The 126,461-nt window shown below is 37.5% G+C and overlaps 6 protein-coding genes and 1 long non-coding RNA gene across 40 annotated transcripts; 5 read left to right on the top strand and 2 right to left on the bottom strand.

The window, feature by feature from the left end:
* Window positions 1–25,167: 25,167 nt before the first annotated feature.
* LOC145791046 (uncharacterized) lies at window positions 25,168–32,453 on the top strand. Its single transcript, XR_014330696.1, has 3 exons — window positions 25,168–25,438; window positions 31,239–31,301; window positions 32,356–32,453. It is a non-coding gene; the product is annotated as an uncharacterized LOC145791046 (long non-coding RNA).
* A 5,315-nt stretch (window positions 32,454–37,768) lies between these two features.
* Window positions 37,769–50,315, top strand: LOC114297068 (uncharacterized). Its single transcript, XM_082872394.1, has 4 exons — window positions 37,769–38,078; window positions 48,300–48,375; window positions 48,770–49,509; window positions 49,585–50,315. Exons 1-4 carry the CDS (start codon window positions 37,769–37,771, stop codon window positions 50,313–50,315), a joined length of 1,857 nt encoding a protein of 618 aa, XP_082728520.1.
* Window positions 50,316–50,694: 379 nt separating this feature from the next.
* LOC145791940 (uncharacterized) lies at window positions 50,695–54,174 on the top strand. Its single transcript, XM_082872393.1, has 6 exons — window positions 50,695–52,912; window positions 53,116–53,204; window positions 53,342–53,621; window positions 53,702–53,798; window positions 53,870–53,994; window positions 54,071–54,174. The coding sequence occupies exons 1-6, from the start codon at window positions 50,695–50,697 to the stop codon at window positions 54,172–54,174; spliced, it is 2,913 nt and encodes a 970-aa protein (XP_082728519.1).
* Window positions 54,175–69,167: 14,993 nt separating this feature from the next.
* On the top strand, window positions 69,168–97,139 carry LOC114297069 (P-loop containing nucleoside triphosphate hydrolases superfamily protein). Of its 31 annotated transcripts, none has more exons than XM_082870743.1 (26): window positions 69,168–69,635; window positions 70,220–70,332; window positions 70,500–70,626; window positions 70,979–71,074; window positions 71,146–71,214; window positions 71,337–71,471; window positions 71,639–71,707; window positions 72,735–72,790; window positions 72,891–73,050; window positions 73,677–73,841; window positions 75,639–75,723; window positions 75,845–76,072; window positions 76,196–76,290; window positions 76,412–76,454; window positions 78,374–78,531; window positions 80,340–80,450; window positions 80,844–80,912; window positions 81,055–81,198; window positions 81,670–81,744; window positions 81,817–81,993; window positions 82,109–82,194; window positions 90,221–90,275; window positions 92,283–92,408; window positions 92,495–92,608; window positions 95,727–95,843; window positions 96,755–97,139. In XM_082870743.1, exons 1-26 carry the CDS (start codon window positions 69,516–69,518, stop codon window positions 96,818–96,820), a joined length of 2,859 nt encoding a protein of 952 aa, XP_082726869.1. In that variant the 5' UTR covers window positions 69,168–69,515; the 3' UTR covers window positions 96,821–97,139. The 31 variants fall into 31 exon arrangements, with proteins under 31 accessions (XP_082726869.1, XP_082726866.1, XP_082726861.1 ...); XM_082870740.1 differs by having other exon boundaries at window positions 95,721–95,843; XM_082870735.1 differs by having other exon boundaries at window positions 95,703–95,843.
* Window positions 85,178–88,257, bottom strand: LOC145790385 (uncharacterized). Its single transcript, XM_082868117.1, has 5 exons — window positions 88,098–88,257; window positions 87,871–87,992; window positions 87,600–87,769; window positions 87,434–87,554; window positions 85,178–85,867 (listed from the first exon to the last, which is right to left on the bottom strand). Exons 1-5 carry the CDS (start codon window positions 88,255–88,257, stop codon window positions 85,193–85,195), a joined length of 1,248 nt encoding a protein of 415 aa, XP_082724243.1. The 3' UTR covers window positions 85,178–85,192.
* A 1,234-nt stretch (window positions 97,140–98,373) lies between the features above and the next one.
* On the bottom strand, window positions 98,374–123,454 carry LOC114297054 (SEC12-like protein 2). Of its 4 annotated transcripts, none has more exons than XM_028241405.2 (10): window positions 123,045–123,454; window positions 121,475–121,569; window positions 120,473–120,623; window positions 116,966–117,057; window positions 116,742–116,841; window positions 115,801–115,876; window positions 115,554–115,674; window positions 114,589–114,705; window positions 114,412–114,479; window positions 98,374–98,832 (listed from the first exon to the last, which is right to left on the bottom strand). In XM_028241405.2, exons 1-10 carry the CDS (start codon window positions 123,327–123,329, stop codon window positions 98,789–98,791), a joined length of 1,149 nt encoding a protein of 382 aa, XP_028097206.2. In that variant the 5' UTR covers window positions 123,330–123,454; the 3' UTR covers window positions 98,374–98,788. The 4 variants fall into 4 exon arrangements, with proteins under 4 accessions (XP_028097206.2, XP_028097205.2, XP_028097207.2 ...); XM_028241404.2 differs by having other exon boundaries at window positions 98,374–98,894; window positions 123,045–123,448; XM_028241406.2 differs by having other exon boundaries at window positions 98,374–98,894; window positions 114,589–114,663; window positions 123,045–123,427.
* On the top strand, window positions 103,556–105,075 carry LOC145790384 (uncharacterized). The gene is made up of 3 exons (XM_082868116.1): window positions 103,556–103,571; window positions 103,712–104,376; window positions 104,452–105,075. Exons 1-3 carry the CDS (start codon window positions 103,556–103,558, stop codon window positions 105,073–105,075), a joined length of 1,305 nt encoding a protein of 434 aa, XP_082724242.1.
* Window positions 123,455–126,461: the final 3,007 nt, after the last annotated feature.

Raw genomic sequence — 126,461 nt, 5'->3', positions numbered from 1 at the left:
TTGAAGCATGTATATCGCACACGCCTAACTTGTCTAAAGACTGCTAGCGATAGCTTTGGTAAGGACATTGGCTAGTTGGTTTTCAGACTTCACAAACGGAAAAACAATGATTCTGGTTTCAAGTTTTTCCTTAATAAAATGTCTATCAATTTCCACATGCTTCGTCCGATCGTATTGAACAGGATTATAAGCAATTTTTATAGAAGAAGTGTTATCACAATACAACTTCATTGTCTCCTGAGAGTGAACACCCAAATCCTTAAGCAAGTTCTTCAACCATAGTAACTCACATACTCAAAAAGCCATGCCCCTATTTTCAGCTTCTGCATTGGACCTGGCTACCACTGGTTGTTTTTTGCACTTCCAAGTCACAAGGTTGCCCCCTACAAAGGTAAAGTATCTTGATGTAGATTTTTTGTCATTAGATGAACCAGCCCAATCTGCATCAGTGTAACCTTCCACATTCAAGTGATTATTCTTGATGAACAACAACCTTTTACCGAGAGCACACTTCAAATATCGCAATATGCATTCCACAGCATCCATGTAAGGTTTACGAGGATCATGCATAAATTGGCTCACTACGTATACTAAATCGTATACTAAATAAGCAATATTTGACCTAGTATAGGACAAATAAATTAACTTTCCCACAAGTCTTTGGTACCTGGCTTTATCAGTAGAAGTTGCATGCAAATAATTAAACAACTTGTGATTTTGTTCAATAGGGGTATTCGCAGGCTTACAGCCAAGCTTACATTTTTTAGTTAACAAATCAAGAATGTATTTTTGTTGAGACGAGAAAATACTATTCTTTAAGCGGGCTACCTCGATTTCGAGAAAGTATTTTAAATCTCCAAGTTGTTTCATTTCAAATTTTAGGGCCAAGTGTCGTTGTAAGTTCTCAATCTCTTCTTGATCATCTCCTGTCACCACCATATCATCAACGTATATAATCAAAGCAGTAACCTACTTATTTGGTGCTTTAAAAATAAAGTATGTTCAAAGTTGCTTTGTTTATATCTGAAGCTCTTCATAGACTTGATAAATCTTCCGAACTAAGCTCTTGGAGACTATTTTAACCCATACAATACCTTTTTGAGTTTGCACACCATTGTAACATTTTTGTATTTTTCCACACCTAGAGGGGGGGTCCATATACACTTCCTCTGTAAGATCTCTATATAAAAAAGCATTTTTCACATCAAACTGAAGAAGTGGCCAATCTCGGTTCACCACCAAAGACAGGAGAACTCGAATTGTATTAAGTTTGGCAACAGGTGCAAAAGTGTCTTGGTAGTCAACCCCATAAAATTTCATATATCCTTTCGCAACCAATCGAGCTTTATACCTCTCAATCGACCCATCCACTTTATGCTTGACTGCAAAACCCACCTACATCCCACGATTTTTTTTTCCTTTCGATAGAGTCACAAGCTCCCAAGTATCATTTTTCTCAAGAGCTATCATTTCTTCTGCCATGCTTGAGTCCATCTATCATCTGCTAAAACTTTCTGCATTTTACTAGGAATAGGGATAGATGATAACTGTAGCACATAAGACACATATGACTTGGATAGTTTGTGACATGACACATGATTACTAATGGGATATCTAACTTTGGATTTAAGATCAGGCTTATATTTAACAGGTGGTATACCACGATTAGAACGTGGTGGAAGACAATATTGAGACACGTGAGATTAAAAAAAAAGATCATCACTACAAGTGGAATTAGGATAAATGGACACCGCTAGAGGAATCTCAAAAGAAGACTGGCTTAGTGGTTGTGTTGAATTGTTGGGAGTAGGGTTGTGCACAAAACCGCCAAAATCGCTCCAAACCGCTCCAAATTGCGATTTTTTTCCAATTTTGGCAGGCGGGTGGACGGGTTGAGATACCAGGACTAGCGGGTCGGCGCGGGTGGCAGCTTGGAAATACCAACCAGCTAAAAAAACTAACCCGCACCGCCACTTTGTTAAAACATTTTCCCCTACCATTGTATATACATCCAAGTTACATTTCCAACCATTAGATTGCATCTATCATACCAAATGTACATACACTCACACACACACACAATAAATTCTCAATTAAACCTAATTCACATCTAAACATCTTATCTCATTCTTTGATTGGCGCTACTGTATGCTCTTGTTCCTCCTCCTTCCTTACCTTGCTAATCGGCATTGTTTTAGCCTTTCCGCCACTGCCATTAGCCTCGCCGTCGCTGCTGTCTGCTCGCCGACACTGCACTTTGCTCTCCGAGTTGCTTGGTATATGGCTCTTTTTCCTTTCTCTCTCTCTCTCTCCATTCCTCAATATCTATCTCTTACCGAAGTAGACAAATAGGCAATGTTTTATTGGTTGTTTATTTGTCGTATCAAAGCTTTTCTAGTGGTATAAAACATAAATTAGTGATGCTCTCATCATATTGTCTGGTGAGCGCATGAAAGTGCTTTATTTATTTTACTTTAATCAAAGTGTTCTCATAATATTGTCTAAGAGCACATAACGAAAAAAAAATATTTTAATTTTGACTATTTTAGTTAATTTATAAATTAGATCTTTTACTCTTTGATTCAAGTTTTATAATTTAAATTATGTTTTCTTATAAACCGCCAATCCACCCAAACTGCCAAGTCAAAACCGCCATTATTTGCCAACCGAACCGCTGGTTTTTGATAGAAAAAATGGTAATTTCTAATAACACTTTTATAAATCTGGCACCCGCTATACAGTTTCAATTTTTCTTCTAAACCGCACCGACCCGCACCGTACACACCCCTAGTTGGGAGGCATTGTACTATCATGAAGAGTAGGATTTTTAGTATGAGAAGTCTCTAGTTCAACAATTGATAACTCTTCCCTTTCATCTGAAAATTCACCATGTCTTGAAGAAGCTCCGGGCGAAGAAATATTGTCTGAATTGTTGGTAAAAAATGCCTGCAATTCATCATAATTTATCACTCCTTCTGAATTTTCCCCCTGAAATGGTAAACTAGGAGTCAGCACCCCAGTAAAAAAGTTCGTTCTCGTGGAAGGTGATATTTATGGAAACATAAAGCCTTCGAGTGGTAGGATCATAACACTTGTAGTCTTTTTTAGTGTTCCCAAAGCCCATAAAAACACACTTCAAAGCCCAAGACTCAAGCTTAGTCCATTGGCGGGGATGCAAATGAACATAAACTACATACCCAAAAACTCGTGGAGCCAAAAACACTACCGGTGGAAGAGGGCAATGATCAGAAAGAGCATCCAATGGTCTTTGAAAATTAAGAACACTGGATGGCGTACGGTTTATTAAATAGACCACCGAATTCAAAGCTTCGCCCCACGAGTAAATGGGAACATGACCTCCAATTAAAAGAGATCGAGTAACTACCAATAAATGTTGATTTTTTCACTCGGCAATACTATTTTGTTGAGGAGAATCTGTGCAAGATGTTTGGTGAATAATCCCTTCAGAGTGTATAAATTCCATCAATTCTTTCTTTTCGTATTCACCACCATTATCAGAACGAAAGACTTTTATTGGAACACCAAATTGAGTAGTTATCATTTGATGAAATAGGCGAAAAATTGAACAAACATCACTCGTGTGTTTCATTTGATAAGCCCAAGTCATGTGAGTGCAATCATCAACAAAAGTTGTAAACCACTTCATCCCATTAAGAGTGGAAATTGGGTTATACTATCTTGAAGACGGATTCCACCATTCCAATAAAAAGGGGCAAGCTCTTATGGTAAATGGAGATTCGGTGAATAAAAAAAACGAGGAAATTTGGCTATGGCATAGGAGACACCAACCTTTTGGCTATCTTAAGAGATTATTTCCACCATTATTTCATGGCTGTAATCTTCCAAATTTTGTTTGCGAAACTTGTGTAAAGGCAAAAAGTCATCGTACTACTTTTCATTTGAGTGATCATAAAATAGATTTTCCTTTTTCATTAGTTCATTCAGATGTTTGGGGACATTTTTCTACCACTACCAATCTTCTCTCGAGTATGGGTGTTCTGAAAGACACAGTGAGTAGGGAAAAATAGAGCAACACAATCATGAGATTTTGCTAATTGATTCACAGAAAGAATATTACAATTTAACGATGGCACAAACAAGACATCCTCGATTTCTAATGTGGAAGATAATGGAACTGTACCAACTCTAATAACCGGAGATGATACACCATTAGCAGTGGTAATAGTGACTTTGGAACATTTAGAAAATAAATGACTAAACCTATAACGATCACAAGTCATATGATCTATTGCGCCAGAGTCAATTATAAAATCATTATTTCTAGAAAAAGACATACCAGACTTAGCAGTGAATGCAAGAGTTGTGGCTAGATTTGCTTTTGGATTAGAGTTGACCTCTTTATGAGAAGCCTTCTTACCCTTTGGATGCCATTCTGGATACCCATGAAGTCAGAAGCACGCGTCCATCGTATGACCATTACCATGACAGTGAGTAAATTTTTTATCCTTCTTTGAGATGGTTGTCTTCTGAGAAGCCATTATAGCCCTCCCCTTCTCTAATATTTTCTCTAAGCATAGCATCTTGGCGATTAGCTTCCGAACAAACCATAGCGTAAGCCACATGTATATCAAGAAGTGGTTTTGTCGACAGTACACGACCTCGAACCCCATCTAAGTGAGGATCAAGACCAACCAAAAACTTATACACGCGTTCGGAATTAACCTTTGTGGTGTATATAACAATATCATTGGTACATTCCATAATACAGGCATCAATATCATCAAGCTCCTTCTATATTTTCTATAATTTTCCAAAATAAGATATAACAGAACCTCCATTCTAGTGGACAGAAAATACCTTGCAATGAAATTGATAAGCTTTTGATGCATCCTGATCAATCGAATACATATTTTTAACCGCCTCCCATATTTCCTTTGTCGTAGACAATCAAAGAAAGAGAGACCGAATATCCTTTGTCATCGCATCAAGAAGCCAAGATTTGACCAAGCAGTTTTCATCCTCCCATTCTTCATACTCTTTCGACTTTTTATTTAATGGAACATCCTTGGTACCCGAAATATAACCCTAACGTTTTCTCCCACGAATTTTATTCGGGCATTCAAAGACCACTCCACATAATTGGTACTGTCAAGCCATTCTGGAGTGATGAGAGGGGAAGTTTTCGGAAAATGTAGACCAGGCTTAGTCTTCATTAGTGATTTAGCGCCACCTACTTCAATCATGATGGCACTAAAAGAAATTTTTTCAGCGGAATGATATGAACAAAAACAAGAACAATTGTGAATACAGGACCTAAGAAAAGGATATTGAAGGAGGCTCTGATACCATATCAACAAACACAATTGTGGAATAATTTTATGAGTCTCTTCATTCATCATAGTTATACAATATATATAATACAAATATTAACAAGAAATGTAACAACCCGAAAATTTAAGTTGTCTCTTAAATTTTATATTCATATTATTTAATTATAAATAAGAAAATCTTAAATATTTCGCAAGAGTAAAATAAAATAAAGTGTAATTTATTTACATCAGGGTCATTGTATTAAAAAAAAAAAAAACTAGTAATGCAATTACTTAAAATTATACATTGGAGGAATAAGCTTCAAGTCTAGAGCATAATTATGGCATCTAATATAGAGAGGCCACGTGGTGTGGCTATGTGTCACCCAAACTTGCTGAGAAAATAGTACACCTAGTATAAAAGAATGAGTGGGTTGTGAACAAGAACAAGGAGAAACAAACAGAGAAGGGGGAAGAAAATACAAGAAGTAAATAAGGTCCTTGATAATGGAAAGAAATAGTGAGGTATTAAAGTTAAGGTGAGTTATATTATACCTTGAGTTACCATTATATGTTTACGTATGTTTTGAATTACCATAGTTTATTTTATACAAATTATGTTTTATAAATTATATTAGCATTTTTAATTTATGAACTTTATTTTTGTATAATAAGGAAAACTCATGGATACAACTGTTTATTAAAATGCGTTTTGAGTAATTATTTTATAAGTACCACCATGGAGGTCCCATGCCTTGAAGGACTTAAATAATCATTGGCCTTCTGATTAGTCACTTTGTGACCCTCTGTCTGTCATGGATCCACTGACACTCTGATTTCTAGTGTGGAGCAAAGTGTTGTACAGAGCTAAGTGCTACAATATGGTGGGAGCCACCTCTAGAGTTCGTACAAGCCACCTCTTGAGTCCATACATCTGTTCTTTTCCGTTCTATACCGTAGTTATGATTTCTGGTGTGGAGCAAAGTGCTGTACAGAGCTAAGTGCTACACTATGGTGGAAGCCACCTCTAGAGTTCGTACGAGCCACCTTTTGAGTCCATACATCTGTTCTGTTCCATTCTATACCGTGGTTATGATTATTTTGTTTATATAATTTCTATATTATATGTCAAATGATTTCCGTATTATATCTTTTTGTCTTTTAATATCAAGTTTTGTTTAGCCAATAATTATCCATGGTGAATTTTATGCCCTTATACTCTTAGTATAATATTTCTCATTTTGTCATGTGTTTATAGCTATTTACCAATTTTCAGGAAACAACGCAATTCAAAAATAGCATTTCGAGAGTTTTAGAAGCGGGGTTACGGAATAGACACACATAGCACTTTTATAGTATTTTTATATGTAAATATCGACCTTTTTGGTTAATAAATTTTGTTATAAAAGTAGAAGCTCCAATGATTATTTTGGTACCTTCACTTAAATATTGTTTTCACTCGCGCTTATTATTTGTTCAAGAATTGGCCGTAGTTAACTTCAATTACTAGCCATCATGATGCTTAACTGTCACGACCCAAACTCGGTACCCAAAGGCTTGGTGTCGTAACAAGATAAACATAAAATAATTCAAATAATTTTGTAGTCGTAGCGCAAGCGGTTAAATTAAATAAATTAAAATAAAATAATTGGATACCAAATGTTTAATAAAATAAAACAAACATAGTCAATTGAGCTTTATTGTATTACAAGAGTCCGAAAAAAACAGATAGAAATCTTAAAAATAAAAAAACAACATAGCGATCATTCTCCATCTTGATCCCGCTAAACTTCGTCACCTGAAAGGGGTAACAGCTATAAGCACATAGCAGAGTGAGAAATATTATACTGTGAGTATAGGGGCATCAAAATAGCCATGGATAGTTATTTAGGCTAAAAATTAACATAATTTGAGTTGAATACATAAATTAATTAAGTGGCAGAACTGAAATAAATAACTATAACCACGGTACAGAATAAAACAAAACAGGGGTCACTAGAATGACAATCAGAACAGGGTCAATGGATCCATGACAAACAGGGGACCACAAGGTGGTCAAACAGGGGCCAATGGTTATTTAAGTCCCTCGAGGCATGGGACTCTCGTGGTAGTACTTACAGAAAATAATTGTTTACAAGATCATTGTCAAATACTTTCTAAAATTTAAACAAACATGTCCATGGGTTTTAATTTACGTAAATAGAGTTCAGAAAATAATCCACGTAATTGAAACATTAACCTAACTATAAACATAAATTATATAAAATGGATTGTGGTAACTCAAAACATTCATAAAATATATTATGGTAACTTAAGACATGTAGAAAACATATAATGGTAACTCAAGGTATAATAAAACACACCTCTAATATAAATTTATCCCTATTTTTCCCGTGCTACCGAACCTCTCGTGTTATTTCTTTTTCTACTCTTTTCACTAATTCCCTTCCTTGCTTCTACTATAATGCCCTATTTATATGCATCAATTCTTGGAGCTTAAGTTAATTTCGTGTTCTCAGAAAGCGTCACCTGACCCTTGACTCTCACCTCACCAATTGACCAAAGATCATCTAGAGAGTTGGCCTTATCTAATTCAACGGCTCCAGAAGATTAGGGTTGGCGTTATCTAATTCAATGTCTCTAGAAGATTAGGGTCAGCTCCTTATAATTCTAAGAGTTGTCACCCTCTTTGGTAATCCACAATGATCTCAAAAATTTCATATGATTATAGGTTAGGTTTGTGTCTAAAAACCTCGCTACCAAACTATAAAACATCACTTACCACTTTCTAAAATATTTAACGTGTGGTGTCTCACAATTTACTTCCTTAACAATTTAATCGATAAATTCTCAATTTCCTAAACTATGCATTTATTTATTTATTATTATTAGTATTATTTTATTTTTTTATATATTTATTTTATTATTATTTTTTGAGTCCTTTTTATTGCAAATTTTGAATTTAAAAAAAAAGAAAATTCGGGTGTCACATTTCTCCTCTCCTTAAAAGAAGTTTGTCCTCAAACTTGACGTACCTTGGTTTTCGAAGAGGTGTGGGTATTTGGTAGGGATATAATTTTGGTCCGCGGCCCGTGGGCGGCCCGAGGCCTTAGGCTAGGGCCTGGGCCAGCGTTTTGAAGCCCGGCCTGGCCCATGGGCCCTGGCCACTTGGCCCAGCCCGTGGCCTGCCCATGGGCCCGCTCAAGGCCCGCCCAGCCCACCCGACGCCCAGTGTTATTTTTACTGGAAAATAATAAAATTTTGGTAGAAAAAATTTAAAAAAATAAAAAAATTTCTTTAGGTCCGCCTAAGCCCACCTAAAGCCTGAGCCCAGGGCCGAGCCTAGGGGCCCGGCCCACTGGCTCGCCCATAGCCCGAATACCCCTGAGCCTGGGCCTAGTTTTTTGGCCAGTGAGCCGGCCTAGCCCGATTTTTTTGCAAGAGCCCGCAAGGCCCAACATGGGCCCGGCCCGAGCCCAGATGGGACGGGCCGGGTAGGGCCAAAATTACACCCTTAGTATTTGGTTCGCATTAGGCTTTCAGTTTCCCATGTTGCTTCTTCGACACGATGGTTTTCTCCATAAGATTTTTACAAGATGTATAGTCTTATTTCGAAGGATCTGATTATAGCGATCAAGAATTTGTACTGGTAGTTCCTCATAAGAGAGGTCTTCCTGAACTTCCAAGTTTTCATAATCGACAACATGCTCTGGATCTCGAAGATATTGCCGAAGCATCGAAACATGAAACACATTGTGGACATTGGATAGTTCGGGTGGAAGCGCAAGGTGATATGCCACAGAACCGATCCTTTCTGAGTATCTCGAATGAGTCAATGTAACGCGGGTTTAACTTTCCTCGCTTTCCAAATCGGATAACCCCTCTTGTTGGTGAGGTTTTTAGGAACACATGATCGCCTATTTGAAACTCTAAGTTTCGTCTCCGTGTATCCGCATAGCTTTTGTGGCGACTTTGGGTAGTGCGAATTCGTTGCTGGATGAGTTGAATTTTATCGCTCGTTACTTGTACGATCTCGGGGCCTAGCAATTTCCTGTCTCTGACTTCAATCCAACACAGAGGGGATCGACATTTCCTTCCGTATAGTGCCTCATATGGTGCCATTCCAATGCTTGCATGGTAGCTGTTATTATAGGCGAATTCTACCAAAGGTAGGTGATTGTCCCAATTTCCTTTGAGGTCTAGTATACACAAACGTAACATATCTTCCAAAGTCTGGATCGTCCTTTCAGACTGCCCATCGGTTTGCGGGTGATAAGTCATGCTAAACTTCAGAGTAGTTCCCAAAGCTTGTTACAATTTGTTCCAGAAGTGAGACACGATGCGGGGGTCTCTGTCAGATACAATTGAAACCGGGGTGCCGTGCAAACGAATGATTTCCTTAATGTGTAGAGTGGCGAACTTAGAGAGGAAGTACATGATTTTGATTGGTAGAAGATGTGTCGACTTCGTCAATCGGTCTACGATAACCCATATTGCATCATTCTTCGAGACTGATTGCAGTAGCCCGACCACGAAGTCCATGGTAATGTGCTCTCATTTCCATTCAGGAATAGGGAGTGGTTGTAACAACCCCGCAGGTCTTTGATGTTCTGCTTTAACCTGTTGACAATGCAAGCATTTGGAGACGTAACTTGTTACGTCTTTCTTCATTCCAGTCCACCAAAAGCGTTCCTTCAAATCATGATACATTTTTGTATTGCCAGGGTGGATTGCAAACCTCGAGCTATGGGCTTCTACCAATATTTTCTTTTTGAGTTTTGGAAGGTCGAGTACGCAAATTCGATTCTGAAATTTTAGCATCCCATTGCTTATCGTAAAGTCAGGATCAGGTGTGTTTCCTTGCTCCTCGTACTTTTTCTTTAAGAGTTTATCTTCACATTGGCGGGCTTTAATTTCCTCAATCAACTCGAGTTCCACGATTATGTTGGCGAGCAGCTCATTGATCTTGTTGGGAACGAGGGTACATATCAAACTTTTGGTCGTTTTTTGACTCAATGCGTCTGCTACTACGTTAGCTTTGCTGGGATGATGATGGATTTCTATATTGTAGTCCTTCATAAATTCTAGCCATCGTCGTTGCCTCATATTCAATTTCTTCGGTGTAAACAGATATTTGAGACTCTTGTGATCCGTGTAAATTTCGCAAGTTACTCCGTAGAGATAATGATGCCAGATTTTGAGGGCAAAGATTACTGCGGCTAATTCCAGATCGTGGGTTGGGTAGTTCTTCTCATGGGTCTTTAGTTGACGTGAGACATATGCAATGACCTTCCCATTTTGCATAAGAACGCAACCCAAACCATTGTATGAGGCATCGCTATAAATTATGAACCCTTCTGCTTCCGCGGGAAGTGCTAGTATAGGAGCCATCACGAGTCTGTTCTTCAATTCTTGGAAGCAACGTTTCTGTTTGTCGGTCCAATCAAAAAGCGTGTTCTTCTGAGTTAGTTGGGTCAAGGGTGAAGGTATCTTCGAGAAATCTTGCACGAAGCGCCGGTAATAGCCAGCTAGGCCCAAGAAGCTTCGAATCTTCGATACGTTAGTAGGTCGTGGCCAATCCAGGATTGCTGCAACCTTTTAGGGATCAACTGAGATATCATCTTTGTTAATGATGTGACCGAGGAAGTATACACTGGTGATCCAGAATTCGCATTTCTTCAATTTGGCATAAAGCTTGTGATCACGTAATGTCTGTAGAACTTTTCGCAAGTGCTGTTCATGATCTTCTGGCGATTTTGAGTATATGAGAATGTCGTTAATAAAGACAATGACAAACTCATCAAGATAGGTTTTGAACACTCAATTCATGAGGTCCATAAAGGCTGCTAGAGCATTGGTGATGCCAAATGGGATGATGAGGAACTCGTAGTGCCCGTAACGAGTTCTGAAGGCAGTCTTTTCAATGCTTTCTGTTTTGACTTTTAGTTGATGGTAACCAGAACGCAAGTTAATTTTTTAGAATACTTGGGCGCCTTGCAGTTGGTCGAACAAGTCATTGATTCATGGTAGAGGGTATCGATTTTTGATGGTGACTTTGTTCAGCTCCCGGTAATCGATGCATAGCCTCATTGTACCGTCTTTTTTCTTTACGAACAGTGTCGGAGCTCCCTATGGTGAGGTACTATAACAACCCCAACCTTTGATTAACGCTAATCCAAGATTAATTATGCCTAATTAGGAATTTAGTTGAATCTTGAATTAAAATGCATATGTATGTGTTGCATTGTTGTGTTTATATCTGTTAGGCGTAGAAAGATCTGTTCACGATTTAGTTTCGGTTTGCAAATTGAAAGCCTTGTCGGCATTCGAATCAGAAATTGACTTGATTTATGTGTTGGTTAGAATTTATAGAATTTTATGGTAGGCTTAATTAAAATTCGATTTGGAATATGTGAATTAGATTAAATAATGTTGAATTGCATTAGTTGCCTAATTACACAAATGCCACTTAGTGGCTTGATTTGAGACGCACCTTATTACATTGAGAGGCATCTCTTCTCAGCCATTTCCTTGACCAAACTGACTAGAGAGAGAGAGAGTTAGGAGAAAATAGAGTTCATCAAGAATTGCTTGGAAATTAGAAGAATTGAAGAAAGGATCCATACTTGGAATTAAAGACCTAAAGGTAGAGAATTCACCCTTTTAATTATGAATGTGAGTTGTTCTTGCTAGGTTCATGGTGAGATTGGTATTTAAAGTCAAGATTTAGCTCTAGGTGTGGTTTTGAGAGTCCATCCATGCATGCATGCATAAATTTCCATGCTTTGAGTTTAAATTCTATGATTTCTTCCATGCATGTGTTCATTTCACTCACATTATGGTAATTCACCTTGTTGTCCATCAAATTATCAAGTTTGATCATGTTTTGAAGAGCCTTAGCTCAAAAATGTACTTGCATATGATGTTCATAAATTGATTTTGAATTTAAGTTGAGTTTATGCAAAATTGATATCCTTTTGGGCCATGATTTCTTGAAATGATCTTGTAAACATGTTGTTCTATGAGTTATTAAGTGTTTTCCAAAGTTTTGGGCCCAAAAAATTGAGTTTGATGCTTCAAAGGTCAAATTTGAGCTTGCTGATCAAATATGGAATTTCTAAAAAATTTGATCCACGCTCGAGCGTGGAACTCTACGCTCGAGCGTGAAATCTGAGTACATGCACTCCGCTCGAGCGACGATGTTTACGCTTGAGCGTGAAATGCATACACCCATAAGTTCTTGTGTTTTGCAGTCCACTCAAGCGAGAGAATTCACGCTCGAGCGAGGGTCTGAGTCTCACGCTCGAGCGTTGGTCGAGCGCCGTCGAGCGTGAAAATCATGCATCCAGCACTTTTTCATGAGTTTACAGTACGCTCGAGCGAGGAAGTTCACGCTCGAGCGAAGCTTTATTGTTTGCATGTCCACTTGAGCGAGGAAAGCTACGCTCGAGCATGGACCTTATTTTTAGCAAATCTTGAGAAATGTTTTCCAACGCATTTTTGTATCCTCATCCCATCCTAGGCATTTCTAAGCCATGTTTAAGACTCCATAATGAAGATTAAGGGTTAGAAACACACTAAGAGCAAACGACATAAGTTATGTACAATTCGAACGTGTGTTTCAAGTGTGTGTTCATATGTGTGTTCATGTAGGTCACGCGCCTCAGAACAAGTGAAGGGCCGCCTTACCATCTAGTTAGGGCTACCAATCATCTGTGAATAATAACTTTGTAAAGTTATGTTTAATGTTAAGTATTTTTTGAATGTTATGATACGAAGTAATTAGTTCTCTGAAATACCATGCTATGTTTGAAATGAATGAATGGTTGTCCAAGATTCTGAAAGTCATTCGTGGCGTCCTTAGCATCATATGATATGCGTCCCTTTATAGGTCATTAGGTCCCTTTATGGGTCATCAGAAACGTCTCTATGCACATGAGTCATCAGAATGCCTTCAAGGATGTCCCTTTATGGGTCATCGGATTTGTTAACGCTAATGGATGTGCTACGTATGATTATATGCAAAATCTGAATATGGAAATGATTATGAATATGTATATGAATTTGTTTCTGATAAGAACTTGATTTCTAACTCTGTGACGGCCATCATTCATTAAATCCTTTACTCTGTTATTATTCATTGGGCTTTAGCTCACAGTTTATATCATGTATGTAGGTGAGCCGGCGTGTGACCAGGGCCAGAGTTGACGGCCTTCATTTCTGTTTTTGTCAGCCAACCGTTGTGCCTCCCGAGGAGGTTCTGATCGAAGTCTAGTTGCATGGCTGTTTTTGTACTTATGCTAGTTTCTGAATGTTTGTAAAGTCAGGTCTTGGGAACTCCACTTATGTAAATGTTTTGTAAATATTGAGGTCCTCCGACCGACACGCTTGTGTATGTATATGTAAGTTTCGAAATCTTTTGTCCCATGTATGTCATCACAGCTCATTGGACCCTATATGTTTTGTATAATTGCTTCCGCAGCCCCTTATCTTGTGCTTATCTGTTCAGAGGCCTTTGGTAATCCACGGATTACTGGCCGGTTACGATGCTAAACCTACAGGGGCGGGTTTGGGTTGTGACAGGTACTTGGTCGGATAAAGCCTCTGTTCAGTAGTTCTTGGAGTTGGGTCTTTAGTTCTTTTAATTCTATCATGGATGTGCGATAAGGGGTCTTTGAGATTGGTTGTGTACCAGGTTGGGTTCAATGGTGAATTCAATTTCTCGATCAACTGGGGTACCAGGCAAGTCTTCAGGGATTATATTCGGGAAATCTCGAACCACAGGGATTTCATCAAGTATGGGGTCTCTTGTTGAGTATTGATCACATAACAGATACAACTACAACAACCCTTTCTTAGTAGCCGTTGGGCTGTCATGAAGGATATAATACATGGAGGGGGAGAGGTTCCAGTTCCTTCGAAGACAAGTTCGAGTTGGTTTGGTGACCGGAGGAAAACCTTTTTTGCTTCACAATCGATAGAGGCATGGTTGGCAGCTAACCAATCCATTCCTAAGGTCACATCAAAGGTACTAATGCAAAAGGGAATCAAGTCTACGTGTAAGGTTTCACCTTTTAAGGATACAGTACAAGATTTGTATACATTAGTACTAAGGGCGGAATTTCTAGAAGGAAAAGACACAGATAGTATGTATCCTAAGGGTTTGAGTGTTGATGCCAACTTGGTGGCAAAGTGTGGTGTAATAAAAGAATGAGTTGAACCAGAGTCAAAGAGAACATGGGCTAAGTGACCGCAAACAGAAAGTGTACCTGACACAACATTCTCAGTAACTTATGGGTTTCCAGGCACCAGGGCAAAAGCTCTTCCTTGGTGTTTCTGGTCGTTCCTCACTCCTCCAGATATTTCGGGTTTTTGAACTGGTGCAGAGGGGCTAGCTGTAGGACTGGTAAGTTTTGGACAATCTCTCAGCAAGTGGCCAACTTGGCCACATCTAAAGCATGCTCTCGTATGTTGACGACATTGTCCCCAATAGGTCCTCCCACAGGTAGTGCAAGCTGGAATGGTGCCACCTCTGGGATTTGTAGGACCATGATTGCTTGAACTGGTTGAACTAGTTGTGCTCGTATTTACTCTCTTGGAAGGTTCGACACCGAGTCATCTGTTATCTTTTTCCCAAAATCGCTTCTTCTGGCTTGGTTCCCCGAAACGCCAGGCTTTAATCCCTTTTTCCGCAATGTATGCTCGATCTACCACCGTCGCATTGGTTGGTAGTTTCAAAACCTCCAGCCTGTCCTTAATTTCAGGATCCAATCCTACTTCGAATTTTCTGGCTTTTCGAGCTTCGGTGGGAATGACATATGTCGCGAACTGGGCCAGTTGTGTGAACTTACTTTTGTATTCGGCCACTATCATGGTTCCTTGCCTTAGATGTATGAATTCTGATGCCTTTTGTTCCCGTAGTGAATTTGGAAAGTACTTTTCATAGAATACCTCTAAAAATCTCGCCCAAGTCACAATATCTTCCTTCTCCAGGGTAAGAAGCCACTATTCTTGTGCATCGTCTTTGAAGGTGAATGTGGTAAAAGTCACCTTCTGTCTTTCTGTGCAAAGTAGCGCGCGAAAGATTTTCTCCATGTCCCTAACCCAAGCCTCTGCTACTAGTGGGTTTGAACTGCTGATAAACGTGGTGGGTTTCAGATCCTGAAATTGTTTAATCGTAGTCGGTTCTTCTCGTCTCTCTAATGTCCCATTGGTTATACTGGTTTGCAAGGCCTGCAAAAAGTTGGTGACTGCTTTTTCCATGATTTCCTCCATTGGGATGGTACCGCTGGCTGATGATCCGGTTTCATTTCCTTCGTTGGCCATTACTACAAGGTAAAATGATATATGCGTGACATCACATTGATACAACTTTGATACAACATCATATATAACATATTAGTTCTACTATCACCACATTCATATATAACACTTTAGTTTTACTATCACATTAATATCACCACATTCATATATAACATATTAGTTTTACTATCACGTTAATATCACCACATTAATACCACATATATATACATCATTGTTACCATACATAAGGCATTAGTCTGGCGGTCAAAAATTAATGTCTAATAATCCTACTGATACAAAAATATATGGATTAGACTAGTCATGGTCAGGTCACAAAAAGGTCTCCTGGTCGAACGTCTAGAATGGACCGTTAGGCCACCATGAGAACTGGCTCCAGAAAACTGGCCCATGAAATAACCCCACAAACTCACTTTGCATGATGGACTCAAACTCTCACCCACTGTGCTTTACTCCAAAGCAGCTCCATGCCACCTGGATTATGTGAACAGGAGTACCGTGATCATAACCCCAAAATTCCCGTCCAGTAATCCGTATCGGTATCTCCAAGTATGATGCACCGTCAGTGAAGTCCACAGCTGGGGTATAGGCAATGTGCTGTGGATGAGATGTCGTAGTGCGAATGTGGCTACTAGGGTATGCAGGTCCCCTCCTCTCTGTAAAGTCTACGGGTAGAGGTGCGACCAGAAAATGTGGCGGTTCTAGGTCCAGAGCAAGACCAACAACGTGGGTCAGTCCTATGTACCTCTCACGAGTGCTACCTCGACTAAGTCTCTAGAATAAGAAATCCTCATCGGGGTCGGCCTGCAATAAACAGGTTTTCTCATGAGTTGGTCAAGTGTCGGACGGGCTTACCTGACAAGACTTTTTGAGTCACCCCAGCCCTCTAATTGGTTCAGGAGGAGATGGGCTTCTGGGGGCTCGTACCAGAATAACTCCATTAGATTCGCTATTCCTTACAACACAAGAAAACTTAGCATAGACATATGTATAACATGGTTTATTTGCGTTAGACATACCACATAATACTAAATAATGCAAGTTTAATATATATATACATTTTTTATTTTTATTTTACCCCTTTTATATATATATATATATATATTGGCAATTCAATAATGTGAATTTCAATGAATGTGAATAAAATTAATGTGAATAAGTGTACAGGAAATTTCAAACATATACAATTTTGTTTTATACACTTTCTTTTTCTCTTTTTTTTTTTTAAAAAAAAATTCAATTTAAATAATGTGAATTGCAAATAATGTGAAAATTATATAGAAAAATTCAAAAACTTATACTATATATATATTTTTTTATTTATTATTTTTTTTTAAAAAAAAAGAACCCTTGCTCTGATACCACTTTTGTCACAACCCAAACCCGATACCCAAAGGCTCGGTGTCGTAACAAGATAAACATAAAATAATTCAAATAATTTTGTAGTCGTAGCACAAGCGGTTAAATTAAAATAAAATAATTGAGTACCAAATGTTTAATAAAATGAAACAAACATAGTCAATTGAGCTTTATTGTATTACAACAGTCCGGAAAAGAATAGATAGAAATCTTAAAAATAAAAAAACAACATAGCGATCATTCTCCATCTTGATCCCGCTAAACTTCGTCACCTGAAAGGGGTAATAGCTATAAGCGCATAGCAGAGTGAGAAATATTATACTGTAAGTATAGGGGCATCAAAATAGCCATGGATAGTTATTTAGGCTAAAAATTAACATTATTTGAGTTGAATACATAAATTAATTAAGTGGTAGAACTGAAATAAATAACTATAACCACGGTACAGAATAGAACAGATCAGGGTCACTAGAGGGACAATCAGAACAGGGTCAATGGATCCATGACAAATAGGGGACCACAAGGTGGTCAAACAGGAGCCAATGGTTATTTAAGTCCCTCGAGGCATGGGACTCCCGTGGTAGTACTTACAAAAAATAATTGTTTACAAGATCATTGTCAAATACTCTCTAAAATTTAAACAAGCATGTCCATGGGTTTTAATTTACTCAAATAGAGTTCAGAAAATAATCCACGTAATTGAAACATTAACCTAACTATAAACATAAATTATATAAAATGAATTGTGGTAACTCAAAGCATTCATAAAATATATTATGGTAACTTAAGACATGTAGAAAACATATAATAGTAACTCAAGGTATAATAAAACTCACCTCTAATATAAATTTATCCCTATTCTTCCTGTGCTACCGAACCTCCCGTGTTATTTCTTTTTCTACTCTTTTCACTGATTCCCTTCCTTACTTCTACTATAATGCTCTATTTATATGCATCAATTCTTGGAGCTTAAGTTAATTTCGTGTTCTCAGAAAGCGCCACCTGGCCCTTGACTCTTACCTCACCAATTGACCAAAGGTCATCTAGAGATTAGTGTTGTCCTTATCTAATTCAACGGCTCTAAATTCCCAATTTCCTAAACTATGCATATATTTATTTATTTATTTATTATTATTATTATTATTTTATTTTTTATATATATATTTATTATTTATTTTTTTGAGTCCTTTTTATTGCAAATTTTGAATTTTAAAAAAAAGAAAATTCGGGTGTCACATTAACCCTTGGGTACGGAGAGCGGGTCATGACAAGTGGTATCAGAGTCTAAGTTTTTAAAATTATTTTAATCAAAGCATTGGAGTATAAGACACATGCACAAATACGATAGGGGAAACGTTGAATTATATTACAGGTTGTATATAAATTAAATATTTGTGATATTCATAAATATGGTATTTCATTAAATTTTATAATTAAAAATGAGTTATTTGTCACTATATATATTTTCTGTACATGGAAAAAAAAAATTAACAAAAAAAATAAAAAAATAAAATAATGGTATTGTATGTAGTGAGGTTGTGTTAAGTGACTGATTAGTGTAAAGATTTGACAACTCATGTTGTTTATATTTGACTATGTAATAAGTAATTTAAAATAGTAAATTTTAAGAAAATCACACTCTTATAACAACTTTGAAAACTCGATTAGGATTACATTCAATTGACCTAGATTCAAATTAAAATTCTTGATAAAATTTTTTTTGAGGTAATGATTTAGAAATATTTTATATCAGATTAATCATCAAATTTATTCTTGATATATATATATATATATATAGTTATCAGAGTGCACAACGGATAACTTACTCATAAGACAAATTTCGAGGACGAAATTTTTAAAAGAAGAGAAGATTATACCAACCTGAAAATTTAAGTTGTTCCTTAAATTTTATATTAGTATTATTTAATTATATATGAGAAAAACCCTAAAAGTTTCATTAAATATTCTGTGAGAGTAAAATAAAATATTGAATATGATGATTGTATGTGATAAAATAAAATTTAATTAAGTATTATATATTATAAAAGAAAAGGTATATAATTAATTTTAAAAAAAATTAGGCCAAATTACAATTAAATCAAAGGTTAATAATAATAATAATAATAATAACAGTCCCCACATGTGCTCCAACCAATCATATAGATTGATGACTATGCAAGTATAATTATAAAGACTTGGTGGGTCCCCTAATCTAGAGGGACAACTGAAAGTAAACAAATTATCACCTGTTGGATATAGGCCACGCGTTAACTTTTGATTAGGGACTAAGGTTTTCACCAACTATAAATAGCAGGCTCAGTGGGTTGCTAAGCAGGAGAAAAAATGATATAACTAAGGGCAGCATACAAAGAAAGAGGAAGTTGATACGAGGAAAGCAAAGGTTAAGGGTCAATATTTAAGTGAGTTATATTATACCTTGAGTTATCATAATATATTTTACGCGTGTTTTGAATTATCATAATATATATAGTACGGGCAAAGAAAAATCACGTACTTGTTGATAAAGAAATCCAACGAAGAAGACGAATAGCACCACCACACATTCGCTATCTGCAAGACAAAACACCCCCAGCCGTAGTCGGGGGTCCTCCGACGCCCAAGTCAGTCTTCCAATATTATCAAAATATTTAATGGAGTAATTCATAAAGAGAAATTGCGTACCTCAACCCATAAGGGTGTTGCCTATTTATAATATCCAATGACTTGCCTCTCAAGTAATTTGAATGTTTCAAAAGTCCTATTCCAAACAATCTCCGGTTGTTCAAGACTTCTATATCAATAAGATTTCATATCCTGATGAGTTTTGCATAACATAAAACACTAATGCAGTGTTTGATAAGAATTTGATAACTATCATATACATGATAATCCATAACCATGCCACGTGGCAATACCTGGACCCACATAATTCTTGCGGTTATTTTTATTCCCTCTCAATTGCCCCCAAGTTTTCATTCTCTTTGAACCCAGTGAAAGAGTGGAAGCTTTCTGTTGTTATAATAAAAATAGCCGTGTAATAAAGTCTAGCTAAAACCATACATAGGTGCTAGGGCTTATTCCAAAATGCATAACTTTATTAGGACTTATTTCAAAAATGCCTAGCCTTGCTGAAACTTATTCCAAGAATGCCTAACCTCGCTAAGACCTATTCCGAAAATGCCTAGCCTTGCTAGGACTTATTCCAAGAATGCCTAACCTAGTTAGGACTTATTCCAAGAATGCCTAATCTTGTTAGGAACTACCAAAACACCAACTTGCTTATTGGCAAGCAAAACCTACCCGACAAGGAATCGCACTATTGGACAAACCACCAACTTGCTCTACAATTTTTTTTTTTAAGTTTGCCGAACCTGCTAACCCACTTTGCCAAGCAAAACCCGCTCGACAAAGATTTTTCAAGTTGGTCAAACCTGCCAACCTACTTTGCTGAGCAAAACCCGCTCTACAAAGATTTTCAAAGTTGGTCAAACCTGCCAACCTACTTCGCCAAGCAAAACCTGCTCGACAAAGATTTTTTAAGTTGGTCAAACCTGCCAACCTACTTTGCTGAGCAAAACCCGCTCTACAAAGATTTTCAAAATTGGCCAAACCTGCCAATCTACTTCACTAAGCAAAACCCGCTCGATAAAGATTTTTCAAGTTGGTCAAACTTGCCAATCTACTTCACCAAGCAAAACCCGCTCGATAAAGATTTTTCAAGTTGGTCAAACCTGCCAACCTACTTCGCCAAGCAAAACCCGCTTGATAAAGATTTTTCAAGTTGGTCAAACCTGCCAACCTACTTCGCTAAGCAAAACCCGCTTAACAAAGATTTTTAAAATTGGTTAAACCTGCCAATCTACTTCACTAAAAAAATCCGCTTGATAAAGATTTTTCAAAATTGGTCAAACCTGCCAATCTACTTCACCAAGCAAAACCCACTCGATAAAGATTTTTCAAGTTGGTCAAACCTGCCAACCTACTTCGTAAAGCAAAACCCGTTCAACAAAGATTTTCAAAATTGGTCAAACCTGCCAATCTACTTCACCAAGCAAAACCAGCTTGATAAAGATTTTTCAAGTTGGCTAAACCTGCCAACCTACTTCGTCAAGCAAAACCCGCTCGACAAAGATTTTCAAATTGGTCAAACCTGCCAATCTACTTCACCAAGCAAAACCCACTCGATAAAGATTTTTCAAGTTTGTCAATACCTGTCAACTTATCTCCTGCCCAAACCAACTTGGCAAAGAGATAAAATTTGTAACCAAAAGGTAGTGTAATTCATATTGCCCCATGATCCATAAAGCGCGAACTCCATCTCAGCATATTTGACCCAAATAATAGTCTTCATCCACGTTTGGTATAAAAACTCATATTTTTCAGATAATAAAAATCTGATATAATAATTTGATCTTCCATGTATTCGTGGTTGGAATAATAATGTATAAACTCCATGCTCCATAGCTAATCAAAATTCGACATAATGTATAAAATCTATGCTCCGTAGAATAATAATTGATAATAATACCTCCATGTCCAGCATGATAATACATAAAATCCATACGCCGCAAACAATAAAAATCTGATATAATTGATCTTTCATATCTTCGTGATCAGAATAATAGTACATAAACTCCGTACTCCGCATATAACAATAATAACACATCACCGCCTCCTATAAGGAATGAATTTATCTATTTTCTTCGAGTAATCTTGTGCAAGATCAGTTCATTGCATATTTATTGCATAATTATGAGTTAATAGTCAAACCCTCTTTTCTCCATACATATTGCAATGGATCAATCACATAATCTTCTTCATTGAATTCTGTCGGTTCCCACAGACGACGCCAATTGTACAGGCAAAGAAAAATCACGTACTTGTTGATAAAGAAATCCAATGAAGAAGACGAATAGCACCACCACACATTCACTATCTGCAAGACAAAACACCCCCAGCTGTAACCAGCGGTCCTCCGACGCCCAAGTCAGTCCTCCAATATTATCAAAATATTAATGGAGTAATTCATAGAGAGAAATTGCCTACCTCAACCTGTAAGGGTGTTGCCTATTTATAATATCCAATGACTTACCTCTCAAGTAATTTGAATGTTCCAGAAGTCCTATCCCAAACAATCTCCGGTTGTTTAGGACTTCTATGTCAATAAGATTTCATATCCTGATGAGTTTTGCATAACATAAAGCACTAATGCAGTGTTTGATAAGAATTTGATAACTATCATATACATGATAATCCATAACCATGCCACGTGGCAATATCTGGACCCACATAATTCTTGTGGTTATTTTTATTCCCTCTCGATATATATGGTATTTCATTAAATTTTGTCATTAAAAACGAGTTATTTGTCACTAAATAAATAATGGTAGTGTATGTAATGTGCTGTGAGGGTGTGTTAAGTGACTGACTAGTGTAAGAATTTGACAACTTATGTTATTTATATTTTACTCCGTAATAAGTAATTTAAAATAGTGATTTTAAAAAAATCACGCTTTTATGAATGACTCTGAAAAATCGATTCGAATCACGTTCAAGTGGTGTAGTTTCAAATTGGATTCTTAGTAAGGTTTTAAGAGGAAATAAATTAATAATATTTTTTTATAAGTCGGTTACTAATCATCAATTTATTCAGTATATATGTATATTTATCAAAGTGCGTAGTGGATAGCCTAAACGTATGTTAATTTCAAGGATGAAATTTTTAAAGGGAGGGAAGATTGTAATAACTCGAAAATTTAAGTTGTCCTTTAAATTTTATGTTCGTATTATTTAATTATAAATAATGGCACCTAATATAGAGAGGCCACGTGGTGTGGCTATGTGTCATCCAAACTTGCTAAGCAAGTAGTACACCAAGTATAAAAAACGGAGTGGGTTGTGAACAAGAACAATGAGAAACAAACAAAGAAGGGGAAGAAAATACTAGAGTAAAGAAGGTCTTGATAGTGGAAAGAAGGTAAAGAAGGTCCTTGATAGTGGAAAGAAAGAGTGAGGTATTAAAGTTAAGGTGAGTTATATTATACATTGAGTTACCATAATATACTTTACGCATGTTTTGGAATACTATAATTTATTTTACGCAATTCGTGTTTTATAAATTATATTACTATTCAATTACATTGATTATTTTCTTAACTCTATTTGTTTAAATTGAAAATCATGGATATGTTTGTTTAAATTTTAATAATTATTTGACAATGATTTGATAAACAATTATTTTCTGTAAGTATTACCACGGGAGTCCCATGCTTTAGGGGACTTAAACAACCATTGACATTCTGATTAGTCATTTTGTAATCCTCTGTCAGTCATTCTAATTTCTGGTGTGGAGCAAAGTGCTATACGGAGTTAAGTGTTACACTATGGTGGGAGCCATCTCTAGAATTCGTATGAGCCGTTTCTTGAGTCTATACATCTGTTCTGTTCCATTCTGTACCGTGGTTATGATTTCTAGTGTAGAGCAAAGTGCTGTGCGGAGCTAAATGCTACACTATGGTGGAGCCACCTCTAGAGTTCGTACGAACCACCTCTTGAGTCCATACATCTGTTCTATTCCGTGGTTATGATTATTTTGTTTATATGATTTCTGTATTATATGTCAAATGATTTCCGTATTATATATTCTGTATTTTAATATTAGGTTTTGTTTAACCAATAATTATTCATGGTGATTTTATTTTCATATACTCTTAGTATAATATTTCTCACTCTGCCATGTGATTATAACTGTTTACCAATTTTCAGGAAACAATGCAATTCAGAAATAATTTTTAGAAAGTCTTAGACACGAGATTGCGAAATAGACACACATAACACTTTTATAGTATTTTTATATGTAAATATCAGCCTTTTGATCAATAAATTTTGTTATAAAAGTAGAAACTCCAATGATTATTTTGGTACTCTCACTTAAATATTGTTTCCACTCGTGCTTATTATTTGTTCAAGAATTGGCCGTAGGTAACTTCAGTTACTGGCCATCATGATAATTAACCATTGGGTACGGGGAGCAGGTCGTGACAAGGAAAGAATAAAAGATTATAGAAATATCCTATAACTAAGGAATTGATAAGGAATTACAAAATTAAGGATATATATTGCCTAAATCATATCCTTAATTTTAGCAGGTTAACTTTTTGACTATTTTAACTTGGGGTTAAAAAGTCTCGTTTGAGATATGTTTTTTTAACTTTTGCAAGAGAAAAAATAAAATGATTATAACTTAGATATGACATTTTATTTTATTAATTTTTTAGTTTATCTTTTCTATTTCTGACTATTTTAGCTCAAAAAAATTTATGCCAAACATGTTACAGGGCCTAAATCAGTTGTGTTGGAATGAAAGAAGAATCTCCATACCACATCAAACGATTGACAAGTTCAAACTATTTTGAAATAGTTCACTGCAAAGCTACATAATGGTGTTTTAGCGACGATGTAAAAAATTGACTTTTTTAATTTTTTTATAATTTTATAATTTTTTTATATAAAAAAATAGAGATGTGATATAAATAAATAAAAATTAAAAAAATTAAAAAGTTAACTTTTTATCGTGATGTCAAAACGCCCCATAATATGGCAATCAAACGTAGCTTTAAAAGATCAATCCCATAACACAACATGTGAGTTTAACTAATTTTGAAATTTGTATATAAATTAATACATGTAAAAATAGTAATAATAATAATATATTCGTATTTATCTTATTTTTTTATTTGTAATTTTTCTTTAAAAATATCAATTTTATATTTTATTTTGATTTGTTTGAATTTCATAAGGGTTTGTCTGATAACGTTTTTGTGTCTATAATTTTTTTATATTTACCAAAAAAAAAAAAAACATAACCAAAAACTTGTTTGGTGTTTAATTTAGTTTCTAAAAAATTATAAATAATTTACAAATTTTACTAAATTCTTGTAATCACAATATATATATATCTATACAATATATATAAAGCACGGATGCAACGTGAATAGTAATTTCAGCCAAATATGAACAGTGTTTTGTAATAGTTGAAAAGTCGATTTTGCCCTTGTGCTTTATAGCTTTGCTTCTTTGGATGCCAGGGTATTGATGGAAAAATATCTTCAAATTACTTACAGCTGTTTATCAAATCAAAGGATCCATGTACCCACTCTCTCTCTATAATCTGTCTAGATAACCCTCCACCCTCTTCTCAAAGCCGATCTCACCCTCCCTTCTCTTCTCAAAGTCAATCTCCCTTCACAGACCCCGATATTCCAGCACCTCCTCCCTACTCTCACCGATCTCCTCCCTCCTCTCTCCTCTCACCGATCTCCTCCCTCCTTTCTCCTCTGGCGACCACGGATGACGTCTCCTCTGTGGTGCCGATTTGTTTGATTTTGTGGGTATTCATAGTGTTCACCAGCGAATCAAACGAAAATTGAGCCCAAGGATGGAAGAATACGACACAAGCTTCTATTAAGGTAAAGACATAGATGAAGAATGTTAGGTATTTCGATTTTAGGTTCATTTTGATCCAGTTAGGGTTTGTAAAGTGTTTTAATTTTCTTTGGTTCTGTTATTTAGTTGGGGTTTTGTTCTTTTTATTATTGTTTGCATGATGTTTACTGTGTGTATATTTTGTGACTTCTTGTTTTTCATTAGGGTTTCAATTTTATTATTGTTTTAATTTTCTTTGGTTCTATGTTCTTTTTCTTTCTCATTAGTTAATTTAATTTAATTTTTTTTCATTTTTATTCTGCAATTTGGCTTACAATTTGAGCTAAAAAATTAATTTTGTTGATCATATTCTGTGTTGAGGCCTTTGGGATTCTATGCTTAATATTAGGATTTTTTTTGTCTTGTTCATTTTGAGGTAGTGCACTATTTTTTGCCTCGTTTTGTTTTTTTCCCTTGAAAATGTAGACATTGATCGAGTTACAAAATTTAAGCTATTCAAGCTATTCGGTCTCAAAACTAATTAGATTTTATTGATTGGTAGATCATATGACATGCAAACAAACGGTCTCAAAACTAATTAGATTTTATTGATTGGTAGATTATATGACATGTAAACAAACGATGGTGGTTCACTCTGTCTGCGGCTCTGTTTCTTTTCATCCAGTTATGTTAACTGAACAATTTATTTGATTTGATGACTTTATGGGTTTCTATTTAGAGAGAGAGAGAGACGAGTATTACTTAAGAATTTACAAAAAAAAAATGAAAAAATGTATATATATAGTGTAGATATTGTGTTATTATGTAATCATTGTAATAAATTATGTGAATATATATATATTTATTCATTTGAAATTCACTTGTGTATATTGCAGGAAATAATTTTGTGTGAGCTAATTTCTTTCTTGCTTTTGCATTTTGATTTGATGCAATTCAATTATTTTGGAAAATTTGTGAATTGGCCTGATTACTTAAAAGCATTTTGGTTGGATTTTTTTTTTGTTTTTTTTATTATCAAAATTTAATTTTTCTTATCTCTGGGTTAGCTTTTTATTTTTGTGTTTGATCATGACTTATGGGTGTTTGTAATCTGGAAGATTAGGTGTTATGTAATATTAGTTAAGAACTTATTTTATTGATTTTATTTACTCATGAATATCAATTTTTCAATGGGTGTTTGTGTTTCTTTCTTTTCTACTTTTTAAATCTTACCGCCTAAATCAAACTTCATAAAGTTTCATTTATACCTAAACTATAGTATGTTGGTTGATGCTTAGTCAGAGTATAATGTTCCATTCTCCTCCCCTTTTCTTTTGATTAACAACATTAGCCAAGAATGTATTTAAAGTAGCATCATCTACCCAAGATACTTTAGTTTGCTTACCAATCTAACACATGATCAAATTAACTGTGTAAATCGTTAGCGCCAATTGCTTTTTGGTTGCAAAGCTTACAACGCCCTTTTGACATTACATTCTTTTCATTTTATTTTTTATTTTTTTATTATGGTCTACCTTTGTATTGCTTTTTTATTCCTTTGATTAAATTGAAAAATATATCATCTGTGTCAAAAGTTCAATAAACCTCAACTATTTCTTAAGATCACTTTTAAACGTTGATTTGAATGGTTAAAGGTCCAATCTTTTTTCTTCATTGCTTTTTTTTTTTTTTGGGTGGGTCAATGCCTTAGGCCACTATGGAGGGTGTAGACACCACATTTTTGACCGTCCTCAAGACTTGGACGTCACCGTTTGAACACTCGGTGATTATCCATGTTTGTGTTCGTTTGGAGTTCCCGGAGGTCTCGGCTCGCGCGCCTTGCCTCAGGATCTCCGAACTCGACTGTTTAGTGTCTGGTTTTGCACCAAACACTTGCATTTTGCCTTAGAAGGGCAGGGAATGCCTTGTGAGGCATCCCCACACATCACCGGCAGTGGCTAGAGGTCACCGGCTGGTTTTTGCTGCCATCGGCACTATTTGTTGCCGGTCGGCACTTTTTGTTGCAGATCGACACCTTTTGTTGCCGGCCGGCACTCTTTTTTGCCAAAATGGCATTTTTGGCCGGCCGACTACTGTGCATCTGCTTTTACAGATATTTTAAGACAGCTGTCTTGCTTTTGGCTCCCCTCCATGTATGGAGGGATCTCCCTCTTATGAAGCTTGTCTTGTAAGCTTTACAAGACAATAAGCTCTATAAGAGAGGGCTTGGTCTCTTGGCTTTAGGGTTAGAGACTTTAGACATTTTAGAGACAAAAAACACAGAGAGAAGCTCTGGTTTTTAGGGTTAGGATCCATACATATCCTATCTCTCTTTTTCTCTCTTTGTGTTCTAGGTGTTTTGTGCCTTACTATTGCACACAAACACCTAGTGTTTCACCTTTCTTTGGCTCCTGAGGTTCTAAGGGGCTGATTTTGGTGTTTTGGTGTTGGATTCAAGCCAAGGAGGGCCATTGGAGCATCATTGTTGAAGAGGTCTTCAAGGGTGAGAATCTAGTCCCATTATTCCCCATTTTTGCATCTTGTTTTTACCTATCTTAAAATCGTTTTTGAGCTTAGTGTATAATACAAAAAGTTCTATTTTTAGACCCTCTTGATTGTTTATTAAGGGTGTTTTGTGGTTTGGAGGTGTTTGACCCCTCCTAGGCCATGAAAGGCCCCATTTTGAGCAAGCTTCGAGACTTTGGTGTTTGGGCCTCTTCACCACTGAAATCTTGAGGGATTTCAGTGGTGGAGATGGTGCCTTGAAGCCTCCAAAAGGAGAGGGCCACCCCCTCTCCTTGTTGTCCTTAAAATGGACCATTTTTGGCCTCTTGAGAGAGCACCTAGCTAGGCTTCATGTTGACCATGCCTTAGTTGTTTTTTGTGCTTAATATGTCATATTATGCCTCTATTTTTTGTTGGTTTTGGTACACCATGCATGCTTAGCATACCTACCATGTAATGCCTTGTTATTGCCCTAATATGCCTTAGGTTGTTAGCCTTTGTTCAAGCATGTTTTAGGCTTAGTCTTGTGAAGGTTTTGTGCATATTTTGCCATGTTTTAGGTCTGTCCATGGTTGTTTGGGTCGGATTTGGCATGCTTAGTATAGCCCCTTTGCATTTCGGCTTGTTGGCCTTAAGCGTGTGAATGTATAGCATGACATTTTTGTATTGATTTGGTGATTTGGAACCATCTACCATGTCATTTTAGTCCCATTTGCATGCCTATACGTTTGCCTTGGATGCATCTTTAATGCTTTGAAAGCTTGTCTTGCATGCTTCATATTTTGGCACTTATGCATGCCTTTGAGTTCGAGCCACTTAGATACCATCTAGGGGGCTCCCTTTGCATGGTCTAGGTCTGTCTTGAACCTATTTTAAGTCATCTTAGCCTTGTGAGGCTTGGTTGACTTAGTCATGGTTCAAGTCCCTTTGATTTGCTTCAAGTACTTGGGCCGTTATTGCATGCTTGGTCTATTTTGTTTGCTTGGTTTGACACCATCCTAACATGTTTTTCAATGCTTACCTTGCATGCTATATGTCCATGATTGCCTCATTCAAGTGTGCTTAGAAATAGCCCTTTGATGCTTAAGCATTTGGGCCTTAACACGTGCATGCGTGTATGTGTGTTTTGGTCCCTTGTTTTGGTCACTTTGGCCCTTGTTTTAGGCCTAATTAGAGCTGCCTAAATCATGTATAAGTCCATCTTTTCATCCATTTGCATTGCCTCATGTTTGCTTGTATGCTTACATAAGTGCCTTGCCATGCCATGTTGCATCCTTAGCTTGCATGCCTAGGTTGCATTGCATCTTGCATGCATGCCTTGTTCCTTGACTTGATGATAGGAATTGGGCCTTGATGTGCTTGTTTGGTTTGCATTTCATTTGACATGAAAGTTGCACACTTGGTCACTTGGGCCATCATGCATGGAAATGCGTGATTGGTGGTCCGAGAACCGAGAAGTATGACCCTTTGAGTCATTACCATGATAAGGGACATGAATGGTGCATATATGCTTTGAATTGTGCTGCCATGCTTTGCCTTGCCCTCTGTTGCTGTCAATTGCAGATTCTGCAGGAACACCTTGCCGACCGGCAGTGTCAAGTGCCGACCGGCAATACCTTCTCTGCCGACAGCTTCATTTTGTGCCAATGGCCATAACACACTGCCGGTGACAGTTCCATTCAGCCGGTGGCACTCCTCAGTGTCCAAGGAACCAGTTTTGAGATTTTGGCAGCCTCCAGAGGAGTAAAGGAAAGAAAACAGAGGCAGCCTATGCATGGCGGTGCATTTCCGAGCAAGACCGAGCGTACATTGCATCAGGCTCTCCTCCCGAGGCGGTTTATCTGTTTTCTTAGCTTAAATTAATTTGCTTAGCTGATTAGGCAATTTGTAATATTTAATTAGCTTGCGTAATTAATTAATTTGTATTATTTATTTGGTCCCTCCGAGTGAGGGTAAATCTATAATAAGTGTGTGTGAGTGGGTGTATGTTTTCCAATCCCCACTTCTTTCTTCCCTTTTATTTACCTGCTTTGATGGTTAGTATTAGGGCACGTTTAAATTAGCATTCCTCATGCAATGCATGCGTGCATTCATGCATTTGTATTGCATGCATTAGGCTCGGTACATCACGCTAACTGTATTTGTACTTCAATTCACAAATTGAATATGTGGTAGTTGATCGCATTTCACATGCCATGTTTAGGTTAGCCGAGCCTATCTAGATTGCATTTTTGCATGCGATGCATTATCCATTCTTAACATGAACTAGGACATGCATGTTTGCTAACTAGTTTACTGTTTTGGCATGGAGTACGATGTAAGTATTTATGCTTTAGCATCCCGTATGCGTGTGAGTGTTGCCATGACAGTATGCCTGCCATGCGGCTAAGTACTTATGTGAGATAAACTGTTTTAATGCCTGTGGGTGAAGGTTGGATTGTTTGAGTTGGAAAAACTCGTTGAAATCCGTATTTTAGCCTACTTGCGAGTAGCAAATTCCAAAGCGCTTTTCAAAAACCAAACGGATATGCAATGCTTATTTCCAAATTAGGCAGTCTAGTCTATACTTGTTTGATGCGCGCATAACATAGTGATTCTAGGCTAATAACCGGAATAAGAACACATAACATTTTTAAAATCGGATATCATGATCAGTAGAGGCCGGTCTTCGGACCGGGCGAAAGGGGGTGCTCATAGCTGACCTTCCCCGATCGTACCCAAGCTCCCGAGCCAAGACAACTTTGGTGATGACGGACATATGGCCTTCAGCACCAAGTCAGGGTTTCCTAAATTCCCCCATAAAAAATATTTAGGTGGCGACTCTGTATCTGGCAAAGCAGTCCAGGTTTGGCACTTCTTTTCAAAAATTTGTTTCTCAAAACGATTTGCCGAATTTGGACTCTTTGGTTCAGATTAAGAACCGTGACAATTTGAGAGTCCGAGCTGTAGTGACCCCACAAATGAACAGAACGGGACTCATCCTCCCAGGGCGTTCGGGGACGTCTACAGAGGGTTAAATAGAAATGTGAGGAAAACTACACAGCCATTGCAGTCTTCGCCAATGGTTTGTTTCATATTTAGTGGTTTCATATTTCTTTGTGATGTGAGTTTGCAATAAATTTTATAATTTCCTCTCTTACCTTTAGTACATTTTGTTACTTGCTTCATATATTTTTTTTTTCCATTTGCGTAGCATTTAATAAACAAATTGTAGGTGTATAACAACAATCATCTAGACATGGATATGCATTTCTTCTTTCTCTGGTTATGTGTGCACAAATATGGGATTTAAGAGAGTTGTTGTAGGCTAAGATTACACTTTCTTCGTCTCTATTGCAGGGAAATAATGGATTTTGTCACAACAATATAGTCTGTCAAATACATAGGATTAACAAGATCAAGGTAAGTACCTTCCAATATTTAGCTATCATAATTTCTGAAACTACAAATTAAAGATAATTGTTACTTGATAATTTGCGCACATAATGTTTTAGATAATTGTTATAATGATCTCAAGCATTATATGTTCATTATTTCAACTTAGACAAAACAAAAACTGCATTGAATAAATTATACAACAAAAAGTGTTCCCTTTATGAAGTAGGCTACTTTTTAGTTAGAAAACAATTTGTTAATTTCAACAAACAAATGTTTGCATTTCGCATGATCAACTCTAAAACATTTGATATAATTTCACAATTGCACTTTTGTTTTCATTTTTCTTATCCATCCAGTGTACAACCAAACTTTGAGTTAAGAGAACTATGTGGGTTGTCTACAGTTCCCCCTTTCTTCCCTACATCTACGCCGCTGCTTCCTCTCATCTTTTCTCCTTTTTTCTTTTCTTTTCCCCTTTTTTGTGTTGCCCATTAATCAATATTTTTTAATATTTGTGTTTGCTACAATACATTTTTAATAAAGAAATTGTCTTTGAATGAATAAAGGAGAATTTTCTCAATGCTTGTCCAGGTCATGCATTGTTAACACCACCACAAATTCCTTGCATTTTGAATTTTCTAATGCCATAAAAGTTTTTTATTATACTTCAAAATTGAGCAAAACCCACATAAAGACAAAAGCGTGTTAATCATAAAAACAAAAGCGTAATTGAACCCATTAATCTCCAATCATAGAATGTTACAGAAGGTTTTATTATACTTGACAATTCTTAAAAATGATAAGAGTATTGCAAAATTCATTACGAAACCAAATAGGAATCCACAATCACAATACCCAAATGAACTGAATACCACATGTCAAATTTTTAATTTAACCGCAAAAACAGCTTAGCAAAAACCCATTAATCACCAACTATGTAATGCCATAAAAGTTTTTTATTGTACTTCAAAATTGGGCAAAACCCACACAGCAATGCAAAATTCATTAGAAAGCCAATCGTGCAATTCAGGTGAAGATTCAATGTAGATCGAACTTTTGATACACTTGTGAGATCCAGGTAGTTCGGGGGGAAGAGGTATGGGGCATAAAAGTGGAGAAAAGCTGCAGAAATTCCTAAATCACAAAATTTAGCTATTGATTATTTCTCCACACAAAACCCAAAAGTTTCACTACATAAGAAATCCATAAAAATTAAAAAATAAAATCTAGAAGTTTCAGAGAATACACATCACTATTTTGTGTTGCTAAACTCCACCCTCTAGCAATGGAGCTCAACTTAGCTTCATTAAAAGATCAAACCAAAGCATCTTATAGCACATATAATGAACAACTACGAGATCTATATAAGTAAAATTTAAGAAAAACATAATGAAATTGAAGATAAATAGAACATAAGGTAAATTACACTGACCTCTTTAACACTTTGGGGAAAAAAATATAATAAACCTTACAATTCTGATATACATCCTTTATAGTAAGGTCAAAGAAATTAAAATTAGTGCACATGGTAAGAAAACACAAAGATAAATAACATACAATACCCACCAAAATGGGAGGTTCATATTGAAGCAACCAAAACTAATTGTTTCAAACATCTTTATCAAGCCTAGCTAAATTTTGATTAATCAACTCTGTTTACTCGTAAGGACGAAAAGTACTTAAAAGGTAAAAAGTTTTATTCAATAAAATGTATGTTACTTTTAATAGAGTACCTCAAAGAAACCAAAACTCATTTCCCATGGGCATGACATTCTGTTGATCTAAGTTTTGTGGTGCACAATTGTTCAATCCAGACAAATTGAGAATTAGAGCAGAGACATAATAAATCAAATAAATATTCATTGCAAATATCAGAGAAGCACACAGAAGCAGTTGCACACTTTTTCCAATTCGAACTGAGCTTGTTCATTACAAATACAATAAAACAAAGACTCCTTCAATGTACATTATCAAACAAAGCTGCTGCTTTAAACAAATTAAGTATAATGAAGAAAAGAGGCATAACATAAACAAACATCGGACTCTCTCTCTCTCTCTCTCTCTCTCTCTCTCTCTCTCTCACAAAGTCAATCAATTGACTTTGAAAAAAAGGGGAAAAATAAATGAAAAAAAGAGGATACACCTTAAAAACCGCATCCATGCCTTTGTCATGTAATATAATATTAGAATAAGTATTTTTTTTGTTTTTGTTTTTATAGTGGACCATATATATATATCATAAGTTTATGTAACGTAAAAATGTGGGTGTATAAGAAGTGTGTGCCTGTAGCTTGCTTTTGCTTCTGCACAATATGTAGTGTCCTCACTTCAACAATTAGAAAAGTCTAAAGGAAATCCTCCTAAGTCACACAATAACAACCAAGTTAGTGATATTTCAAAAAAATAAAGATTGAAGTATGTCTAAAATATGATGTGTATAATTAGTTATCCAGTCAATTTATAAATGAAATACCCACCAAGACTTACATGATCCTAAATTGTCAAAAATCACAAATTCACTTGTGTCTCTGGATTAGTTTATCAGTAATCACAAATTCACTTGTTTCTTTAGATTAATTGATCGGTAGCACTACAGATAGTGTCAACAGTGCCAACATTATTCTGGATTAATTGCATTGTTAACTTTGTTTTGTAGTTAATTGTAGTCCAATAATTAAGTTGTAAACTGGATTACTCTATTCGTTGGTTGGTTCTAGCCATATAGGCCTTGTTTAGTTGTCCAGATTGGATTTGGATATAACGAGATATAATATATTTAGGATATGAGATGAATTATATATATTGTAAAATTATTTTTATTATATCCAAATTCTTTGGATGGGTGGTTTGGTTTGAAATTATGAGATGTTGGGGTGTTCAATGGGTTATACTTGGGACTGTTAATGGGCGGTTACATTGGTGGACTGGTTTTGATAAAAACTTGAATGAATGTGCTTAGAACATAGGAATGAATGTGTATTTCAAAGTGTACAACCAAACATAGGAATGAATTGTTTATCTTTTCCTTTTTTCTTTCTTCTTTTTTCTTTTTTCTTTCGCACTGTGAAAGAAATATTCTTTGATAAACTTATTGCCTTTGAATCGTATTCATATTCATTAAAATGTCTTGGTTGAAAACACATAATGTTAAAAACTAATGTGAATGTTGTCTATTTAAATTCATTATATTTTTAACAGTTTTTTCAAAATATTCATATTTGTCCCTTTTGTTTATTTTTTATTTTGCTTCCAGCAATCATATATTAAATATGAAAGGTCATTCATGTAACAACCCTCACTCTACCCTAGTCATGCTTGCATATATTACATGATCTTGTCTTGATATGTTGCATCTTTGCAAACCTTGATTCGTCTTGCTTAAGTGCTTCTCGCATGTTTTGTACCTTGCTTGGTGTGAGTTTAGCCGAGATCATCTTTAGTCTAGAACTTCCTTGGAACCACTTTGTTTGACCTCCACCTTCGCCCTGACATATTGGCCAAGATGTCATTATCTAGACCGAGGTGTTCATCACCAAGGCTGAGATGTGTATTATCTAGGCCGAGATGTTACCTTTGCACCTAAGTGATCTTATCTTGGAGAGGTGTGACCTAGACCAAGGTGTGGCACATCTAGGCCAAGGTGTGGCACAGCTTAGTCAAGTGTTGTCCTTCCTAGCCGAGATCATTGTTCCCCTACTTGCCGATGTCTTGTTATTAGCCGAGATCATTACCCGCCGGAGTGCCCATGCCATCTTGCTTGTTGAACACACTTTGTCATAGTCTTGTCTTTTCACCCAGCCACCTTTTTTAGGAGAACCAACCAGGTAGTGCCACGTGTCCCAGCTGAGTGTTAAGTCAGCCAACAGACCTAGAGATGTATCATTTGCTATATGTTTTTGTTTAGGAGGAGAGAGAAGCTCTAGAAGAAGAAGAAGAAGTTTTAGAGTGAGAGAGTGGGCTTTCGAGCTTGATTCCTAGAGATCAAACCGTTAGATTCACGTATTGAGGTTAGATTCTTGATTTACTCTTGTTGTTCTTATTGATCATCTAGCTGCATTGCATGATCGAATCTGATTTGCAAACCATGCATCGATTTAAAGTTTGGTTTTAGAAAGAGAAGATAGTTTTCATGTGTTTTGAAGAAAAAGTCTTGTTTGATCCGAAAGTTTGCCTTAAGATTCATGTTTTTGTGTTTGTTCTCGCAAGATCCTTGAATATGGGTACCCAGGTCCATGTTTTTGAATTCATAGAATGAAATCTCAGATTTTGTAATAACAAATTATGATCTTGCATTCATCTTCCTCATGTTCATGTTCTTCATGTTCGGCATGTTCTTCAAAAAGGGAAACCCAGATTTTCCCGACCTCATTTCCTCGAATGTGGCCATTGAGGCAACACCTCAACAAGGAGGTGTGGGACCTCGGCCTAGACCTGGTAGTCGCCCAGCATGTTTTCCCGAGATGAGAAACAATGTTTTGTTTTGACTTAGCTTGGTTTTGAAGGATGTCGAGATCATCTGTATGCATGTGAACTTGCTTGAAAGTGCATTCAACAGACTTTGCCATGTGTTTGTAGGACTTGGACTTGCCTTGACCCCGACGTCTGAAGAGCTATGTGAGTGGTATTTTAATAAAGTTATGTTATTAAGTTTTGATAAAGCTTTGCCTTGCTTGTTTTGGAAAAGTATTTTGTGAAGCATGAATGGTGATCCCTATTTTGTATGTCAAGTATTAGCCTTGTTTTGAATGACAAATCTCGAAAAGTCCATACGTGCTAGGGGACTATAAGCATTTGTAGCACAATCTTGAAAAGTCCGTATGTGCTAGGGGACTATAAGAATTTGTAGCACAATCTTGAAAAGTCCGTACGTGCTAGGGGACTATAAGCATTTGTAGCACAATCTTGAGAAGTCCGTACGTGCTAGGGGACTATAAGCATTTGTAGCACAAACTTGAAAAGTCCGTACATGCTAGGGGACTATAAGCATTTGTAGCACAACCTTTGTTAATGTCACCCCTTGGAACTTGAAAGCCTTGAAAGACTTTAATTGTTGAGACTTGAAAGATTTGTTAGATAAACTTGATTTGCCCTTGGATTTTGTACAAGATGTGATGTGCCTTGATTTAATAAAGACTTCGAATATCGTTCATGTAAACCCCTTTATTATTTATACCATTCACTGAGTATCCAAGCTCACCCCTCTCTATATATATGTAGGTGACAAGCAGGACGGCGGTAACGCCTAGATGTACTTGCTACTTGTTTTAGATTATGCACTTTTGCCGCGTCTTGAAGATTATGCTTCTTAGTTGTATTTTATTGTATTTTGTATTTGATAGCTAAGAAGCCTTTTGGTCAAGATGTATTTTTGTACTTCATTTTGTTGAATTAAAGCTATGTACGAATGTATGCCATTCCATTTAATTTATGCACAGCTCTTATGGACTAATTAAATTTGTATATATTGCTTCCGCACATGTTAGCCCCATATGTAATACTCTATTTGTGTGTGAATTTAAAAAGTTGGCCTTCGGTAAATCTCGAATTACTGGCCATCATGGCACCATTCTACTAGGGGCGGGATGGGGTCGTGACAGATTGGTATCAGAGCACAAGTTCCTCATAGTACGCTATTCACACACCTTGAGTCCTAAAGAGCATAGGATTTCCCTTAGAAAGATGTTAGGATTGCATCATGTTGCTTGCTATTTGACGAAGTGTGCATCATCTCGGCTTGACTGTTTGTTACTTGCATACATGTCTATTTGATTGTTTTGTTTTAAAGTCACGTTTTGCATACTCTCAGCATCATGAGAAGGGGTAGACCACCGGTTGGCCGAGATCATCCCGAAGACAGATTGGACAGATTAGAGAGATTGGTCGAAGGTTTGGTCCATAAGTTAAGACAACCTAGGCCACAAGACACTAGTACCACTTCTACCCAGGCCGAGCAGACAAACGGCCGACATGCAGTTCCACCTCCACCTCCTCCAGTGCCGCAAGTGCCTCCACAGCAAGCTTTATATGGGGATGACACCATAGCCTTGGTCAGAGAGTTCAAAAAGATGAAACCGCCGAGGTTCTTTGGAGGTATTGAACCGATGAAGGCCAAAGCGTGGGTCTTGGAAATGGAGAAGCTGTTTGAGATCTTTCCCAGCACCGACGCCCAGAAGGTGTCATTGGCAACATTCACACTAGACGATGATACACGAAGATGGTGGATGATGACCCGAGAAAGCAACCCAGGTTTGACTTGGGCCAAATTTTTGGAATTGTTTTACAACAAGCATTTTCCCTTTAGTGTTCGAGACCGTAAGACCACAAAGTTTCAGACTTTGACACAAGGCAACAAGACAGTGGCAGAATATGACCGTGCTTTTACCGAGTTGGCGAGATATGCGCCTCACATGGTCGATGATGAATACTGAAAGGCCAGGAAGTTCGAAAGTGGACTGCGTGGACCAATTCAGAATCGAGTTAACATGCTCAATATGCCGACCTATGCCGGAGTGTTGGATAAGGCCATCTTGGCAGAGGCTAACTTGAACCGATATCAGAACTCAGGAGAAAATCAGAAGAAGAGGCAGAACTTTGATAATCGCCGATCACCGTTTAACGCTAAAAAGAAAGCGAATGTGGGCAGCTCCAGCAACTCGAACCAAGAAGGTAATACTAGCCCGACATGTACAAGCTGTGGGAAGTCGCATTCTGGAGTTTGCTGTTGGGCATCGGGAGCCTGTTTTGAATGTGGTGAAATGGGTCATCGTGTTAAAGATTGCCCGAAGGCAAGGACTGATGATGGTAAGAAGAATGGGAGTACCTCGGGCTATGCACAGAGAAATAACATCGGAAGGACACAGACGAGACAGGGCAGAGTTTTTGCATTGGTACCAGGAGACACTCAGAATGCTGAGACAGTAATGTCAGGTATACTCCTAATTTGCTCTCAAGATGCATACATATTAATTGATTCGGGTTCTACGCATTCATTTGCATCTGCCAAGTTTGCCGAGAAGTTAAATAGAGAACAAGAACCCTTTGACTATGTGTTATATGTGTCTACTCCATTTGGGAGAACTATGATTGTTGCATCTATAAATAGGGCGTGTATTGTGGTGACTGAGGTGTAGAATTGTTTGTCGATTTAATGCCGTTAACCATGGCTCACTTCGATGTCATATTGGGAATGGATTGGTTAGTGGCGAATCATGCATCCATTAATTGTGTTTCGAAGAATGTTACATTGAAACCCTCAAACCAAGCCGAGGTTATTTTCCAGGGTAAGGGAGTAGTGCCGCCACCTTACTTAATCTCATCCATGAAAGCCTACAAGTTGATCCAAAAAAGGTGTCAGGATTATTTGTGCAGTATACTAAGTGATTTGAATGGAAGTGATGAGTTAGCTGACATACCAGTTGTTAAGGAATTCCCCGACGTCTTTCCAAATGAGTTTCCTGGCCACTTGATCGGTAGAGAAGTAGAGTTTACTGTGGACATCATGTCGGGAACGCAACCTATCTCCAAAACACCCTATAGAATGGCCCCAGCTGAACTAAAGGAACTAAAACTGCAATTACAAGAGTTGTTGGATAAGGGATTCATTAGGCCGAGCACTTCACCCTGGGGAGCCCCGGTTCTATTTGTTAAGAAAAACGATGGCACACTTCGCCTTTGCATTGATTACAGAGAACTTAATAAGGTAACCATCAAGAACAAGTACCCATTGCCTAGGATTGACGATTTGCTTGATCAACTACAAGGAGCACGAGTCTTTTCCAAGATTGACCTTAGGTCGGGCTACCATCAGCTGAAAATTAAAGCCGAGGACATTGAGAAGACTGTTTTTCAGACAAGGTATGGCCACTACGAATTTTTGGTAATGCCTTCCGGAGTGACCAATGCTCCCGCAGCATTCATGGACTTGATGAACAGAGTCTTTAAGCCGTATCTAGATAAGTTCGTAGTTGTTTTTATTGACGATATATTGATCTATTCCAAGAGTACAATTGAACACGAGAATCATCTGAGACTTGCCCTGCAAATCTTGAGAGACAAGAAGTTGTACACCAAGCTGAGCAAGTGCGAGTTCTGGCACTTCAGCATTTCATTTTTAGGGCATGTGATTAATGAAGAGGGTATATCAGTTGATCCCAGTAAAATTGAAGCCATTGTGAATTGGCCGACGCCGACCAACGTGTCCGAGGTTCGTAGTTTTCTGGGCTTGGCAGGTTATTACAGAAAGTTTGTGAAGGACTTCTCAAAGATTGCAGTACCATTGACACAACTAACCAAGAAGGGAACAACAGATGAATGGACCGATGACAGAGAATCAGCCTTCCAAGAGTTGAAGACGAGGTTAGTTACGGCACCAGTTCTTGTACTCCCAACAGGTAATGAGGAATTTCAGATTTTCAATGATGCTTCACATAAGGGTTTGGGTTGTGTATTAATGCAAGGGGGCAAGGTCATAGCATATGCATCTCGTTAGTTGAAACTTCATGAAAAGAACTATCCAACCCATGATCTAGAGCTAGCAGCCGTGGTGTTTGCTTTGAAGATTTGGCGTCACTACTTGTATGGAGCCTCTTGCCAAGTTTTTACAGATCACAAGAGTTTGAAGTACTTGTTCACTCAAAAGGAACTAAATTTGAGGCAGAGAAGATGGCTTGAATTATTGAAGGACTACGACATGCAAATTCAGTATCACCCAGGTAAAGCAAACTCGGTAGCCGACGCATTGAGTAGAAAGTCAGTGGGAAGTTTGGCATGCCTAGCCATGATTTCAGTGGAGCCGACTACTATTGGGGAAGTAAAGGCAAGGCAAATGGAGGATGAATTCCTGAAGAAGGTAGCCGACGAGATTATCACCAGGCCGAGGTCAGGTTACACCCTTGAGAATGGAGTGCTTAAGTTTGAAGGAAGATTGTGCGTGGCCGACGTCCTAGAGTTGAAAGGAAAGATTTTGCAAGACTCTCATGGATCCAGATTTGCAGTTCACCCAGGGAACACCAAGATGTATCAAGATGTAAAACAGACTTTTTGGTGGCCGAATATGAAAAGGGAGATAGCCGAGTTCGTATCTCAGTGTTTGTATTGTCAACAAGTGAAAGCAGAACATCAGAGGCCAGCAGGACTTCTCCAACCCTTGCCGATTCCTGAGTGGAAATGGGAACACATCTCCATGGACTTTGTGATTGGTTTGCCGAAGACACAGAAAGGAATGGATTCGATCTGGGTTATAATCGACCGATTAACTAAGTCAGCACACTTCTTACCTGTTAAAACTTTGTTTAATACTGATTGACTTGCTGTGTTGCATATGAATGAGATTGTTAGACTTCATGGTGTACCGATGTCCATTGTATCAGACCGAGATTCAAAGTTTGTTTCTAGATTTTGGCAGAGTTTACAAAGGGCTTTGGGGACCGAATTGAGGTTTAGTACGGCTTTTCATCCCTAGACCGATGGCCAAACAGAGAGAACGATTCAAATACTTGAAGATATGCTTAGACTATGTGTATTGGACTTCCAAGAAAGCTGGGAAGAGCATTTGCCATTAGTAGAATTCGCTTACAACAACAGCTATCAAGCTAGCATTGGCATGGCGCCGTATGAAGCCTTGTATGGAAGAAAGTGCAGATCGCCGATATGTTGGACCGAAGTAGGAGATAAAGCTTTGATCGGCCCCGATCTAGTTCAAAGGACAACCGAAAATATCAAGCTTATCTTACAGAGAATTAGAACTGCTCAGAGTCGATAAAAGAGTTATGCCGACCAGAGAAGAAAAGAGTTAGAGTTTGAAGTTGGGGATCATGTATTCCTGAAGATCTCGTCGATGAAAGGAGTTTCAAGATTTGGGAAGAAGGGTAAATTGGCACCCCGTTACGTCGGGCCTTTTGAAGTTCTCGAGAAAGTTAACCCGGTTGCCTACAGACTTGCTTTGCCACCGAGATTAAGTCAAGTTCATAATGTGTCTCATATCTCGATGTTGAGGAAGTATATTCGGGATCCACTGCACGTGATTGATCATTTTGGGATTGTGGTTGACGAAGATTTTAGCTATGAAGAAAAGCCGATGCGTATTATCGATAGACAAGTGAGACAATTGAGAAACAAAGCAATACCGATGGTGAAAATTGAATGGAAAGAGCATTACGGCAGGGATGCTACACGGGAAATGGAAGAAGGAATGAAAGTCCGATATCCGGAGTTATTCTTGAATCGAGGTAACTCAAGTTTGGGGACCAAACTTCTTTAAGGAGGGTAGGATGTAACAACCCTCACTCTACCCTAGTCATGCTTGCATATATTACATGATCTTGTCTTGATATGTTGCATCTTTGCAAACCTTGATTCGTCTTGCTTAAGTGCTTCTCACATGTTTTGTACCTTGCTTGGTGTGAGTTTAGCCGAGGTCATCTTTAGTCTAGAACTTCCTTGGAACCACTTTGTTTGACCTCCACCTTTGCCCTGACATATTGGCCGAGATGTCATTATCTAGGCCGAGGTGTTCATCACCAAGGCCGAGATGTGTATTATCTAGGCCGAGATGTTACCTTTGCACCTAAGTGATCTTGTCCTGGAGAGGTGTGACCTAGACCAAGGTGTGGCACATCTAGGCCAAGGTGTGGCACAGCTTAGTCAAGTGTTGTCCTTCTTAGCCGAGATCATTGTTCCCCTACTTGCCGATGTCTTGTTATTAGCCGAGATCATTACCCGCCAGAGTGCCCATGCCATCTTGCTTGTTGAACACACTTTGTCATAGTCTTGTCTTTTCACCCAGCCACCTTTTTGAGGAGAACCAACCCGGTAGTGCCACGTGTCCCAGCTGAGTGTTAAGTCAGCCAACAGACCTAGAGATGTATCATTTGCTATATGTCTTTGTTTAGGAGAAGAGAGAAGCTCTAGAAGAAGAAGAAGAAGTTTTAGAGTGAGAGAGTGGGCTTTCGAGCTTGATTCCTTGAGATCAAACCACTAGATTCGCGTATTGAGGTTAGATTCTTGATTTACTCTTGTTGTTCTTATTGATCATCTAGCTGCATTGCATGATCGAATCTGATTTGCAAACCATGCATCGATTTAAAGTTTGGTTTTAGAAAGAGAAGATAGTGTTCATGTGTTTTGAAGAAAAAGTCTTGTTTGATCCGAAAGTTTGCCTTAAGATTCATGTTTTTGTGTTTGTTCTCGCAAGATCCTTGAATATGGGTACCCAGGTCCATGTTTTTGAATTCATAGAATAAAATCTCAGATTTTGTAATAACAAATTATGATCTTGCATTCATCTTCCTCATGTTCATGTTCTTCATGTTCGGCATGTTCTTCAAAAAGGGAAACCCAGATTTTCCCGACCTCATTTCCTCGAATGTGGCCATCGAGGCAACACCTCGACAAGGAGGTGTGGGACCTCGGCCTAGACCTAGTAGTCGCCCAGCATGTTTTCCCGAGATGAGAAACAGTGTTTTGTTTTGACTTAGCTTGGTTTTGAAGGATGCCGAGATCATCTGTATGCATGTGAACTTGTTTGAAAGTGCATTCAATAGACTTTGCCATGTGTTTGTAGGACTTGGACTTGCCTTGACCCCGACGTCTGAAGAGCTATGTGAGTGGTATTTTAATAAAGTTATGTTATTAAGTTTTGATAAAGTTTTGCCTTGCTTGTTTTGGAAAAGTATTTTGTGAAGCATGAATGGTGATCCCTATTTTGTATGTCAAGTAGTAGCCTTGTTTTGAATGACAAATCTTGAAAAGTCCGTATGTGCTAGGGGACTATAAGCATTTGTAACACAATCTTGAAAAGTCCGTACATGCTAGGGGACTATAAGCATTTGTAGCACAATCTTGAAAAGTCCGTACGTGCTAGGGGACTTTAAGCATTTGTAGCACAACCTTTGTTAATGTCACCCCTTGGAACTTGAAAGCCTTGAAAGACTTTAATTGTTAAGACTTGAAAGATTTGTTAGATAAACTTGATTTGCCCTTGGATTTTGTACAAGATGTGATGTGCCTTGATTTAATAAAGACTTCGGATATCATTCATGTAAACCCCTTTATTATTTATACCATTCACTGAGTATCCAAGCTCACCCCTCTCTATATATATGTAGGTGACGAGCAGGACGGCGGTGACGCCTAGATGTACTTGCTACTTGTTTTGGATTATGCACTTTTGCCGCGTCTTGAAGATTATGCTTCTTAGTTGTATTTTATTGTATTTTGTATTTGATAGCTGAGAAGCCTTTTGGTCAAGATGTATTTTTGTACTTCATTTTGTTGTATTAAAGCTATATACGAATGTATGCCATTCCATTTAACTTATGCACAACTCTTATGGACTAATTAAATTTGTATATATTGCTTCCGCACATGTTAGCCCCATATGTAATACTCTGTTTATGTGTGAATTTAGAAAGTTGGCCTTCGGTAAATCTCGGATTACTGGCCATCATGGCACCATTCTACTAGGGGCGGGATGGGGTCGTGACAATTCATGGCCTCTTACTGGAGGCAATAGCAAGCAAAAGGCTGCATTTTCTCCATCAACTAATCAATCAACAACTTGTTGTGTTGCCCTTAATCCCGATTGTTCTGAGATTTCCAAGCCATCTATATCAAGTGAACCTATCAATGATTCGTTTAGTTAAAGCAAGAAATCAAGGAGTTCTTTCGACGGTTTAAGAGGGAGGAGATCTATTATAACAAGGCATCAACTGGAACTTTGCCGGCTCTACTCACCGAATACCCAAAGCTAGAGCTACATATTCAATATGAAAAAAGATCTCAGAAGATATTGCTAAAAAAAAAGAAGAATTTATAAAGAGATATGATGGTTCTGAATTTGAGTTGCGTTATGATGAAAGTAGTGCCTCATCTTAGTTTTGTCTTAGATTTTTGTATTATGTAATTCTTTATATATAGATATATATTGCATGTTGTTCAGTGTGCTTGTTATAAAGATCCAAACATAATTTTCAAATATTTTAAGTACTTATAGTTGTTGGCTTTTGTATTTATGCACATGTAAAAAGTTGTACTACTTTTTTTTATGCATTCTTTATTTTTCTTCTACTCTCTGTATTTACGTTTTTTTCTTTTTCTAATACTCTCCTATTTCAATTGCATTTAAACTTTTTCAAGAACAGTGTTACCTTTTATTAAGGTGCTCATACCCTGTGCTAAGTTTAATGCATATAAATTTTCCTTCTAGATTTAATATGCTTAATTAATTTTTTTTTTCTTAGATTAATATATTATTAAAATTCCTATTGATTTGCATGTCATATTGTCTTATTTTGGCTATGCTATGTTTTTTTCCGAAGGTTTGAGCAGTGAGTTGTTGCTATACCATCGCTAATTTGTACCAAATATATAATATTTATTTATAAAATGAAGTTCTAATCTTGTCTTTTGAACCAGGATGTTTTATAATATTTATGAGAGTATACATTAAATTAAACCTTGCTATTTGACTATTTTAGTTTAAAAAATATAAAATATCCAAAAGCAAATAAATAAGATAAATTTCAGTCAAATATATACCCCCAATAAAACAATTAATTAAATTTATGCATTAAATTAAATGTTAATACTTATATTAACAAAATGCAACCAAATTATTTTTAATTGTTGTTTATATATACATTACAATTTGTATAAACCACAATATTTATCTTTATATATTAAATAAAAATATAGTATTTATCATGTTGCATTGTCCATTTGGTGTTCAATCAATAAATAGACATTAATCATTAATTTTTTTAATATGTCAGATGCTTTTCATGGTAGCCACAGGTGAAATATAGCAGTTTTGCTGCTGGGTTTTCCATTAAACGTGTCAAATCAATTTATGAATTAATCAACTCCACTTAAAATGTTTGACTCTTTAAAATTATTATTTGATTTTTTTTACCATTATATTTTTAGAGAAATCTCATACTTATCAAAACCCTTCACTATTTTATCCCTTTATTTATTTTTGTAGAAAGATAATCTTTATAATTTTGTGATCCAAGTGAAATATACTCCTCTTATTACTGATTTTTCCATTAAAATAAATGTCAAATCAATTCACAAATTAATCATTTCCACTTAGGGAATTTTATTTACACACCATACAAATTTTGAATAAACATCATAAATGGTGTTTAGATATAAATTTCTCAATAAAAATTAGATGTTCAAATTTTAAGTTATAAACAATAATAAATTATTCAAATATACATTTTATTCAATTGTTTACATCTCAAAAACTTTTTTTTGGCATAAATTTTTTAATATTTAAATATTTGATTTTTCTTTATGAATTTATATTTCAATCACATTTGTAATATATACTAAGGGTGTGTTTGTTTTGAAGGATTAGGGGGTGAGATTGGACTATTAGTGCCACCAAACTAATAGTCTATTGTTTGTTTCATTTTTTTTGCTTCGGACTAATAGTTCCCCCGGACTATTAGTTCCACAAATATGGGACTATCCTATCCCATGGGGGGAGATGGGATAGAAACCATGAGATTGGTATTTCATGGGATTATTTTGTGAAATGTCAATTTTACTCTCTATGCTATTACTTAGCAAACAATTAGAAAATCATAAAATAGTCTTTTGAACATTTATAAATTATTTTTTTAGTGTTGTTAATTTAAAATTATATATTAAATAAAAAATTTTAATTATAAATTATAAATTAAATTTAATTAAAAATAATAAATTATAAATAATGGCCTTATAAATTAAACTTTTTTAGTGTTGTTAAAAAATTAAATTTACATATTAAATTAAATTATTTTTTTAGTATTGTTAATTTAAAATTATATATTAAATAAAAAATTTTAATTATAAATTATAAATTAAATTTAATTAACAATAATAAATTATAAATTATGGCCTTATAAATTAAATTTTTTTAGTGTTGTTAAGAAATTAAATTTACATATTAAATTAAATTATTTTTTTAGTGTTGTTAATTTAAAATTATATCTAAACAATTAATCTCTAATTGCCTTTTTTTTTTAATCATTATACTTTCACAAAAATATATTCTTTTTGATGTTGATTTTTGCATTAAATATATGTCCAATCAATTTCCAGATTAAAGATCTTCATCTGTAGGGTTTGATATTAGTAATTGTTATTTTACATTTTTACTTTTTTACTTTCAAAGAAATCCCTTACCTAAATAAAACTAAAAATAAAAAATTCACCAACTTACATCTATGCCATACACCTGTCATGATCACTACCATACAGAGACCTATTTGTCTTATTATATTCATATTTAAGAAGGAAAAACAATCACTGTTGCTCTAATTACTTCTGCTGCAAATGAAGTTTGTCCGTAGTTCTTGCGAAGCAAATTCAAAGGAGCTCTTCTTTTGCAGTATTTGGCATTGAATTGTAAGTTCTCAGTGATATTTATTACTCTTTAATTTTTAACTGTTTACAGCATCTCTGATTCTTCACCAAACCCCAAAATTTAAAGATTTTTTTTGTGAAAATGAGGTCAAATCCTTTCATCAAACTTGTATAAAATCAACAGAGAACTAAAATTTTCACCAAATCAAGGACATTTTCACTGTCAAAGACATTCTTTTCCTTCTTAACCAAGACAATTTGCATTTTGCTCAGTATTGTTATCCTTATATTACAACTTTGACATGATTGTAAACTATACCAACGTTTACTTTTTTATTCAATGATTTATTCATTTATTCTAGCATTTAGTCCTAATTTTCAAAGTAAAACTATTTTTCTAAAATTAGTTGATATAAAATAAATACACATATTAAACTTTTATAAATTTCTCTTACAAATTCTTAAAATAAAATGTTACTTTTTTTTTTCCATAACTGTTGTTTGCTAAAATATGGGTTTTGCTTTTCTTTAAAATTGAAAATTTCATTTTTACAGCATTATTAATAATTATAAAGGACAATTAAAAAAAATATCCACTATTTGAGCGTTATAACAAAAAAAAAAAAATTCTTTAATTTAAATATCAATCTTTTGATTTCTGTCCAATCCAAACCATTTGGCTATTTTCAATTTCTAAACTACCTTTCTTTTTGTATCTGCAGTAGTCACAATTCCACACTCTCCTACCAAGTTAGCTGAGCTTTGCTAGGTTCTGTCTTTGCTTTAACTCTTTAGCTACAATTAAAATTTGTTCCTTTCATAATTTTTTTGCATGTTATATTCCAAATAATTATCATTCTTTAATTTATTTATCTTTAGAATATTATGATATACATATGTCAATCAGTACCATTTAATGTTTTTCCACATAAATAGTATTGTTAAGCATAGGACATAGCTCGATACAATTCATTCGTTCTACTAATACAAAAATAAACTTCTTTTATGTAGTTTTAGTATGTAGTTGTGCAACATAAAAATGCAAAAACGAAGATTATGTGCTGACCAGGAAGATGCAGATCAATCTTTGGTTAAAAGTACAAAACAATTTACTTTAAAACTTTTTACTTCTGTTCAAACATTCGTTGTATACATATTTACCCATAACTTATATAAAAGAAAAGAACATTAAAATATTAACCTTTTACATATATACTTTATTCCTCTGCTTACAGAAAAACAAAGACTTGAAAAAAATAGAAGACTGCGAGAGGCATATGCTAAAAAGAAACAATATCTACTTTCACAGGCTGAAAACTCTGTTTGTATTGATTTTTCCTTTAAATCAACATTAGATTTAAATCAAGATTAGTTATCCTACTACTAATCTTAGCTTAAAAATTTCATCTCTTGTAAATCTAACATATTTGCCAAATTAATTACTGGTACATTCCATAGACGTCCGTCAAGATAAAAAAAGGAAACGCACATCATCAACAAAAAATAGAGATTTATTGATTCAAGGGAGCAACTCAAATCAGCAACAATTGCGTATAGGTAGCTGATAAGAAAAAATATTGAACATGATTACATAATAACATAGTAATTCTAAAATCATATGATAAACATTTCATTTAGTTTCTTTCTTTTTCTTCTTATTTTTATTAGGAAATCATGTTTCAACTGTTCAATCCGGCTTTGTTACATGTCATGACAACAGAGGGATCCCACATAAGTTATTTCGGTATTTATGAAAAAGGTTTGAATCTTATTCCTTTAAATAAATTATCTAATAGAATTATAGCAACAAATCTAACATTAACACAAATTAATTTTCATAGGTTCCACTTCCGGAACAAATCATCGCTCAAAACCTGATGCAGGTTGATTCTGAATTTAAATTCTTTACAAATTAATTTCTTTGCTTAACTTTCTAAATAACAAAATTATATCTTCCGCTTCATAGAAAATTGTAGTTCGCGAATATGGAAGTCTTCTAACAAAAAAACATGCAACATTCCAACTCAACCTGCTATCTTACCACTACAAAGACCTTGCAACTTTTGTGGTGCGAAAAAGTTTTACCTTGAGCCTAATAGCTTTTGTTGTATGGCTGGACAAGTCTCTTTGGTTTCCAGTAACTGTCCTCCAGAACTTGATTGGTTATATACATCTAACTCTGAGGAAGCAAAAGAATTTCGTACCTATGTTCGAACATATAACAATTGCTTTGCTTTCACATCTTTTGGAGTCAAATATGACAAGGAACTGTGTCGGAGAAATAAAGGGATCTATACATTCAGGATACAAGGTCAAGTTTATCACTTCATTAATGAGCTTACATCTTCTGATGAAAATCTTAGTCATCTACAGCTCTACTTTTATGACACTGATCATGAAATTCAAAATAGAATGAAATCTTCAGAAAAGCTAAATCCTGTTATTCTTGAAAGGCTCATAAATATTTCACATCTAAATCCATATTCAATCTTCTTCAGGAGATTAGAACACATAGATCATTTGAACTCTGTACAAATTATTATTAAATCTGACGTATCGTTAGATCAGAGAGTCTACAATCAACCTTCAGCCTCACAAGTCGCAGCAATTTGGTCTGAAAGTGATGTCTTAACCAAAGAAATCTCAAGAGATATTGTTGTTCATCAAATTTCTGGTCATAGTGAAAAAGTTCAATGGTATTTTGGATGTTATGACCCATTACAATATCCATTGTTATTTCCATATGGTGAATCTGGATGGCATTATGGTATTGATAGAGTTGACAAAAACCAAACAAAAATCGCATGCCATCAACAATCTATTCTTAGTGTTCATCAAGCTCCTACTGCTTCAGACCTTCTCATAAAAGAAGCCCAAGGTAAATAGATCCTCTCCTTATCAATTAAATAGTATTAAATTTTTTTTACTCCTAACTAGAAAAAAATTATTTCAGTGTTTCAGAAACAAAAGAATAAGAAAACTACCATTTCTTGTCATGAATACTACTGCTACAAGCTTCAAATACGACCCAATGATTCTTCAATCTTACTCCGCTCTGATCGTCTCTTTCAGCAGTATTGTGTTGATATGTATGTCAAGATTGAAACATCTAGACTTCAGTTCTTTCGAAACAAACAAAGAGAAATTAGGGTTGATTTCTATCAAGGAATCATAGACAGTGTCACAACAAGTGAAGGTGGAGGTTCAAAGATTGGTCACAGGGTTATACTACCACCGTCATTCATAGGTAGTCCAAGAGATCTTAGACATCGATATGTTGATGCAATGGCTTTGGTCCAGCGATTTGGCAAACCTGATATCTTTCTTACAATGACTTGTAATCCAACATGGCCAGAGATTAAAGCTGAGTTAGGACCTAATGAGGAAGCTCAAAATAGACCAGATTTAACCTCTCGTGTTTTTAGAGCAAAAATGGAACAACTGAAGGATGACATCATAAAACATCAAATCTTTGGGAAAGTCATTGCATATGTCTATGTCATTGAATTTCAAAAGAGAGGTCTTCCACATATGCATCTATTATTAATTCTAGCATCTGGACAAAAGCCTTTATCTCCTGATACTTATGATTCAATCGTATCTGCTGAACTTCCTGATAAAAAAAAAACATCTTCATTTGTTTTCTATGGTGGTCAAACACATAATGCATGGACCTTGTGGTGAAATGAATCCAAACAACATTTGCATGAAGAATGGAAAATGCAAAAATCATTATCCCAAAAGTTTTGAACCTATAACAAGATCTTCCAAAGACTCATGCCCAATATACAAGCGTCGTGCTGATGGTAATCAAGTGAAAATCAGAGGGAAAATTTTGGACAACCGTTGGGTAGTTTCGTACAATCCATATCTTCTTGCCAAATATGATTGCTACATTAATGTGGAAATTTGTTCAACAATCAAAGCTGTCAAATATTTGTACAAGTATATTTACAAAGGCCATGATAAAATTGCATTCCATATTGCTCAAGAAAATCAATCAGAAATCATAGATGAAATCCAACAATTTCAGTCAGCAAGATAGATTTCACCTCCAGAGGCAATGTGGAGAATTTATGCATTCTCTTTGAATGACATATACCCATCAGTAATCCATCTTCAAATCCACCTTGAGCACCAACAATTTGTTACTTTCAATCCTTCAGATGACCTAAATTCTGTGTTAAATGATCCCATCCGTTCGAAAACAATGTTAACTGAATTCTTTTTGATGAACAAGTCAAATAAAAAGGCAAAGCTTGCAAAATATTTATATAAGGAATTCCCTGAACATTTTGTTTGGTGGCAACAAGATCGAATGTGGACTGAGCGAAAAAAGGGCAATGTTATTGGGCGCATTGTCACAGCACATCCTGCACAAGGTGAAAGATATTACCTTAGGTTACTTCTAAACAACATCAGAGGGCCTACATCATTTGAATCCTTGAGAACCATAAATGGAAGAACAACAAAAACTTTTCGAGAAGCTGCCCTTCTCCATGGTCTCTTACAATCAAACAACAATCTTGAACAATGCTTGGAAGAAGCAATCTCTTACCAAATGCCTTACTCTCTAAGAAGATTGTTTGCAACCATTCTCATTCATTGTGTTCCTAATAATCCAAAGCAGTTGTGGGAAAAATTCAAAGACTACATGGCAGAGGATTATGCCAAAACAACAAATCTTTCAAAACAAGAAATTTTCAAAAAAGTTTTACAAAGCATAAATTCAACTCTTCAATCAATGGGCAAAGATATCAAAGATTTCAATATTTGCTCTAACAACGTGCTCTCATCTGATAATCAAGATACCTGTCGCGAAATTGAAGAAGAAATGAATATTGTTGTTTCTGAAGCTGATTACCGATCTATTTCTCTATTATCCTCGGAACAAAAAGCAGCATTTGAAAAAATCTTAAATAGGGTCTTCTCAGGAAAGCAAGGGTGTTTTTTCATAGATGGTCCTGGAGGCACTGGTAAAACCTTTTTATACAAGGCATTGTTGGCAGCAATTAGATCCAAGAATTACATTGCTCTTGCAACAGCAACATCTGGAGTAGCAGCCTCTATTCTCCTAGGAGGCCGCACGGCCCATTCTCATTTCAAAATATCTATAGATATTGATACATATAAATCTTGTAACATAGGTAAACAAACTGGGCTTGCAAATCTTTTGAGAACTGCAAAACTAATCATTTGGGATGAGGCACCCATGGCCAAGAGACAAAACATTGAGGCATTGAATGATATACTGAAGGATATCAATGAGTCAGAGTTACTCTTTGGAGGCAAAGTTGTAGTTTTGGGTGGTGATTTTCGACAAATACCACAAGTCATTCCCAAAGGAACAAAATATGATTCAATTGATGCTAGCTTGGTCAATTCAGAATTATGGAAATCTATTGAGAAAATAAAGTTGACTGAAAATATGCAAGCAAGGCATGATCCTTCCTTCAGCAATTACTTATTACGCATTGGCAATGGATCTGAATCAGTCAATGATCAAAACAAAGTCAAAATACCAGCATCTATGATAATTTCTAACAATTTTTCAAATGTTGAAAATTCTATCAAAGACTTGATTCAAACTGTCTTTCCAAATCTCAAGAACTACTCAAAAGATCCAATTTCAATGATTAATTCTGTTGTGCTCACTCCAAAAAATGATTGTGTACAAGAAATAAATGATTTGTTGATCAAACAATTCCCAACAAAGGGTAGATTATATACAAGCATCGACAAGACAATCGATCCAAATGATCAAGGACAATATGAAGACTTCTTAAATTCTCTTGAACCAAATGGTCTCCCACCTCATCATTTAGAATTGAAAATCAATAGTCTGATCATGACTTTAAGAAACATAGATCCTTCAATAGGCTTGTGCAATAGAACGCGACTTATTTGTCGAGATCTCAAAGATTTCATCATTTGTGTTGAAATTGCTGTTGGGGATCGGAAAGGACAAATGGTTTTCATACCACGAATACCATTGCAACCCTCAGATCATCAAAAATACCCAGTTCAGTTTACTAGAACACAATTCCCAGTAAAGTTATGTTTTGCCATGACAATAAATAAAGCACAAGGCCAAACATTACAAAAAGTAGGTCTTTACCTACGAGAGCCAGTATTCTCCCATGGACAACTTTATGTTGCTCCATCACGAGCTACAACTGCTGCAGATGTTAAAGTTCTCATTCCGCCAACAAATCAACATGCTTTGGATAACAATACCACAAAAAATGTTGTTTATGAAGAACTACTAACACTTGCAGGCTGTATATAATTCATTTTTTTGTTGTAAATTTTTGATAAATTCCCTCGTATGTAATGTAATTTTAATTTTATTTGTATTTATTATAATTATCTATTATCCTTGTATTAAATTCTTGTTAAATTGTTTCATACAACAAATTTTGCAGGATGAATGAAGAAATAACACCTATCAAAAAAATAACTAGCACAACTAAACAATGGACAGCAAAGATTCGTGTTTTGGAAAAGTGGAATCCACGAATCCCAAAAACAGGCTCAACAAGATATCAAAGGCTCATTTTGGCTGATGCAGAGGTTACACTTTGAAATTCTTATTTTAAAATATATACCATATTCATTTTTTAGGTTCTTAACAATAACAATTCTCATTTAATTCATAATTACATAATCCACTGCCTCATTAACTTCTGTCATACATACCACTTGTATAGGGTACACAAGTTCAAGCTATACTTTATGAAGATCAAATAGAACAGTTCCAAGATACCTTCAAAGTTTTTAACTCATACTATGTCTCAAATGCTGCTGTGAAGTTGCTACAAGAAAAATATCGTATCACACCGCAATCATGGCAATGGCAATGGACAATCACGGCCAGTACACTTATTCGAGATGTTGAAAACAATAATGAAGATAACAATGCCCCAACATATCACTTCGTACCATTCAATGAATTCTCTGACCATCTTGGCAATGAAACATCATCCATAGGTAATTTTCTTAGATCAACATAAATAATTATCAACTTACTTTTTCATTAGATACTCTTATTGTTTTTGTATCTATAACAGATATTCTTGCAGCAGTTGTTCAAATTAAGCCACCAAAAACAATCACAACAAAAAATGGAACCACAACTGCACAAGAAATTGTACTCATTAATGAAGAGTAAGTATTTTGTCTACTTGTATTTAGTATAACTTGATTTCAATACTAACAAATTCTCTTAATTGTAGCAGGTTAATGCCAATAGTTTTAACTTTGTGGGGTCAGTTTGTCACTAATGAAGGAGAGATATTGCAAGCCATTACTCAATCATTCCCAACTCTAATTGCAGTCAGGCTTAAAGTCTCATCGTTTTGCGGTAATTATAATCTTACCACATTATACTAGATATTAAAAATATATAAAACACATTTTTTTTGATTTATTTTTTACAGGACAATCATTATCAACAAAACCAACATCAGCTTTTGTGCTCAACCCCAACTTCAAAGCTGCACACCAACTTCACAATTGGTACCATCTAATTCAAATACTCTAACTCAAATAATAATTTCTTACAAACACTAATATCAAAATAAATTGATGCAGGTGCATCCAAAATGAAGAAGTCTTAGAACTTTACCTTCTCCACTTGAAACTCATGTTCGAAACATCACAACTCCAAGTCCTAAAGTAGATAAAATCATTTCCATCAGCAACATTCCATCTTCTCCAAATGCGGTAAGCTTCATATACATATTCTTCTTCTCTATAAGCATCTTAAATATATCATTAGTAACCATTCCTAATCACCTGTTACTAGAAAATGTATTGGGTCAAAGCAACTATGTCCATCACCTCACTTGATCAATCTTTTTGGTACATGAGCTGCAACAATTGCTACAAATCCATAAATGCAAAATATCAAACTGTTTTCGACTGTTTCCACTGTAAAAAAAAGGAAGTTATTGCAGAACCGAGGTAACAACAAACTAACCATACGCCTTTTAATATAACTAATGTTTTATGTTTAATAAAACTAACATATAATTTACTACAAACAAACAGAGTCAAATTCCAAGTTGAACTCAAAGATAATTCAGGTTCAATAATGGCAACAATATTCCATGATCATGCAGAAAAGTTCTTTTCAATTTCATCTACTGACCTAATGAAGCATACAACACAGGTCAAATAAATTAACATGCTTCATCTTTAAATTCACTATTTTTCTTCCCAAAATTTTAAATATTCTACATATATTATGCAGGATGGAAAAGTTTCAAACAAAGCCCTTCCAAAATTGAATGTGCCAGAATATCACATTATTCAACTAAAGCCTCGCCAATATCAGTTCCGCAGACAAGCAATGCTTCAACATGTCATCACATCAGTGAACAATGATGATGCAGAACCCTCAATCATAACTCTTGCTTCAAAACCACATCAACAATCTGTCCAAATAGAACCCAAGGCAAAGAAAGAACTATTTCCATCAACTGTTGGTACAAATGTTGCTTCTGATATTTCAACTGCTGCTGTTGGTACAAATTCTGCTTCTGATATTTCGGCTGCAACAAGTGTACCCTCTGCCAAATCTCTCTAGAAAGAACACTCTACACTATAATATTTTTGTAATAGGTTACTACAATGTGACATATTTTTGGTTTGGTATGGCTCAGGTGGTTTGGTTTGTAACATATTTTTGTTGTTGCCTGTTTGGAACTACAATGTGCTAGACACAACTCAATATTACTTTTGGTTTGGTTTGGTTCTTACTGCTTGTGAAAGGAAATTATCCAATATTACTTACAATGGGTACTAACCCACTTACTACTACAACTCTCATTCTTTTCCTGCATGAATAGTTTGAACTTTATTTTTATAGTACTATTTTGAAAATCAAAAAAATATGATGTGCGTTGATTCTTGTTACAGATCATAAACTTCAAGTTCTTGTTGTATCTCAAAAGCTATTGAACTTTCCACATGTTCATTACATGTAGACCTCAAAACATGCTAAGTCATTGTCTTCCTCCCATATCTGCAGATTTATACAAATAAGCAACATGAATGCAAGATGCCCCTCATTTGTTGTCACATTTAATAGTCCATAATGTTTTTCATTTAATTCTATTTCATTTTTTCTATCTATGATTCATCCAGAATACCAAATTTATTAACAAAATTATATTATTATCTCCTTTTATTAATCGGCATTTTAATGGGCATCAGCTAGCTTGCTTTGCACGCAACCAAATTTATTAACAAAATTATATTATTATCTCCTTTTATTAATGGGCATTTTAATGGTCATCAGCTAGCTTGCTTTGCACGCAACCCCCTCACTAGTATATATATATATATATCTTCACTAGTTTAGGGAAATAGAAAAAGTTGGGGTTGTCTCATGCGGAGAATAAATTATTGTCAACCACACCCAAGTCTGGTAGGGGTGGGCGCGGATCGATTGCGGCCATGAAACCTCCAATCCGCCATCCGTCCGCCAGATTGGCAAATTGGAGAAAATCAATCCGCATCTGTCCACTAATCCGGCGGATGTGGATTGAGCGGATTGGCGATTTGGCGGATGGATGCAAATCGGTTTGGCGGTTTGAAATTTTATAAATTTTCAACATAATTCAACTTGTGCAGTTCTTGAAAAAAAAAAACAAAAAAAGTATTACAGTCAATAACTTAAAAAAGTATTACAATTACTGCATGCATCATCCAAAGAAAGAAAGTTTGAAACTTTAGAATATTACAATCACTGTATGTCTCATCCACATATTACAATCACAGTATGCTTCATCCACATAAATTATTACAATCTGTGGTTCTTAAAATATAAAATTCAAACCACCAAAATCATGAACAGAGCAATAGTAGAGATTGTATATGTCTCTGTATTGTTACATTTATATATGTTTTTGAAAACAAAAACCAACCAGTATATATCATATTTTTTATTTATTACTTTTAGAATTTGATTTAAAAACAAAAAAATATAAATAAATAATACCTTTATTTTTTTCAATTCAAAAAATATATTCAAGTTGAAAACTTCTTTTCAACAGAATATTTGAACTCTTTTTCAATTGAAAATACAAACAAAACATTTAAACAAATTGAAAATAAAAAATCTTATAAATTACTAAGGGTGCTCGCGGTTTGGGGGTTCGGTTGCGGCCAAAGGAACCTCAAATCCGCCATCCGTCCGCCAAATTGGCGGATTGGAGAAAATCAATCCGCAACCGTCCGCTCGTCATCACGCATCTGTCCAAAATGCGGCGGATCGGTTCGGTTCGGCCGGTTTTGACGGATCGATATATCCGCTGCTCACCCCTAAAGTCTGGGACTTTGAAAAATATTTTTAAAATGTTTGGAGTGGTCAACTAAAAGAAGTTTTTATGTGTTAGACATAGGGTATAATTCCTGACAAAATGTACTAGTTTTGAAAAATCATAAATTACAAATACAACCTCTGACGTTTGATTAAATTACAAATCATCTCACGTGGTTCTAAAAATTACATTCTACTCCTTGAGGTTTTTAATTTCTTAACAAATAGCCTATTTTATTAATAAATTATCAAGTCAATTAATAATTTTAATGATGTTAAAAATATATTTCAATTAATAATTTAGGTAATTTTATTATTGTATAGGAGAACAATTATGAATTTTATTTTTTCAGTTAATTCTGTTAAATAAAAAATTATGAAAATGGAGTATTCGTAATTTTTCAAATCACGAGAAATAATTTGTATTTTAAGAAAATCTCAAGGGGTGCATTTATAATTTACCTTTTAAAAAATGAATGAAAATATACTAACCTCAAAAGATTGAGATTTAACCTCATTTTAAATATACTAACTCTAAGTTTTGGTTGAAAACACCTACAAGTAGCAACTGCATCAAGCTATATGCATTTTCGGTACTTAATTCTCTCAATTCCAATTTCTTTTTAATGTAGCGGATCAATTTTAATCTTGATGGCTATTAATTAGAGAAAATTAGTCTAAGGTCCCTCTCCCATTTTTAGTAATGAAAGAGATCCACAATATTATTTTATGATGTCTAAGGTCCCTACAGAAAAATTTGATATCTCTCACCCTTCAAACCCACACCCTCCTCTCTTTTTCTCTCTCTTTCTCTCTCCTCGCTGCTCTTTTTCGATACCCAACTCTCAAAATCATTCACTTCTCTCTCTCTCTGCTCCTTTCTTCTCTCTCGGTCATTATCTGTAATGTTGCTGGCTTCACCTTCTCCTATATCTCTACCATGCCGTCGCCGAAATGGCATGATCTGAGCTGCGCACCACCACGATCTGAGTCGGACCACCGCGATTCGAGCTGAAATGAGATTGTGGAAGATTGACGGCGATAAAGGGAAGACTGACAACGTGCTCTGATCCAACATGAGTACAAAGCTATGTATTCTGAGGACTTTCTTGAAGCTGTCACTGAAGTATTATGCTCTCGTACACCATCCTAGACTTACACCTTGAAGCAAATCTATTATTCCATGTTTGGGGTTTACCTTGAGAATGATCTTGAACAGTAAACCTCAGGTGATCATAAGAAGGTTGTCCATCTTTCTACTGTGTGTTTGTGTTTATTGGATTTAGCATTATTATAAAACAATGTGCTAGCAACATACAACATAATTGCCCATTTCAATAACTTACTGGGATTTTATTGCTAGCCTTCTTCACAAAAAATAAAATAATAATAAATAAATAAATAAAATTGGGTATTTCATCCATATTTTGTTACTCTAGTATTTTTCCTGGAAAATCTAGAGGAGAATTTTTGTCCTTAAAATTGAAATTTTCTCTGGTTGTTCAATTTTCTCTGGATTAAAATTTTCTCTGGTTGTTCAATTTTCTCTGAATTGAAATTTTCTTTGTTTGTTCAATTTTCTTTGGATTGAACTTTGCTTTAGTTGTTCAATTTTCTTTTGATTGAAATATTCAATTTTCTCTTGATTGAAATGTTTAATTTTCTCTAGTTGTGAAATTTTCTCTGGATTGAAATTTTCTTTTGATAGTCAATGTTTGCTAAAACTGAATTTCTAGTTGAGTTTGATTTTAGTCCTACAAACATTACAGAAGAAGAAGAAGAAGGTGATGATGATATGATGGAATCATAGAATTCCATGGCCATAGATTTTCTCTCACTTTCTCTGGATTTGGGCACTTTTCTTTGGATTACCCTTGAATTTTCTCTGAATTTGGCAATTTTATCTGGATCGAATTTTATCTAGATTTGATAATTTTCTCTAGATTACTCTTGATTTTTCTCTAGATTACTCTTGAATTTTCGTTGGATTTGGCAATTTTCTCTAGATTACCTCTGAATTTTCTCTGAATTTGGTAGTTTTCTCTGGATTACCTTTGAATTTTCTCTGGTTTCAATTTTCTTTGAATTTTCTCTAGTAAAGGATTCTAAATTTTCTCTGGTAAAGGATTTGAATTTCTCTAGTAAGGACATAGAGTTTGAATTTTCTCTATTCATGATAGCATTTGTTAAGGACATAGAGTTTCAGATCTTCTTTGCTAAAGAGTGTGTGTTTCTTCATATTGCTATTGATCTGGAGAGTTTACTTTAAGAGGAAGCTTGAATACTCGGCCACGAAATTTCTCTTGAGAGAAACAAAGAATTTCTCTGGGTTGGAGAGTGTAACGCTCTCAAAATAATGACATTAAAATCCATCAACTTAGACATGCATTGATACAAAGAAACCAACTAACTTTCCATTAATCTGAATAGTTCTTACAAAAGTATTACATGTTAACAACAAAAGCAAATGCCCTACGGGCTCACAGCTTTCCAAGTTAACACTTGGTTACAAAAAGAGTGCTAACCCAATACATATTAAGCCCTTGGCTTGGATTTACATGTAATACATCAAAAGAAAGCAATTAACAAGCAGTCTGTCTGCCTCTAGCCTCCCAAGCTATGTCCTTGGAGGTGGCATGCTACCTGTACCTGAAAATGATGTCCTATAAAGGGTGAGCCACAGCCCAGTAGAAATACACTAAACCAGCCATGAACAATGACTAAAAGATTAGCAGTTGATAGATGGTCAACACAGGTACATCCACATATCTCACATTTCAATTTCATGACATTAAGTCCATGTTACATTTCATTTCTCATGTCTTTTCCAACTTTGAGTTTGAAAACAAGGCTCAACACCTAGCCAAATAACTTAATGAGATTTAGATTTTAAAATTCTAAATTTCTGAGGGATACACATTTTAATGCTGTATTAATAACACATAAACCATTTCCACACTTTTCAAAAGATACACATTTCGGTACTGTATCAACATAACATAGAATCACTTCTATACTTTACAATTGATAACGATATACATTTTAGTGCTATATCAAATCAATTCAAACACTTCCATAACCAACACTTGATACACATTGTAGTGCTGTATCAATGTCACACAAAATCCGGTTTAGAGGTCCATCCCCTATCTTCCCCTAAACCGTGGAGTGCATCCCCTGTCTCCTCCCACACACACAATGTATATAAACATAGATCATATACATAAACCATTAATACATAAAGTCGATGTATTATTCCAACTGCTATATTCAATAGCATACTCAATCGATTAGTTTTAGTTCGCCTAATCATCATGCATTGTCTACAACAATCAAAACTATCCTCCACCGATAGCCCAAAGCAGTTATTTCTATACTAAAAATAAATGCACCAAATGGATATATAATCAACATTTCAACTAGGTGAGCGATGAACGAATCAAACTACACCTTTTAATCCCATACACATCCAATTCCAACATTCTCAATTTAATTCTTCTTTTCTTCAAATTAATTATACCAATTAATTTATCAATATAATTAGGGCATTTCCCATAATTAACATCACAACCCTAAGGTTCCATTTTTACCAATAATTCAATATTGATCTCATTTCTCCATGCCAAACTTGCATATAAGTTTATATAAACAAAACCCCAACTTTGGTAAAATTACACAAAGGCCCAAACTTTCTCAAAATTACCCAACAACCCCCAACTCATGAAAGTGCTAAAATTCAAAGACAAAACTCATGAGAAGGAGTAGGATGTCCCTACCTCAAAGTTAGAGCTCAAATGGGGAAGTTGAAGAAAACCAAAATGCTCCAAACTCAAAGATCCACGGATCAAAATGGAGCCCTCGACGATCCACGCACTTTTTACAAAGGCCGGAGGATAGTGAGACACTCTAACTAGATCAAACCCTAGAGAGAAGGGAGTTTCTAGAGAGAGGAGCTCTCAAAACAACTTTTTAGAAAGTAAGAGAGAGAGGGAGAATGTAAAAAGTGATTTTAAAATGCCCAACTGCCGACTGATATACGACATTCCCGCTCGAGCGAAGAACACAACGCTTGAGCGTCAAGAACAAAAAACTAGGTACGCTCGAGCGCAAGAAGGCCCGCTCGAGCGCCAAGACACAAGAATAAAGTACATCCGCTCGAGCGTGAAAACCAGTCTGCTCGAACGTAGATTTCCCCCTCCCAGAACTTACACCAAAAAGTACTACCCGCTCGAGCGCCAGAGTACCCGCTCGAGCGCGACCGCTCGACCGTAAAGAAACCCGCTCGAGCGTAAAAATCACACCTGCAGAAGTTTTACAAGGACACGAAAAACTGGGAGTGTGCAATCTCCGCTCGAGCGCAAGAAGGCCCGCTCGAGCGGAACGACCAAAAACCTAGCAACAAGATTTCAGACCAAGGTTCAAGCCACCTGTTCAAAACAAGACCAACACATCCTAAAACTCAAACAAATGGAATTTAAGGACGACAACAAGATAGATACAACTACCAACTCCACGGAACCGAGTCCGGAATACAACAAAACAATAAAGGGACAACCGGGATCGCTATAACCTCCCCCCCTTAAAGAATTTCGTCCCCGAAATTAAATACAAGTTTTTCAAAAACAAGATTTTCTCAATTCCTAACATTATCACAATGCGAATTTTAACAACTCGACCCGTTACCGGTCATCTAATCTCTTTTCAAGAGGCAGTTTACAACATTTTCCACAACATGCATTATAGTTATGCATTCCCTAAAATTTCACAAATTTCAATACTACATTCCACAATTCTATATCATATTCAGTATTCATGATATATTTCCATTTCCACAATACATCCAACATATGCAATGTTACATTAACATTCCATTTTGACGCAAGTTTCAAAATACTTCCATTAAATCAAAACATAAACCATGTTTTACAACCTAAGATATACTCAATACTCTTAAGGTTCAACAATACAACAAAATATACAATACATGCTTAAACATCCATAAATAGATCCGGATATCTCTCTCGAACCTCCAACTCATGTTCCCAAGTAGCTTTCTCCACTCCGTGATGTTTCCACAAGACTTTTACCAAGGGAATGGTCTTGCCTCGCAAGACTTGATCCCGTCTATCCAAGACCCGAACTGGTCTCTCCTCATACGAGGCATCCTCATCTACCTCCAAGTCGGTCCAATCTAACACATGGGACGAATCCGGCTCATACTTCCGAAGCATACTCACATGAAACACGTCATGCACTCCGGACAACTACGGTGGTAAAGCTAAACGATAAGCGACCTCCCCAATCCTCTCAAGGATCTCAAAGGGACCGATAAACCGAGGGGATAACTTTCCACTCTTCCCAAACCTCATCAAACCTCGCCTAGGTGATACTTTCAAGAAGACATGATCACCTACCTCAAACGCCAAAGGCCTCCTCCTACGGTCGGCATAACTCTTTTGGCGACTCTGGGCTGTAACAAGCCTCTTACGGATAAGCTCAACTTTCTCTATCGTCTCCCTAACCAACTCCGGACCCAACAAAGGTGCATCACCCACCTCGGCCCAACACACTGGAGACCTACACGGTCGGCCATACAAGGCCTCAAACAGTGCCATACCGATGCTAGACTGAAAACTGTTGTTGTAGGCAAACTCCACCAAGGGCAAGTGCCTCTCCCACGTCCCACTAAAGTCAAGGACACAACCTCGAAGCATATCCTCAAGGATCTGAATAGTACGCTCGGACTGTCCGTCAGTCTGAGGATGATAAGCCGTACTAAAGGTCAACTTAGTGCCTAATGCACTCTGCAAACTCTGCCACAACCTAGCAGTAAAATGAGGATCTCTATCTGAGACGATCGTCACTAGGACCCCGTGCAATCTCACTATGTCCCGAATATACAAATCGGGGAGATGATCTACCGAATCTCTCATGCGCATAGGAATGAAATGCGCCGACTTAGTCAACCGATCTACAACTACCCAAATGGCATCACTACCCCGCTGAGTCCTCGGAAGACCTACAACGAAGTCCAGAGTGACATGCTCCCATTTCCACTCGACAATAGGCAAGGGTTGCAACAAACCCGCTGGCCTCTGATGCTCGGCCTTCACTTGCTGGCAAGTAAGACACTTCGATACGAAAACAGCCACATCTCTCTTCATACCCCGCCACCAAAACTGGCGACCCAAATCTCGATACATCTTAGTGCCTCCCGGATGCACCGCAAGGCGTGAATGATGGAACTCTCGAAGTACTTCCTCTCGGCAAGACTCCGGCACAAACAAACGGTCTCGGTATCTCACACTCTGGTCGGGATACAGCGTCAAACCCTTCTCAACTTTCCCACTGGAGATCTTCTCTCGGAAGGACTCTACCTCAAGGTCACCTCTCTGTGCCTCTAATACTCGGGTCACAAGTGTAGGCTGTGCAACAACAGAAAACAAGGCCGCAGCCTCAACAGATTCGCCCAGTAGCAAATCGAACTCGCCAAGTGTACCCAACATTTCCCATTCCCGGAGGGCTATACAAGCTACATCACTAATGGATTTCCTACTAAAGGCATCGGCCACAACATTGGCCTTTCCTGGGTGATAGTGCAACTCAAAATCATAGTCCTCAATGAACTCCATCCATCTCCTTTGCCTCAAATTCAAGTCTCTCTGTGTAAACAGATACTTCAAACTCTTGTGGTCCGAGAACACTTCGAACCTCTCACCATAAAGGTAATGCCTCCAAATCTTCAAGGCAAGGGTAATTCTTCTCGTGTATTTTCAACTGACGTGAGCCATAAGCTACCACTTTCCCCTCTTACATCAACACACAACCCAAACCCTCTCGTGAGGCATCACAATAAACTGTATAACCCAACCCTCTCTCCGGAATAATCAAAACCGGAGTGGTGGTCAACCTAACTTTCAACTCTTGGAACGACTTTTCATAAGTCTCACTCCATACAAATTTGACTCCCTTCCGAGTCAGCCTAGTCAACGGCGAAGCTAACCTGGAGAAATCCTTCACAAACCGGCGGTAATACCCAGCTAATCCCAGAAAACTGCGGATCTCAAAAACACTCGTATGCTGTGCCCAATCTTGCACTGCCTCTACCTTGGATGTATCAACAGACACCCCTTCCCCGGATACCATATGGCCTAAGAATTTGACCTCTCCTAGTCATAACTCACACTTCCCAAACTTGGCATACAGCCTATGGGCTCTAAGTAACTCAAGCACCACTCTCAAGTGTTCCTCGTGCTCCTCCTCAGAAGGCGAATAGATAAGAATGTCGTCCACAGAAATGACTACAAATCGATCCAAGAATTCCTGGAAGATCCGGTTCATCAAGTCCATAAAGACTGCTGGTGCATTGGTAAGCCCGAATGGCATCACCAGAAACTCATAATGGCCATACCGCGTACAGAATGCCGTCTTAGGAATATCCTCCTCCCTGACCCTCAACTGGTGGTAACCCGATCTCAAGTCTATCTTAGAGAAACAGCGGGAACCCTTCAACTGGTCAAATAGATCATCCATATGGGGCATAGGGTATTTATTCTTGACCGTAACCTGATTCAACTTCCGGTAGTCTATACACAGTCTCAAGGCACCATCTTTCTTCTTAGCAAAGAGGGCCGGTGCTCCCCACGGCGAAACACTAGGGCGAACAAAACCCTTATCTAGCAATTCCTGGAGCTGAATCTTCAACTCACTCAACTCGGCTGGGGCAAAACAATAAGGTGCCATAGAAATCGGCGCTGTGCCGGACACTAAATCAATAGAGAACTCTATCTCTCGGTGAGGTGGAAAACTAACGAGGTCCTCGGGAAAAATATCTGAATACTCACAAACCACCCTCGGCAATACAATCTGGGTCTCATCACACTCACCACTCAAAAAGCTAGCAAGTAGACCACTAAGCTCACTTCGCCCTCGCGGATCATACAACGGTGGTAATACACTACCAACCCGATCCCCCAAGAAATGGAAACACTCCCCGCTCAAGGTACAAACAGTGACCCTCTAGCGGTAGCAATCAATGACAGCCCGGTATGACGATAGCCAGTCCATACCCAAAATAACATCAAAACCCTTCATGGGCATGACAACAAAAGGAAAAGGAAGCCTATGGTCGGCGACCTCTATATCACAACCTCTAACACATTGTTTCAAGATCAACTCACCACCAACAGACGATACTACACATATAGGAGATGCTAACTGTGCCAACTCCAATTCCAAAACAGATGCAAATGCAGCAGATACAAAAGAATGAGATGCACCCGTATCAATCAATACACTAGCAACCGAGTTGCAAAACAGAAAGGTACCTCTCACTACTAATGGAGCCGGTACTAGGTCCTGCGCGGTAACTGCATACACGCGCCCTGTAGGCCCCTGATCCAACTACTCACCCCTCGGAGCAAACGACTGCTGCACTGACTGGGACGACGAAGCTCCCGGATTGGCCCTCGAGGCCTGCACAAACTGAGCTGGCTGAAAACCCTGCGTCTGCCTAGAACCAGATGCGCCCGAAGTGGCACTCAACTGTGGGCAAAACCTCTTCAGGTGCCCAGGCTGACCACACTGATAACAAGACAAGGGCTGGCCCCTGCCCTGACTCTGGCCCTGCGGTCTAGCTGAAGATGAAGTAGCTCTCTGACCTCCTCCCCTCTGTGGGCAAACTGAAGCCTTGTGGCCCAACTGACCACACTTGTAACAGGTGAACTCCCCCTAATTACCCCTCCCCGAGCCTGCACTCGGCACTGGAAAGGTCGACCTAGCAACACCACCCTGAGATTGCTGAGGGTTAGCACCCTTCTGTCTCCTGCCATCACCCTGACCATCTTGGCTCCTCTTGGAGCCTCTCTGTCCCTCCTCTTCCTGCATCATGATCTCCATATGGGTTGCAGTATCAACCAAGCGCCCATAATCTCGGATCATCGAACCTTCAACCCTCATCTTGAGGCCGCGCCTCAACCTCTTCTCGAACTCAACACAGCGGCGTTCATCGGACGCCACAAGTTCAGGTGCGAACCTGGACAAGCTAATGAAAGTAGCCTCATACTCGGCTACTGAAGAACTCAACTGCAAAAGCTGATAGAACTGGTCTCTCAGCTTCTCCCTGACTGCTGGAGACAAATACTTCTCCTGAAAAGCCTCTACAAAAGCCTCCCACGTGTCAGCAATACGGCCCCTCATGTATTTCCACCACTGACCCGCACCCCCTTTAAGCTGGAAGGATGCCAAGGTCACTTTCAACGCTCCGTCCTCGATGCCAAGCATCTCGAACGTCTTACTCATTTGCTCTAACCACTCGTCAGCCTTCAGTGGCTCATTCGGATTCCCAATAAACTCGTCTGGGTTAGACCGGAAGAACTCCCTTTTCAAGAAGGAAGGCCCTGCCTCAACAACCTGGGCCTGAACTGGAGCCTGAACCGGATTCTTAGCTCGGAAAATACCCACACTCCCTCAAAGCATCGGCTATCTCTCTGGCTAAAGCGCCCATAGCCTCCTGGCCTGCTGGCTCGGTCACATTGGCCTGGCCAACCCCCTCCTACTGTGCCGGAATATCATCCGGTAAAGGCATCTCCTGCCTACCACGTCTGCCACGCCTACCACGTCCTCGTCCTGACATCCTAATAAAAGTAACGAAGAACGTCAACACATTCATAAGTGTGCCAAAACTACACACTCGCGTCCTAATAGAATTTCTGTAGAAATTCTCTGTATAGAATTTCTCTCTGTATAGAATTTCTCTGGACAGAATTTCTCTAGATCAAATTGAGAGATCTTAGACATTATAAAAATATTAGATGTCCTTTATACTATAAAGTCTTAATACCAGGGACCCTAAAAAAAAATCCCTATTAATTGTATTAATTTTAAATTATGAACATTATGTTTTCTATCAATTAATTTGGTTTGTGTTTATATTGGTCTATCAAACAATTATGGTTAAACCTACCGTTGAAACCCGAGTGTTGGATTGGGCCTAATGGCTGCATAGGTACATGATAGGAATAAATATAATTTGGGAGTAATAACAAGTCCAAAGATGAGCTATTGAAAATCCAGTTCTAGTTTGAGATAATAATATCTTTAAGAATTTTGAGAATTTTGAAACATGAAAAACTTTAAAATTTTGCGAGTTGGCAAATTAGTGATTTGAAAACTTGGATGGAAGCCTTGAATGGATTGTCTATATATCAATGGTATGAATCAAATCCTTACATAGTTTAAATCATACTTGCATCACAAATTAGAAATTAAACTAACAAGGTAGCTAGTAACTGAGTCTTTTTAATAAAAGACGATGGACGTATATTTAGAAACCGAAATGAAAGTATTTAACAAAAATATAATTTTAGACATCACATAATAATAAATTGTACTAGTTGAATTATTTCTAATCGAATATAAATATTCCAGGATTGATTCCACAACCTCATAAAATCACCCAATTTATCGTCTTGCCACGAAAAGGTTAAATTGTTCTTGTAACTCATCATTCAACTATATTAGTATCACTTATGTCTTAGAAAATATTATTCTAAAAAGAGAAAAAAAAAATGGAACATATATTTTTGCAGGTGGAATGGGAGGAAAATAGGAAATCAACATAATGAAAATAGAAGATTGAAAGGAAATATTTTTTTCATGTTTGGAACAAATTGAAAATTAAACGGCACAATGTCCTCTCCCTCTCTATATATTTGGGTTTTATGAATAATTAAGAAGAATTTTTTTAATAGATCATAATATCTCTATTATGATGATAATAAAAGGAGAAATTATTACTCAGTGTAGATGCAAGGGGGGAAAAAAAATACACATCAATGATAAATTTTATGAACATTAATAATTAAAATTCTAAACTATTTCATATACTTGTAAATATTTTTTTAAAACACCACTTAATTGTATTTCCCACCTAATAAAATACGGAATAGAGTAGGTACTTATAAAAACGAAGGATAATTTGGGTAATTGAATTATTTATGTGTAAATAATTTTAATTTAATTGAATTCCAAGCATAAAAAAAATTAAAAATTCCTAATTTTTCAATACATGTCTAAGCCTTCGTTTGGCATCTCAATCTTGGGCTAAAATAGCTATAAAATGACAAAATATATTAAAAAGTCAATAAAATAAAATATCACATCCAAACTATAATCATTTTATCTTTTCTCTTACAAAAATTAAAAAAGTCAAAATAATCCATCACAAACGAGATTTTTTAACCTAGACTAAAATAGTCAAAAAACTAAAAAATCAAAAAGTCAATCTATATTCCAAACGAACTCAATTAAATCCAATTTTAATTTCTTCCTAAAAGTCCATTTTTTTCTGTCCACCGTGTAATCCAAATATGCTTCCCACACCCCTGTCCTCTCCCATTTTTCATCCTTTTTCTCTTCCACTTCCCCCAATTCCCTATATTTTCTCTGTGAGAAAATTTAGAGGTCAACTCCAACAACTAAGGCCAAGTTTGGGGACTCCAAAAAAAGTTAAAAAGTCAAAAAATTACTCAAAAAGTTAAAAAGTTAACACTATTCACCAAAAGTCAACAATTACGGCTGCACAACTCCCAATTCAAATTTTTCCCTACAAATCAATTTTTATAATTTTTTATTACACATTTTTCAATAAAAAGTCAAAAAGTTAACCCAAATATCCATATTTTCAACCTCAATTTTTTAGTCCAAAAAGACAAAAAGTGCACTTTTTTAGTCTTCCCAAACTTGGCCTAAATTAAAAAAAGACATAATTTTAAGAATTTATAATTATTCACTGTATTTGATTTTAATTTTCTGAATTTAACTTTTTTAAAATTATTTTTTTGCTTTTCATATTTTTTAAATTTTTAGTGAATATTTTAAAAAATTTAAGTAATTTTTTAACTTTTTTTATTTAGATGTATTTAAAAAATAAAATATTTGTAAAAAATTAATAAATACATAAAAATATGAAAATATATTGAATTATTGTATTTTATTTATTTATATTTTTAGTATTTATTAATTATTTTACTTTTTATATATTTTAAGTGTATTTATATTAGGTATATTTAAAAATTCAAAAAAATTATTTAAAATATTAAAAAAATCAATAGAAAAAAAAAAAAATTTCTAAAAAATAAACCCTAAATCCTGAAATCAAACAAATTAGTTATTCTTAAATTTAAAAATAATAATAAATTCTGATGATTATTCATCACACCATGAATGAGGTTCTCCCTCAATCCTGAGATTTTGAATATATCCCAGGAGTAAAATGAGGAAAGAGACTAGTAGTAGTAGAAAAGAAAACCCCGTGTTCCATTGCTTTCCCTTGCGTCTAAAATCCCCATTGTCTTTATTAAAAAAAGCAAAAAGAGAATTGTAACTGAAGGAACACTAGCGAGGGAGTTTTTGTTTGTTGGTGAAGAATCTCAGTATACATACATACATCATGATGTATGTATCCATATAAGTACAACCCAGAAAGCAATCGAAAATTCTCTCTCCCCCTTTTCTTCAATTGAGACAAGCTCTGGAATTGTATTGGGTTTGTGTCCATGGACGATAATGTGGTGCAGCGGGTATTCCAAGAAGGGGGTCGAGATTTTTACCAACAACCCTCTACTTCTTCATCTTCATCTTCATCTTCAATCATCCAATCCCTACCTCTTCATGTGGTGTGCAAAAATCAAAAATTTCTTTCTTTTAATCATTCTTGTACCTGTTCTGCATCTGGGTTTCTTCAAATTTTTGCAGATGTTTGATTCACTTTTTGATTTCACTTGAAATCTCAATTTGTTCATCTGGGTTTGCTTGCATATGTACGTATCAGTTGGACTTGATTATGTTCTGAATGCTGTCTTTGTTAATGTGCATATCATGCAATTGGGTTTTTGATCTCAATTCTCATATAACATTTTGTTTTAGTAGCCTAAGAAATCTGCAATCTTTCGATCATGGGTAGTTCTTGTTGGTAAAATCTATTCAAGAATTAAGAGAAAAAAATGAAGTGTTGGTTTTTCAAGTTTTTGCAGATGTTTGATTCACTTTTTATTTTCACTGGAAATTTGAATTTATTCATTTGGGTTTTATTGCATATGTACGTATCTGGACAAGTTCATCTGTATTTCAGTTGCAGATGATTATGTTCTGAATGTAGTCTTTATTAATGTGCATGCCATGTAATTGGGTTTTTATTCTCAGTTCCCATGTAACATTTTGTTTTAGTGGCCTGATCATGGTCGGTTTGAGAATTCTGCAGTCTTTCGATCGTGGGTATTACTTGTTGGTAAAATCTATTCAAGAACTTAGAGAAAAAAAGGAAGGTCGTGTAACAGTTGGCATTGGTGGTCCAAGTGGGTCGGGTAAAACAAGGTATGCATGCTCTTCATAGCTTTATTTTATCATTTCATTCAATGATTTTAAACAAATCTAGGTAGGATTTTTATTTTTATTTTTTATTTTTTGGTTGCCTATATATTTGGTAATTGTCATTTCTTCAAATTGTTGTAACGAAGCACGTGAATTTCATGCTTCTGAAGCTTAGCGGAGAAGGTAGCATCTGTGATTGGTTGTATTGTTGTATCGATGGAGAACTATCGAGTTGGGGTTGATGACGGGAACGATTTGCATTCAATAGATTTTGCTACTTTAGTTCAAAATCTTGAGGTATGTAGCTTGTTCTTATTTCTTTTTCTTGGGGCTGAACTGATATTTACTTGGTTGGGATGGATCATACTAAAGCTCTTGGCCTAGTTCTTAGAAATATGAGAACATCTCATAGTAGTTATGAACAGTTGTACTGGCCTGGGAGTTGCTCATTGTGGATTGAATGATTTTGCTTTCTTCATTCTGTTCTTATTTTAAGTAGGGGTGGGTTGTGTTTGTAAATGTTGGTTTCATTTTGGGTTTGTAGAGTTTTCTGATTTGCTCATGTGAGCTAGAACAATGATTACATTACTTAGATATAAGTAATTTTTTTATGTTCACTTATTTTAAACTGGCTTTTGTGTTGATATAGGATTTGATAAGTGATAAAGATATAGTGACTCCAGTATTTGATTTCCAAGAAAAAAAACATGTTGCTTCTAAAGCAATAGAGAGTTCATCGGGGGTGGTAAGTATGCGTATAATGTTCTGCTTGATCAACCATAAAAGCTTGTGATCTCTTTGTTTTATGCTTGGTAGGTAATAGTTGATGGTACCTATGCTCTTCATGCAAGATTGCGCTCCTTGCTAGATATTCGAGTGGCAGTGGTAAAATTTTTATTTGTCATTTCCTTTTTAGCATTATACTGCAGTTTGCATAGGACTATCCCAAGTTATCAAACAAATATATATATTTATAAGAAATTATGCATTATAAATTTGTGGATCAGGTTGGTGGTGTTCATTTTAGTCTTCTTTCCAAAGTTCAATATGATATTGGAGATTCTTGTTCATTGGACTATCTTATCGATAGTATTTTCCCATTGTTTAGAAAGCAAATCGAGCCTGACATTCATCATGCTCAGGTTTGTGTTTCAATATCCTGGCCTTCTAAATGAGAAATTCTACCTGTTCAGTTTATGTCTGAACATTTGACCTTTGTTTGTGTATTGAGATTTTCTATGGTGTGCAAATAGAATTACCCCTTCTAAATTTGTCTTCCGATTCACGATATGATTCATTTATCCTGCAGATCAGAATTAATAACAGCTTTGTTTCATCATTTAGAGAGCCAATCTACAAGCTCAAATGCAAAAGTGAGGTTCGTAAGTATTATGTACTTGTGTAATTATAATTCCTGCTCATCCACGTAATCAGTTGGACCTGTTTTTCTATTTTCTGCAGTTACTTTTAACTAGAATATTTTTCTGGGGGTAGTCTGGAAGTATTATATTGAAACTTCTTTTTCTTCTTCCTCTTTTCTTTCAGTTGTCTATAAAAACTTGACAAAGCTTGCCTCTAGTATCAATGTGATTTCAATCAGATTAGTTTAGTATATGGAAATATTTTTGATAGACTGCCAACATTCGCTTATGTTCACACATCCCTTGCACCTCTTTCAGAGCCTCTGCTATCAAAGAAACTGAAAGAAACACAAAAGAAGAAGATATAGGCTTGAGAATAGACTTGATGAATAAACTGCTGGTATGATGGAATTTGAGCCTTCAAGCCAAGCCCTTGAACTTCACTCTTAGGCCATTCAATTCAACAAATCTGGCATGAAAAGGAAATCTAATTTTGGAAGAAATATTTTATAAACAAAAAATCCTGAAGGGGGCATCACCATATACAAACAAAAAAGGAAACAACCATGCTGAATTTGTTCCCCTTATTTTATTCACCTGTTTATTATAATTTTTTGGTGCAAAAGATGGTAAAAATTCATTTGCTATTATTCTGTTCCTCTTATGCTATTTTATTATTTTAAAAACTTTTGGAACCTAAAGTTCCCCATATGTGGTGAAAAAGATGAAATACATTTTCTGTTTCAGAGCTATAAGGCATAAGCTTCTTGTTTTGTTTTCTTTCCTGTTATATCATTATGACGCAATGGCATGACATGAGTTGAACATATGGCTGCAAGGTTTGTTATGATATATCGATTTTTGATTTTCTTATCTTTGAGGATACGCTGGAATCTCTGTTGTGTCTGTTGTTCTCCTCTCATGACATTGTTATGATTTGTCTGAAACTATCTCTGTTGTGTCTGCCATTAATCTTCTTCGTCATTTCTTCGCAAAAATAGACTACAATCTTCTTTAAGTTAATATGCTATGCTTTTGTAGCAGTCACCAAATGGACATTCAGCCTTTAATTTACATGGGAAGGAGGTGATAATGGATAAGTGAGTTGTAGGCAATTTTGTTCCATTGCCTGGATTTTCTTACCTTAATATCAAACAATAGTTGATGTGGCTGCTTAATTATACTGCATTTTGCTTTCAGTTTTATTGAGATGTACTTAAGGCCTCCATCTGCTAGCGAAGAAGCCCGAATAAATGATTGGATTAAGGTGCGGCAATCTGGTATCAGATATTATCTATCACTGGGTGACCAGAGGATTGTTGACAAAAATTACATTATCCGGCCAAAAGCTGAGTTTGAGGTGAGACATTTCTTCTCACTATTATATTATATATGTGTGTATGTCATTTTAGTTAGGATGGGATTGATCTTTTGGAAACAGTGTTACTATTGATTGCTGCACTTAAATATTTGGAGAGGGGTATCATTGCCTTTTCAACACCACTTTTTAGTAGAGTTAGTGGTTGCATTTTAGTCCAAAATAACACTAGGGTATTTTGCATATGTCGGGGAGGTAAATTGCTCTGGGCGAAAACAACAAAAGGGGTAAACAGGATTTTGCCCTAGGTTTTAAAAAAAAATGATTCCACTTAGTTCTTTCTTTTTATTATAGGGTTTTTAGGTCCATTTTTTTGAATGTCAAGAGAGATTATATTATGATAGTTTAATATTTTTATGGTTGGTGATGTGGGATTATTACAAGAGGGTGAGGCTCTTTATCCTCAATATTTCATCCTCCAATGAGATTGGGGATTTTTATGTTCATCATCAGCATAGATGTAAAAGCTACCACTATTTAGACGCATTTTTTTCTAATGGAAAATTTTTATAACATTGTTTTTATATCATTATTTTATTGCATAAATTTCTTCTGCTCATTGACTTTGGATGGTTCTTCTCATGCTTCTTCTTTTACAACTGGAACAGGTCGGACGGATGACCCTCGGTGGATTGCTGGCTTTGGGGTACACTGTTGTAGTCAGTTATAAACGGGCATCTACCTCAGTTAGCAATGGCAATGTTTCAATATCCCTGGAAACCATTGATTCTCTGGGTGAGACATACTTGGTGTTGAGGGGCACAAATAGGAAAGTATGAACTATTTATTTTGCTAGAAATTTTATTTAGAATTCAGTATTAAATATTGTTCTTTAACACTTCTAAAGGATTGTTGCTGTCTTATTGATGCGGTAGAAGGTAAAGGGTTGTATTGTTCTCATGAATATGTTTTGCTCGGTACTTGTGGTGATGCATGTAGCGCTTTTTGTATTTTAACACATCTTTTTGGTGATGCGGTAGAAGGTAAAGGGTTATAAACCTCAATATTTTGATTTGGTCCCAATCTCAATTTAAACCTTAAATTAAACCCCAAATATTAAGTTTTAAATTAATACGATTTAAAACTTTGGGTTTAATTTGTTACCAATGTTAAACCTTGTTTTTTTATTTTTCATTCAAATTCCTTCTTGTTCCCCATCGGCATATATAAGGAGCATTATATTTATATATTAACATGTGTAAAAAAAAATTTTGTTTAAAGAGTTGTCTTGAAAACTGGGAAGCTAGAAACATGAGGGTATGTGCTTTTTTTCAGCATCATTACTTAACTCAACAAAGCTCTTTGCTAGTTGGCAACCTGAATCCTATTTTTGTCATTTCTATGTCATCCAACATCCTTCTAGGACTTCTGCATGCCCTCATAGCATCTTGGTGTTAAGCGTGAAGGAATCCTTACCTCAACAGCTAGCTTTTGAGGTTGAGTTTTACTCAAGACCGTGTAACACAGTATTAGAGCCGAAGTATCTAGGGTGGGTAGGGTGCGTGTCTTAGCGTGCACACAACAGTTGTTGCCAAGTAAACATGCTTTACATGAGGGAGGGTGTGAAGCGAAGTCTCACATTGTTTGAGTACAAAAGTAATGTGAAGTATATTAGCTTGAGGGAACCTTCACCTTAATAGCTAGACTTTTAAGTTGAGTTCTACCTAACATCGTGTGAAATGGTATCAGAGCCAAATTACCTAGGGATGGGTAGGGTGCATGTCCCAAGCCCACAGGCGGGAAGTGTTGCCGAGTGAGCATGTTGTACTTGTGGGAGGGTGTGAAGAAAGTTCCACATTGCCTGGTTACAAAAGTAATGTGCAATATATAAGCGTGAGGGCACTCTTATCTCAACAACTAGTTTTTGGGGTTGAATTCCACCCAAGACCATGTAACACTTGGACCACATCAAATTCTTCATAGTTGCATGGTTATTGGTTGATTTTACAAGGCCAAACTATTGTAGCTGCTTTTTTCTCTTACTACTCTTAATTGATTTGTCAGTGGTCATTTAACTATTCCTACCATGACAACAACCAAAATACATTTTTAATGTGTATGTTCACATAGCTTCTAACCTCTTGCTGCTCAATACCTTTCTTAGTACAATATTTTGTCAAAAGATCTCGATTCCGTATGGTGAACAAGGCTACAATTTCTGCTGTTAATTTTATAAATACTGTTGCAAGATGGGGACTTCCTGAGTTCACATACCAAAGTTCCACATTGTCTGTTTTCTTATTGCTTAGTTTCCTAATTTAAATGATTAAGCTGTACTGAATTCATATTCTGTTTGCATAGTTTTATTCATTTGTTAAATGATGTGCATTATAATTTGGCTAGCATCTTTCCCAGACAATAAATCTTCCTCTCATCATACTTTCTACTGTTGTTGCAGTTAATTTTATACTTCTTTTCACTATTATTTTGTTATAGGTCTTTTTTCTGTTCATGCTTTGCATGGTACAAACTTTAGTTGATGAAGTTTGAATTAGTGATGTTTTCTTGTATCAAAAAAGAATCTTGTGTCTTAACTTGTGCTATATCTTGATTATGTTTCTTTCATGTAGACGGTTGGAGCAGAAGCGTTGAGGATTGGTGTAAATGGGCCATGGATCACTAAATCATACCTTGAAATGATTCTTGAAAGAAGAGGTTGGGAAACGGCATAATTTCATTATTGTTTTTACCCCATCTGTATTACATACAATTGTTTGGTTTTTTCATCTTTCATATCAGTTATTCTCTTTTCAATTAATCCCCATCTCACTTGCAGGTGTACCACGCCTTAATACACCACCACTTTTGTCTGATACATCTGCCACTATTGTTCAAGAAAGGTTGATTGCTGCACCAAAGCCTCTTCGAATTGCTTCGAACCTTGTGTTTGAAGATTTATCTCAGCCATGGACTCGATCCCCAACAAAATCCCAAATGGAACCTGTACTAGCAACTTGGCATTTCGTCTCACCAGATCCTCCACTTGCTGGTGGCTCTGCCACTGGTATTTTTTCTCAACCAGTAGAAAGTAAAATTTCTCATGCCAGCATTATTGTTAAGTGAACTTTACCTTGGGTGTGTTATCTGTTCTTCATTTATCTCAACTCCTTTCATGAAACAGCTACAGATCCTTCTTCTTTCAGGGATGCCCTGCAGCTTGCTCCAATGCCTGATTCATATGACTTGGATAGGGGATTGCTTCTTGCTGTTCAAGCAATACAGGTAAGGGTTATTAGATAAGTAGGGAGGAAAACTTTTAGACTTTGGAGCTTCAAGTCTATGGGAGTCTTTTATCTTTTGTCTTTTAGTCAGATCCAAACTTCATGACTGTCTTTTATTTCAGGCTCTGTTGGAGAATAAAGGGCTTCCAGTTATAGTTGGAATTGGTAAGATCTCTCTCTCTCTCAAGAAAACTGGTCTGAATGTGATTGCCAAAAATAAGCCAAAAAAGCCAACTGTTTTTGACTTTTTTTGGGGGTAATTTCTGGACTTATTTTCAAATTTTTTATTTACTACTTTTCTGGTCCGTCTAGTCAAGTAGAGAACCCAAAAGCCTAAAGCTTTTTAAAAATTAAAAAAAAAAAAGTTCAATAAAGACTAAAAACCTATGAAGCACGGGTACTCCAAAAATAGTGCCGTACGAGTATCGGGTACTTACCGGGTGCGGGTACGGGTACCGGTACGGCGGTACGCGTACCGGGTACGGCAAAAGAGGGTCCGGTACGTTTGGCTTATTCGGGTACGGCATGGGTACGCCATGGGTACGGCGTGGGTACGCCATGGGTACGTCAAGGCCAATTTTTTTTTTTTTTTTTTTTTGCCCTTGCAAATTAGCAATTATTATTATTATTTTTTATTTTTTTTGGTGCCCTTGCAGATCAGTAATTTTGATGTTTCTCTGTTGTCCTGTTTGTCTGTATAAATTGTAGAAGCATATCAACAAATGATTTTAATGTTTTTAAAAAGCAATTTAAACCAAAAAAAATAACAAGGCCTATAAAGGGTAATTCTGTGTATGACTATGCATTATGCTTTTACTTTAGATCCTCCTAGAATTTCTTTATAAAATCTTTAATCATAACAAACTTTTAAAGTTTATGCACAAAACATTAAAAATTGATACTGTATTAGTTGATTAGTAGTTGTTGGGAATGATGCAATTTTATGTATTATGCAAATTGCAATTGACAACCTGCACCAATTGAGAATTTTTTTCCTTTATTGTTGGTAATTAACTTTAAATCTTTCTTTGGTCTCCTGTTATTTCTTTGGTCTCACCCTATAAAAATAGCAAATTGATGAGCATAAAGAAAGATTTTAAAAATAAATTATGATCACAAATTCACAGTGCATAACATATCAAAGTGAGAGATTTCACAAATATTATTTTTAACGCTTAATGGTTTTAAATTATAGGAAAATGAGTAGTTCTTTTTTTAGTTTTGATATTTAATTTTAATTTGTAGGTTGGATCCTTTAATCAAAATTATATTTAAAAATAAATAAAAAAATATCGGCGTACCGTAGCCGTACCCGTATCGTACTTTTTTTGAGTTTTGCCGAATCGGCGTACCCGCACTCGTACCCGTACCGTACTCGTACCCGCACCCGTGCTTCCTTGCTAAAAACAAACAAGCAAAAAAAAGCCACCAAAAAAGCAAACCCCAAACATTCATTGTGATTGTCTTCTACAATGCCCTTTCTGAAACAAAGCTTTTTGGCAGCATTACTACTCTTATGCTATTCAAATAGTTTGAAGACATGGTTAAGTGCAAAATCTAACCTCATATTGGATCATATTTGAAACCTAAACAAAACCCACCACAAAGCATTTTGAACCCTACTAAATGTGATTATGAAATAAAAACATGTGTATTGCTAAGTTTTCCTAAAGTTGTGCAAAGAGGTAAACACTCACTGCTCCAGTTGCCGCCACCATTACCGTTATGGCGGTTGCCACTTTTACTTAAAACCTTAACATGTTGGATAAATGAAGTTCTAGCAAACTTATTGTTGTGCCAAAACTCATGTAGCCAACTTGAAAAGATTGTGCTTTATTGAGTTGAGTCAATGTTTTTCCATCTTGTTTATTGAAAGCAACTTCTTACCATAAAATTAAGGCTATAAGAAATATAGATTACCAAATTTAGAATTGATTTTAAATTATGGAACTTTTAATTTTCCTTGTGAAGAATAAAAGCTAAAGAATAAAGAATTAAAATTATTTCTTCTCTTGGTACGCCCTTATATAGTGGTTCAATTGTTTGAACTTTTAAAGTTTCATATGTCTCTTTTGTTGTTTTAGGCGGTCCAAGTGGGTCTGGAAAAACTAGTTTGGCTCGCAAAATGGCAAATATTGTTGGCTGTGAAGTTGTTTCCCTTGAAAGCTATTACAAATCTGATCAAGTAAAGGACTTCAAGTATGATGAATTTAGCTCTCTTGATCTAGCGTTGCTTTCAAAAGTAAGACATTATGTTTCTGTTTCATATCATATGTATTGTTTAGTTTTCTCGGCATGGTTATAAATTCTGGTTTAATAAAATGGCCACATTTAAGTCGATATGCAAGTTGGTAAACCAGTAATTCTTGCAGAAATTTGATGAAACAATAGGTTTATTCATTTAAAACTATTGTGGATTGTTCAACTTACTTTTCTATAGTTAAACCCTCCACTTAATGGCCAATAAACATAAGATTGTTTGCCTACTTCAATAATAAAATGGCTACATTTAAGTGGATATGCAAGTTTGTAGACCACTAATTCTTTTAGAAATTTGATGAAACAACAGGTTTATTCATTTAAAACTATTATGGATTGTTCAGCCTACTTTTCTATTGGTAAAGCCCTCCACTTAATGGTCAATAAACATAAGATTTTTTGCCTACTTGAATATCATTCTTTGTTAGAGATATTCATTTCTAGCAGCTTTTAGAATAAGAATTAATTACTCCAAAATTCCAATTCTCTATTTATAAATAATGAGTTGAGTAATTTATTAATCTATTGATATGTGAGGGAAATGGGTCTTTTGTACTTTACTTTTGTACCTAATTTGTGAAAAAAGTTGTACCACATTAGTGTTTCTTTTCTTCAACCAAGGATGGTTTTATGGATGGAAATATACAAAAATATATGGAAGCATTTGACACAATTCAGACTGAGAACAACTTTAGATACAAAAATTAATAATAAAAGAAAATCAATATTATTAGAAATATTCATATCACTTCTTTTATTTCCAAATTCTTCCAATTCTTTCCTTGATGTATACTCCTTCCTATTGTGGTTGGTCTTTTTTCTTGATATAGTTCCATATTCCCTCTAATTTTATTTTTACATACATCTCTTTATTTCTTTCCTCTTTAATTTGTGTTTAATGCATAGGCCCTTGATTTAGGGGCTGACAGTCTTCTCTTTATTTGTTGATTATTGCCTTTACTACCCTTCATGGTTCATTCTCTTAAATCAGTGTTGTTTCTGTGAGATCATCAATTTCCCCAAAACCTTAATCTGTTAGAAAATGGGGCCCAACAATGTACATCAAGCTATCCAACACTCTTCCTCATGTGCATCCCCGTCTTGCACATGGAGATACAAACAACCATATATAGAGAGAAGTATAATGCAAATGGGAAACAAATGCACACAGACTTGAACCCAAAACCTTCCCCCTACTTGAGTTTTGATACCATGCTAGTGTTGGAAAGAAATACATCGTCGGGCCCATTTCCCAATAGCCTAAGCTTTTGTGATTTAACAGCTAGATTACCAATGTTCCCTGAAGCTTAAGTTGTTATGAAATTGGTCCGACAATGTATAGCAAGCTATCCAACAGTTTGTAGGACTAATTTTATATAGTTGTGAATGACACTTTATGTCATTTCTAGGTTCTATATTAGGGATGCAGATATTGATTAAGATATGGTTTATATTTGAGGTCAGATAATTGTGTGGAAACCAGAAAAGTAATTGATGGATGTGCAATTATTTTCAATTTGGTAACTAGATACAGTGCTGCCTTTTTGTTCAATTTTCTTCTCCCAAATTTAGAATTTATTTTCACAAGTCTTAATCATATCTCCACGTTGTGACAATGTTGGCAATCACAAGGATACATTTTCTTGAACTTTCGAACATTGAAGTGGGCAATGATCTGAATATGGTTTGAAATTACACAATGAAATACCAGAAAATGTATACCACGTATTTTGACTGCGGGTTTTGACACTTTGTTCTGCTAATGGTCTTTTTTCTGTGACATGCTTGCAGAATATTGATGGCATAAGGTACTCGCGAAGAACAGAAGTGCCTATATTTGATTTGGAGACTGGCACAAGGAGTGGCTTCAAGGAACTTGAAGTTTCTGAAGATTGTGGAGTGGTACATTATAAAATTGCAGTACCTTCCTCCTCATCACTTAACACAAATGCAAATGTCAGCAAGAAGGGATTAAATAAAATAGTTCGGTAGCAGCCTCGAGGCAACTTATTCCATGCGCTTGAAGGCGTGAGGGACTCAGGGCACCTTCTTCTTTTATGTTGACTTTGTTTAATACTGATATTTTGAGTGGTTCACCTTATTGAGAGCTGAGTTTAATATGCTGCTTAATCATCTTGTGATCTTAAGTTAAAGAATTGTTGGAGTCTGACGCTGTGGAGTGAGAGGATAATTGTTTGTCTTGTATTCACAGTTTTATCATAAAACAGTATCTGATATGTGTTCAAGTATCTGATGATTTGATTCCTGAAAATATTCTCTGTTTATTTTGACTAGGTCATTTTTGAAGGGGTTTATGCTTTGCACCCTGATATCAGAAAATCACTAGACTTGTGGATTGCTGTTGTAAGGATGAATGCCACTTCATTTCTGTGGCTTTATATTTTATTTTTTTGTTGATTAACCTTCTTGTTTCTCGTTATCTGTATCAATTTCTTTTGGATAAGTAGAAATACTTGTTATGAGATAACCGGTTGTTTGAAAACAGGTTGGAGGTGTTCATTCACATCTTATTTCTCGAGTTCAAAGGGACAAAAGTAGAGTTGGGTGCTTTATGTCCCAAAATGACATTATGACGACAGTGTTTCCAATGTTCCAGCTGCACATTGAACCACTTCTTGTTCATGCACATGTTAGTAGATTCGAAACCATTTGAGGCTTATTATTGTTGCATAATTTATTGTTTCATGTTTTTTTGTCAAAGAAAGAAAAATCATTTTTCACTCTGAAATATTTTAAAGGTTGCCATGGTTTTTTTATATTTGACTATTTTGAACTTTTTTTTTTATCAAATCCAGTTTAATTTTTTTTTATCATTGATTCAGAAGTATCATAATTTTGTCCAAAAATTTTGATATATGATATTTGTGAGATTTAAACCAGGATAATATTGATGTAGTGACTACAAATATCAAACCTTTAGAATTACTCACTGCAGGTTATGGTGGATAATTTCTTATATGCATGCATTGCCTTATCTTTTGCTAATTATTAGAATTATTCTTTAGCAGTAACATTATTGCCCTGTTGCCTTTATTTGTTAATATTGGTTATAAATTGTGAGATAGAAGTGATGCTACAATTGTCTTTTATGTTGTTGCAGCTCAAAATCCGTAATGACTTTGATCCTGTGCTTTCTCCTGAGAGCTCATTGTTTGTATTGAAAAGTTACAAGCAAGTAAGTCCATTTTATAGAACTCATGTAAATTGGTTTTTCCTTGACACACCGTTCTGATTCTGTCAATACCAGGTGACTTATCAAAACATATTAAGAATCCTTGACCGTACAAAGCTATGTAGTTCTGTTCAGAATTTTATTGACATGTACTTTAGGCTTCCTGGAATACCTGCTAATGGCCAGTTAGAAGAGAGTGACTGCATAAGAGTTAGAATATGTGAGGGAAGATTTGCATTGCTGATACGGGAGGTTTGTGGTCTAATTTGCTTGAAAATTTTAATTTGTGTAATGTTAATTTTCCTTAATACATTTTGGATCATAGTGAATGTTTGATCCTTTTTGGATTATGAAATGCTTTTGTCAGCCCATAAGAGAAGGGAATTTTATTATTCAACCGAAAGTGGATTTTGACATCAGCATCGGTACAGTTGCTGGCCTTATTAACCTTGGGTAAGCCACATAGTCATACATTAGCTGATTTCATTGTTTTTTATTTATTAGTGCTTTTTTTTTGGGGGGGTGTTGTCTGGTATTCATAATATACTTTCTATCGAGGTAGGAATTTGTTATGGTGTGTTCTCTTCATACAATGGTTTAGACACGTTTCTCTTGTGATGCACTGGAAATTTTGGAAAGATGACAGACAGTTTACTGAGCCAATTTGGCTATCCTGATTTCCAGAACAAAAGAAAGACATGTGAGCCGCATATCGTTGTTTCCTTGCGGCAATATTCTTTTACTTTGTAGGTTTGAAATAGTAGCAAAGAAGTTACAATATGTAGGATGGTTCTTAGTATTGATAGTTTGACACTTGATAGATGCCTGTTAGACCTTCATTTGGATTCTTCGAAAAGAGTGCACCTTTGTTTGCACAAGTGCGAGTGTATGAAGCCTTGTTTGTTAAGAAAATTACTTGCTCTGCCTCATTTTGTGCAGCATAGTTGACCATGCACGCAATTTAAGAGAGCCTTTAATTACGTAAATGTGGCTAATTTGTTGCACATGGTAAACTTCATGATGAGCTAAATATGAAGGATGATGGTAAACAGTATTCACATTTCCTAGTTTTGAAAAAATGGAAGATACAGATCTGATTATGTCAGTTACATGGAGAGTAATGATTGTGAATTCTGGTGAATGATGATAAAATTAACAAGGTGAACTGATGCTTTTGGTAATTATTTAATGGAATGCTTTAGAGCTCTTTGGTTTATGAGAATTGGTGCTTGATTGCTTGGCAATCTTGATGAGATTGGGAATACAAGTTGTAAGAATTTATGTATTATTGATTGATATTGATTGATATCTGATGTTGTGTATATTACAATTACAAGGATTCCTATTATATAGGAGTGTGTTTGGGAGTAGGTGGAGAGTAGGTGAAGTGGAGGTGGTAGTGGTGTAGTGGGTTAGGTTTAGTGGAGTAGGTGAGGTGGTAGTGGTGTAGTGGGTTAGGTTTAGTGGAGTAGGTGAGGTGGTAGTGGTGGTAGGTTTATGGTAAATTCTAACAGCCCCCCGCAAACTCAAGGAGGATAGAAATTAACCAACTTGAGTTTGAAGAGAGGAACAAAACAAGCAAATACATAAAAAATAAAAGAGGATAGGTGACACTGTATGGTCGTGTCAGACCATTGGTGAAGACACTCGATGGTGGTGTCATAACGTTGTAGAGGACACTGGATGGCGGTGTCAGACCGATGTAGAAGACAGTTTATGGGGTCATGTCGGACCGTTGTAGCAGACAATGTTGTGACAGTTGTTGTGACAGTTTACGGAGTCTTGCTGGACCCTTGTAGAAACTAACCGGAATCAATGTCGGGACAGTTTACAGAGTCTTGTCGGACCCTTGTAGAAACTAACCGGAATCTATGTCGGGACAGTTTACAGAGTCTTGTCGGACCCTTGTAGAAACTAACCGGAATCTATGTCGGGACAGTTTACAGAATCTTGTCGGACCCATAAAGGAGCTAACCGGAATCAATGTCGGGACAGTTTACAGAGTCTTGTCGGACCCATGAAGGAGCTAACCAGAATCAATGTCGGGACAGTTTACAGAGTCTTGTCGGACCCATAAAAAGTCGCACCCTCAAAAGGTGTGCCCAATTTTTCAAAAAGCGTGCCATCAAAAGGCGAGCCCAATTCATCAAAAGGTGTGCCGGAGGCATCATGGCGAGGCACGTGAGTGCCTTGGTTGGCGCGCCCGTTTGTCGGCTGGTGGTAAGAGGCGCGCGATGCGCGTGGCTGCCTCGGCTATAAGACGGAGGCTGAGGCTGAGGCTGAGGCAAAAAACCTGCGAGAGATATTCTGAGAGAGATTTCTGAGAGAGATTCTGTAACACTCTGTTTTCTGAGAGAGATTTCTGAGAGAGATACTGTGTAACACTCTGTTGCCTAGAAAATGGCTTCATCGTCTTCCCGCGGGCTGCTCACCCTCTTTCCCGACCTCAACGAGTCAACGAGAGAGAGAACTGGTGCGGTGGCACTGGAAACTCAACCAAGCGCCCCGGAGTTTACTCCGTTGAACTTTCCGATGCGGTCTGTGGAGCAAAGAATGGCAGGGCAGTCAGATGTGGAAGCCAATCAGTATACTTTGAAGGCATGTGTGGAAAGCATGACGGCGGTCACAAATTTGTCGAACCGGCTGCAGAGTAGGACAAATGAAGTGCAGCATTTAAACGCCCAACTGGCTCTGCTCCAACGCATGTATAAGGATGCGCGAGCAGAGATAAGTGTGCTGAAGGCAGAAAATAAGGAGCTTAAGCGGAAGGCCACCGTGATGTTCCGATTTGGAGGGCCACCATATGCTGCAGTGGAGGAGCAGGCTGGAGGCAACTTGCTTGGTGGCCTAGGAAGTACGGAGGCAACACCGGCAAGGGCCGCCCAGGACGGAGGCAAGAAGAAAAGACCGGCGGCAGAGTAGAGAAAAAATCCCACCTGTGAATGTGGTTGTTTGTTTGTATGTTTTTTTGTTTTTTTGGTTTTTTTTTTTTTTTTTTTTTTTTTGTTTTTTTTTTTTTGTTTTTTGTTTTTTGTTTTTTTTTTGTTTTTTGTTTTGTGTAAAATTGTGATCGGAGTTGATCCCGGAGATGAATAAAATATGGTTTGGTGTGCAAAGCTAGATGGTATGAATGGAATTAAAAAAAAATTAAAAATAATGTGAAATAAAAATAAAGAAAGAAATAATAAAAATATATGTGAAATCAAAAATGAAAGATGGGGGAAAGAAGGAAAGTGGTTTGGAGAAAATAAATAGAAATAATGGAGTTTGAAATCAAACGGAGGAGAGATGATTTTTTTGTTTTTTTTTTTTTTTTTTTTTTTTTTGTAATATAGAATAAAAAGAGATATATAGATATATATATAAAATAAAGAAAGTGGGGAACAAGGAGGGGAAAGCAGAAAGTTAAAGGGAGTAAAAGAAAGAAATAAATAAAGTGTGTGAGAGGGAATCAAAAAAGAAGAATGGGTCTGGATGAGGTGCGCAGAGAGAGAGAGAAGAAGTGGGGTGGGTGTGTGTGGTTATTCTGGAAAACCAGGCTGTGTGTCCCCCCCCCCCCCCATGAAAAGTTGAATCGACCCACTGACATTCCAGCTGCATTCAGAACAGTTGTGACATTATATTTGAAATAGACGTTGAGGGTTGTCAAAAAGTAATTGTATTCATCTCGAATAACTGGAGACGAACAGGTCCCATGCTTTTCCCACTCATGAGCCCAAAATAATCCTTTTCCACCATGACAGGTTGACGAAGAACCACAACTTAAAGATGGCCAATACTTCTCTAGGGCATCGAGCAATGTGGAGATCTCTTTTGTATCAAAATTAGATCCAGTGCAACATGCAGGCCAGGTTCCATCGTTGTAGTTAGACCACAATCCACGGATTGTAAACTCGGTTGGAGAATTTGAGCCGCTACAACAACCATTGGAGGAACAACAATGGTGGGTTCTCCGGCAGAAAGTGCCGGGCCAGTGTAGAGCCAAGACGAAGTAATCGAACTCTCTCTGTTCTCGAGCTTCTACAACCCCACCACCGCTGATAACTGAGACGCAAATCCATGCGATTAACAGACCCAGGATTTGTAGATAGAAGAGAATGGGTTGAGAAAAGTGATGAAGAAGTTGCTAGTTCGGACTGGCCTACCAAAAAGAGGAAACTGTTTGATGGAGGTTATGATGTGCCACCACTCATGAACACTGCTGCAAGCTCTGTTAAACCCCAAAAATGCTTCGGGTTTGTTCTCAGGTAACAAGAGATCAAGGACAGAAGGTGGTGATTTTGAAGAATTCAACTGAGCTGCCAGAGACACAGAGGAAGAGAGAGGTTTGAATTGGTTGAGGTCCGGCGGGCGGTCAAGGCAAGGTTGCCGCCCGCCGGAAGGCGAAGAACACCAAGATCTTTAACCTTGCTCTGATACCATGTAAGAATTTATGTATTATTGATTGATATTGATTGATATCTGATGTTGTGTATATTACAATTACAAGGATTCCTATTATATAGGAGTGTGTTTGGGAGTAGGTGGAGAGTAGGTGAAGTGGAGGTGGTAGTGGTGTAGTGGGTTAGGTTTAGTGGAGTAGGTGAGGTGGTAGTGGTGTAGTGGGTTAGGTTTAGTGGAGTAGGTGAGGTGGTAGTGGTGGTAGGTTTATGGTAAATTCTAACACAAGTAATCTGCGAAGTAGAGTTTTGAATGTTTTGAGTGCTCAAGAAAGATGTAGAACAGAAAGGAATTGTGGTTTGTATGTGTTCATTGGGCTCGATAATGCTTGAAAATGGTGTATCTAAATTCTCATAGCTGTACATTAAGATTATAAACACTCAGAAATTTCTGTATGGCTGGTCAGCAAAACATCTTTGCTCATTCAGGAAAACATCTGTGGTTATGATTGTATTAACTTCTGAGAATGCTGTGAAACTTTGGAGAAATTGAGCATTGAGCAAGGCCTTGATTAATGTTTCTCCATTGTAATTTAAAATGGAATGGTACAGAGACAAAAGGGAAGGTCTTGAGATGGTGTTATTTAGAAGAAAAAGCACATGAGAGTGAGTATTGACCAAGGCTATGACATGAAATAATAATAGGGAAGTGACTTGCCTCTCCATTGTAATTTAAAATGGAATAGTACAGAGACAAAAGGGAATGCCTTGAGATGATGTTATCTAGAAGAAAAATCATATGAGGACTGTTAAGAAGATACACTTACAGCCTTATAGGTGGGAATGCCTTGTTTAGTGCATTGAATGATTCTTCCATAAATGAGAAGGCTAGCACTTAAAAAAGCAATAAATAAATGAGAAGCTTATACATTGAAAATTGAATCAATGGAAATAAAGAGATCAAACCAATTGCACATTATGTTAATTTTTCAATTTAAGTTCTTCCATTGTGACACCATGAATCTTTTTTTTTTTTTTTGATAAATAACCAAACTTTATTGAGACAGCATCAAGATGATGCAAAAGAATACAAAAGTGGCTTCAGAAGCCCGACCAAATTAACAAATCAAATCTTCCACAAAATCTACAAAAGCCAACACATCTGGATCTACTAAACCTGTCACCCAGTTATACAAAACTATAAGAAGCCGCCTTTCTAACCAAGGAATGGAGTGAGCCACCCCTTGAAACACCCGCCTATTACGCTCCAACCAAATCAACCACATCAAACAGTGCGAAGCAAGAAGCCAAACCTTTCGACGCCTCCTCCCAACCCTCCCCCTACCCAACTTTGCACAACGGCAAACACAAAACCCGGTTGAACCCAAACTAAACCAAAAACTGTAACCACAAGCATCCAAAGACGAGAAGAGACTGGACAATGAATAAGCAAATGGTCAACTAATTCCGATGCCCTACCGCACAGACCACCAATTCACAAAAATATGCCCATGACGAATCAAATTATCAATAGTCAAGATACCGCCCAAACTCGCTGTCCAAACAAAAAAGGCAACTTTGGATGGTGAGCTCGGCACCCAAACACCTTTCCACAGATAAACCATAGCGACATCATGTGCATACATATCCTGAACAAGCGTCCCATAGAATGAAGACACAGTAAAAATACCGTTGGATGTAGAACAATCCCAAATCAAGGAATCTTGACCTATCCTCCCAAGATGCAAACCATATTAAAAAACCCAGAAGTTCCACCAACTGATCTTGTTCCCAATCCTGGGCATTGCAACGCAACTACACATTCCACATCATCAATTGCCCCTCCCCAACCCTTACAGCGCCCACCAACGCCTCACAATCAGCAGCAATAGCGAAGATCAAAGGGAATTGAAACTCTAAAGACAAGTCACCGCACCACCTATTCTGCCAAAAACGAACTCTATCTCCCACACCAACTTTCAACCTCACCCTCCTCCAAAATGCCTTCTGACCTAACCAAATCCCTTTCCACATACCGCAACCATGAGAATGACCCACCCTTCCCGAACACCACTCCCCCCCCTTCCCACACCAAACTTAGCAACCACCACCCTTCTCCAAAGCCGTTCCCTCTCATAGTCTAGTTATCGTCACAAAAATTCTTGCTACTTTTTTGTAAGCCAATAGAGATCCTTGGCCCTACAAAACATTTTGGCTACAATCGCAAAGCATTTCAATTTCCATCTCAAAACTCTAATGGCTGTAAAGGATAGTGACACAATGCATTTCTATTTCCGTCTCGAAAACCAATAGATTTCTGGTTAAATATTGTCTTTCATCTCTAAAGGCGGTAAAGGATGTCGGCTCCTCTTTAGATGGATTTCCTTTTAGATCGATTCCTTTTGCTGTTGGATAAAGAAGTTAAAACGAACTATTGTGCAATAAGCATAAAGGAAAAAGTTTTGAGCAAATAGGAAGTTGATTGGTTCATTTGACGGTGGATATTTAGGTAATTAATTGATGTTTCATTTGAAAACCTTGACATCATGTGTATAATAGAGAAATATGGAAAGGGTAAAAGGACAAAAGTGAAATAACAAAAGAAGGCATCGCAGAAAAAAATTTGTGCATGTGTTTTTTTGTTATACAGAATAGATTGAATTGAAATTGTACATATGTAATCCATGTTAAGGGTAATTATTTCGTAGTTCTGAAGCACTAACATTACCTACGTGGTGCATCAATCGAATAACGTAGTGGAACATTTTACAGGTGAGATATATTGACTCACAGTTGTTTGGAAGTTAGGAGACATAGGATGACCCATTTAGTGTGTGTTGTAGTTTCTCATTTGTTTGGAGTACCACCTAAACAACGGCACATGGAACTCTTGGAGTATTTTCTTCTGTATAAATTAATTCAAATAAAAAGTAGATGCAAAAAAAGAAAAAAGAAAAAAAAAAAGAAAGAAGAAGAAGACGGTCAAGAAAACAAATACTTACTATTCTTTTTTTTGATAAGGAAAAACAAATACTTACTATTCAAAATGATTGTGGAAACAAATCTTGAAAAACATAATCAAATGGTCTAGTGTTGGCAACATATTTAAGTAATTAAATCTATACCTTTGAAATCTCTGAAACTAATGGATGCTTTTCCCCATCGTATGCTTGTTCTTCCCACCTTATAATCTTCATCACCACATTACATGTACACCTATAAATAGAGATGCATTTGTAAAGGTGATATTGAGGAGATGTACTTGAGGCTGCAATTTTATTGTTCATTTATGCGGGAGAACATAAGCCTTTTTTGCACATGGAGATGACCGGAATCTTGAAGCAGTTTGGTCTTAGAAGAACTATTTTATTTGTTGCAGTGGTGTTTGAATTGTAATGCATTCCTGGATGTTTTAATTTCAGACTAATCAACTTTTGTTGCATTGCAACATGGCTTCAGACTATTTTTTGGAGTTGGTTAGGTTATGCTAGCCTTGTTAATTCATTTCTATGAGTTGGGTAGGAGGCTGTTGCTAAACAAAAGTTATAAAAGCATCTATGGTAGTAGTGCCTTTCTGCTTGATGTTGTGCATTTAGAGGGAGCAGAAGTACGGAATCAATACCTTTGGAATGTAGAGTTGGCAATACATAGACTCAAAATTGACCCTCTACACTGTTTTTATTTTTGGATAAAAAGGAAGTTTTGTGACTCATCTTTTGCTTTTGTTGATTTCATCTTTTTGTACTTTTTCATAATCCCAGTGTGCAGAGGCTATGCCCCTTTTTTGCCACCTTTAATGGATTTATTTACCTATAACAAGAAAAGCATTAGAAAATTTTTCATAGGTGTTTTCAATCAAATAGTATATACCAAGCCTCTTTATAACCCACCCCTTCTCTACAGAAATTTTAAATGAAAAGCTCTTCAAAAAAAGTTTCCACTGCTAAATGGGGACTATTTGTACTACATGCAGAATTTATTGACAGTTTCAGAAAGCCTTTTGTTTCTCCTTTCATTTCCTTCCTTTCTTTCTATGTTGATTGCCTGCAGATTTAATTTTAATGCTTGGCATGCTATGCTTAATCTTTCTCCATTTTCAGGTATCAAGCTGTCTCTTACATTGAAGCAACTGCATATATCTACCAAGATGGAAAGGTTTTATTACTTTAATGCTTTAATGGGCAAATCTTTTAGTTTGAATAGTATACTTATTTGGTCATTCTTTTTCGAATACAAAATGGGCTTTTTGCATATATTCCAAAATTTTCTTAAATGCACTAAAATTCGTTGTGTTGATAATGGTGAACTCTGTTATAGGGATATGTATATTTGCCAGTTGTTAACAGCTGTACTACTGTTGTATTGTTTGAAAGCATCATTTTGTATTGCTTGTGTACATGAATCCATGCATGCATGGTCATAAGCATCGACAAGAATACTTAAATGATGCTTGAAAACATCATTTTGTATTGCTTATGTACATGAATCCATGCATGCATGGTCATAAGCATCTACTTGAATGCTTAGATGATGCTTTCTGTAAGAACTATGCATGGTCATAAGTCGACTGTCTTTGACTCCATAAAAGAAAAAAGTTGGTTCTCCCATTGAGTTTGTCTATGAGCTGTGGGGAACTGATACAATAATTTAAAATTGTATTGGCTCACTTAGATTTCTTCTGACTACTCACCCATCTCAACATTTCACAGTACACATTTTTTTTGTACTCATTTTATGATGGTCCGAAATTCTATACCACAATATACAAATGTTAATAGGTAAAGCTAGAGTTCAGTTCCGTAGTGGCATGGTATGTCAATCACATTAAAGGAATTGACCTTGTTAGTTTTCTATGAGGTGATCTATATGTTGTGGTATAGAGTCCCCTGTGCGTCCCAAGTTACTCACAGCTCCTTAGTTTTCTATGACATTGTTAGTTTTCTGTGGTCATCTATATGATTGGTGATTTTGATAAGAATAAATATTTTATGACATATAATAAATATATAAAATTATATGCTTTGCACGTATCCTCCATGCATCCTACATTTTTTGAAAATGGGTGTTTGTGTCGTGTCGTGTCGTGTCACGTGTCTGTGTCCGTGAGAGATTTGAAAACAGTTTGTCAGGTTAGAGGTGGCAATATTTGTCGGGAAGGGGAAGATGCCCTCCTTGGGACTATTATTTCTAGTCTACCAACATATTACGTGTCTTTTCACTGACAATCATGATTTTTTTCAATGGAACCTGTGAGATCTATTTGCTTTTTTTATGACTTATTCAACCTGAAAACTGCTACCTTCGTGTTCAGAAATCAAAACCATCTCTCAATCAAAGATCAAACTCAATAAAAGCAATTCAAGCCCAATACGGTAAGCACATTTAGGAAGACAATGTAACAAATAAACATATAAAATCATATGTTTTGCACGTCTCCCCCATGCATCCTACATTTTTTGAAAATTTGTGTATCTGTGTCGTATCATGTCTCCATGTCGTGTCGTTTCCGCGCCTGTGCCTGTGCCTGTGCCTGTGAGAGAGATTTGAAAGCTGTTTGGCAGGTTGGAGGTGGCAATATTTGCCAGGAAGAGGAAGATGCCCTCCGTGGAACTATTCTTTCGTGTCTGCCAACATATTACGTGCTGCTTGAGCCATGTCTTTGTATAAGTGAAACTTTATTAGTATTGTGCATGAAGGTTCTAGACTCCATATCTTCTTTTAATTATCTATTTCTTTAGAATAAACCCAAAGTGGTATTATTGTGTTCTTAACTCCCAACAGTACTGACTGGTAAATGCTTTCTTCATTTAATGCAATTTTTCTTAGATGTTTTTGAACCTTAATGTTCTTTTGTTTTCTGTAAATACTACTATCATCTTGCTAAATAACATTGAATTTCTAAATTATATCAGTAATGTTTCCTTGTTGAGAATCAGGTATGCTGAAAATCGATTCTTAATTTTGTGTATTGTTTCTAAGTTCACATTTGATTCATTGTTTCTAAAATTTATGCTTGATGATGGTGCTCAAGGACGTCTTGAGCTTTCCTGCTCGTGCAATTTGTTTCCTGGCTTTTGTTTGATCTTCTTGTATGTATGTTAGGGTTTGAATCCAACTTTTTGCATTAATTGCGTTTGAATTGCAAATTTGTTGTCCTTTCAGCTTCTTATTGAGGTTGATCATCTACAAGATGTCCCTAATCCTTACATACAAATCAAAGGAATTAATAAAGAGGCTGCAGCTGCTGCTGGTTCAACACTTCAGCTGGATGGGTCATATACTACAAAGGTTTTGCCTCTGTTTATGCATCTTTGAGTCCATTATGTCTTAATATGGCCTGAATTGATGGCTCATTCTCATACTGTCCTTGTCAGAGTTACCTTCAAATAATTCTGGAAAGATTACCTCCGCCAGAGAGGAGCTCCAGTGGGATTCATACTCAGCAAGCTTCAAGATTGCAGGAACTTGTGGAATTTATACAATCTCAGGTACATAACAAGCATTTGCTTTCTAGAATCCTGAAACATTCTTGATATTCAAAATGCACAGATGTCTAGAATCTGATAGTATGAAAGAGTTTTGAATTTCGTTTGTGACCCAAGAAATCTACAAATCCAGGAAAACCAAAACCTTCTTCAATTCCCGATGATCATTGGCACCTGTAACAGAGATCCTTGTTTTCTTATACATTTGTTAGATAGTTTATGTTGTTTGACAATCCCATACCTGTTTTACTCCTTTGTTTGCATTTCTCCAGTATCGATTGATCTAGATGTCTGTCCCATGTAATCTAAACTCTCATTAAAATCTGGGAAGGAGTTCAATTGTAATTTTTAACTTGGAATAAGGTCAAGAACTAAATTTCCCACAATCTTGATACTATCAATACTGGGAAATTCTAGTAGCATACCGCACTTTGCCGTAGTACACACCGTTTTGCTGTTTGGATATCAACTTCCGAACAAAAGCCTTATTCAATAATTGATATCCGATAATTGATGTTTGTTCGAAAGTTGATAGCTGAATAGTAAAAATGGTGTCGTAGAGAGAGCCACCCGTCAATACCATGAAATGATTTATCTGTTGTGGATATATTATGAATTTCAGTGGTCATTCATAACCCAACCCCCAGCTTAAGAACTTAATTTTCGCTGTTAATATTGTTGTTGTTGGGTCTTCTGGTGCTGATAGTACTTATATGTAAGAGGATAAAGTTCTGTGGCTCTAAGTTGTTCGTATTCAGTTGTTTTCTAATAAATAAAATGCCTCATTGGCCTTTGGTTACAATACCCTGGATCCACCTTGAAAAGGGAAACTTTTTTTTCCTGAAACCAGCACAAACACATTTTGGAGGCAGTACACCGGGCAGGGTGAATTTAGTTCAGCACAAAAAGGAGAAATAATTAAGTCAATAATATTATAAGCAGATATATTCCTGAAGTATTAATGCATGTTAGAGCACGTGTATTACAAGCCCAACACTAGCATGGTGATGCGTGGGCACAGAAGCAAAGGCTAAGCAAGACAAATAGTTAGGTTGAGTTGGACGACTAGCTAAACTGAGGTTTCAGTCTTTGTTTTTTTCTATGTGCTTTCACCGTTTGTATTTTATTTGAATGGATGATTATTGTGTTTTTACTCTTTCAAGTTTAACGTGACTAGTAAGTATTACGAAGGGTTTGAACTAAAAATATTTCATAGTAAGAAATGCTGGGTTGCTGTAGAATAACACTTTCTGTTACAACCAGATTATTATTTTAAACTTCAGAATTTTTTTTTTTTTTGAGTGTGAGTTTTAGATCACTCAATGATAATGATGGGGATCAAGGAAGGGGAGGGACAAAGATATATTACAAGGCATCAATTGGAAGCCTAGTAATTTTAGAGATCTAGTTTTTTTGGATTCGTTTCCATTTTTATCTGTTTTTCATTTTCTAAAAAATTTCCTTATTGGCTATGGAAGACACACACACACACACATATAGGGATTGTGTAATGAAGACACTCACCACTTGATGAATGAATATTGATTGAGTTTTTTTTCAGAAACTTAGTTGTTGTTGTTTCTTTCTGTGGTTCAGAACCCTAGATGTCATTTTTGTATGTATTGTCATTACTGTTTGCAAGCAGGCTGATGCATACATTACATAGACATAACTGAGCAGATTGCTCATCTATTAGAAGCTATTTTGTCCTTTTTATTTCTTTCGGGATACAACTTTCTGTGATATCTTCTTATGCATATGGTATTGTGATTATTAATAATGAGTTTTTGGCCAACATAGCACCATTTTCTAAAATCTAAAAATATCTTTAAAAATTAATTTCCAATTAATACTTTCTATGCCATTTTGGCTGCCACACTAATGTCAACTTAATTGTGTTCTTGCTTGTTATTCTCTTTCTAATTCACTTCTGTCCAATCTCTTGCCAACAACAAATGAACATGCCTTCCCTGCTAACAACCTTCTCACTTCCGGCAACTGAAGAAAAGGCCATAGCCACTAGCTAAAGCCTCCAATTCTGCTCCCAAGCCAAAGCACACATGCAATGTTAGATCACTATTAGTCCCCAAAGCTTAAGTTGTCAGGATGAGCCCAAATACGAATGTCAAGAATTATTGACAAAGAGACTATCCAGCTGTAATAAATGTAACAGAGTGCAAGACTCTCTGACGGTTGTTCATGGATATTGCCAAGTCTCCATATGGAAGATATTATAAAGCTTTTATTTATAGTGAGCGTTGATTCCACTCAGAATGCTCACAGAGGAATGCCCTATAATGATTGGAATACAGTGATATATAGCTAGTTGTTTTAGCAATTTTTGGCAGTAAAAAATAATATCTCAATAGTATCTCTCACTCTCTCATGCCCAGCCAGCCACACACTACAGGGGTTGCTGATTAAACCCTTCAAATTAATTACTTGGTATTGGGTATTGCATCTGAGTGTTAGTACAATTCAATCTATTAAAAAATGTCTTCAGAACAAAAGACATGAGTGTTCCCTACACCAGTGGTGTCATTAGAAGCCTTCTTAGAGCAACTCCAATGGTTTGCCATCGGAGCTACCATTGCTATAATATAACAGCAGTGTTGCTCCAATGGTGAATATGATAGCTGCCAAATTTGGCAAATGCCAAAGCTTGGCACAAGCTTTGGCAGCTGCCATATTCACCAACTCAGCCAAAACCAACTATTTCCCTCCCTTCCTCCTTCCCTCTCTCCCAGCAGAATAGATAAATTTTTGCAAAACCGTCATTTTTGTAGAACCAAACATAAAAACCGTCAGTTTTTGTGCTTGGTTCTACCAAAATGGCATCTAACCATTGGAGCACCATAGCTATAATTCTACCATTTTTTACTATTCATTGCCAAATTATAGCAATGGCAACGCTATTATAGCCTTTGCCATTGGAGATGCTCTTACCATAATCTTACTATGAAGCCGACAACCACGGGCACTTTGAATGTAAACCTCAAAAGAACCTTTAAAATGTGCATTTTGCTTGCATTTATAAATGTCACTGTCAAGCATGAGTTTTATTTTCGCATGTCTTTTGCATTTTCTGATCCTTCAGTGTAATATTGGCATGGAGAAACAGGGCAGTAGTACAGCCTCAGAGTCATCACCAAGTCGGGAGGTTTCTCCACTAGATGGCGTAATTGAAGATATGCAGTCAAGGATCAAGAGACTCGAACGGTGGCATACAATCAATACAGTAATTCCTACTTACTTACCTACAATCTAGGAAACCTCTAAGCAGGTGCCATGTCCGTGTTGAACATGTGTTGCACATGCCTCCGAACGTGTCCTATTTTATTTTCTTATTTTTTTTTAAAAAAAAATTGAACTAGACACACTTTGAACACTTGATGGATAAAATTTGAACCGGACACTTTGAACACTTGATGGATACATGTTTTCATCGCTTGGATACACATGAAACACATTGCAAATTCGGGAAAAAATAACTTGAGATTCAATGGTAAAATAAAAATGTAGATTTGTACTTATTAATCCCCTCCTCTTTTAGACTTGTGAATTTTAGGAATTCTAAAGCCCAAGATATCCAGTTTGTTAATAAATAAAGATTTCCAAAACATAATTAGTGTTTTTTATTCACAATTGTTCTCAAAATAAAAGGAATGTAAAAATGATTTCTTACTATTTTTATTGTGTCCTTGTCGTGTTGTGTGCATGCTTGTAACATGTCATATCTCAGCCCCCTTCTAACCAATTGAATCTAAGACATTTTCTAAAACCTGATGTCTAAATGGCTTCTCAACCCCCTTATTATATAGATGTAAAAATGACTTCTTGCTATTTTTGTATAATGAAATATACACATGGTGTGATTTATCAAAAAAATATTTGTATGTATTGTGTAATGTAGAAAATGAAGAAAAGCATTATTATTTTCTTATAATGAAATATATGTGTATTGTGTGCAGTTTGTATCATGTCGTATGTGTCTTGTATTTGTATCTGCGCTTCTTAGCCCACAATAATATTTCACTTGGATCACTCCTTATCTTTGTCTATTACATCTTCTCTTTTTCTTTTTTAAAATGAAATTATCATTCTCTTAATAGTGATGTCCATTTATGTGACAATTTGTTTTGTTTGCAGGTGCTATGGACATTTCTTATGTCTGCCCTTGTCGGTTATTCTCTCTATCAAAGAAAACACAAGTGATGCTTTTTTATTTCGGTGAATTTTCTCAAAGAATTCTTACCTTTTTGTATTTATATAAATATAAAAACTCTGCTAAATGTATCATGCGAACTCTTAATCTCCGTCCTGAGCCTTTCAAAGTAAAACTAGTGGATATACTAGGCTTAACCAATCCCAGCCTTTATTTTGCCCCCCATGGCCAATTGATGTACATCACATTTCAGTTTCAATTTTTCACATTCTGAAGTTTATGTCGCGCAGTTTTGCTTTTGTTGGGCACATGTAGCACCGCAATGTAAATGTTGTTTTAAAGAAAATGAGAACTTAATTTGAGACTTAATTGTTGTGCAAGGTGAGCTTGCAAGCAATCTTGCAATCTGATTACATTTGGGTCATAGAAGTTTTTTTGTATTTATTCATTATTATTGTTTTTGAATTGGTAATGAATTCCCAATAGTGTAGTTCTTATGGTACAATGAAATGTCGGTTGTGATTGATTGGTAAGATCTTGTGAATTTATTAGGTGGGAAATCCTTGATTTTCTTTAACTGCTTTGATCAGGGGAAAATTAGTATTCTCTTCCAAAAAGCATAACTTGCCTAACAGTACTAAGAAAAAAAGTAAGTTACAAATACATTGTTTAAAATACAAATTATCTCTTGTAATTTCAAAAATTACAAACACTCATTGTTAGAATTTTTTATTTAACAAAATTAATTAAAAAAATAAAATTCATAATTGCTCTCTAATGCAATGATAAAATTACTTAAATTATTAATTGAAACATATTTTTAACATCATTAAAAACTATTAATTGATTTTATGATTTATTAATAAAACGGTTAATTTGTTACGAAATCAGAAATCTCAAGGGGTGGAATGTAATTTTTAAAATCACAGAAGGTGATTCATATTTTAATCAAATTTCTGAAGGCGTACTTGTAATTTATCCTTAAAAAATTGCGGTTTTAATTTAAACTAGTTAGTTTTACTATTTTCAAACTAGTCTCTCTAGTCAGGAAACTTAGTTGCAATAGTCCCTTTTGATTTGAAAATGTTCGATGACATAGAGATGGTCATCTTTGCAAAACTATACTTTGCACAGGTGTCTGGTTTGAATGGGCTAGAAGAGCAGCATGATGAGCAATTCAGTTGTGTTTCCATTTTACCTTTTTTTTTTAATCGGAAAACATAAAAAGCCTTTTTCCGATACATACTATTTTGAAATAGAGTTCCCTGGAAACAGCCCAATTTAAAATTTAAAAAAAAAAAAAAATTGAATTTTTTTAAAAATTGTTTTCGTACAAAAGAAAACTACATGAAAACATTGAGTCCTTTCCAAACTTTCCATTGTTTTGATTTCAAAACACAACAAAAGCATAGCCAACCAGTCCATAAGCTTTCTACAGCTTATCATCAAACACCAGACCAATCAGTCATTCGTTGTTGCATCTTGGTACGTGATGTTTGATTCTGAAGTTCAATCTTGGTTTTTTTTTTTTTTTTCTTTCTAGAAACAGAATGAAAGTAAAAACAAAATATCGAAACCACTGTAAGACAAACACACAATGTTCTAAACAAGCAACAATTTACATATAAATTGTATAACAAACGTGATTGAGACCCCCACGTTGCCCCACCCCCACCACCCCCACGCACACGTGGGGGTTGGTCATTGGAAAAATAAAAAAATAAAAAAAATAAAAATAAAAATAAAAATTCTTGGCCAATCACACCCCACTGGGGTCCTCGGGGTCACCCCCAGTGGGAGTCTGAAACATTTTTTATTGTATAATCAAGAACAGAGCCCTACAATTGAGGTGTACAGTCTGTACAAGTTCTAAAAAATCCAAAGACCAAAAAGAGAGGCACATTGCAAAGAACTTTGAATAACCAAAACAAAAGGCAATCCTGATCAGTTTTCCTCAAACAAGCCTCCAATTCATATATTTTAAAAATTATACCACGATGCCATTGGACAAACATCATTTAGGTAATATATACAGAATCCTCTATGGAAAAATACCTTCCGCCTTCACATAATACACAGCCATTGCAAGTAAAATGATTAATATAATGATCCACAAGTTCAATCCTGCCCAAAATATATATATATATATATATATATATATGTTTCTTAGTATTTTGATAAGCTTTGTAGAAAATTAATAACTTGATACCAAAAAAAAAGGAGGAAGAAAAGAGCTGCTATTTATAAACCTCCACCTAGCCGACCTGGCCTAGCCTTAGTTTGGGCTATAAGAGTATGCCTCCCATAGCCCAAAAGAATTTACGTCAATATTCATAATCAAACCAAACCAAACATAACATTAAGTCCCATCAAATAGGGTCGGCTGCATGAATCCTTTTTCTCAACTCGACTTTATCCAAAGTCATTTCGTTAGACAAATTAAGAAGATTCATATCTCTATTTACTACACTAGTCTATATCAATATAGGTCTACCCCTTCCTCCAACACTACCATCTGCTGTCACTGTATCGCATCTCTTCACTACTGCCTCTGTTGGTCTCCGTTATATATGACCAAACCATCTCAATCTATTCTCTCTTAACTTATCTTCTATCGATACTAATCTTACCCATTCTCGAATATACTCATTCCTAACTTTGTCTTTTCTAATCTTGCCACACATTCACCTTAGCATCCTCATCTCAGCAACACTCATCTTATCTATATGTTGTTTCTTAGTTACCCAACATTCTGTCCCGTAGAACATCGTTGGTCATATAGTCATTCTATAAAACTTCTCTTTTAGTCTAATGGATACTCGTTTATTACACAGTAATATAGAAACACTCCTCCACTTAAGCTACCTCGCCTTAATTATGTGGACCACATCTGCTCCAATCTCCCCAGTCATTGTGATAATCAATCCTAAATAACAAAAATGTTCATTCTTAAGTAGTTCTTGGTTTTCAATCTTCACTTCTCCTCTGCTTCCATTGTGTCCATATACTTTCTTTTAGTTCTGCTTATCCTAAATCTTTTAAATTCAAGTGTTTTTCTCCAAATCTCCAACTTAGTTTTAACTCATTCTCTAGTCTCATCCACTAACAAGATATCACCTGCAAAAAGTATATATCATGGCACATCATCCTGAATATTGCACGTCAACTCATCTATAACTAAAGCAAAAAGATAAAGACTTAAGGTTAATTCTTGGTGTAACCCTACAGTAGTTGAAAATTCACTCGTTTCTCCAGCAGGCGATCTAATAATGGTCACCGCACTTTTATACATATCCCTAATCACATCAATGTAACCTTTTATCACATCTTCTTCTCTAAAATCCACCAGATGATATTCCGAGGCACTCTATCATATGCTTCTCAAGATCAATAAAAATCATATAAATGTCTTTTTTTTTTTCTCTATACTTTTCTATTGCTCTCCTCAAAAGATATATCGCTTCTATTGTTGACTTACCAGGCATAAACTCAAATTGATTCTCTGACACTTCTGTTATATCTCGCAATCGACGTTTCATCACTCTCTCCCACACCTTCATTGTGTAACACATTAACTTGATTCCTCTATAGTTGTTGCAATTCTGGACATCTCCTTTATTCTTATATGTTGGCACTAAAATACTCTTCCTCCACTCTTCTGGTATTTTCCTAGTCAACAAAATCTTACTAAATAATCCAGTCAACCAAACAACCCCCTTCTTTTCCAAACATTTCCACGCTTCAATAGGTATATCATCGATCCTTATTCAATTTCATCTTCTTAAGTGCAAACTCCACTTCAAAGTCCCTAATCCTACGAAAGAACCTATAGTCCTGATTTTTCTTATTACTGCCTACTTCCTCCCCTTTTGACCTACATGTTCCTCATTTAACAACTTCTCAAAATAGTTCTTCCACTTCTCCTTAATTTCTTCATCCTTCACCAACACCTTAGAGTCCTAACCCTTGATGTAGTTAACCTGATTAAACTCTTTTGTTTTCTTCGCTTTTATTTTAGCAACTTTGTATATCATTTTCTCTCCCTCCTTATTATCTAATCTAGTGTATAGGTCATCATAGGCTTTCAACTTAGTCTCTCTTACTACTTTTTTGATCTCCTTATTGGCCAATCTGTAGCGCTTAAGGTTTTCCTCAATTCTATCATTCTGCCACTTTTTAAAACTCTCTTTTTTTGTCTTTATTACCGCTTGGACCTCTTCCCTCCACCACCAAGTTTTCCTAAAATTGGATCCCTTTTCTTTCGACTCTTTAAGAACTTCCCTTGAGATTCTCCTCATACAATTGGCCATTACGTCAGCACTCATATTGACGATAAAATCCATATATATACTAGATACATAGATTGTTCCAGTATGAAGACGAGAAAAGGCAAGTGATAAGCCACCTATTAGAAGATGTAGTACGATAGAGTTAGGAGTGTAGAGAGCAAACTCATAGAATTTAAGGCAAATTTTACCTTACACCCTCAAGGTTTGGCCTCTGTGCAAATCAAGTCATTTGAAAAAAACCATATAACTCCCATGTGGTTTGTAAACTAAAAACACATACTAACTTCTATTAACAAATATGTGAATTGTCTTTATACCCTATGTACGGGGAGCAAATATTCCGGCGTGCCCGTATTCCTTTCTTCCGAGCTCCGTCGATGTCCGATCACCTGCGAGCAAATAATGATGAGCTACCCGGCGGTGTGTGGCCGGAAAAACCCTCCGACGGACAAGTTAGCACACACCTTCAGACGGATAGAGAGAAGGGAGAGAGTATTTTAGTGTAAGAAATCCTTACAGATGTGTTCGTGTGTCCCGTATGGGGGGGCGCAGTCATGCTCACATACCTTCTGTGCCCCATATCCACTCCCTGTCATCTCCTGACACGTGGCTCTGTTATCCCATCTGTCAGCATAAACCATGCCGTTCATCACCTGCTCTCAACTGCCTGCCAGCATAGCTGGAGCTCGGCAGCCGAGCTGCCCTACCTCGGTCATACCATGCTTCATACCTTAAGCGCCTGGCCGGATAACCGAATGAAGGACCGGGCTAGGCGGCATCTCGGCAAAGCTTAACCCGGGCTCCTCCTTTGGTCGGGCTCTCCGCCGGTCAATCAACTACCTCGGCTGACCGCGCCTTTCCGAGCGCCGGCCTCTCGGTCTGTCTGGTCTCGACAATCCTCGGACCGAGCATCCCGGTCTGACCGGTCGCCTCCTGGCCGAGCACCTTCTGCACGGTCCGGGGCAACACACAGTCCAAACTCTGCCCGGCCCAAGTTCTGGTAGCCCAACTCCGGGTGAACAGTCGATCATTTCGGCCCAATGCTTTGCTGGGCCCTCAACTTGTTCGGTCCACACCTCGGCCCAGCACCGGAGCATAAATCACCCTCTCAATTGCCCCTTAATTCCGTCCGCGGAAGCGTGACTGGGATTATTCACCTCGTCCGAGATAACGCTTCTCCGGTCGTCAAGATGCCAAGCTTCGACCGAGCTAGTTGACGCAATTGTCCGCAGATTTGACCGGTTATATTCCTCGGCTGACCTATTCTCGTTGAAAGTAGCTCGGTTGGCTCTTCGTCTTTTCAACCCGTCGCTTCAGTCCTGCCAAAGCCATAAATGGCGACACGTGGCGGTCTGCCATTGGTCATCGGGCAGCCAACCCGCCGTTTTTGCCAGAATTTGAATTTGGGCGGCCTTTCACTCTTATATACACACGGCCTTCCTACGCCATTCCTCCTTACTGCCTTTCTACCATCTGACGATCCAGAGCTCAAGCCCTCTCCTCTATCTTCGACTGTCATTTCTCATTCTTGGAAGAACAGCCCCCATCCTCCAAAGGTAAGGTTTTCGATCCCCCTAGTTGCTATTTTCTTTCATTTTACGCACATTAGGGTACAAAAACATAGCTATTAGGGCATAGGTCGTAGAATCCGCATCAAACCTTCCACTGTTCTTGGTGTTCTTCGTCTGCCTGAAGAACACTGAAGAACTGGGGTGAACCGGGCTCTGGGCCTTCTTTTGATCCAAAAAACCAAACAAACCGGGCAAACAACATGTTTGTTTCAACCAAGGCGAAAACCGAGATAACAGAAGGACTCGGCCGTTCAACCGGGCTAACATCTGGTCCGCTTGGGCGACCGGGCTCCTTAGATAGAATAGACAACCGAGGTGGTTTGGCACACTTGATGGCCGAGCTAAATCCAGCACCTTCGCGCGACCGCGCTAACACTGCCATCCTTTTCCTGCAGAGTCCAAGGGGACCACCGTCATTCCTGAGGCTCTCAGGACTGAGCTGCAGCCAATTACCACCGTGCCCAACCCATCAACCGGGCTATAGTAAGTCGGCCGCGAATGGGGAAATTCCGCTTCCTAGTGGACACTCCGGCCGCGCTAGCCGCTTTCAGAGAGGATTACGGCGTCCCGGCCGACGTCCATCTCGAGCTGGCCGAAGAAGAAACCACGCCTTGGGGTAGGGAGGAATGCCCCTTCACCGTGCTGTCCATTGTCGAAGGGGGCCTTCGTTTCCCTCTTAACCCGCTGATTACCGAGTTCTTACGCCGAACCGGGCTAGCGCCAACCCAAGTGTCCACCAACACTTACAGGATAATAAATGGCGTGCATGAGTTAAATAACTGGTTAGGCATAAGCCTAGGTTTAGCCGAGATCCTACGCCAATACACACTTGGCCACACCGGCGACGGTCTCGCCTATTACTTGAAGATTCGACCGGGCCGAGAAAAAATCGTAACCGGCACACCAGACAAGGATCTTCATGACGATGATTTCTTCTGGGTGTCTGGTAACTATGAAACAGCCGAGACACCGGGCTGGATGATTAGCAAAAGTTTTGGGAGCACATGTAAGCTGCGCAAATAATCTCGGTTTACATACTTATGTTTTTCGCAGTCTAATCATTCTCTTGTTTCTTTTGCAGCCATCCAAGCCTTGCAAGCCAACTACAACTTCCCCAACGTAGAGGCGATCAGGACCGCGCTTCGCTACCGGGATCGTGACTGTAACCAACTACTCGGCTACAGTCCTACATATAGATATTCCGCTCCCCGCCGGAGTAAAGTAACCGACTTCCTCAGAGCTCCTTCGCCACCGCCAGATCCAACCCTTCCCGACGTCCCGTTAATCCGGTTAACAGACGAGCAAGAAATGGCCAAGAGAAGTCGAATCAAGAACCTGCTCACCGCCACATCTGCCGAGGTGCCGAGTGTGGTAACCCGGTCGCCAACCGCCGGTCAATCCAGTGGCGCCGTGGTTGCCCTAGCCACTCCATCCGCCGGGCAATCCAGCCGAGAACCTTTCGCGCGGCGGGCCGGGAAAAGAGCTCGGGCAGATCCGTCCGCCGAGCTAGTCATCGAGCTCGCCACCGAGCATCCCACGGACGCCCCCGCCCCAGTGCCAGCCTGGCGCCCACATCTGAAGCACCGGGGTCAGGACATCCCGGCGACGGCTTCGATCAAGGCTGACAAAGAGCATCTGCTCGCCTTTGATCTGTCCAAAGCATTCCTACTACCGAGCGACGTGGTTGGCAGCGACCACGTCCCTGACACTCGGTTAGTCAAGTCATCAGTAAAGTCCATGGCCAGGGTAAGCCAATGCAGCTCTGAAAATTTTCCTAAGTGTTTGCCCGGTTCCGTTTCTTATCAACTTTGTTTTTTGCAGGCCATTCAAAAACAGCATCTGGTTTTGGAGCGCATCCACCGGCTTAGGCAAAAGGCAAATGACACAGCCAGCCAGGTTGAGAGCCTTCAAGCCGAGCTGGGCCGGGCTAAGGCTTCCCTCCAGATAGCCAATGCTGACAACAACAGACTGCTCGGTCAGCTGGAGGCGGCCGAGAAAAAACAAAGTGAGCTCCAGATTGAGGTGGACGCTTTTAAGAAGACAAAGAGGAGAGCTTGCCGGGCTGCCAACAATGCCGGGTTTAACGAAGCCGAGAAAAACTACAAGAAGCAAGTCTTTGCAACACAAGACATCTTTTTCAAGGCTGGCTGGAAGTCCGCCTGCGAGCACCTCGGCCAGGGCTCCGACACCGATGTATTTACTAATCCTCCTCCCGCCAAGCTACCGGTCTACCTCGTGCCTTACGCAAATGATGTATTCAGTGCGCTTCAAGCGGAGGCCGAGGAGGGGCTTGAAGAAGGAAGCGATGAGACAGATTCGGAGGCTGAGGACGCCGAAGTGGAAGTGCAGCCCGGCCAAGTTGAGCCCGGTGCCCAAGAAGCGAGCCCAACCGTCAACCTGGAGGCTGCCGAGGATGAATTCACCAATCTATCCCCCTTGGTTTAGTTTTCTTTTCTTTGTATTTTTGCTTTCAATAATTTTGATGTAACCGGGCTCTGTCCCCACCTCTTGTAATGAATTGCTTTATCAATGAAAAATTTTGAATTTTCGCCAAGTGTTTGTCCGGTAGTAATCCATTCCATCTTCAGCAAACTATCTCGGTATAACTTATCATTGGAACACTTTGTCGACCGGAGTCCATAACACGGTCGAAGCAATTTGAGCATAACAAAACAAATTCATGCACCGAAATACCCACCTCGGTTGTAGCTAAGTTTGGACAAGATACCATGTTGGACAAGACGCCAACTCTTCCAACCGGAGTACTTTATCACGGTTGGGAATCCCAAGTTGGACAGAACACCAACTCTTCCAACCGGAGTACACCATCTCGGTTGGGAATCCTAAGTTGGACAAAACACCAACTCTTCCAACCGGAGCACACCATCTCGGTTGGGAATCCTAAGTTGGACAAAACACCAACTCTTCCAGCCGGAGTACACCATCTCGGTTGGGAATCCTAAGTTGGACAAAACACCAACTCTTCCAGCCGGAGTACACCATCTCGGTTCTCAACATTAAAACAAGAATCCATGTGCTAAAGCAAAATTACTTCTATAATTTTGACAAAAAGAATTACATTCTGCTTTGCAAGCCAAAAAATTTCCTTACAAAAAGGGGAAAGTAAAGCTTAAAAATAATACAATTTCAAGTTGGCTGCATTCCATGGCCGGGGTATAGCTCTTCCCTCTAGATCCTCCAAATGGTAAGCCCCCTTGCCGGCCAGACCAGTGATCTTGTAGGGTCCTTCCCAATTTGCCCCTAGTTTGCCTTCTCCTGGCACCAGGGTGTTGCCCATAATCTTCCTCAAAACCCAATCCCCAACTTTGAACGGTCTGGGGTGCACTGTCTTGTTATACTTCTTGGAGAGCTCTTGTTGGTAGGCGGCCACATGGATGAGGGCTTTCTCCCGGCGTTCTTCCGCTAAGTCCAGCTCCAAGGCAATAGCCTCGGCATTTAGCTCGGGCTCAAAACTCTCGGTTCTGAGGGTGGGCATTTCAACTTCCAAGGGTATGACCGCCTCCATGCCGTAAGCCAAAGCAAATGGAGTTTCCCCGGTTGAACGTCGCGGGGTTGTTCGGTATGCCCAAAGTACACTGGGCAATTCCTCAGCCCACTTTCCCTTGGCCTTTTCCAGCCGTTTCTTCAACCCATCCAGTATAGTCTTGTTTGATGCTTCGGCTTGACCATTGGACTGCGGGTAGGCCGGGGTAGAGTTGTAGAATTCTATCTTCAGATCTTCACAAAATCCTCTGAATAGGCGACCGTCAAACTGGGTGCCGTTGTCAGAGATCAAAATCTTGGGGACGCCAAACCGTGTGACAACGTTCTGCCAGACAAATCGCTTCACGTCTTTCTCTTTGATGGTTGCCAAGGGCTCAGCTTCAACCCACTTTGTGAAGTAATCTGTGGCCGCGATGAAGAATTTCCGGTTGCCCGGTGCTGTTGGCAATGGTCCCACTATATCTAGCCCCCACATGGCGAAAGGCCAAGGACTGGTGAGGGGAAGAAGTTCCCTGGCAGGCTGATGGATCTGATGGGCGAATTTCTGGCATTTCTCGCACCTGCGGACATATTTTTGTGCGTCGGCCTGCATGCACGGCCACCAGTACCCCTGCGAAATAGCTCGGTAGGCCAAGGACCTGCCCCCGATGTGGCTGCCACAAATGCCTTCATGAATTTCGGACAAGAAGGCCTCCACACTGTTCGGGTGCACGCACTTGAGATACGGACCGGTGAAGGACTTCTTATACAACGCGCCTGATGGAGAGAGCCAAAACCGCTCTGACTTCACCCAGATTTTGTGTGCTTCTTTCTTGTCCGCTGGAAGAGTCCGGTCTCGGAGGAACGAGATCAAGGGGTCCATCCATGAAGTACCTAGCTCGGCGCAGAGTACATCCGTCTGCCCGGCGTTTTCAATGCTTGGCCGCGGAAGAAAGTCAATCAACAGGGGGTTTGGAGATGTGCTATCTATCATGGAAGCGAGGCCGGCGAGTTCATCAGCCCGGCTGTTTTCTTCCCGACCAATCTGCTGGACTCTGATTGCCTCAAACTGCTTGATATGGTCCCTGGCCAGAGCTTGGTACTTCGCCATTCTGTCGTCCTTTGCTTCATAAATCCCTGAAACTTGGTTAACCACAAGCTGGGAATCACTATATACCAGAAGCTCGGCAGCCTTCATTTGGATTGCGCTCTTGAGCCCAGCAAGAAGCGCCTCGTACTCAGCCTCGTTGTTAGACGCCGGGAAGCCGAGTGTGATAGAATGCTCAATGGTTAGGCCGTCCGGGGATATAAGAACGATACCAAGGCCGGCACCATGACGGTTGGACGCTCCATCAACAAAAAGCTTCCACATGTCCCCCACGAAAAGCTTCCAGCAGTCAGATGGGTCCTGAGAGTTGCGAAGGGCAATGGGATCACAACTGCTCGGCTGTGCGGTGTCAAGTTTGGTGTTGACCGGTTCAAAGTCAGTCCCCCCTGGTGATTCGACACCGGACTCAGCAAGTTGGTCCGTAATGCCCAAGTCCGTAGGCGAAACACCAGGTTGCGGTGTGAAGCCGGCCGCAGGTTCTGAGCTGCCTGGAACCATTCCTTCCCCCCTTGAGGATTCGGCACCGGACTCAGCAAGTTGGTTCAGAATGCCCAAGTCCGTAGGCGAATCATCAAGTTCTGAACTGTGTGGAACCATTCCTTCCCCCCTTGAGGATTCGGCACCGGACTCAGCAAGTTGGTTCAGAATGCCCAAGTCCGTAGGCGAATCACCAAGTTCTGAACGGTGAGGAACCATTCCTTCCCCCCTTGACGATGCGGTACCGGACAGAGTGGATGGGTTGGTGATACACAACTCTGTCATCGCAGCACCGGGAGGTATTACCGTGCAAACTGAGGGAACGGCGATGGTGCGCGCTAACTCCGCGGCGCGACCTTCGGCAGCTGGTTGTGCCTCGGTTGGCATTGTCTGCGTCTCATCATCTGCCTCGGCAATGTCGACCGGGCATACCGGATGAGTGCCAGGTGAGAACTCGGCAACAAAATCGGCCAAGGTTTGGGCTTTGATCGCGGTGCGTGGCTGGAACTTCACATCGAACTGTCCCAACTCGACCGCCCATTTTAAAATTCGGCCTGAAAAGTCTGCGCGCTCAAACAAGGCCTTGAGGGGGAACTCGGTCAGTACGACGATGGTATGGGCGTGAAAATAATGTGCCAATTTCCTCGAAGCCATCATCAGTGCCAACGCAAGCTTTTCCAGCGGCAAGTACCTCGTCTCAGCCGGCAGCAAGGTCTTGCTTACGTAAAAAATTGAGAGGTGCTTGATTCCTTCAGCCCGGACTAACACCGCACTTACTGCGTGCTGGGAGACGGCAAGGTAAAGGTAGAGTTCCTCACCGGGCTCTGGTGTAACCAACAGCGGCGGAGAAGACAAATAATCTTTGAGCTCGGCCAGAGCTCGGTCACACTCGTCATCCCATGAGAACTTTGACTTCAATGCCTGAAAGAAAGGGCGGCAGCGATCTGATGACCAGCTTATAAATCGATTAAGCGCGGCGGCCATCCCGGCCAGATGCTGCACGTCCTTAGCCGAGCTAGGCTGCTTCAACTCTTGCACGGCTCTAATCTGAGTAGGGTCTGCTTCGATGCCTCGGTTCGTGACTAAGAATCCCAAAAATTTCCCGGATCCCACACCAAAGGCACACTTCGAGGCGTTCAAGCGCAGCTTGTACTTCTTCAGAATGGTGAACATCTCGGTTAAGTCGGACAAATGGCTTGCCTCATGTCGGCTCTTTACCACCATATCGTCGATGTAAGCCTCCATTGTCCGACCGAGCAAAGGAGCAAACATTTTGGTCACCATCCTCTGAAAGGTTGCCCCGGCGTTTTTCAAACCAAAGGGCATAACTCGATAGCAGAAGAGTCCCCTTGGAGTCGTGAAAGAGGTGATCTCTTGGTCAGGCCCATGCATGGCAATCTGGTGGTAGCCGCGGTACGCATCCAAGAAACTGAGCCGATTGTGTCCAGCCGTCAAATCCACTAGCTGGTCAATGCGCGGCAAAGGGAAGCTGTCTTTTGGACAAGCTCGGTTGACTGTCTTGTAGTCAACACAAACTCGCCACTTTCCATTCTTCTTAGGCACCACTACCGTGTTGGAAATCCACCGAGGGTAGTGCACTTCCTGTATTGCTCGTGCTTCAAGCAAGTTTTTTACCTCCTCTGCCACTACCTTGGCGTGATGCAGCGCCGACCTCCTTGCTCGCTGGATGACTGGCTTGGCGCCAGGGAAGACATTGAGGTGATGGCAGATAAAACTTGGGTCAAGGCCGGGCATGTCGTAGGGCGACCATGCAAAGACTTCGATATTCGCCATCAAAAACTCAATCATCTCGGTTCTCTCCATGGCCGAGAGACTTGAACTGAGCAAGAAGAATCTGTCCGGCTGCTCGGCATCAATCCGCACCTCAACCAATTCTTCAACTGCCTTGTCTTCTGCTTTGGTGCCAACATCATCCAAGACACTCTGGTCCTCCGGTCCCTCGATCATTTGAACGAATCCTTTGGCAGCCCGGCTCCCGTTGACCGCCACGAAGCACTGCTTGGACATGACCTGATCACCACAAATCTCCTCGATTGCCCCCATAGCCGAGGGGAATCTCATCACCTGGTGGTAGGTCGATGCTACGGCTTGCATGGCGTGAAGCCATCCTCTTCCAAGGATAAGGTTGTATGTTGAAGGCACTTGTAGCACCCAAAACTCCACTTGCTTGACCACGGATCCCGCTTTGACCGGCAGGATAATCTTTCCCAATGGCCACTCCGGCTGCGAGTTAAATCCAACCAGTGGCGAAGTGGCCGGAGCCAAGTCTGTCTCACGGAGTTTGAGCTGTTTGAACGCATCATAATACATGATCTCGACCGAGCTTCCCTGATCGATCAAGATCCGTCTAACATCAAATTCTTTGACGCGTAATGTTACGACAAGAGCATCGTTGTGCGGCGTCTGGATACGCTCTAAATCCCTTGAGGTGAAACTGATCACGTCTTTCTCCTCTGTCTTCCCCCTTTTGATGGCAGGCTGCACTGACAAAACCTCCCTCATATGCTCTGCCTTCTTAATCATGCCCCGGAGTTCGCAAACACGCTCTGGTTCCACGATTCCGTGGATGACATTAATTACTCCCTGAGGTGGTGCATCTCGGTCGCCCTGTCCCCTGGGATCGACCGGAGCCTGATTCGGTTTCACTCCGCCATCAATGTAAAGGTCCAGATGCCCGGCCGCAACCAGTTCTTCCAAGTGTTGTCGCAGAGGCAAACAATCCTCAGTCCGGTGGCCCCTCTCTCGGTGAAACGTACAACGATACCGCGGATTGTACCCCTTTTGTCCATCGCCCAACTTAGAAGGAAACCGGACATACTCCTCGTCTCGGATTTCGCTAAGTATGCGATAGATTGGAATCTTGAAGACCGTGGTTATGCCAGTCCTTGCCTTCATTCTCCTGTTTGCGTCCTCAACGTCATCACGGGGGTAGTCATCCCGGTCATTCCGACGTCCTCTACCCCGGTTTTTACGATTTGAACCTCGGTCTGATTCCTCTGCTCGGTCATTTGAGCGGCTGGACTCTTGCCCAACTGCGTGCACTTTGCCTGCTGTCTTCTTGTCTGTTCCGACCGGAGTGGCCTTCACGGTGGAAGCTGACGCATCATCCTCCACTCGGATGTGCTCATTGATGCGCTGCATGAGCTGGCCCATGGAGGTCGGTTGGTGCATGGTAAGCGAGTCCCGCAGTCTATGTCCGACCGGGAGACCTCGCTTATATTGCGTGATGGCAAGGTTGACCGGGCAATCCAGGATCTCGTTGAAGGTCTCCCAATACCTTGAATTGTATGCCTTCAGTGTGTCGCACGGTTCCATCTTGACACTCAGCAAGTGATCAACTTCCTTTGGTGTTTTTGTGTTGGTTTTGAAGCGCGTAACAAACGCTTCGGCCAACTGATGCCACCGTTGTATGCTCCCTTCCGGCAACCTCTCAAACCACTTTAAGCCCAGCTCACCTAAACTGGACGGGAAGATTAGGCACATAAGTCCGTCATTCCGCCTATGTCCGGCCATGACCTGACGGAAGTGGCTCACATGCATGTAAGGATCGGTTTTGCCGTCGTAGAGCGTGAACTTAGGCTGGTGGAAGCCTGCCGGAAGCGGCATTGTTTCTATTTCCAGGGAAAAAGGGGTGGCACTCAGCCTGGCCAGGTCTGTATCTTCAAATGCTGGCACTGTTTGGCGGGGTGGAGGCATTCCGACCTCCTCGCTGGCATGAACCCCATAGGAGAGCCGCTGGAAAGCTGGTATTCTCTGAGCTTCGCGCCGGCGAGCCCGCTCCCTTAATACTGCCCGTAAGTCCTCTGACTGAGCTGAATAAGAATACCTCGACGTCGTCGCCGGACGTGAGGGTTTGTAGGTGCTGTCCTGCGCGCTGGACTTTTCTGCACGCACGTCGGAATCACCAACCTGGTAACTTCTGGTGATAGATATGGACTGAGTATGTCGTTGGCTCTGTCCGCCTGAACGGCGGGATAGGGTGCGCTCACTGTGGTCACCCACCCCAGCTACACCCTTCCCTTTGACATGCCGTTTAAGATCCTCCATCTCCGCCGCCATCCGCCTGATGACAGCGTCTTGGTCCCTTAACTTGCTTTCCAGTCGCCTGGCGTGTGAGTCTCTCCGCCGGTGACCGTCTGGACTCCGTGAATGCCCATGACTCCTTCCGCGCTTATCCCGCGCGTCTCCTGACTGTCCCCCAGTGGGCGTCCCCAACTCAGCCATTGGATGGACGGCAGGTGGTCCCTCTCTCCTTCGGGTATACTCCGGGGTGGCTCCATCGATGGCGGACAACGGGAACTCGTCGTTGTTTGCCATGGACGGCGATCAGATGAACCTGGAAGACAAGGTTTTGTCTGTCGGTTTTCCCACAGACGGCGCCAATTGTACGGGGAGCAAATATTCCGGCGTGCCCGTATTCCTTTCTTCCGAGCTCCGTCGATGTCCGATCACCTGCGAGCAAATAATGATGAGCTACCCGGCGGTGTGTGGCCGGAAAAACCCTCCGACGGACAAGTTAGCACACACCTTCAGACGGATAGAGAGAAGGGAGAGAGTATTTTAGTGTAAGAAATCCTTACAGATGTGTTCGTGTGTCCCGTATGGGGGGGCGCAGTCATGCTCACATACCTTCTGTGCCCCATATCCACTCCCTGTCATCTCCTGACACGTGGCTCTGCTATCCCATCTGTCAGCATAAACCATGCCGTTCATCACCTGCTCTCAACTGCCTGCCAGCATAGCTGGAGCTCGGCAGCCGAGCTGCCCTACCTCGGTCATACCATGCTTCATACCTTAAGCGCCTGGCCGGATAACCGAATGAAGGACCGGGCTAGGCGGCATCTCGGCAAAGCTTAACCCGGGCTCCTCCTTTGGTCGGGCTCCCCGCCGGTCAATCAACTACCTCGGCTGACCGCGCCTTTCCGAGCGCCGGCCTCTCGGTCTGTCTGGTCTCGACAATCCTCGGACCGAGCATCCCGGTCTGACCGGTCGCCTCCTGGCCGAGCACCTTCTGCACGGTCCGGGGCAGCACACAGTCCAAACTCTGCCCGGCCCAAGTTCTGGTAGCCCAACTCCGGGTGAACAGTCGATCATTTCGGCCCAATGCTTTGCTGGGCCCTCAACTTGTTCGGTCCACACCTCGGCCCAGCACCGGAGCATAAATCACCCTCTCACCCTATATTAAATCTATATTTTTTTATCAGCATCTTCTGTATGAAATCTATACACATACCTAAACATATTCTCTCTTCCTCCCATGGTTGCCGCCTCTACCCCGCTAAGACCCTCTCTTCTCTGCCACAAATAAATTCTCTATTTATCATGCCTAATCACACTACTATATAAGCACAAAAAGCCTCTCTTCACCAATAATAAACTATTTTCCCGTCTCTCTCTCTACCACTTTGCCTGACAAAGTCATGAGCTATGAAGCACAAGTATTCCAGAAATGGTACCGTACGAGTACCGGATGCGGGTACGCGTACCGGTACGGCAGTACGGATACCGAGTACACCAAATACATGCAGGGTACGTCAAATACATTTGGGTACATCGTGGGTATGGCCTGGGTATGACACTGGTATGGCGAGGTGATTTTTTTTTTTTTTTTTGCAGCTGCATGAATTTATTGCAGCCTTTGTTATTCTTCTTTCAATTTTGAAAATATCGAGTAATTTATTTCTAACTCCCTTTACCCATGACTCATGGTTTTGCTCTCTTTTACATCCTATTTTAGACAATCAAAAAGAAAAAGAAAAAATTATATAACTTTTTAGACAAGTTGTTCTCTTTTTAGCTTTGCTATTGAAACTTTGATTTGTAAGTTAGATTTTTAGCTATAAATTTTTTTAAAAAAAATTTAAAAAAAAAATTGACGTACCCCCAGCCGTACCCGTACCCGTACCCTACTGTTTTAAGAATTTGCCGTATTGGTATACCCATATCGTACGCGTACCCATATCTGCACCCGCACCCGTGCTTCATAGGTCATGAGAGAAGAAGAAAGCACAAGCTTCTGCAACAGATGTGGCAGACCTGTGCAGATCCTTTGGCCAGTGATACAGTCAACTAGTGAAAGGGTAGAGGGCTAGGTTCTACATACATATTAGTGTGCTGGAAAGACTAGAGTAACTTAAAATCATTTTCACTTTCGTTCTGTTATATATAATTGTGTATATACATATAGCATCACTATAATTGTCTATATATGTTGTAGTTCATGAATCTTGGTAATTTCACATGGGCACGGGATCATCTAGGAAGGAAAGGGAGGAAAGAGAGCAGAGAAAAACAATAGATAGTGGGAGAAAAGAATTGACATTTTTTTTAAATTTGAAAACATACAAGGGATTTTTTCATCTTAAAAATGTACTCACTCTCCTCCACAGAGGCGCGTGCCTCTCACAGCACATTATCTTAGATAAAAAAGCTGACGGTGTGTTTTAGTCCATAAACCACATACGGTTATGTGGTTATTTCCAAATGATAAGTTCATGATCCGCACATGGGCCAAAACACAATGAGTAAAGTGAAATTTACTCTAGAATTGATTAAGGGACTTCAAAATACAAGACCATTTGATGGAGAAGAAGGATTCATGTAGCCGATCCCATTTGATGGGACTTAAGGCTTGGCTTGGTTTGGTTTGGTTATTTAAACCTTCAACAAAATGTAGTCTACATGGAACATACCATTTTTCTTGTCGTCCTTGATTAGAGTCACCCTTGCACTTGAATCCAGGGATGCAGAGACCAAAGCCCTGTATTTAAAGCCACATGCTTCACCATCAACAACATTTCTTAGAGAGTGCAGCCACACACTGAAGTTTTGATTCATAAAAAAATATAAAATGGACTAAGTATTAATACCTCGAATCTTGGGAGATCATCAATGCAGTTACAAGGCCAAGGTGTGCTTTTCGAACCATGTTCTGTACATGCATACTGGAGGAATTTATAATTAAAACATCACCTTGAATTGTTCCTCTGCATGTTGATCGATCAAAAACAGAAAATAAATCCAAAGCATTGGTGAAAATACATGATAAAAATTGGTGACAATTGTAAGTCATGATAAATAAGTGCCTCAAATTTCTCTTTAGTCTTTTTCTCTTAGGGTTAATAAAACATGTAATTTTATAGTTTAAAGGTGGTCAAATTATGGCATTTGGTGGGTTTACAGATGGGTAGGACTTTGGGACTGTAATTAAACAAACAAATGGGTAGGGCTTTGATTAATCATGGTAGGCATGGAAACTGGGTCGAGGAGTAGGATTTCAATGGTTAAGCTAAAAACAAATCTGGTTTTCTTGCTTTTCTTATGAATTGCATCACTGATGATTAGAAGTACCTGATCAGAGTACTTCTCTCTTTTTTTAATTCATCAAATTTTGACCAATTCCTCTTGCCTTCAAGAAAAATAGTGAAGGGTTGAACTGCCATGCAAAAGAATCCCTTGAATATCTTACCTTGACATTCCCAAACATGGAGAAGATGGAGATTCTTATGCAAGTACTCCAATTATTGACTATTGTCCTTTCCATGCTTTTAGTTATTATAAAAATAAATAAAAATGAATTTAAGTAAGGTCAGTCCCCGATTCTTAGTCTCCTCAGTATCTTAAGGCTGTGTTTCGATTATAGATTTGGGTAAGGATTTAGAAAAGGGAAATATTAATGAAATATAAGCTAAATTTTTTCTTCATTCCCCTCTCCTTTCCCTTTTCCTTTCCCTTTCCAAATCCCTATTCAAATTCATGATCCAAGCACAGCCTAAAAAAACAATGGAAATCCATGTCTTAAGAACCTAAAACAAATTAACTGGAGAATTCTTACATTGCAAGGAGCTTTCCATCAGCTGAAACATTAAAAGCAGAAATTGGGTCTCGAATTATGTGCTTTGAGCTCACCCTCTTCCATAAAGAAGTGTCCCATTTCACAATACTTCCACCTTGACCTATATAGGCAGAACGTGGTTCACGATTTTTTGTTCATAAAATGGTATTAAAGAAAGCAACTTTCTTCAGAAAAAAAAAAAAAGAAAAAAAGAAAAGGAAGAATGCATTCAATCCTAAAAAATCACCTCGCATGGCAGTAATATAGAGAACTGGATTCTTATCATTACTTCGAGAGAACCTACAAAAGCCAAACATCTCATCCTGGACAAGAGAAACATATTTAGATACACAACCATGAGAAAGAAAGAGTGGCAGTTCTCAGAAAGAGCAACTTCATATCTGTAAAATAAAAGAAACAACTTTCTTTAAACGATCCTGCCATCCTACCACTCCACCAAAAGTTTGTATAAAATTTAGTTCATTAACATCGGCAGACACGGGGGTACCAACATTTGGAAAATCTTGCTAAATATACTACTGTGTTTATTTTTGGTCCATTACTTGTAAATAGCTGGGGCCCCCATGTTTCAATTTTTCTTCTTCTTTGAAGTCCATTTGTTTAAAGCCTTCATCTAAGGTCATGCTACAATACACTTGGTGTAAAATATATGTATATTATATGCCAGTTATGGTTCAAATTGGTGTTGATTACAAGTTATTGCAGTGGTAGAGCCAGCAAAATGTTAAATTAAAACTGGTTATAGTGGCTTTGGTTCCTACTCATTGTAATAATTTTACTTACGATTAAAGTTGTCTTCGGTTATGGCTTAGTGTTGGTTATGATCCAATGTGGCTATGTGAAAAAATACTTACATTTTATCTTTTATTATTATTTTTTATTTTGTACAATGTGTGAAATGTAATTTGTATTTCTGTTTTTATATTTTTGTTTCGTAAATGTCTATTTAATATTAACTTAAAATTTTATTTGCAAATTCAATGTGAGTGTTAAGTTTTTATTTTTATATGAGTGAATATTTTAGTACACCATACATACGATACTTAGTAAGAATGTAATAAGATAAATTTTGTGGTCAATTTTTAATTGTATATAGTTTTGGCCCCTCAGTGAGATTTCTAAGTTCACCACTGTTCCTAAATCCATTGAGTACGAAGTATTGCTCACATTTTCCTTTGACAAAGAAGCCACAGGCGTCGATGATGTTACATCCCAAACCCTACCAGGGCCACTGCTTCCTACCGACACGAGAAATTTCCCATCAGGGCTGCATGACATGGCCAAACCCAACTATCAGCAAAAGAGCATTACAAATGAAGAAGAAAAAAAAATAAATTTAACCTTTGGTATCAAGAGTCAAAATTTCATTTAGCGAAGCTATTACTGTGAACCTGAAATCCAAATCCTTCACAGAGGCATGAACATTTACTTCATCAAGAATGATTTCCATGCTAGGCCACTTGAAAACCCTCAACTTTCCATCCTGTACTGCACCAAAAATAGGATCATCATGTAACTTAATAATCTGCACAAAGATGCCATTTTGCTTCTAAATTTCAACTTTTCCATCTGAAAAAGGACAGGTTAAGCACAAAATTGTAGATTCCATGTCGTGAGAAATGACAATACAGCAACCAAAAAGTCAGCATCTTCAATCCAGAGCTGGGTCTACCTTTTATCAGAAGGATCATATATGGCATTGTGTGATGATCACGTGTAGATTCTAAGATCTAAATGTGGTTGGGAATATGATCAACCATCAGTAAACGATGTCTGTGTTTGCGTGTATAAAACTGCTTATTGAGCTAGTTCATTTTTAACAAAGAAAATAGAATAAAAGAGTATGAACTGAAAGGTCCAATTTGCATATCTATTTAGTCCATTCAGATGCATCTTTCGTCCAAATATCTTTTCAAAAGCTAAGGAGGTGACGAGAAAAAAAAAAAAAACCTTGATGAGATTCTGAGATAGTCAAGCATTGTGTGGTTTTCTTTGGTTTAATTGAATGTATAAGAATCTTCAATTCAGCAAAAAAATTCACCAGAAAAAAGAAAGGAAAAAAAAAAAAGAATTGGTTATATAACGAAAACATTATTAAAATTCAATGCACATAGTTTGAAAGTTGAAGAGGCCAATTTGAGGGTGGCAGCAGGGATATGCTTATTCTTGCGAGGAATGTGTCTCTGTTGAGCACACAGAGGCAGCTAGTGTTGGGGCAAAATTGTGGTGCAAGCAAAGGAAATGTTATGTAGTCAAGTTGACACGGGAGTCGCAAGAAGATAATGTTAATTGATTTATTTAGGTTGTGTAGAAGCCCAAAAATAGTTACAAACACATCTCTCTCTCTCTCTCTCTCTCTCTATTCTTCTTCTCTATTCCTCTCTTCTACATGCCTTTGTTTATACTTCTTTTTCTGATTCTTGCTTTATAAATTCATGTCCTCTAGTCAGTATTATTGAAAGCCGCATCAAGCTGATGCAAAAGAATACAAAGAAAGAGCCCCATGACGGGGAAACAACACCCCCTAGCCAATAAAGTCATCCAAAAAATCCAAAAAACCAAACACATCCAGATCATCTCCTCTAGTCTTCTATTATTTCTCCATCATAGTTCTTTCCCCTCCACTGTTCACAACTATCTATATTATCTTCTTTCTTCTGCTTTTAATGTCCTTCTCATCAATATATAGAAAGAATGTATTAGCAAGTTTTGTTTACCACCAAGTGTTCAATGGAAGCCTCATGAATGGTGCTACATCAAAAGCTTATCCTTTAAAGGTACAAAGGTTTACAAGTAGGAGGTTGTCCAAACAATAGATGTCTCTACTCTACTAGTGTGCGTTTCTGTGCATGTGTTAGTTAGATGACAACAGTTCTTTTAAAATTTACAAAATAATATGAAAGAAAGTAGTGATTGTATAAACAATTTGGAGTAGAACCAGTGAAGAAGATGCAAAAACTAGGGTTCTAAACATGGTTATCAGAATCCCGATCCGGATCTTACGATCCTACGATCTTACGATCCATTTGAGTACAATCGATCCGGATCGTATAAAAAACTCCTTATAGGTAGGATCTTTCGATCCTAGTAGTGGGATCTTATAGGATCGTGGAATCCCGATCCGAATCCGTTCCTATCCGATTTAATTTACAAGCCTTGTTTTGTATTGTATGACATATTTTGTTGTAAATTTTATGTTTGTTGTCTAAATACTAATTTATGCTGTCAAAATAAATAATAAAAATTAAGTAGTATTGAATCAAATAGACTAAGAAAAACAAACTAAGAAACAAACATTCAAATATTGCGGTAATTTAAGAAAATTAAATAGTCGGAAAAACAAACTTAGTTTTAGCGGAGTCTAAGAAGGGTAAGATGATTGCAACTTTATCCCAATTTCTGGAGAAATTATTTTTGTGACTCGAATCCGCTCCACCAGGGATGCAAACGACAAATCTTATCATTCGACTAAGCTACTCTTTTGAGTTCTTAATCTATTTTCATATCCAATTTTGTTAAATATTTTTTCTTCACTTTTTATGCATTATTGTACATTGTAAAGTATTTTGTTATAGAATTCTTCTTCTTCTTCTTCACCTTCTTTTTTGCTAAAATACAAAACTTTTACCATCGAGTTTTCTATTGCATAATATTATATGTACATTTTACATGAAATATTATATTTTTCACAATATGTTTACTTCTTTTTAATAGAATATAGGTTCATTTTGTGTATACTTTATAAGAAATATTTATTTAAATTAAATTATTATGTAATTTGTCTTTTTCGGTAGGATCTTACGATCCTCGATCCGATTCTACGATCCGATCCTATAAATACCTCCAACGATCCAACGTAGGATCCCGATTTTAACAACCTTGGTTCTAAAGAATTCTCAAATCAATTTTCATTCATAAAAATTGTAAATGTTTTTCCATACATAGAACTAACAAATAAAAAATTTTAAAAACTATAAATAATTAAAAATATAAACAAAATCCTAATAAAACTAAACCTTCTAAAATTACAAATCTTTCAATTGACACCTCTTGGGCCTAACGAATGTCTTCATTCTTCCCCTTCCTTGATCCCCATCACTACTTAAATTTAATTTTGCAAGGAATGCTTCTTCATTTTTTTCCCTAACACTGTAAACTGTCTTTTAATCAAGTAATTCCTTATATAACTTGATCTAATCTCAAGTCAAATTAGATTCTCACACCAGCATTAAAATTTAATTGAAATGATATATATCTTATAAGGTCCCCAATATGCAGTGCAGGATCTGGAATTCCTATTCTGGAACAGAAGCATCATATATATGTGTGTGTGTGCGCGTGTGTGTGTATAGGGTGTCTGGATCAAAGCCCGACTAATTTCTAGAGGTGCACATACCCTTAGCAAGGAGTTTCTCGCAAGTGCACCTTGATTAATTCAAGGGTTTTCCCTAGTCCGATGGCTCCAAGGAATTGTTAGCACCCAAGAGGTTTCGATTCCTAAACCTTGGAGGGAGCACAACCCCAAGACCTAAGGCCTTGCCACCAGGCCAACCCCCTGGGGTTAGCATCCCAATGTACAATTTGTGTCTAGCCCTAACAATAAACCACAGAAAAATTTTATAACAAGCATGGAATTCCAATTTAAGAAAATAAGACAACTTTAAAACACCAAATTAATAGTAAGAGTTTTCTTCTCGTGCTACAAGAGTTTTTCCTTTCCATCCAGCATGTGCTTCAAATACTAAAATATATAGGATGCCCATCTTTCTTCCATTAAAACCAAGCACGAGAACAAGAATATAATGTAGAATTGCTTTGTCATGTCCAAGACGTCCCATTCTCTACCATGCAGCAAGCACATTAAGAAATAGCAGAAGAATGTGAAAAAAGATCTCTACCTCGCCTCCAAGAGCAAGTACAGAACCTTCATTATTAAAAGTCAATGCTAACTGCTGCCCAATATCTTCCAGTTTGTCAAGGACTATGTCAGATGATTTTAGACCCAGTTTCTGAACATCAGTGCCCTTGACTGGATCCCATTCAAACCACCTGCATAAAAACAAAAGGCCACAAGAACAAAAGAAAATAAAAAAAGAAGGCACCAAAATAACATCATATCCCAAAACAAAGGTTTCAACTTTCAGAAATCAAAATGGATATTCATCATCAAAATATTGTCTGAATTGCATATTGAATCAACTTACAATTATTTATTGAATTTTCTTTATCACATATAACCCATCTCTAATTAGAATCAAACAACAATTCGAAGCAAATATTCTCCTTTGAAATGGATACTTGAACTCATTTGGAAATATCTAGTAATAAATTTTGAAACTACGAAACTTAGGAATCTAGAAATTTGTTCTATTAATTTTTGAGTAAAAATACTGGGGAAGCCTAATGATAGATGTGTCTAGTACATATCCCATTGCCATCTCCACACCATATCATGTCCAACAGAACTACTCTTACTCACAAAATTCTCCATGTAACTAATGCATATATTAGCCATACCATATTAGGCAGTAAATATGCAATACGCATAATTTTTCCAGCGAGCTTTACATTAACTACATCAAAGATGAATCCCTTGGCATCCTCAAGAAATAATGACTAATTTACATTGGCCATTTAATGCAGTTTTTGGATCACATACAAACTCCAGACTAAGTTTCCTGAGCAAAACTACGGAAATTTAAGACAAAAACATGGGATCATCACTATGCATTTTTTGAAATCCCCAAGAAAGTAAATCAAACCCATAGTTCGCTCTCAAGTATAAATTTAGCAGTGTTGACTTATCTGACATCATCAAGCTATAAATAAATTTGCAGTGCTTTTGTAAAATTAAGTTCCTTCTCACACACAAAAAAAAGAAAAAAAGAAAAGAGAAGCACCTGCAACTTTTTGGCAATGAACAAATAATGCCATCTCCTCCAGGGTGGATAGCCATTCGGTAAGGCAAATCAGCACCAGTTCTAAGTTTTGACACCTAAAATGAAAGATAACCAAAGGAATAAATTTTGTCGTAATAAAAGGCCGAAATTGTAAACCATGGGCAGAATGCAACTAAGGCTCACATCACAGAATAGCATGCTGTCTTAACACAGATTCAACTGTGAGTAATAAGATTTGTAAGAGACAATAATGAAAGACAATAATTTGTTTAACTATAACAGTAGCTAGATGAGTTGCAACTTGCAAGACAACCAGGACAATAAACAGAGAGTCAGTAGTACTGCTCACGTCATCAAAAATGCAATGAACCAATCCATGACAGAGAGGCTACATGTAAGTGGCTTAAGTAAGACTATTTTGGCACATTAGGCCGGGCTTTCTTGAAACACCGTTTGTCTGTGTGGGGAAAAAAAGATAACGATTAAAGTGGAGAGAAAACAGAGAATAAAGCAATCCCAACAGGCCACATAAAAAAAATTTAATTAAAATAAATAAAGTCAAGAGGTGATTTGGAGAGAAACATAAAGTCTTAGTTGAAAGTACAATTACATAAAAGAGGAATTGTTGAACCCATCCTTTCATTTTCTTTACAGCTTCTTCACAATCATTCTTCTCTTAACTAAAGAACCAAATGGTGTTTAAAGTACGTTCCCTAAGTAATCAATGATCTCTTTGGTTTTTATTTCTTGAAGCAAAAGTCAAAATGCATATGAGGATACCTACATATGTATTTCTACTATAAAATTGCAATCTACTATCAATAAGACAAGCAAAAATGGAGAGCAACCTTCTCTACAGCTACCACATCAATGGTTCCAGTGGCGAGGGTAGTTGCTGTGAGTCAGTGACTGGGATTTTTTTCTGCTGTCTTTGCTTTTTTAAGTATTCTTTTAAAGAATACTCATAAAAACAAACTCAATTACATAAGACAACATTTTAGCTCAGTCCAAAGTGTTTTTAAAAGTGCTCTCTCAACTTCTTTGCGCAAAAAACAAAAGCAAATAATAATGCTCTAAATCCAACCTAATTTTTCCTCATCTAGTCCAATAGTACCACCATGCTAAGGTGTCAATTAGTGCTACTCTCTTTGCTTTTCACTTCTCTCTCTCTCTCTCTTTCTCTCTCTCTCTCTCTCTCTCTCCACTTTTTTTCTATTCAAACAAAAAAATTTGAACTTGATAACATGACATTTTATTATTAAATTTTGTAAGATTTATCACTGAATTTTTGATTTTTTATTTGAAAAGATACACTAGATTGATTCTCCCAAGCCATGCAAATAAAATTTGGTTTAAAAATCAATGTGGGCTTAAACATAAACAAATGCAGTAAAGCTAGGCACTAGTTTGAATCAAAATTCCAGCAATAAGAGATAATTTACGTATCACAGATAGAATTCCCATAGTCGTCCAACAAATCCATGTGTATAATTTATGCATGAATGTATTCAATGAATAGATAGATATATGTGATTTAAAGAGAGAGAATTGAGAGTAAATTGGGACTCACAGGCTGATCGGAGAGGGAATTGGAGGCGAAATCAAAGCTGGCGAGGAGGAGAGCGTTGGGGATGCCGCTGCGACCTTCGCCGCCGCCGCCGGAGAAAACGAGGTAGTTCTCGGGCGGTGGCGATGCGTCGGCGGAAGGTACATCGTCACCGTGGCGACGGTGGGCTTCTCCATCGGGTGTTGGAATGGGTGGGTCAGATCCGATTGCGCTGGGTGGGACCCAGGAAACACCATAGAAAGGAACTCCGTATTTCTTGCAATTCGGACAGTCAGCGTCCCTTGCCATCTCTATCTGTTACCTTAGCTTAGCGCGCGTTTCTTCGATCTCAATGTAAAGTAAAGAGTGGTGCTTCAGCTTCTTAGAGGGCTCTCTCGCAACTTAGGCCTCCGACGTAACCAAACCCACCATCAAATTTAAATTTTATTATTTTTTTTTTATTTTTAATAATTTCAATAAATTTGTATTAAATTAAAAATATTTCAAATATTTCATCAAATTAAGAACTTAGACTAACTTTCACTAGTTTACTATGCATGAATATTGGAGGTGGGACCCATCGGACGACCGACCGTACGTCTAGCCAATTGTCCCTCCAATCATTCGGTTAACTGCATAATTCTCAAAACCCAACCATGATTTGAACTGCAAACTAACTTGCAAAGTTGTTTACTTTTTGTGTCACTAAAGACAAAATTTTTCCACACCTTGATGCATGAATAGCATAGGTAAATGCATTGCATATAAATTTAAATTTGTACCAAAATAAACCGTTTATTTAGCAGGGTGCAACTCCAATAAGATTACATTTGACTTTATAGAGAATTTGATAAAGTTATCGTTACTATGGTCTATAAAATAAGACTCTATCAGTTTTTTAATTTCACAATATCATTACAATTTCTCTTTTCTTTGTCATTGTTAACTTCAATCTTTATTTCTTCTTTTTTTCATTTGTCTTCTCATTGTGTGATCTTTAGTCTATATTATTTCTTTAATTTTTCACTTTTTCTTTAATTTTTTTCTTGTTTCTTTTACAATATATTTCACTGTCAGTTGGATGTTATATCCCATTAAATTTTTTTAACTTATTTATTTGTACAAATTTTACCTTAAAACTATAGAAGATTTTAAAATGTTTGAGTAATCACAAAATTCAAAGTAAAACACTAATGTTACTTTTATTTCGGAAACTTCTTGTGTTTTTTGTGGTAAAGCATTTACTATTCTAGAAAATGAAACTTTATGTAAATCTTAGTTGGCCGTCTCTCAATATCCCATTGTTGGTAATAGTTACACCATGGCAATATTTTGGGAACGAGTACTCGTTTATTTTAATTCACAATTGAATGGTGAATCAAATCAAAACCGTATTTCTTTGTCTCACCGTTGGTCTGTCATGCAAAAGGTAATTAATAAATTCTATGATTTTCTTAAGCAAATCTAATTGAGGCAATAAAGTGGAACAATTAAGACAGACATGGTAATTTTTATTTCTGTTATTAAATATCAATTTTTTGAGTTCTCAATCTTTTTATCGAAATGTTTATAATTTTCATCTTTTAAGTCGCTAAAACTAAGCGCATGTATCCAAAAAAAAAAAAAAACTTCTACATTTGATACAAGTTGGGATATTTTGCACCCAAGTTGTAAGTGGAATGAAATTTGAACACAACCTAAAAAAGTCACGCCACTATCTTATCCATTTTTCGGATCCAACAACTAAAGGTGAGGCTTTTCAACTCAACAATAATATTGAAGAGGACCAATAACCAACTAATACATCAACATAACCAATTAGTACTAAGGGCTGCAAAAGAAAAGTTGAAAAATCAAGCAATTCACGATATTAGATTTGATAAAATAGCTGCCAACACTACTAAAATTTCAGTTTTTTGCGACAGTAAAATGCCGTCGCTAATACTCCTAATGCCGTCGCAAAAAACTTTTTGCGACGGCAAGAGGGAGGTCGCAACTGGGGGCGTTGCAAAAGAGTTTTTGCGACGGCACAATGTCGTCGCTAATGTTTTGCGACGGCATTTTTGCCTTTTGCGACTGCACTTTGCGATCGCTAATAATGTTTGAAATTTCTTGACTTTTTGCGACGGCACTATTTTACCGTCGCTAAAAATGTTATTTTAGACGACAAAAAAAAATCGTCGCTAATAGTCTTTTTTTTTGCAACGGCAAGAAAATTGTTTTTGCGACGGTGTAGTGTTGTCGCAAAAAGTATTAAAAATATGAAATTTTCAATTTTCGCGACAGTTTACTGCCGTTGCAAAAAATATTAAAAAAATAATAAAATTTCTATTTTTTGCGACAGTTTAGTGCCATCGCAAAAAGGTAAAACCTATAACAAAATCAATAAAAATATTAAAATTTTCTATTTTTTGCGACGGTGTAATGCCGTCACAAAAAAAAAAAACAAACAAACAAACATCCTGCGATAAATTATTAAAAATATTAAAATTTCTCCTTAATAATTGCATAATAATATAAAAATTCATGTATAAAAATAACAATTTTTCCATAATAAAATATTCTTACATTCATAATTACACATCAACAAAATTATCTCACTACATAATGTTCCATAATGCATATATAATGTTTAAATACATGATTTTGTTCATAATTCAAAATAACATAAACCAAAATTAAATGTTTTCTCATCATTCTTCGTAGATAACAAAAACAAAAATTAACCACATTCTCCACAGGCACGCATTCCACACGAACCACACTCCTATATGAGAAATATCTGAAAAATAAAAATAAAAATAATTAATGACAATATAATTATGTGTTAATGTTAATTACAAAAAAACATAAAAATTTAACTACTATAGCATCAAATACAACATTTTTTTTGTTAGTCATCAAATCCCACATGGATAATTAAGCATCTCAATTAAATACAAAAATAAAAATTTAACTACTATAGCATCAAATACAAAAAAATATAAAAATTATATTTGAAATCTGGCTCTAACTCCCAACAACATCAAATACAACATTTTTTTTGTTAGTCATCAAATCCCACATGGATAATTAAACATCTCAATCAACAATGAGAACAGATGCATTTCTGAGAAAATTAAGCAATGGAAATAAGTTATGACACCAAATAAGACCCTGTTGAAAATAATAGCACCAAACCATTTATTTGAGACAAATTTGGCAAAACCATCTTTAATTTTAGGCTTTAAAAAATGCTATTCAAGCTGCAATTCCTTGTAAAATTACATAATCCAAGAAGCTAGCTACATACAGTGTCAATAACCAATTGTCCTTGCCAAATAATGAAATTTATAAAAATTTCTGACATTCACATGTTTCTTTCAGTGCATGTCACGGTGGTCAGGTGAGCAACAAAAATTTCTTTAAGGCAGTTCAATTCAAATTAGCAGCAAGCACTGG

Source organism: Camellia sinensis, chromosome 5, assembly GCF_055761805.1.
Source record: "Camellia sinensis isolate YWXY chromosome 5, ASM5576180v1, whole genome shotgun sequence".
Taxonomy (NCBI): Eukaryota; Viridiplantae; Streptophyta; class Magnoliopsida; order Ericales; family Theaceae; genus Camellia; species Camellia sinensis.
The sequence above is the reverse complement of the archived record's forward strand: the minus strand, read 5'-3'. Positions and strand labels throughout refer to the sequence as shown.

Bases quoted from the DNA above. Each gene is read 5' to 3' on its own strand.
- LOC114297068 (XM_082872394.1), top strand. From the start codon at position 37,769: ATGCCGACCTATGCCGGAGTGTTGGATAAGGCCATCTTGGCAGAGGCT. The intron at 48,376-48,769 runs GTATTTATGAAA...TTTGGTTTCCAG, and splicing joins ATCCCACATAAGTTATTTCG to TAACTGTCCTCCAGAACTTG. The intron at 49,510-49,584 runs GTAAATAGATCC...AAATTATTTCAG, and splicing joins TCTCATAAAAGAAGCCCAAG to TGTTTCAGAAACAAAAGAAT.
- LOC145791940 (XM_082872393.1), top strand. From the start codon at position 50,695: ATGTGGAGAATTTATGCATTCTCTTTGAATGACATATACCCATCAGTA. The intron at 52,913-53,115 runs GTATATAATTCA...AACAATGGACAG, and splicing joins ACTACTAACACTTGCAGGCT to CAAAGATTCGTGTTTTGGAA. The intron at 53,799-53,869 runs GTAAGTATTTTG...TAATTGTAGCAG, and splicing joins ATTGTACTCATTAATGAAGA to GTTAATGCCAATAGTTTTAA.
- LOC114297069 (XM_082870732.1), top strand. From the start codon at position 69,516: ATGGACGATAATGTGGTGCAGCGGGTATTCCAAGAAGGGGGTCGAGAT. The intron at 73,051-73,676 runs GTGAGACATTTC...CAACTGGAACAG, and splicing joins GGCCAAAAGCTGAGTTTGAG to GTCGGACGGATGACCCTCGG. The intron at 81,199-81,669 runs GTTAGTAGATTC...ATGTTGTTGCAG, and splicing joins CACTTCTTGTTCATGCACAT to CTCAAAATCCGTAATGACTT.
- LOC145790385 (XM_082868117.1), bottom strand. From the start codon at position 88,257: ATGAGAGGGAACGGCTTTGGAGAAGGGTGGTGGTTGCTAAGTTTGGTG. The intron at 87,770-87,870 runs GTTTGCATCTTG...ACGCTTGTTCAG, and splicing joins CTTCTGGGTTTTTTAATATG to GATATGTATGCACATGATGT. The intron at 87,555-87,599 runs GTAGGGCATCGG...TTCATTGTCCAG, and splicing joins GTGAATTGGTGGTCTGTGCG to TCTCTTCTCGTCTTTGGATG.
- LOC145790384 (XM_082868116.1), top strand. The intron at 104,377-104,451 runs GTAAGCCAATGC...TGTTTTTTGCAG, and splicing joins CAGTAAAGTCCATGGCCAGG to GCCATTCAAAAACAGCATCT.
- LOC114297054 (XM_028241404.2), bottom strand. From the start codon at position 123,329: ATGGCAAGGGACGCTGACTGTCCGAATTGCAAGAAATACGGAGTTCCT. The intron at 121,570-123,044 runs GTGAGTCCCAAT...CTTTCATTTTAG, and splicing joins ATTCCCTCTCCGATCAGCCT to GTGTCAAAACTTAGAACTGG. The intron at 117,058-120,472 runs GTAGAGATCTTT...GGTGCAGTACAG, and splicing joins TACTTGCTCTTGGAGGCGAG to GATGGAAAGTTGAGGGTTTT.